Genomic DNA, 144179 nt, shown 5'->3' on the forward strand with positions numbered 1-144179 from the left:
AGAATCCCTCCCTGCTTCCCCGAACTGGCTTTTTGCTCTGATAGCATCAGTAAGTGCCAGCTCGCCCCTAGCCTCTAAGGATATAAAAATGTGCATGTAGCACAGTACCCTATCCTGTATCCACACATATGATTCTGCTGGTTAACTATAGCTGCAGCCATGTGCCTGACCAATTGCTTTAAAGCCTTATTCCATTAAAAACTACTACTTTGACAATCACATACACGCACATATAGAATATTTGTTGACCACTCATGCCTAATCTCTCTTATGTCTTTCCCCATCACTAAAAGTTACATTGTAACAAGCATTTATCTGTCAGATATCCAATAAGCACCTTACTTGGGCTCCTTCTTCATTATGTCACTGGAAGGTGGGTACCATCTCCCTCCTTGAGTTACTAAGGCCCAGGTTTCTGATTACACCTAACCAGTCTCTGGAGCAGACATTCACTGACTCCCAGAAACTGGAGAACCACATAAACTGTTGAGAAAAAGTGTGGAGATATGATTTCTCCATTATGAAAATAAATGTGGAAGGTATCATTAAAGTGTCTTCCTCAGGAGGGTTCTGGGCATATCATCTAGCCAGTTACTTGCTGCCTGCTATATTCCATGTGATTCCTTTCATTTTCTCAAAGGGCCCGTGACAGTTACTACATAATAATTTCAGTTGCTACCATATGCCAGACACTACACTCAACACTTCAAAAAAAAAAAAAAAAAACCTTTCGCCTAATGTATCTAATAATGCTTAATGGCCATAGTGATGGTGATATGATGGTGATGATGGTGATGGTGGTGATGACGACAATAATGATGATAGTGACTATGTCTTTTTCCCATGGGAAAAATCTAAGGATCAGAGTGATTAAGTAACTTCCCAGAGCAAAATATGTTTAAAGCATCTATCAGAGTCTTTTATTTTCAGAGTCTTAATATCGCTCCCTCCCAAAAAAATCCCCTTACCCCCTAAGACGTAAGGCATGAGGTTCCAAAGTTCAGAGCACACAGGATTCTAGGGAGCTAGCCACAAGAAATTCAATTATCCAGCAGCCGTACAACAACGTGTTGCTGTCGGATTAGTCTCCTTGGACATAGAACCCACCTTTTTTTTTTCCACCTTTATTAACTTGGGTATTTCTTATTTACATTTCGATTGTTATTCCCTTTCCCGGTTTCCGGGCCAACATCCCCCTAACCCCTCCCCCTCCCCTTTTCTATGGGTGTTCCCCTCCCCATCCTCCCCCATTACCGCCCTCCTCCCAACAATCACGTTCACTGGGGTAGAACCTACCTTCTGAACGTGAGCCTGTTCCAGATGTCTCATGGACCGGGCTTCACGGTATTAGCTCCCTCTCTGAGTAACTGCCTTGAATGGAATCTTCTGTAGGGGACACTCAGGTATTGTGTCTCATCTTCTTGATATACTCTAATATCCTGTGTTGTGTGGTCTCACTGAAAATCATAAAATCCCCTTTCTTCTTACCTTCTAAGATGTAGCCTGATTCAAACCCACAAATCTATGCTTCTTACTCCCTAGGACCCGTGTGGTTCCCAATACCTTTTCCATCACGCGTAGGCATAAAGCAAACATGTAGACCTTCTCAACACTGACTTCTGCAAGATGACCCCCTTGGTTGTGAGAAAGAGCATTAGTGGAGAATTGTCACAGTGATCCTAAACACAGCGATTTTCTTTTGTTCTCCAGAAAAATCTGAAAATTATCCATATAAAAGTTTCTTTTTCTTTCCAACTCAGTGAATTCTACCAGGATGTTTGCTGCCCTCCTTACCTTGGAGGACATGGTCATGGAATTCTGGAAGAGCCCTTCTTACTCCAGCACAAAGCAACTTCTCTCATTCTTCCCTGCGTATCCTCTGAGAGCCAGCACAATGGGTGGTTTATTCCCTAAGGGGACTTTATTGATGTCTCTCCCAATATTTAGATGATGGCCAATGAGTGCAGTGCTGACCAGGACCAAGCTTCTTACACAGTAGGTGTGATAACCTGGGACTAACTTGTATAAGACCAGGGTGATGTGACCTGCCTCCCGAGGTACCCACGTTCATTAGGATATGGGAGACCTCTGCTCCTTGTTTTTTTGTTTGTGGTGCTAATGGTTGGACTCAGGGGCATTGCAAATACCAGACAGATCTGTGCCATGGAACTCCATCCCCAGCCCTGTGGGAGAGCAGTCTTAATGGCATATAATAATTCCACCCAGTGAACAGAGCAGTGGCTTTGCACGCTTTTATAGAGACAGCAAGATGTTTTGTGTACTACAGTGGTGGTTGCAAAGTAGCTTTGGGGTGACTGGTTTAGTGTTATCTCGAGTAATTTAATTTCTTTAAATGTGCTTTTATACCGGAAGCCCCCACATTAACGTGCCAAAGGTGGATAACTACTGGGCCTGATTCATTGTTCTGTGATTACTGACGTAACCATTCGTACAGAAGTATTTGTCACACCTCTACAAGCTAACGGGGGTAAACCAGGCCAATCAATACGAGCTGGAGCTCTCTCAGCCTTGAGGACTTCTACACACCGGTTTGAAAACATGTACTGTGACCTCCGAGGGCACAGATGGAGGACAGGAGAGGTCTCCATTCTAACAGAAGTGAGGGAGTGAACAATGCTCACTGGAGACAAGTGCTCGGTGCCCAGAAGGGATTGGAGAAGAGGGGGTGGGAAGATGGAGTGAGAGGGGGGATGGGCTCCCTCTTCTCCAGCTGTCAGTCAAGTTTCCGAGTTGTCCAGGTTCTGCCACCTGTCAACAAACATTTAACTGAGAGAAATCGCTCATCAAGAGGTTAATTGTGTCACAGAGTCTCATTTCTGGGGCTGGAGCGATCCATCACCTGCGTAGGCAGTTTTGGCATCTGAAGCATCCTGGCTGTTAGGAAAATGTAGATACTTGCAGTGGCGTTATTTCCAGTCCCCTTCCTTTTGGACATCTCTCACGCAGCCTCTCTCTGTATTGAAAATCGTTTGGCTTTTCAGAGCCTTTCCAGATGGGCCTGGAGTATCTCCATCTCCCTTGGACCATTTATCTCTCTGGCACACCAGGTCCAACTTGAAGGTATAGTTTTCTAATTTTATTTTTCTTGGATATTTTATGTACTTACATTTCAAATGTTATTCCCTTCCCCCTTCTCCCAGACTCCCTCCCCCAACCCTGCTTCTATGAGGATGCTCCCCCTCTCACCCACCCACTCCAACCTCTATGCCCTGGCATGCCCCTGCATTGGGGAAATGAGTCTTCACAGGACCAAGGGCTTTTTCTCCTATTGATGCTGGACAATGCCATCCTCTGCTACATATGTGGCTGGAGTCATGGGTCCCTCATGTGTTGGTTGGTGGTTTAGTCTCTGGGAGCTCAGGGGAGTCTGGTTTGTTGATATTGTTCTTCCTATGGGGATGCAAACCTCTTCAGCTCCTTCAGTCTTTCTCTAACTCCTCCATTGGAGTCCCCATGCTCAGTCTGATGGTTAGCTGCAATCATTCTCATCTCTATCAGTAGGGCTCTGGTAGAGCCTCTCAGGAGACATCCATATCAGGCTCCTGCCAGCAAGCACTTCTTGGCATCAGCAATAGTGACTGGGTTTGGTGGCAGCATATGGGATGGATCCCCAGGTGGGGCAGTCTCTGGATGACTTTTTCTTCAGTCCCTGCTCTACCCTTTGTTGCTGCATTTCCTCCCATGAGTATTTTGTTCTCCCTTCTAGAAGGAGGACCATCTTTCTTCTTCCTGGTAGAGAAAGTGAAGCTGTAAACTCAGAAAACAGGATGCAGAACAGTTAGGAGTCTCACCTTGCTCCCTTTGCAGGGGTAGCCTCTTCCTGCCACTGCAGCATCCCAGTGCAAAAGAGCTCCCGCTCCTTTGGAAGGTCCACTGCTCATTCCAGTGCCATCACCCCATCTCTGGTTTCACTTGGCTGCTTCTCTCGGCCCAGCCCAGCCCAGCCTCTTCTCTTCCCCAACTAAACTCTGCTTCTTTAAGCCTGACCTCTGTTCTCAGTGACTTATGTACAGTAGGTGTCCCTTAGCCACTGAGACTCCACACAGTAAGCTGTGTAAAGGAAGTAGGAGCAGAAATGGTTTCTAAATGACTTCAAACTTAACATGGGTGTTGTTTCGGTCTTTAAAGAGTGACATTATAGATAATGATGTCAACAGGAGCAAGTGAACGAAGGCACAGCAAATTGTATGAAGCATGATAGAGCCAATGCTGGGCATTCATACGGCTGAGATCCACTTGATCCCTGGGCAGGATGCAGAAGAATTCTGTCTCATGTGTTTATTGCAGGCAGATCTTGTCTTTGTCTTTATCACGTAAGATCCAATAGGAAATTGGACCCAAAATCCAAGAGAAGTCTTTGCATGGCAGCCAGAGGCAGACTGAGCAGAGACTGATACTGTGGCTTACCCAACAGTGGAGTAGGGACCATATGCAGAGGCAGATGTCACTGAGAGATGAAGCTGTCAAGCCCTAGTCTAGGCTGTATGTGACTTTAGGGCATCCCAGAAAATTAGGAAATCTTTCCATCAAGACCATCAATAGTGTTGACAACCTCAAACCATGGGCTCCCATAAGTAGGACATGCTGAATAAGCTAGCTTAAAGTATTGTCTGTGGAGAGGCCTGGGACACAGATTAGGCAGGGCAGAGCTCCATCTAATTCTGCAGTTTTCTCTGTGAAGCTCAGAATGGTTGCCTGACTGCTCTGGGCCATCAGTCTCTACAAATAAAGCTGGGTGGTAGATCCTGCTCCACAGGGCTGTGGTTTTTCATATGAAGACCTAGCCACAATATCTGGGCATATCGGCTTACAGTAGTGCTTATCCTAGCTGCACAGGCCTTTCAGAGGCAGAGAATGGGGTGTCTGTGCACATGGGTATGTTTGTGTTTGTGCGCATGTGTGGGTGTGTAAGCATAAGTGTGTGCATTTGTGTGTGTGTGTGTGCGTGTGAGAGAGAGAGAGAAAGAGAGAGAGAGAGAGAGAGAGAGAGAGAGAGAGAGAGAGAGAGAGAGGGAATCCAGGTAAAACATAAGAAAGCCTCTAGAACTAGGAGATGACATAAATGTTGTGTGGTTTCAATAATTTTACTTAGTAACTCTGATCATGAACTATATGAAATTTTGCTCAACAAAATGGGCCATACTTATGAAGGAGATTTCACAAGATTATATCATCTAATAACACCTTAATTTTATAAATACACCATAAATACACTCTATCTATGCAAAGAGGAAGTGACACAATGAGCCATTTCTCAGAATTAAGCAATGTGCTGTTGCACTGTGCCTTAGGCCTCTGCTGGTGTCAGGAACGCAAACAGCAGGTGTCCCCCCTCCTCAGAAAACTTCAGGGCTGTTGAGGGAGATAGACACAGGCAGAGGCTAGCAGCACTAGGCAGTGAATACTGTTAGATGTGCTTAGGAGCATGGAAATTGATGAAGGGGTCAGAGAAGACAGGTAACAATTGAGCTGGGCTGGGATTCGAAAGACACCTATGGAAGTGTGGAAGGACAAGGGGATGAGGCCCACAGGCCAGGGTGGAGACTATCCAGTCTTCCTGTACCAGGAAAGAATGTTAGCTCTCTAGAGCAAGCTTGCCAGTCTAGGCCCCAACCTGCAAGTGCTTCATGCTCACTTTAACTATTTGCTAGTGTACCATGGACAGCTCCTTCCTTTCTTTCCCCCTGAAGGAGCTCTCCCAGACTTGTAGTTCCCAATGGTTTGTCCATCCAGTTGTTTCAGAGGTGAAGACTATAGACCACCTGCAACAAAGGGAGGGGGGAGTAAACTGGGGGATGAGTTCAAACAGAGGAGGTGTATACTGACCCCATCCTGCTGTGAGGAGACAAATGACCTTTCCTTCCTGCTCACCTTGACCATCCATGAGCTGGTTTACTCAAAAGCTCAAGTACATTCTCTCGTTTAAATATTAATGCTCTTAAATGGTATTTCACTTTTGTTCTAGAAAAATCCAAAGGATGGCCTCCATTCCATCATTTCTCCTCCTTTGGGTCTTGAATTCTTCATCTTTAAGGTAGAGAATGTGTATGACAACGATCTCTTTAGATTTGTCTAGTTCTAGGTCCAGAGCTGCATTTGAGTTTCTGAGCTCTCGTCCAAGGGAATGCATCCCACAGGAAGGATGGGGAGTAGAGAAATGGTGTGAACCGGGGGGATTTGACAACTATGGGAACCACTGCCTAATGCACATGCTGCCATGCTCCTCTAGGAGTTGTCTGTGGTCAAAGGGCTCCTGTTTAGCTACAGTTATTGGGAAACAGCCTGGGACTGAATTCTTCTCAATCACATCTACCTCCTTGGCTCTTTCTTTGGCACATAATCTTTACTCAGTAAATCATTCTGGCTGATCCTGCAGGAAGCCAGGGATTGACAATGAGAGAAAAGAATAATCCAGACTCATGTCTCATATGTCTCTGTCATAACTGAGGTTATCCATCCTGGTTGGTTCTTTTCTCTCAGAGGTTAACCTTATTTCTGGTCCTGTGGCTGGCCCTATTCAACCTATTTTTATTGTCTTAGAGTAGAAGCAATTCCCTCTCCTCAGACCATCCTCTGCCTTCCCTGGGCAATGGCTAGGTGGAAGGGTCCACAGATACACTCATTTATTAGTTCATGCTATCTTTTTGATATGCCATTTCAAGTGGACCAAGATGCCAAGCTGTGGAGGCTACAGGCAGGTTGAGAAATCATTCTGAAGGCAAGATGGAAGCATCTCCCATGGGATAGTGACCTTCACTGAACTTTCCATTTACAGGGAACTAAGAAATGCAGGAGTCACCCCTCCCCCAACCCCAAGGACAAAAATCTCCCTCTTTGGTGAGTTTAAATTCAGGAAGATTTGACTTCCTTGGACTCATCAGACAAAGCTCCCATTGGAAAGTCCTGAACCTCTATTATAACAAAGTGCTTTTTGGTAAAATTTCACATAAAATATACATCAGACTATATTCTTGAAAGATAGCCAGGTATAGTGAAAAGGGGACTGGAATTTGAAGACATAAATTTAACGTTTGGCTATATTACTTCTTAACTCTGAATCTGAATCTGAATTCTTGATCAATTGGAACTATCTAACTTTCAGCTACTGTGAAGATTAAAAGAGAGCCGACATTTATTAATTCCAAAAATATTTATCAAGCATCATATTTAATAATGAGCACAACAGATATTACCTTCATATGTAAGCCTCTAAATCTCAGTGGTTCAACACAGGAGAAACCAGAAAAGGTTGTAGGCCAGTAGGGTTCTCCTCCAGCCCACAACACAGGGTTTCAACTCCATCCTGGAATGGCCCTCTTCATCACTCGCCTGCCAAGGTAAGGGAAGAAAGAGATGGCTGAGGAACACTGTATCTGCTGTGCCTTGGGCCAGAGGTAACACCTCACTTCTATCCATGTTCTGTCTGTCAAACATTAGTCATCAGCTTGTGATTTGGCGCCAAGGAAGGCCGGGAAATATTTCCGTGTCTGAACCTTGGAAGAGAACTCTCAGTAGGGAGAAGGAAAAGCCTCAATTTTGCCAGTGCCTGCTAGGGTGAGAATTGAGAGTTGAACAAGACAGGGTCACTGTCCTCAAGGCAGTACATAGCACAGAAGTGACTTTCCAAATACTATGGGCTCTCAGAACAATGAAACTTCCTTTTTGAATTCTCAAAATTTGCCCTCTTTTCTATTGTCGGTCATTTGCTTATATTATTTATAGTCTCAAATGTTTGTGTCTTAAAGCTTGATTTTCATGTGTGTTGGTTTCAGGTGACTCATCCTTGCCGGGGACAGGGTCTGCCTCCCAGTCACCTGTCAGTCTGCCATTTGATACACTGTTCTTTCCCCCACAAGATAGTTGCTGAATATGAGTTTTGTGTTTACATCTCTTTTTACGTTTTAAAAGATGTATTTGCTAAATTTTATGTGGGTGATGTTTTGCCTGCATGTATGTACACCACTCATGTACCTATTGCCCATGGAGGTCAGAAGAGGAAGTGAGAAGCCCCGGAACTAGTTATAACTAGTTCTAGCCCCAGAACTAGCACCATGGGGGTGCTGGGAGCTGAACACATACTCTTAATCATTGAGTCATTTCTCCAGCCCAGCGTTTATATCTTCTTGTTTTCTTCACTTATGTTTCTGTCTTCTCTTCATCCACCACCTTACCAACGCACCCATCCTACTCTCTCCACAGAATCCTGCTCTCTCAACCTCTCTGCTCCTGATACATGAAGGACTCGGCATTTTCCTGAGTACAAGAGATAAGGAGACAAGCCCTTCCTTTCCCCCTTTGTCTCCCTGTCAAATGCTTTTCTAAGAACTGTGGGAAGTAATCCCCTAGACAACTGCCTGGGCTCTAGGGAAAAGGTGCTGTCCATGGAGTGGCCCAGCATGGGCTCACAAAACAGGAAGTAATCAAGTTGTAGAGTGACAGTAAGAAATGCAGACTGTCACCTATGGAATTCTCTGACGAGGATGCCATAACTCTTGGGAATTCTCTCTAGGCTCTGTTCTAGGGTGGTCTCTGACATCCCTCCTCCAACCTGCTGTCCCCTGGTAGAGGTGAGCAACATCCGGCAGCAAAACCTACTTCCCACTTGTCTGACACAGCCTGGTCCGGACTGAATTCTTTTATCATCCTGGCAGCAGGTCCTGCCATGTTGGAGAACAATAACAGATTCAACCTTCCGTGTTCATCATTACCCCGCACCTTTAATCAGCAGTGTTATCCGCAGCTCCTGCCCAGGCCTCATTTAGATTTCTTGTTTGTAGCAATAATACCCTTTTAATATGCTAAATGAGCAAGCAAATGAGCCTTCCTCCACTTGCGAGGTTTTTAAAAACATCCCTTCTTTAGTGGATGAAGGTCATTCTTTTGGCAGATTAATACTTAACTAGGAGGCACTGTTTATTGTCTGGGGTCACTTCAGCGGCTGTCACAGCATATTAAAGAGCGCAGGATTGCCCCTGCCAGAACAATGCAGCTAGGTGGGGGGACACAAGAGGAGCAGCCACTCGCCTGGTTCCCTTCCTTGGCTCTCATTTAAACTCCGCAGCCGTTATTAATACTTTAATTTGTAGTGCATTAATGAATTCTAATCCCCATTATGTGTTGAGCAAATGGGCCTTCAACAAGCTCTGTGCAACCCAAGTGGATCCTGACTGCAGGTTAGACAGACACTAATGGTATTAGCAAGGGGCGGGGCACTCTTTAGACGGGCTCGGGGCTGGGAAAGGACAGAGGGAAAGTGGACCAGAGAGGGGGTCCTGATGGGACCTTATCCTCCGATGTTAGCTTTACCCTTGGACTTTCCAGATGTAGCAACCAATTTTACCCATTCTTGTTTTAATTTTTTCTTCAGGCAATAAAGTACAAATGATAATAAAGCCAACAGTATCTATTCGTAGAGTGGTATGCCTCTTACATGAAGTAAATATCTTTCTTAGCGTTTGCAGAACACAATAAAGGCTAGCTGTTGTTCTTCCCAACTTCCCCAGCAGGACGAGCTGGACAAAATTGATGCCTCCTTTGCTCTTCCTTTCTTCCTGCCTGCCTGCCTGGACCATATCTCTGAAACTCTTGTTTAGGATTAACTTCTCTCCAAAAGCAGGTCCTAGTAAGGGCAAGAACTGTGACCTTCCCAATGCTCACCACTCCCCCTATTTAATAATAGTTTTTATCCTTGGAGAAGTCTACTTATCCAGCCTTCATAGGCAGCCGAGTCAATGAAGCCTGGCTGGATTCATTACTTGTCTCATTGCTGTGACAAAATGCATGATGAAAAGCAACTTGCGAAAGGAGGGTTTGTTTCATCTACACTCTGAGGGTGCAGTCCATCATGGCGGAGAAGGCATGACGGCAGGAGGGTGAGGCGGATCAACACATTGTGATGCTCATGGTCAGGAAGCAGAGGGATGAATGCGGGTGCTCACTCGCCTTCTCCATGTCACACAGTCAGAGCTCATGGAATAGCATTACCTGTGGTTAGTATATCCGTAAATGTAATGCAGGATCCCTCACAGGAATGCACAGAAGTTTATCTCATAGTGGCTCTAGAGCCTATAACGCTGACAGTAATTAACCAGCACATGGGGCAGGCAGTGATTACCCATCACACTGAGCCTTGATTCAGCCCTCTGGTTTCAGTCTTTTGTCCTGTCCTTGGAACATGAATCCCTGAGACTATAAGCCCTCTTCTTGCTGTGCCTAGGTCTTCCCTGTACCTTCAATACTGGAGTAGCCCAAGATGACAAATAACTGGAAAGATATTTATGACAAGCTTTTATGTTCTTGGCTAATATAACTCCAAGAGGTTTAGGAATGTCCGAGGCCACTCAGCCACCCTGTGACATAAGCTGGAGAGCCAAGTTCCCCTCCTCCCATCACATCTTTAGAGGATATTTCAACTACAGTCTCTCTACTGCTACAGTTTGGATCTTAAAGGTTCTCCCCAAAACACTTGTTAAAGGCTTTGTCCCCAGACTTTTGTGTAACACGGAACTGATTGAACTTTTAGGAAGAGGGGTCTCGTCTCTTGAAAGGCAAATAGGTTGCTGGGGGTTTGCCCTTGAAGAGAATCATAGACCTTGGACTCAACTTTTCTGTTTCCCAGACTGTCAAGAGTATGGGTAACTTCCTCTGTTACAATGTTCTGCCTTGACACAGGCCTGAAGCAGCAGGGCCAATTGACTGTGCACCAAAATCCTTGAAACCGTGAGCCTCTTTAGCTCACCTCAGGTATTTCATCCGAGTAGGAGAAAACGACACACCCTGCCACCCAGCCAAAGCCATGAATGGACCAGTTAGGGCCTAGGTGATGATGTGAAGCCCCTTGGATGATCTTGAAATGCAAGGCAAACCCCTCCTACCCTGACCCAGGACTGTAAGCTGCTGAGTCAGGGCCTGGTCAGAACAGCTCTGCCCTTGGGGTTCTCAGAAGATATCTTTTATGAAACATTAATAAAGCCACAGATCAATCCAGAAAGTACCTGCTGCTCTAAGGCAGAGAAAACCCATGGTAAAAGCAGACCCTGATTCCAATCACATATGGATTCCTGAATTACATCATGAAGGGCCAGCCTATTAGGTTCACAGACCACACTTGCCCCAGTTCTTTGCAACTGTAAGTCTTATGGCCAAGAGCTCTTAGAGAGTCCCCTCCATTAACAACCCCAGCAAACAGCCCTATCCCTCTACCTCTTAGGTTTTCCCAGGACCCAGGATCCAGCTACTTGGAAAAGAAGTAGCCTTGATATAGTTCCTTCTCCCTGATGTGTTTGTTATATGTTCAACCAAACTCCAACTTACGGGAAACCATGTGGAAATTTCTTTGACTCAATGGTGGCAGAGAAATAGCTTCAACAGTCCTCTCTGTCAGCCGCTTATCACAACACAGCATATTTAATCCCTTTTCCTGGCAGAGATGAAAGGGGTCTGAAGTTCACTGAGTCAGAAGTCAAAAGACAAAAGAGGAGACAATGATAGATTAGGGTTCTGCTGAGGAAGTGGGCTTTCTGGCTAAGCGTCTGCCTTGCTCTTCCTAACGCATTCATCTGAGATCACCCAGTTTGGCCCTTCACATTCTTGAAGTGCAGTCAGATGCAATGAGCAGGCTTTCCTATGAAGGAGGAAGCAGGCTCAGACTCACATGTTTATGGGTGGGTACACACAGATGGGTACTTAAAATATGAGAGTCATCTTTGTATGGGGATGGAGAATCCACATGAGTCTACATGTATACATCTATGTGTATTTGTGACTTCATGTGTATCTTGCAGAGAGGGAGTTACTGATATGTGTTTGTTATGAGGAGTCCTTCTATAGCAGTTTCTTCCCACATATAACATTCTACTTTAGGAAGGAACTCATTAAAACACAAAATGTTCTTAACAGAAGTGGAACATTCTATCCTGCAGGGAAGCTCAATAGATTCAGGAAGTAAACAACCTAATAGCTTCAGGAAGTCCCTGAAAAAGATCATATTCACTAGGTTCCTCCATCCCCTAGCATATGTAAGGTGTAAAGACTACTGAGAGATACTCAGACAAAACAGGTTTCCTGGAGGAGGTTCAGACCACTTCAATTGTCTAGAGGCTGCAGAGACTAGCCAAGTGGTGTCAAAGAGGTGTTCACCGGTTGAGCTGTCTGCAAGTTGTGGAGTGGCCTCTAGGTCTTCAACTTCATTAGCCATAAGGGGTGGGATTTTGGTAATGAAGCTGTCTTTGAATCATTTCTGCTCTTTTCAGTAACCCCTCACCCATATGTCTCTAGTATAAATAATTGACCAAGTTAAACTTTGACAATATCCTTACTTTGGTCTGTCATCAGTTCCTTACCTAGGAGAAGCAGACATTTGTTCAAGTTTCCCCAGAAATATAGTCACATGACAACAGTATAGGAGAAGTATGCACATTTAAACATGTACATGTAACAGAATAGGAGAATTGGAGTGTGTTTGAACAGTATGGATGGGCACACTAACATGTTTGAGATGTTTTGCAAGTGTGTAACTAAGAGATATGTGTGTGTGTGTGTGTGTGTGTGTGTGTGTGTTTTCAAGAGTAGGGATTAAGGATTATATGGGAAAGGTTATGTGGGTGAATGATAATGTAATAACTGGGGTGTTGTGCTTATATTTTCAAGACTTGGTTTATATAAGTTTGAAGGTATATTTGAATTATATCTTTTATGGTCACCTAATATAGCAATGTGTGTTGTATGTATGGATAATTCCTGTCTAAAGGCGGAGAGATATAAGTGCTATGATTTTGGTGTAAATGAAAGTGTTAGTGGAAAGGATGCTCATGAACAATGGTGACTGTGAGGATGATTGGTATGGAAGATAATCTCTGAGGTTAGGTGCATATATCATCATATTTGGTACTAGTTTATATACCATGATGTGAGCCAAAGTGTTAAATTTAAGAAGTGTGAAAGCGGGGTTGGGGATTTAGCTCAGTGGTAGAGCACTGAGGGCCTAGCAAGCACAAGGCCCTGGGTTCGGTCCTCAGCTCCAGGAAAAAAACAAGTGTGAAAGCTTAATTGTAACCAAAATTAGATAGTATATACTTAGTTAAATAAATTATATAACAATAAATTATATAACAATAAATTTAATAGCTCATTAAAATTCAACCCTTCTTAACTAATTTACAATTTGTTTTCAACTATGTCTCCAGGTAGTGTGTGAGTGTGTGTGTGTCTGTGTGTTGTATGTGAGTGTGTCCATGTGCGCATGTCAGGGAAGGCAGAGATCAATGTAAAATATCTCTTTCCATAATCTCCATCCTACTTTTTGAGACAGGAGAACCTCTCACTGAACCTGGAGAGCTTTCTGATTCAACTAGGTTGGCTGGTCCAGGAGCTTGCCCATCCATCTCTGCTCTCTTCCACCCCAGGGGTAGAGTAATAAGCACAGGTCTCACAACACCCACCTCTCTTGAAGTGTCTTACGTCTGCTACATCTCTGTGGTGGAAATACAACCCAATGATGCACACTGCTCATCTCTTTCCTGGCTTTGCATTAATACTTTGAAACTGTACAGATGACGAATAAAAATTTACCAGTACACAGTTACATGTTGGGTGGTTTATGAAGTGTGATTCAAAAATGTGTAAGTGGGTCACCGGTGAATACGTGTTTAGAAATGTAATAAATGAAGGCTCATGTGTTCACAAATATGTATTGTGGGTAAATTAGGGCAATCATTAACCTGGGATTAACTACGGATCTCTAAGGCTCTGGGAAAAGAAGAAAGATGGTTTGTGAACTTGAGTAACACTTTTGTTATCGTGAACTAAAATATCAACTATAAGCAACAATACACAGTGACATTTGTGGTGTCTATGTGCTTAATGCCAATAGAAATGTCATATATCTTCATATTACTTTATTGTTCTTTGAGATAGATCAAAGTATTACTTATAGCCTTTGTGCTATTGGTCTATACAATCCACCACTGAATATTATTGAAAACAGAAACTACATGTAGTGCCAAACCCCAGATTTTAAATATATTTTGAAATTGGTTATCTTTGTGTCTAATCCTAGATGTTTTAGTTTCTGCATTAACAGCTTTCTTCCAAGGGTGTTCCTGGGTTTCATCAGACTGCTAAGTTGTCCATATGCGCGCGCGTGCACGCACACACACACACACACACAGACTGTACAATGTTCTATGTAAATGAGACTGGCAGAGCAAGGGCTTCAGTTAATGTGAGCGTGCAGATGCATGGATATATGTCTGGGTGTACTTGAGAGCCAGGATGTGGGAGTGTAAATGGCTGGTAGGCGTCTGAGGCCGGCACATGAGTGAGAATGGGGAATGTTTATTGTCCATTCCTAGATGGAGCGTCCCCTTGGCACTAATAACTTTAGTGAACCTGAATTTGCTGGACGAGGGGGTAGAGAATGTTGTAGCATGAGTGGGCTCTAAACTGAACTTGAAGCTTCTGCCTTGTGAGGAAGACTTGCTCTAAAGTCCTTTTTCTACAATTCCTGCTAGAATAAGATGAATCTACTTTCAGCCCCCTGGCTGTCTTGAGGCTGGCGGAGGAAGCACTCCTCTCCGGACTTACAGACACACCACTGCCTTTGTCCTGCGGAGGGCTTCAGACTTCTGTGGACACAGGCATTTGGGTTTCCCCATCGGCCTGCTGTTTCATTTGTCTTTCTCTAGACACATGAAAGCCTGCCCTGGTAAGCTGTAGCTAATCCCTCTTGGCTTAGCTAAATGCTCCCTGCGTTCAGCCCCTTGGCCTTGCATATGCCCTCAGATCTTCCTCCAAATGACATCAATCCCCATTTGACCACCTCCACAGCTCTGCTTCCTGTCTGGGCACTGGCCAGCTTAACTCAGCCAGGGGACAATTTTTCTGTTCTCCCAGAGAAGCCAAAGGGAAGGAAGGGTGAAGGTAGGAGAAAGGGGCTGTGCTCTTCCAGCTGCTGGCTTTCGAAGGTTGCACAAATCAGAGTGGAGGATGCTATAAAGGTTGTCTTAATGTATTTGCCTTGCCAAAACAATCAAACAAAAATTTTCATTTCTTATGCCCATTTTGATTCTTCTCTCTCTCTCTCTCTCTCTCTCTCTCTCTCTCTCTCTCTCTCTCTCTCTCTCCCTCCCTTCCCTTTTTCTTTTTTTTACCATTGTCCTTTGTGGCTAAATTAATGCCCAGAGCATTTTCCCTGGACTCACCACACATCCTCCTAAGTGAGAGGATCTCTGGTTCTTCAGAAGGATGGTCAGTAGACATATCTGTAAGCTTCTGGATGAGGCCCAGCCCTTCACCCTGCTAAGACCAAGTCCCACAGGTATCCTTCAAAAGCTGGTCTAACCCCAAATCCCCCTGAGGTTCAGCTTAAGCCTCTTGATCAGCTCTCAGAGCAATGCTGTGTGGTCTTCCAGTATCAGAAGCAGCCGCCAAGACTCTCTAGATGCAAACCAAGACACCATGCAACCTGAGAGCAGCACTGGGGTATGGCCTTGAAGAGTCCCTGAATGCTGAAAGTCTGGGCTCCTCTGGGAAGATTATAGGAGGAGGAGTTTTTGACTAATCACTACCCACTGCTGCCCTGGTAAAATCAAGTCCTCAGACGAGGATTGCACACGCGGCTTAAACACACACCAAGCCTTTAGAGTTCTTTTCAGAGTCTTAATGTAAGTCTAATATCCAGGGATAAAACCAGAAGGAACCCCATGCTCTCTGAGAAGCAATGGAGCCATGCTATTCTTTAATGTATAGGAAATCCTGCTCACACTGGAGTTGTATGTGTAAACTCTTATACATGTCTTGGAGGCAAGAAGTGGAACCCTAGCTGAGGAGATGCCTCAGTCAGTAAAGTGTTTGCTGTGAAGATAGGAGGACCCGGGTTCAGATCCCGAGCACCCATTTTAAAAGGCAGATGTAGCCGTGGTTGTTCCCGTTTGTAACCCCAGCAGTGAGGAAGCAGAGACAGGGGGATTCCTGGAGTTTGCTGGCCAGAGTTCTACTTCCTCCAGCTAGGTCCTGCCTCCCAAAGGTTTCACATCTTCTCACGCAGCACCACGTGTTTGAGAAATCACGTGTTTAAACACACGAGCCTGCGGAGAACATGTTACCTCCAAACTCTGACAACTGAACAATTAATGGGAACAATTTCTTCATTCTCCTTAGGTACTACTGGTTAGAGTCTTTGAACCCGTGTGACAAAACAGCAGCAGCAGCAGCAAATACCACCACCACCACCAAGACCACCACCACCACCACCACCACCAAGACCACCACCACCACCAAGACCACCACCACCAAGACCACCACCACCACCACCACCACCAAGACCACCACCACCACCACCACCACCACCACAACAACAACAACAACAACAATGACAAATGACTCATCTAGAAAGCTTAGTGAGTTCTCTAAGGAACCTGACTCATGATGGGAGACAACTTGTCTGCCACCTAGTAGCTCCTTAGAATTTTAGAGTTCTACAACAAATAGATGGGAGGGCTTTTGGCAGGTTTAGCCTGCCCCAAGGTTAACATGGGGTTCAGCTACCTGGGGCTGCAGTAGAGTCAACTGGTGGTTATTTGTACATTTTCCTGACCAAATATTTGTACTTGTGTTCACCCCATTAACTAAAGGAAGACAGTCTTGACACTTCAGTGAGAGTCCCTAAGCATCTACCATCCCTTTTCAGATCTCAGCAGGGTTCCATATCTCTTAAAACCAAGACATGGACGCAGACACGGCTACAGCCTGCTAGTTTTATTTCTTATTCCAGAGGAGACAAAGGCTTGACAAACACTGTAGGAACGACATAACACCCTTCTCAATACATATCCCTCTAGGTCCTCAAACTTTTGTCAGGGACTAGAATCAAGGCAACTCCTCAGTTTCCTGCATCAAACAGCATGAATTAATCTGTGTTCCCCCTTCCTGGCTTACAGGATAGATACGCCACTTAGTTAAGAGCATAGGTCCAAGGGGCTGGAGAGGTGGCTCAGTAGTTAGGTGCACTTGCTGCTCTTGACCTGAGAGGACTGCTTGATTCCCAGCACGATAGCAAGAAGCTCATAATGGTCTGTAAATCCAATTTCAGGGGATTCTGAGACATCTCCTAGCCTCAGAGGGTACCAAGTATGCATATGATACACATACTTACATGTGGATACTTGCGCATAAACATACAATAATAAGTACGTTTAAGAGTAGGAAGAGAAAATCGGCTTAGAGGTTGCTGATACTATAAGCATGACTTACTACTTATATGGCTGAGGAAAATTCCACAAAGCTTTTTTTTTTTTTTTTTTTTTTCTATTTTTTTTTTTTTTCGGAGCTGGGGACTGAACCCAGGGCCTTGCATTTGCTAGGCAAGCGCTCTACCACTGAGCTAAATCCCCAGCCTCCACAAAGCTTTCTAAGCTTAGCCTCCTCCTTACCCTGATCCAACAATTAGACCTTTGTTGTGCAGTTATAACAAAAATCTCAATAAGCCATGTGGAGCCATCCTCTCCAAGCACTGCCCATGGCATTGTCATGGCTTGTCTTTGCCTTACATTTCTGTTCTCTGTCCCACAGACTCTGTGGGCTTCTTCTGGGATGCTGTTATGTTCTCCACATACATCTTCCTCACATAGAAATGTTTAGAAAAGCAGTGGTCACAGATAGTTTTGCAGTTGGCATTCTGCAGATGGAGATGATGGTGTATCTGGAAATATTTTTTTCACCAGCACTTGGGATGGTTGGGAAGTTTAGCAGTGGCCTTGGGCTCTGAGAACCTTCCTAGGGCTTTGATGGAGAGCTGTCAGGGCGATGGGATGCAGAATGAAGAACCCTGGCAGCATCTGATCCAGACAGTGCTGACTCATCCACAAAGAAGTTTATAGCAGGCAGCTGGTGAAGCTAAGCATCTTGGGAGCAGAACCTTTGGGAGTTCCTTGGAGGCTGATTGGTAGGTCTGTAATTCAAACATGTAATTCATATGTCGGGGAAATGGGGTGGCAATTGGCAAGAGAGAGCTGTTGGGGAGAACACATCCAATTTGAACTCAGACACTGACAGCTTTCATTGCCTGAACTCTTACATAATCTCTCTTCAAGCATTTTCTTTTTGAATATCTGTTTTGCTCTACCAAAGCATCTTCATAGTTAGGCCATCCTCCTTTGGAGCCACTCACCTCTCTTCTTCCTTTCCTTTTCTTGTAAGTGGCCCTAGGATCTGAGAATGACTTCTCACTGTAAATCTCTCCTGGATCCTGTGATCATACCCTTGATGCCTACAATAGTCCCTGACTAACATCTTGATCACGTTTGAAAAGAGATGTCAAACAAATCTCCTTACAGGCATGCATGATATGCTTAAGGTGAAGAAGCCTCAGGGAGTTATCTTCTCTGCTTGCCTGGTGAGGTAAGGCTAGTCACATACCCTCCCCAATAAACCAATACCCTTCCACTAACGCCTTCTACATGGGGTATCTATAAGAGATGTATGGGAAGGATCATAAAGCTTGACTTGAAGCAAAGTAGTTCTTTCCCCATCTCCACTACAATGCCATCTCATGAGATAGTGATAAAACACTATCTTAGAGTGAAAAAAAATCCAGATCTGAAACAAAGAGAAACAACTCAGAAGGTGAGAATTAATCCCTTCGTTTGAATGAGAAGGAAAGGATACTCCTCATAGAAGGATGCCACGTTAAAAGAAAGAAGCAATATTTTACATAGCTGGAGAGAACATTCTGGAACCTCATGTGGGTTTGATAAAAAATTCAGAGACACTAAGCATATTTGTTGTAGCTTTTGTTTTTATCTTTAAGTGTGTGTGTGTGTGTGTGTGTGTGTGTGTGTGTGTGTGTGTGTGTGTGTGTGCCTGCTTGTCTGTATGTGCACCAGGTATGTACAAGTGTTCTCAGAGTCCAGAAGAGAGTGAAACAACTCAGAAGATGAGAATTAATCCCTTCGTCGAGGTCACCATTTTCATAATTTTGTAACTTAGGAACATGTCTAACAGATGTAAACTTGGAAATCAAAATTATGCACCCATCCGACTCCCAAGCTTGTGACCTGGCTTTCCCTTATGGCCTTGTCTTTTGCTGTGTATCTATTAATTTTCTCCAGTCATCATGTTCAGTTAAATACTTCAAAGGCATTTCTGCTCCAGGGCCTTTGCACATGCTTTTCTTTCTATGTGGAATATTCTCCCCAAAAGAATCCATACGGCCAGCTCTCTCACACTCCATCATTCAACTATTACTTCTGTCAGTAAGTCGTGTTTTCAGACCAGTGTCTCTAATGTTAGCCCCCGCCCCTATATTTTTTTAAACTTTATTCCTTCAGAATACTTTTTTCCCCAGAAATATCTTACCAACATTCCAAACTGTATATCTAACTTTTACAATCTAATTATTTATCTTGTTTCTGGTCATCTCTGATCAGATAGTAAACCACAAGAGGGTAAGGGCCCTTGGTGGTTCTAGTTAACCCTAGACCTTCACACTTGAAAGAGTGGCTAATATATCAAATGCTCAAAAGGTGAGTATATTGAATATTGAGATGGAAGAAAAATGTAAACCAGAAAAATCACCTACCTAATGGCATTACAAAAGACACTCAGAGAACACCAAAGAACATAAAAAGCCCAAATCCAGAACACTGCCAAGTGACAGAGTGCTGAATTCTAGACCTCTGAATCTTGTCCTTAAAGTGCTTAATAAAGTAAAATATTTGCTATTCTCTTCTGGGGACCGGGAGAGGAAAATTGCGAATGCTGCAGAAGTATGAGGTGAAGCCAATGATAAATCAACTGGGATATTGCTTATCATGCTTTACTCTCAGCAGTAATAAGACACAGCACAAGCCTTGATGCAAGCATCATTATGGGCGTTCATCAAACCAAGACTTCTCCGCAGGCACTTTGGGTCTGCCTCCCGGTCCGTGAACACGTGCTCCGGACGTAGGTGCTAAATGTTTCTTAGCAACTTACACAGGAAGTCTGTCTGCGGAACTGCACGTTGGATGGAGGTGAGAAATGATGAGGTTGCACCCAGTATGGAAAGTGATTTCTCTCAAGGGTGAGTTTCATATCAAGCATTAAGTCCATTTGTAAGCAGACCTGAGACCTGGGTGCTAATTGTGAGAGCTTACTGGGTCAGCAGTAAGGGGAATCTTCCAGGGGAGGTAGGAGGAAAGAGAGAAAGAGAGAGAGAGAGAGAGAGAGAGAGAGAGAGAGAGAGAGAGAGAGAGAGAGAGAGAGAGAGCTGAAAAAATAGCTAAATACTTCCAAGGAACAAAAGGGCCAGAGTTCTGTCTTTCTGCCATCCTTCTCAAGGGCAGACATTATAACTGGCGATCATCAGAAGCATGACGTGACATGCAGGCCTCTTGGGACCCATTGCTGTACTTCTTATGTCTTGCTTCAATTGGTACCAGCAGCTCCTGCCTGAGATCTTGAATTGTACTTTCTGATTGTTCTTGATTTCCCTATTCCCATCTCTACACTGCTTGAGGGTCTAGGGTTAACATGTCTAACTTGATCTCCCATGTTTTTGTCCCTTGAACACAGGATATTGTACTCTCTACATCCTCAGTTCCAGAGCCTGAATCCCCATGAGAGGAGAAGGATGGCTGGCCAGGTGAATATCCAGCAGGGCTCCATATATGAGCCTGGCATATGGAAGTCAGGCCGCCAGGGTCATTTCATCATACCAGCATCTCCGTGTTCTTTGTTTAATTCAACAAACTCCATGGCAACGCATGGCCTGTTCAGCTTCCCTGAACCCTCCTAACCTCCCTGTTAACAACTCTCTCACTTAGCTAAGTGTATGTGTCTCTTTCCCTCTCTGTGGCCTTCTTTGATGTCTACATCACAGTACAGAAGTGTGGTAGCCTTTCCCCACACATGGGACAATTTGGGGGAACAAAATAAGAAAGGTCAAGCCTCCTGGATGAGGAACTGGTCTCTGCTCTTACAGAATGCCCTGCAAGCTCGCAGTTCCTTGAAAACAGTGTCTGTTCACTGACACATGTATCCAATGAAATGCTGACACCAGGCATGCTCTTAGATGGTTTTAGGGAGCTAGCACAATGGATCGATGTTAATGTCACTCAGGACACCTCACAACTTGGTGTGAGAATAGTATCTTTGTCCTTCTTGGTCAAGAACCCAGATGGACATTTAACATGTGGGTTTGCACACTTCTCCATCCCCCAAAGCAGGCTTCTCTAAACATGACAAATATGTAGGATGCTGTAATTGTAAAGTAGTAATCAACCATTTCAACCATTTCCATTGATGTATCTTGATGGTTTTGATCACGATCCTTTTGCTATGGTAAAGGTTTTCTTTTGTTGTTTCTCATCGTATGTGTGGGGTGGTAGATGGTTTGTGAAGCATGGTCTGCTAGACCAAACCATTTGACACACAGGGTCTTATAAGGGAGACAATGAAGGGGTTGTCCATGGAGTCCTCTTCTGGGAAAAGTTACACCTAGAGCTCAAGGTCATGAGGACCTTGTTTGTGCCAAGAAGTGACCCAAAGTTCTCTGGCCCTGAGTCCAAGGTTTATTCCCCTAATCCACTCTGTCTCTTTATGGTCATGTCTAGGAAGGTACAACCTGCAGGATGTGTGAGTGTACGCAACACAAGGATGTGATAATAGGATGTCACGCTGCTGTGTAGGCCATGCATTGATGTCAAGGAGTATTGGTGTCACCTCGTCCGGATGCTTTTCTCTCAGGCCATTTTTCTGAGACAGAATCAATCTCCCCACCTCTGTTCTCCTGTACCATGTAATTCAAAGTGCTAGGAAATCACTTATAAGATTGTCGTACAGGTGAGTGCAAAGGGTGGCCTGACTGCCACTACAATATGACAACTCTGAGGTTAAGCCACACTCCCCCTGAGGCCTACTCTGTGCTCGGGGCAGAGAAAAAGCACTCTGACTGTCAGAAAGTGTTCAGGGACCCTGTTACAGGTGTCAAGCACCATCCAAGATTTCCCCAGCCCCTGGGAGCTCCATGGGAAATGATCTAACCCTTTACTTTATTTTGGGTGCAGAGCTTTGTGGATGTGTCTGAGAGACGAAAGACAGAAGTCCTCATAGAAAGAGGAGAGAATGGAAACCTACAGAAAGAAGGGTCCACAGGTAACACCCCTGACCAGGGAAGCTGTTTCTAGTCATGTGGTCTCAAGGGTTCAAGGACAGGGGATCCTCATGCTAGATGGTATCTGGACGTTGCTGCTCCTCATTGCCCTCCATGCTCTCTAGTGAATCCGTGTCTCTGTGGCTGAGAAAGGAGCCCTGTGTGATAATGTGCCTCAGGTTCTCTTCAGTTGGCCCCTTTAGTCCAGGCACTAAAAGAGGGTTGTTCCCCCACCAACTGGCCTGTAATCAGTAGTTTGGCAGGGAGAAACATTCTGGAAATTCGTAACTACGCTGCCAGATAAAATGCATACACACATGTGCACACTTGCTCACACGCACGATGTATGTTGTTATTCTCTCTTTAGAGGCATCCGAGATTTAGAGACCTATAGGGAAGATCTCTGAAGGAGCAAAGAGTCATTAATGTGGCCGTGTGTAACACTCTCTAGCTCTTTAGGGTTCAGTACAGAGATGCCAGAGGAAGGAAGACTGAGACGGTGGTAGCTAACAAGAAAATGTATGGAATAGTAGAACTGAGGTTTTTCCAAACTGAGGTGATATTTTTATGGGTTCCCCCTCTAAGTTCTCAGGCTCCCAAGATAGAACCAGGGCTTGTCTTCATAGGGGGCCAAATTAGCGATGATCACAGATATTGTGTCTGTAGTCAATGTGTTTAAAATTTGTTTCTAACTTGGTGTAAAGTATATACTATATAAAATCTAATATCTTTGCTACCCTAAGTGTCTTAGGGTTTGATTACTGTGAAGAGACACCATGACCAAGGCAACTCTTATAAAGGAAAACACTTAATTGGGGGACTGGGGCTGACTTACGGTTTCAGAGATTTAGTCCATTATCATCTTGGTGGGAAACGTGGCAGCATCCAATCAGACATGGTGCTGGAGAAAGAGCTGACAGTTCCTCATCCTGATCTGCAGGTAGCAAACGGAACTGTGTGTCACACGAGGCCTAGCTTGAGCATACAAGACATCAAAGCCTGCCTCCACTGTGACGCACTTCCTCCAGCAAGGCCACACCTACTCCAGCAAGACCACACCTCCTAACAGTGCCACTTCCTACAGGGCAAGCATTCAAACACATGGGTCTACGGAGGCCATACCTATCAAACCACTAAGAGTCTACTTCAAAGTACATTCTCATCTCTGTGTAACCATCCCTGCCCCACCCATCTGCGGGTCCTTTTCATCTTCTCAAATTGAGCTGCTGTCATCCTGTTTTCCGCCTCTAGGAATGTGTCTTCTCTGGGTTCCGCTCAGGGAGAGTTCGTTCTTTGGTGTCTGGTTTATTTGCATTGAACACAACGTCCTCCAGGCTCATCCCTATCTGTTGCATGTAACAGAGTCCCCTTCTGTTGTACTAGGTGACATGCCAAGGCACACGTGTGTTAGGTTGGTCTATTCTTCTGTTAGCGGAAGTGTGGTTTTAGCTGAAAACAAAGCCTTTTATTGTTATTTTGTTGCTGTGGCCAGTACTGTAATAACATGGACAATTTCTATCATGATGTTTTCCATATTTCTCCCTCCTCTGTTATACACCACCCTCACACATGGCTTATTGCCTATAACTCTGATTCCACCTTTAAAGCTTTTCTTCCAGAAAGCCTTCCTTGACTCCACAGACCAATTTAGTTGCCTCCACTGTGTGCACCAGCCCCCGGCTCCTTGTGACATAGATTGCTCATATTGCTTTTTTGTGTTTCCTCAATCACCTGTGAAGGGAGCCATATCTGTTGACCTCATCTTTGGATGTCAAAGACCTATTAGTGCCTGAGCCATAGAAAGCCTAGAACAATCCCTGAATGTGAGGACATACTTGGGAATCCAAGTCACAACGAAGTGAGTGTATGCTGTCTACAGATCTAAACAGGAGTAAAGGTTCCCGTGATAGTGTTCCTCAGTTAAAGGTGATCTTGTCTTTTAATCTTTTTAATGTTTGCATGTGTTAGTGTGTTTTGTGTATGTGTATTTGTGTGTGCATGTTGAGGCCACAGGTCAATGTGTGGTGTCTTCCTCTATCAATCTGTCTTTTTTGAGACAAGTTCTCTCACTGAAGCAAGAGCTCATTGATTGGTTAATCTGCCTGGCCAGCAAGTTCCAGAGATTCTCCTGTCTCTGCCCCAGCCACTGCCAGTGCTATGCAGACCATTGCAATTATGCCAGACTCCAGTTATTTCTTCACTACATATTTTTTATATGCTGTGCTAAATCTTCAAGATGTGCAAAAGCTCTGTGCTCTGAGTTCCTGGCATATCCAGATCAGTTGAAAAGGCAAGGGCTCTTACCAGGGCTCGGTGGAAGACATAACACAATGAGGCAGCAGTAAATGGAGTGAGTACCTGCTCAATGACAGAAGCACGCAGAGGTTCACCGGCCAAACGGAAAGATCTGGTAACTTAAAACAATTCACATTTCACCTCTCAAACTTTTGGATATCAGAAGTCTAAAACTCAAAGTATTGGTAACCTCCATTCCTTCTAGAAACTTCTGGACAAATCATGTTCTTGGCATTATCTAGCATCTAGAAGCTTCTGCATTGGTTAGCTCAAGGTCCTTTCCTCCACCTTCAAAAGCACATCATTCAACCTGATTCTCTTATCACATCTCTTGCATGCACATATGTGTGCCCATGAGTGTATGTATATGAGTATGTGTTGTATGCATTTTAAGTATGTTAATGTGTGCATGTGCATACATGTGTGCAGGCACCCAAACCATGCATGTGGAGGTCATTCTCCAGTATATTCCTCCATAGTCTCTTCCCTTTATTTTTTGACACAGAGTATCTTATTGAACTTAGAGCTTATCTATTCAGCTAGTCTGGTTAGCCAGTGCTCCTCCTACGATCCCCCTGTCTTCTCCTCCCCAGCACTGGGGTGAGAGCTAGGTGTATACAGGAACCACTTCACCAACTGAGCCATTTCCCTGGCCCTCTTATCACATATCTTTGTTACTCTGACCTCTAACATCTTATAAGGATACAGTGATCACGCCAAACTATCCAAATAGCCCAAGATAATGCCTGTCCAATTCCAGACACATTATGTCAACCACAGTTCCATTCTGTCAGGAAAGGTACCATATTCATGGTACCTGCTAAAGGGACTGTTATGCTGTCCCCTACAGAGATTTGGGTCCAACTGGTGAGGCTTGAGTGTCCACCTCAAGCAGAATCAGAAAGCTGAATAAAGAGATGCTTCAAATGCATCAAGAGGACTCAAATGTGAGTGTTTGGGGGGCAGGGCTAACAGAGAAGAATTTTGATGAAGGAAGGGTGAAATATACTGTGTGGTACTGAGGGTATTTCTGCAGGTTCTGGCTGGTGTCAGGCAGGGCTACTAGCCATTCCAAGGGTCATAAATATCCCCGAGAAGTTTATTTGGAGGAGGTTTGCATCCTCAGCTGGGTCAGCTGTGGATCACCTGCCAGCAGCCCTTTCTTTTTACATGCTTTTTAACAAGCACTAAGATAGAAGAGGAATAAATCACATCAGATCCTTATGTGAGGATTTTCATCGTCATCCCCCTGCAGCTGTCAGTAACATAGAAGTACATAAAAGTGACACCTGGGAGCTGGAGGGCCCTGATCCAGAGGGGTGTTCAGCCCTGAAGTTTGGTGGCCAACACCGGCCCTACTTCTGCAAGAAAACTGCACAGCCAGCTGCTTCTAGAGAACCCAAGAGACGCCAGAAGGCATGCTGTGTCCCCAAGGATATACCTCTTGGTTCCTGTCCTCATCAGCATGTTGGAGAACAAGACCTGGTGGAGGCGGGGCGGGGGAGCAGGATCTTCCTTTTCTATAATTTCCTTCTCCCTTGTCTTGCACTGGCAGATAGGGCCGGTGGGGATACAGCAGCTGTACACTCTGCTACGAAGGTCTCAGCGCTTTTTGTTGCCAGAATCCCAGGCCCATACCACCTGGTTTGGGGCTTTGGGGAGCATGTGAAGCAGGGGCAATCTAGGCCCTGAACTAAGTAGTCCCGATGCCCTCTAGCGCCCCTCTTTCCACCTTACTTTTCTCTAAGCAGCAGCCAGGAGTGTGTTGGTCAGCGCAGAGTTCCACAGTGATGCCATTTGCTGATCCTGGCTGGTTACCCCCTCAACTCTTGTCATCTGATCATCTGAAAACAGGTAGTTGGTTAACTCATCCTGGGCCTGATCATCCCTGCCAAAGTCACCACATCTATTTGGTCTAAGAACCACCTCAGAATCACACTTCTTCTGCCTTTAGCCCCATCTCCCCTCACCCCCAGCTGATCGATTCTCTTGTGGTCAAATCAAAGCAATATCAGAGCATATCACGTCTGTGCAGACACTCAGCAGCTTGGCTTTTCCCTTAGAATAGAATCCAGCTTCCTCACCGTAGTCAGCTGGGCCCTTCCTCATCCATTCTTTCCTCTCGCTTTCTCTTACCCCGCCATTCCACTTCCAAGTGTTCCTTGTCGAACATTCTTGTTACCACATCTGCTGGCAATGGCCCTTCCCGCGAATGAATCTCAAATGGGACCACTCAGGTCTCTGTTCAAATTGTTCCTCTTCAGGCATCCAGAACATTCTCTCTCTCTCTCTCTCTCTCTCTCTCTCTCTCTCTCTCTCTCTCTCTCTGTGTGTGTGTGTGTGTGTGTGTGTCCCCACCTCACCCCCACCCCCAGGTCCACAGAGATGGCTGTTCTGTTTTACCTACCATTATGTCCATAGTTCCTGGCCCAGGGTAGCTAGTGCATGAAATTTGTTGTCTGAGCTGTTGTAGGAGTTGTTTATATCTCAGACAATGACTAAGGCTATTGTTACATGACAGGAACTGATAAATAGATAATGCTTATCCCTTGCCCCTAGGAACTCACGGCATCCCTAGCCAAGATAAGGAAATATATCTGAAATATAACTGCAGCAGACTGTGACAAAAGCTATAAGTGAGATATGCATAAAGAAGCATGGAAATGCAAGTGATGGGACAGTTAATTATTTCTCAAGGTCTAAGGAAGTGTTAGAGAAACAGGATGGCTTTGAACTTGAGTTGAGCTGCCTACTCATCAATTGAAGGTCTATGAATTGCCCTTAGTACTAATTGCTTGTTGATACACCCCGATAACAACTGTAACCTAGATAAATCTGCCTGAATTCTCAAGGAATTTTCCACACTTCAAAAAGCTGGTGGAAAGGTGTCAGAGTCTAATACTAGCTCCTAGAACCCAGGAGTCTCCCAAGTCTACACGGGACCCAGGATGGGTAACTACTGTGCCCAGGACCTTGTTAGAGGAGACCTCTCAAGGCAACTCCATTTGCAGTTGCTCCAAGTATTTACGTGGTAGCTGATGTTAGCTCAGGATTCTGGCCCCTGGATACAAAGAATTATCAACCTCTACCAACAAGAGGGTAAAGGTCGGAATGAAAGGTGCCAGAGCGGAGTCCTGGCCGCAACTGGCTCCAGGAGGCCTCTCTGGGGACATCCCATGTCTCTTTGGAGTTGGTTCAAACTTGCTGGTACAAGCGTTAGTTCTCCAGCATCAAAGACATTCCCAACAGGTAGCACTTTGGCAGCTCCCCTGGAAGCAGCAATGCTGTGGGGAGATGCCTACACTGAGGTCCATAGACAGAAGTGAGTAGACAAAGCACCCTAGCTGTGCCTGTCTAGGGACAAGGCTGTGCCTGTATAGTCTTGCTTACCAAGGTTGGACTCTGAAAACAGTACCATCTCTGAACATAGACTGATGTATTCACATTTACGACTTCCATTTCTCAGGGGTTTTCACACACGTTATTTAATTTGGTTCTCACAGCAGTCCTATGAGGTGGAACAGTCATGTATTTTATTGTTTTTATTAGTATTTTTCCCATTACGGTTTATTATAGAAATTCTGGAACGCATCAGAAGGCACAATGAATACAGTAAAGATCACGTGTAATCACATCCTGTGAAGTATCTGTGGTGATGTATCTGCTGCCCATCCCCCCCAGAGGGTGGAAATACATAAACAATCTGTATAGCATTCTGTCCTGGGGAGAAAAGGGAAGCCAAAATTGACTTAAATTCCTTTACTCTCACCCATGAAGCTATGTCTGAAAATTTCTAGTTGGGCTCATGGACTCTCTTTTCTACTCCACACAGTTTCTGAGTTGTGAGCCACAGAGGTTAAAGCGATGCTGTTGGGAAACATGGGCTATCACCTCGAATTGAGCCAAACCTTCAGAGACGCTTTCGCAAAGGACAGACACCTAAGAGTCACCGACCACGGGCAGCTGAAAACCTAATGTCACATCATTTCGGGTTCTTTTCATCTATTTAAGATCCAAACCCCAAGGAGAACACCTCGTTGTTCTAGAGTATCTTAATCTGTTCTCAGCTTGACAGTAAAAGTACCCCATTCAGGGGCAGACACCAACCTTCTGGAGGTCAAATTGGATGTCAGTGTGTTTCCAATAATCAGGAAAACAGAGATTGATTCCGGCTTGCCTATCTATCTTTGTAACCGCTAATCTTTTAGTACATGCCTTTTTTTTTTTTTTCTTCTTGATGGAACGCACTAATTCCCTAAGTTCTCTTGACTTGGGAAACTCCCATCAGTCATTCTTCTTTCAGCTCCCAGCTTATATTTCTTGTATTACAAGGCATACTCCATGACTACCAATCACAGCGGTGCTGTTCCCTCTGTTTTGTGTTCAAACATGTCGCATTCGTCTTCTCATACAAGCTGAAAATTCCTTGAGAGTTTTACTGCCCTTGTCGTGTAGGGCCCAGCATAGGAGCTGGTAATGAAGAGGATTTGCCTGAAGAAGAGAAAAGAGAGACTCAGACTTGGTATGAGAAAGAAGTTGGGTGTTTTGAAAAGAGGGGGGTATGTGGGTGTTCAAATGAGCTAGTGCCACACACACATACACACACACACACACACACACACACACACACACACTCCCCTGCCTCAGACCCATCCACGAAACACTTGTAAGTGGTATGCTTTAGCCTGTAATTGTAGAATATCTTCAAACAACTGTCTAAATTCCCAGTGTGTATATCCACTGAGGCTAGGCTACCCTGCTACCCCAACAACAGTGAACAGCATTAATGAGAAGACTGAAAGTGGATCATTGCCTAAAACTTTCCAGTCATCTGAAGAAATCCAGAAATGTGGCTCACTAAGAGGAGTGCGTGGACTCAGCCTACACCCTGTACCAAAAATAACAGAGTCCTGTCATATGAGGCTGTTAGATTAAATTAGTTATTTTATGCCCAGAGCCCTCAGGAAATGGGTGTTAAAATTGTCATCAGAGCTAACAAGCTAGGTTTTCTCAGGTAAAATGATAACACGAGATAAAGTCTGTGAGATGCTCCGTGTGTCCTAGGCACTGTGTAAAGCACTTTTCATAACTAATCTCAGTTAGCTTCTATGAGGCACATTGTGGCTGCTTGTGGTCAATGGCGATTGCACCCCCTCCAGGATTACATCCTCTCCTGCAGTGGCTGGTTAAAAACTACACTTCCCAGAATGCCTTGCAGTTATAGTCCTCGTGTGATTTTGATTCATCCATTTGGAAGTCAGAACCGGAACTCCTCACTGAGCTAAGTAGGGTGATGAGTTTTAAGTGAGCTTTACGTGTTCTAACGCATACCCAGATGGTCTAACAGTTTGACTCTGGAGTCAGCGGTGATAATGACAGATTCCAAGACTCTCCGTTCCCCGTGTTCTTGGATTATTCCCGTGGTGATGTGATCCTGCGCTCAGAAGTTTGGACAGTGGCCTCCTGTTTCCCCAGCTTTCTGACTGGCAGATGTAAGTGTCCTCTTAGTTGGTCGGTACACGGATAGCGTTTGGAACGTTTTACTATTGGCTGAGGCGCCATGCGTCTTTCAACAGTTATATAAGTACCCAGTCCCCTGTATTCACTATGTGCCTGCTTAAAGAACCCTAAGGAGTGTTCGTGTTACCTCCAGTGAAACCCTGATGTAGCCCTTTTATAGGTGAGAAAACTAAGGCAGAGATAATCACATACATCATCTAAGTTCGTAGAACCAGTGGGTACAGAAATGGAAGTTTGCTGGATTTGATGCCTATTTGATACTACCCTCCCCACCCCCAACTTTCATCTCTTACTTCTCATTGACACTTTTAATGTGTTATGAAATGTGATGAACTCCAGAGGTGTGGAAGCTGTGAGCAAAGCAGAGGACTCTTTACTCTAGCTCTCCTGACGTGTAATCGACAGTACGATAGTTATAAGTACATGCACATCGCCGTCTATACCCTGCTACTGGTTTGCATTGGAAAGAGGCATGTAGCGAGCTGTTAAAAGTACACGGTGTAAATCTAACGCAGGTTGTGAGGGAGCTGGTGGCTAAAGGGACTCATTTCAAACGTTGATGGACATATAATTCAGTGGAAACACTGATAACAAATGGAGGAAGAAAGGGAGGGGAGAGTGAGTAAATGGGCTGACATCGTTCTGTTTTATGGAACTCTTTGATCAGTTAGTTTCCTGGCTACCCCACCAGTCCCCAGACCAGAGGCTCTAAGTGACTTCATCACATCCGTCCCCATTTAGGATTCTGCCCTAAAGAAAGGTAAGCTGTGAGTAGGAAACTTAAAAAGCAGTAAACTGCCCCACTGGAAATTCTTTTCTAGTGCTGAGCGGGGAGGACTTGGTGGCTGGGTCACGTGAGACATCTGATCATTGCTGACAGAGGAAGAAAGCTCTAGAGGAGTGAAGGATATTCCCAATAGAGGTGTAATCTGCTGTTGGCAGAAGAAGGACTCCAGGGACGCAAGCATCTGATGAAGCTATGGGAGTGGGACTGGGAAGACGGCCCCAGGATGGAATTTCAACTGCAGGTTTCAAAATTGAGAGTGGCTTGAAAGAAATACACTCAAAGTTAGGGATAAAACCAGTCAATAATAATGAATAATTGTAGAGACAGACCCAAGTTTCCTGAGGGATAAAGTTTTATTTTCTTTAAAGATTAAACGTTCAGACTATAGATATCTCTCTTTCAACGTGCGTTTATTTAAAGAACAACCTTCTGCAAACTAGAACTACTCAGTGCCCAGATGTGCAGGCTGTGTGCTTATTCCCCACACAACACAAGGTTGATGTCCTAATTGCTCTCAGGGACCCAGGAGGAAAAAAAAAAACAAAACAAAACACATGGGCCTTAGAGTTGTGGATCTATAGATAAAACTGGTAGAGACACCGCAAATTCTACAGAAAACCAATAAAAAATTAATAGGAAATCACTTTTAACATTAACATCTATTACATTTTATTTAATTTATTTTGCTTGCATAGGTGTACACATACATGGGAAGGGTTCACACATAACTGTGTGGAAGTCAGAGGACACAACTTGCAAGAGTTGGTGCTCTTCTTCGGTCACGTGGGTCCCAGGGATCAAAACTCAGTCAGTATGGGCAGAGGTGCCCTTTACCCACTGAGCCACCTGCTGAACTGTCTTGCTGACCTGCTTAATAGGAAATCTTGAGGCAAAAGTGGTGTATTCATCAGGTTTCTCTACAGAAACAGAACAGATAGAATGAATCTATACGTATAAAAAGGAGATTTATTAGAGTGGCTTACAGTCTGTGGTCCAGCCTGTCCAACAATGGCTGTCTAACAACAGAAATTTAAAAATCCAGTAGATGTTCTGTTTGCAAAGCTGAAAGTGTCAGCTGGTCTTTCATATACACCTGAGTCTCAAAGAAGTAGGCTCTATTGCCAGTGAAGGAATGGACTTGCTGGTGAAAGCCAAGCAGGTAGGCAAAGAGAGAAAAAGGTTCTTTCTTCCATGTCCTTTATGTGGGCTGCCCGCAGAAGGTGTGGTCCAGAGTAAAGCTGGACCTTCCCACCTCAAGATGCAGATTAGAAGTGGATCGTCCCTCTTCAAATCACTTAATTAAGAAAAAACCCTCACAGGTGCATCCAGTCGCCTGGGTTTTGGTTAATTCCAGGTGTAGTCAAGTGGAAAACCCAGAAAAGCCATTGCAAGTGAACTTGGAAGATGCTCGGGTGAGGTAGACGTCACGGGTGGATGGGCTTCGTTTGTTTTAAGAAGCAGGGGTCTGTGATCCTCTCCTGTCAGTTCAACAGTTGACATTCTCAGACACTTGTCATGTATCAGTGAAGCGCTCTCCTTCAACCGCTCAACGCAATTCAAATTGTAGAAACATGATGGACACCTACCATCTATCCGCACGATATATACATCCATGTTCTACTACGTGCTGGGTTCAGAGGGCCACCAAGACATGCCAATCATATGACTGAGACAAGAAACCAAACATAACTAAAGCACTTTCAGCTGCTTCTTCCCCTCCCCACTCTGAGGGTAGAATTGCTCCTTCTCCGTCCCAGTGGCGTATGTGACTGGCCAGTGGAGTGTAAGGGGAAGGCATGCGCATCACTTTGCAGCAGAAGCTCTGAGAGCCAATTCTTGCCTTGCCAGTCTCACTGTCCTTTCCTGTTATGACTCCTTTGTCAGCCTGGTTCCTGGAGCTGAGCAATATAGAATTGATTCCTTGAGACTTTGAGCGTGAGCGGGAAAGAGCCCTGTGCTTCTGTCAAGAGCAGTGTCTGAGGTTACTTCTTCCCATAGCATCACTTAGTCTAATCTGACTTTTACGAGGCGGTTCTATAAAACTAACATTTATTGAGTGCTTACTATATCCCGAGCATTGTGCTGAGGGCTTTATGTGCATTATCTCGTTGAAGTCTTGTAAATGCACCACGAGATGTATATATATGATATTACTTCTGTTTTATGGATGTTGAACCAAGTCCCGGAGCTAAGTGCAAACCATGGTGTTATTTTAAGCTAGAATGGAATTTTCAAAACTTCTTTGCCTAGATACAGAACCTACAGATTTAACTACTGAGATGACTCAGTGGTTAAGAGCACTGACTGCTCTTCCAGAGGTCCTGAGTTCAATTCCCAGCCACCACATGGTGACTTATAACCATCTGTAATGGGATCTGATGCCCTCTTCTGGTGTGTCTGAAGACAGTGACAGTGTACTCACATAAAACAAATAAATCTTTTTTTTTTTTAAAAAAGGCTAGAATGGAATTTTCAAAACCTGTTTGCCTCGATATAGAACCTACAGACTTAACTACTGTCTCAGTCTATTAATGTGTTTCTGAAACCAAATATCTGACATTGAGACATATATCTAAAGTCTTTGTGGCTGGACAATCTAAACACTGTGATGCTGTGAGATCAAATCCACTCTGGAGATTAGCCTTGATCCCATCAACAGGTGGGTCATGTGGCTCTTACCTCATGCCCTACTTGGCACAGCCTAGAATCACCTGAGGAAAAGGTCTCAATTAAGGGATTGCCCAGACATGATGGACATGTCTGTGTGAGATTTTCTTGATTAGTAATTGATGCAGGAGAGCCCAGCCCACCGTGGGAAGCACCAGCCTGCACTGTATAGGGAACCTAGCCCAGCATAGATTGGAAGCAAGCCAGCAAGCAGACTCCTCCGTGATTTCTGCTCTGGTCCCTGCCATGACTTCTCTCGATGGTGGACAGTGATGTAAAAGTATCCACCAAGTTCATCCTGTTCTCCCCTGAGTGGTTTCTGCCACAAGCTTTCACAGCAACAGGAAGGAAACTCCTACCCCACTCCGAGCTCTGCCTCTTAAAGTTCCCGCCACCTCAATCTCATCACACGGGGAACCCAGCCTTGACTGACACACATGAATCTTTGTGCAGAAAAATCCAAACCATACAGACTATCGTGCCATACAATTTTAGGTCAAAAGTTTTAAGATTTTTGTTTTGTTTTGTTTTTAAATAGGCTGTAAGACCCCTGAACATTCTAAGCATGGGGTGTTCGGTGCACCTTAGAACTTCTTGGGAAGAGACTTATGGAAAAAGTGAGAATTGCAACAGAGGCAAGTGGTAGAGAGGGAAAGAGACGCTGTAATGTTCTCTCACCTATTTAAAACAGGGAGGGTGAGGGAAGAGAGCTCATCTGTCTGGGTGAAATAGAGCAATGCAGTGGCTATGCCAAACCTGGAAATTGGTTTAGTCTACCCTGAAGAGCCTCACAATCAGAAAGTGGTGATAAGGCATTTACCCAAATTACTATCATAAGTCAGGCAAGCTGGAATCCTCTGTAAACGTGGTAAGATGTACCAAGGGAAGATAAAGCAGAAACCTCTTCACCATAGCAGGTTGAGGGTGTGAAACAAGGAGCCAGCTGCAGGAGAGGCAGCACAGTGATGTGGACCCCTGAGCACACTCCAGTCTCTGTCCTACTTCTGAACGTGCTGGTCAAGAAATAGCCCAGCCAGATTAATGCAAGATGGCAAGAGAAAGGTCTCCTATTGCCAGTGACCAGAAGGGGTAGTGGGACACCAAACTGTCTCTGCACACTTTGTCTCTGAGGTACTGGTTCCATCGCGAGTGACATCACCACAGCTTCTTCGGTGGAGTCAACACATGGAACTTGGTCTCAGGATCTCCCCTACCAACTTCAGAGATTCTGACTTAGGTGCTCCAGAGTGTCAGCCAAGAGTCTTATTTTATTGTCCAGCAATCTTGTTCTTTCAATATTGATACTCTTTGAACCTTATTTAGAAACCTAGTCCACAGTAATATCAACGAAAACATGTCTCTGGAAACCAAGGAAAGCCAGCAATAAGAGTAACAGAACTATAGGGAGTAATGGGTTTCCTAAAAGATATTTATATTCCTTTGGGAATGTAATGATGAAAATAAGAAGTAATCCCAAGGTAGACAAAAGGTTATCCATGGGCGTGGGAAACATACCTGAGCATGTTGGTCATTTACATTTTTGTTGGAGAAATTCAAATTGTCATTAGATTTTTCAAAGAAGATAGAACTCAAAAATGTTTAAGGTCATTCAGTGCTGCTGCTGTTGTTTGACTTCCAGATTAGTGCAGGTGACACAGGAGAGGGGACACATCAGAGAAACAAGACGCCTGCTTGTAGCACTGTTTTTGTTTTTTGTTTTTTTTTTTTTTGTTGTTGTTGTTGTTGGGTTTTTTTCCCCCTCAGTACCTATGGGCAAGGGAGGAAAACAGTGCCAGAGAGGACAAGCTCATCCAAGGCCTTGGCCTCAGATGCCAATTATTCGTAATGTTCTAGAAGCCACGGGGGGTTTGGAGGCAGAAAAACAATGTATGGGATCTACGCTTCTGGAAGATAAAACTCTCAGGTGTGCAGAGAGACGGGAGGGGAGACAGAAGAGTAGAGACAGCCGGCAGCAGGCCACAGTTGGCCCTAATAAGAAGGTTGAATTAGTAGAAAGCTGCAAACAGCATCAAGGCATGCAATGCACTTGACCCTCCACATCCTCTGTTCCACACTCAGAGGCTCAGCCCACCGTGGACCTGAGTATAATTGTATCAGTGTGGTGTAAGGGCTGGACTCGGACTCTTGTAGCTATTCCCTAGGTGATCCAATATAACAACTGTTTGGCCACCATTGATATTGTCTTGGGTATTACAGGTCATCTATTGATTATGCAAATACCCTATCATCGTAAGTGGACTAGGCATCTTTGAATTCTCACATCCATAGGGTTCTAAACCTAATGCCCCATGTAACTGAGGGATGACCGTAGTTAACAAGTGGACGTAGGGTGGAGTCAAGATAACAAACCAAAGTTGATAGAGAGGAAAACGTACCTTTTTCAGGAAAATTTGTTAGGTGTAAGAACAACTAACATGTACTGAACCACGACTATGCCTTGGGCAGTGACAATGTGACTTCAGTACATTTACTCTTAAACCCCTTTCACAGACCTCTGCAAAGCAGACGATTTTATTTTCTTCTACTCTTGATGAGGAGATAGAGACCCAAAAAGTGCATGTCTGAGGACCACACAGCTAAGTCAGACCGGAGTAGAGCCTGGAACTAGAGCCTATAAAAGCGTGAAAAGCTGTTTTCTTAACCATCACATTTTTATTTTATTTTTATACAAGTCAGCATGAGTTCAGATTTAGACTTATTTCAGTACGCCATTTGAATGTCCGTGGGGCAATGTCTTCAATGCATTTGGAACATTGGAAATAGAATTTGGAGCAGTGACCCGAAAGGGAACTGGAACTGGGGAGCTTAGGTGGTGGTAAGAGAGCAGAGGACCAAGTGTAGGACCCAGGGACCATGCTTGAGGGAGGGGAAAGGAAAGTCAAAGGCCAAGAAAGTGAAATCACAGATGCAGAAAACTACGCAAACCGGGTGCTGTTGTACAAGCTGGAGAAGGAGATGATAGTGAGAGGGAGGTGATAGCAAGGGGAAGTCACAGAGGAGGGGGACCCCTTGAAGCTGTCAGTGAAGGATAGTGTGGTAGAGAGTAATTCAAGTTAATTATTTTATAACAAGAGTCGGGAAGATGTTCAAGGTGACTGGGTAGTGGTGAGAGGTAAGGGTGACAGTGATGGCATTTACAGTGGCTGAGAAGCAACAGCCCGGTGGGCAGTTTGAGGCTGTGGCAGGTTCAAAAAAGAGATTTTCGTTTGCTTTTCTGGGTGTGACACCAGGATTTTCATGATTAATCTAGGCATATAAAGCACATACACACACACATTCACACACACACACACACACACACACACACTCTCTCTCTCTCTCTCTCTCTCTCTCTCTCTCTCTCTCTCTCTCTCTCTCCAAAACAGTCTTAAAATACATGCCTGCTGTTGGGCCCTGTACCTGGTAGTATCTTTGCTTAGAGAAGTCATTGCTGCTTCTCCTTTGCCCATGGAGGCCTTGCTGGTATCCCAGATCCCCTCGAGATCTGGATGATAGAGTTACCTCTCGGGTTTGTCACTGGATAGCTTTATTACTAGCTTTCAATACAAGTTTTACTAAGTCCAGATAAGCAGAGAGGCTAAATATCCCTCTTTGGGGCCAATTAAATAAGACTGGACAGATCTTCCCTAACCTTTGCAGTCATTTGGCTCTATTATCAAAGAGGTTAGTTAGGTGACTCATTCAAAGTCAGACAGCAGGCGCTGAGTCAGACCTTAAACCCTGGTCTCCAGAACCAATGCTTCTCTGTCTAGACCTTAAAGAGTACCTTGCATACAGAATGTCGCTGGGAAGTTTGTTTCTACAAAGACTTTCCATGGTCTTTCCAAATAACTTACTTTGGGTCCCCTCCTGAGTATAGGATAAATTCTCTCCGAGATGTAGCATCCAGGTACAGGTACTGTGACGGTTCCAAGTCACCTGGATTGAGAAACACTCAGGTGATTGTTAAAAGGCAACATGGGGTGTGTTTTAAGGGTGTTTAAGGGTGTTTTAACTGAGCAGGTCAGAAGACTTGTCTTAAGCACTGTCATAGATGGGGAGGAAGGATAGAATGGAAGCAGGGAAAGGGTGGGGGCCTGGCACATGCGCTGTAATGCAATCTGTTTAGTTCCAACACACACACACACACACACACACACACACACACTGAGTGGTGGGCTGCGCCTTCTGAGTGTGTCAGAATGCTCCTTCCTGCCATTGTTTTCTCTTTCTTTTAAAAAGTCTTTCCATTTTCATATTGTGTGCATGTGTATATGATAGTCCGAGGACAGCGGGGGAGAACTGGTTCTCCCTTTGCATCGTGTGGCTTCTAGGGATTGATGACAGTTGGCAGGCCCGTGTCACAAGCATCTTTACCCACTGGGACATCTTTCCATCGTTAACTTGCTTTGCTTAGGTGTGGTGGTTCGACTCCCACAGACTCATGTGTTTGAACATTTTGCCTGTAGTAAGTGGCACTAATTGGGAATGGCCTTGTTAGAGGAAGTGCGTCACGGTAGGGGCGGGCTTTGAGGTCTCCTATGATCAAGCTCTGCCCTGTGTGGAATCCAGTCCCCTTCTGCTGCCTTCAGATCAAGATTTAGAACTCTTGGCTCCTCCAATCCCACATCTGCCATGCTTCCCACTATGATGATAATGGACCTAACCTCTAAAATTGCAAGCCAGCCCCAATTAAATATTTTCCTTTATAAGAGTTGTTGTGGTCATGGTATCTCTTCAGAGCAATAAAACCCATAAAGCATTAGGTATGTGTTCACAGCGCTAGAAAAGTGTGTCAAACTCAGACACACTAATGTGTCCTGGTGTTTTTAATCATGGCTATGTGGTTTTCCTTCTGCAGGAGGTATTAGTTTTCTATTCTTTCTGCAGCACATCCCCACAATGCAGTGATTTAAAGCACAGTAAGTTTATCATTCCCTTCAGGTTCCAGGGCAGGAACTCTGAAATGACTCTGTGCATCCACTAAGGAGTCGGGTAGGTCTGGTTCTTAGACAAGCTCAAAGAGAGAATTCATTTCCAGTTTGCTTTGGCAGGCTTCCTAGCTGTACCTCTCTTCCATCCTCAAAGCCAGTAGCTGAGAATTTTCAAAGCTCTTTGTCTCTGATTCTGTCTTCTATATCACCCTGGCTTCTGCTGCTTCACTTCTGGGAGGATACCTGGGATTTCTGAGTGACAAAACCCCAAGTCTGGACTCTTCTCACCTCGAGAACCTTCACTTAATCACATTGGCAGTATCTCTATTGGATATGAGGAATTTATTCTCAACCACACTGTCAAGCAAGTTCTTAAGTGGAAATGCATCTACCCCCAAGGTGTCTCCATGCTACATCCTGTAGAAAGGCCATTAATCAGCCTATCACAAGAATAAGGAACCAACAGATACAGCTGTAGCTATTGGTCAATTAATCAATTAGCAAGTATTTACTGGGCATACTGTGTGTCAAGTCCTACTATGAGAAGAATGGGAAATATATGTCCACACAAGACTTGCTCTCTTCACTTAAGACTCTCCTGCTCAGAAACAATTGGATTCTAATCCTGCAGTACCTGCTGTAAATGCCGTAGGGCTGCAGAAGATACTCTCTGGAGTTGTATAGGTTGGAACAGTCTATGAAATTTTCATGGGGAAAATCCAAAAACTTAAAATAGATGTGTAGAATGTAGATGGAGTGGGAAGGAACAAAGCAATTGAAGTGGATTGTGTTCTGGGAGTCAGAGTGCGGCCATAGGAACGGAACAAGGCTAAGAAACAGATTGCCTGGGATCAAGGGTCACAAGCCAAAGCCAGTCTCCCATCTCCTTTTATAAATAAAAGTTTTTATTAGACCAGCCATGCTTACTTGAAATATGATTTCTTTTATGCTTTAATGACAGAGATGGACAATTCTAACAGAAATCAAATAGCCCGGAAAGCCTAAATATTTTACTGCTAGCCTTTATAGAAAAAAACAAAACAAAACAAAAAACTGACCACCCTTGCCCTACGCAAGGAATACTCATCAAAGCCCTTGGCAAGAGAAGACACAAGAAAAGGCCTAAAGCCAAGTATCCCAATGAGGGGTCTGGCCCACCTGAACCCCATTTAGTTTGGGTTAAAACAGTTTTCTGTTCTCAGCATTCCCACTGGACCCGAAGGTTTCAGACCCTTCAGATTTTGTAATAGGTGCCTCGTTTGGGGGTTGCAGGTGCTGACAAAACAGCTCTCACCTCAAAGAAATTTAAAAAAAAATGGCTTCTTCTAGAACCAAATATGAGCATTGGTGGTCCAGGGACCCAGACTTAGGTCTTTTGAGTACATGTTCCAGGGAGGTAGCATTGAACTTTTTATATCAACAGAAAAGAGCCAGATATCAAGACCCTATCAAACACATCTGTGATGACATCAGGTAGAGTTCTGCTATAGGCCTTAGGTGCTGGTCTCAACACTCTTAGATCTTTGCTTGGTGGGAAATCACATTCCGGAAGTCTTTATCTGTCTGGCAGGATGGTAGATGGGGGCAAGGGATGGCTATTTAGTAAACTAAAGACTGCCCAAGAGCAATTATAATTCAGCTCAGAAACTGCAACATTCCAACCCTTCACCCCATTGAAGTTTTAATCTTTAGTCTTTGCAGAAGTCACCTCTTTCCAGGCCTAATCGTTCTCACTTGCTAATGGAGGTGTGCTCAGGAGAGAGGTGTGGTGTGGCAGGGATAGTACAAGCAGAGGTCTGGGTGCTTAGTTCCTTGGGCTCCTGGGTGGATCATCGCTGGTTCCAAGCCTCCCTGTCTCCTCATGGAATGTACAGGGGTGGGCCATCATAGCTCTCACCTGCTAGCCAGGGCTCTTGGAAAGGTCTTTAGAATGACAGCTGTTTTGGGTGCAATCCTTAAAGGAAGTAGCCTGTCACTGCCGGCCCACGCTCCCATAACCCTCTCAAGGGCACAGATGCACTGGTTCGTGTAGAGGTCAGCATGTGCCTTCTGGAAGACTCGGATTCAGTCTCCCAGCCAGTTTGCCTCATCCCTTGCTTTGGAACGAAGTTTGAGTACCAGTCACAATTTCCCTAAAAGTCCCTTCTACATCAGAAGGGGAGTGGACCAGAGGAAAGGCATGGATTATCTACCGGAAGCTTCTTTGTTCTGAACAGCTGAGCCTGCTTTGTACTCAGACTACGGAGAAAACAAGAAAAGTGGGTCTCTGCCATTCCAGGAACCGTGAGTCAGATAGAAAACTCAGCACAGACATCAATGTTAAATAAAAAGAGATGACAGCCCTGATCAAAGGGGGGGACGGGAAGTATGACAGGAATTTCTGGAAGGAAGGAGGTAGGTGCGAGGTGCAGGCTTTCAGAGAAGTTGGGAGTGCGCCTTGGCGAACAGGGCATTGGGTTTGGTCTTGAGAAGTCAGTCTCATTTCCTTTGGGAGATGGACGTGGAATATACTCCAGGGGCTAAGGGAAAGAACGGTAGAAGCGTGGCATTGTGCTTATGAGTAACAGTCCGGAAGATAAATAAATATTAGGAAGTTAGGGTACCGAGATGCACATCTGAGGTACGCAAAACTTCAGAGAGAGAATCATGCCTGCCACAGAGTCTCCCTGTGCACAGGAGACCAATCCGTCAGTATTCAAATGCACACAAGATAAAAAGCCAGGTATGAGACAATGTATGGTAATTGCCAGATGGGTGTTATAGACAATTACTGCTGTGCCCTGGTCCTTCCCAGCAGGGATGGCTCTCTGATGGAATGTTTGTTCTGTTTTTAAGTCAGCTGTGTTTTGACAGGACATCACCGGATTTTGCAGATGATCACTTCCGCCTGCTCCCGTTGAGCAGTGAAGGAGATGAGTGTGCTGTGTGGCCACTCTGTACAGCTCCTGGGAATTCTTCTCCCATGGATTCTTTCCACCATTCTTTCTTGTCCTGACCGTAGCCTCTCAGAATAGCCTTAGCTGGTGCCTTGGGCTTGATTTAGGAGGTTTATGTGGACTGGCATCGAAGTCCGGTAAACGATGGAGACAAGCAGAAAGATGAGCACTCAGCTTATCCACTGTCACCCTGGACTGAGCAACATGTATCCAGAATAGCATTGGCTTGACAGTGTGCCAGGTTGTAGAAATATATGGTGGTGGACTCACTGACTCCTTGATCCATGGCTATAGTTCGGTCATCTTAAGATTTTGCTAAAGGAACACTTCTCCTAGACCCAACAACGGGGCTCTGGAACTTAACGGTCCTCCATAGTGGAATCTCTCTTCCCTGTGTGCACCTACAAGGAAGAACTTAAGAATCATTATGTTTGCTTTGGGCTTTCTACAGAGATGTCTACTCCTGGCCGTCTGATAAAAAGCTACCTGTACTACCACATCCACCCTTGTTACATTCAGAGTGCAAGCCATGGAGGTATGAAAATTCTCTGTGGAAAAGACACATGGAGAGAACAGGGTGAGACACGTTGCCAATGCAGAGTTGAGACTGTGTTCTGGTTGGAAGACCCCCTTCTTAGGCGTTTCCTCAGCTCAATGTTTTCTTATCCAGAGTCTCGTGGGATACTTTACCAAATTCTGTTTTCCAGAGATGAGGGCCACGGGGTTCTTGTAGCTTATACCACATGACGCTCTTCAATACAAGGTGACCTGGGGCATTGCCATCAAGAAGTGACCAGGTGAAAGCCATGAAACAGAGGTCAGAAAAGGTCAGCAGCATCTACCTGCATCTCTTGAAAGGCTTATTTGGGGACCACTCCTTCTTGAAGTACAGTTGCCATGCTGTGAGGAACCCAAACTATATAGAAAGGCCAGGTTGACAGTGCCACCTGAGACTGTCCACCACGTATGTCAGCCTGTTGATGCCAACCTGCAGGCAGAGCTCTCGGTCACTTCATTCCAACACCAGAGTCTTCCAGTGAAGGCCAAGGCCTGTTGCACCATATACATGCCCAGTAACCCTGCTCAAACTCCAGACTCACAGAACCTGTTAAAATAAAGTGTTATATTCCACTCCACTAAGTCCATGATGGTTTGGCACAAGCCATCTTGGGCTTAGTGTTCAGTGGTGAGCAGAAGGTGGAAGGTATTAGAAGTAATTTTTTTATGGTTCTTTGTATGCCCAGAGTGCTAGGAGTTTTTATTTTAGATTCGGTGGGACAATGGCAAGAGCAGTTCATTCAGCCATTGGTGTCTTTAGTGATATGTACCACAAGTCAAACACTTGGCAGAATCAGCTGGTCAATGAGTGATAAGAACCCCGTGTATCTGAGTAAAGACAGCACATAGTAATAAAGAAGGCATGATCATACAAGGTTTGCCTGGTGGAACTAAGGGGAATTTTGTTTGTGACAAGAAGGTGGGAGAGTATGACCATCAGATGTTCCACTGAGGCCGTTTGGCAAAGAAAGGCAGGAGGAGAAGGATGGAAAGAAGTACATGAGTTCTGTTCAGGAAGGAGACGAGTCTTTGTTGGGAGTGACTGACTATGTCCTTGAGTTCATTAATAGAGGGCTAAAACCTCAGGATGAGTCTGACTCTGAAGTAAATAGTGGATGATTTAAAACACCTATAAGGGCCAGGCATGCTGGTGCACTTGGGAGACAGAGGCAAGCGATGTCTAAGAGTTTGAGGCCAGCCTGGTCTCCATAGCAAGACCTTGTATCAACCAATCCATCAATAAATACATAAATAAGTAAAACACATATAAAGAGTTTTTATACAACTCCTTAATTTTTTATATGAATCAATAAGCAGTGATACCCACCAAAGAGAGCTTAGAGATAGAGGAAACTGGCATGTTAGTATCTTCCGGATGTTGTAACAGGGTACCGTATACTATGTGCCTTTTACAGCAACTTATTATCTTCTAGTTCTGAAGAATAGCAGTCTAAAATCAAGGTCTTGGCAGGGCCCTACCTTCCCAGGAAGTACACTTCAAAGAAGAATGCCTCCTTCCCTCAGACACAGTAAGCCTTGTATCCCCAGACTTGTGACTGACTCACTTAAATTTCTACCTCCCCCTGCCTACACCCTTCTCTCCTGTGTGTCATGTGATTTCCTCTCAAGGAGCCAGTCACTGGACATAGAGACTACCCACTCTAGTCCAGGAAGCCCTTGACATAACCATGCACATTGGCAGAAGTCCTATCTCTGAATGAAGCTCTTCATTCTCAACAATTCTAAACAAAACAAAATTAATCTCTCTATCTATCTATCTACCTATCTATCTATCTATCTACCTATCTATCTACCTACCTACCTATCTATCTATCTATCTATCTATCTATCTATCTATCTATCTATCTATCTATCTTGTGTATGTAAACTCATACACATTAAATAAACAAAGCAACTAACTAACCAACTAGTGAACGACTAGCACATTTGAGGAAATGAGAGGACATAAAACACTAGTTTGTTTTCTCCTTCCACCAGATGGGTCTGATACTCAGGTCAGCAAACACCTTTACCCTCTGAGCCAACTCACTGGCCCCTTCATTCTGTGTGTTTCTCGACAGACATGAATTTGAAAGAGACCCCATTCAACTCACCACTCAAGTTTTTGTTAAATAACATCCAAATTAAAACTTCAAAGGAAGGAGCACTCATCTAGGACCTTGTGGAACTTGTCTGTTTGTCTGTCTGTCTGTCTGTTTGTTTGTTTGTTTAAGATTTTATTTTATAAGTAGGAATACTTTTTCTGCAGGTGTTTGTGGTGTTCACAGCACCCAGGAGAGGGAACCAGATCCCCTGAAGCTGGAGTTATGGATAAAGGCACCATGTGGGTGCTAGAACTCACACTCAGGTCCTCTACAAGAGCGCTCATAACTGATGAGCCCTCTCTCCAGACCTGTGTTAGTCTTGTTTTAACATTCTAGTGTACCCAATCTTCTCTTTAACAATAGCAGATAATAATTATTGGATATTTTATTTGTGTCTCTCTCTCTCTGTGCTAACTTCTTCGCATTTACTTAAGAATTCTCTGACATTAGTTTCCATCACTAACCATGTTTTCTAGGAGGGGGAATAGAGTCTGTGAGACCATGCACGGCTGGCTTATAGCCATCTCATTAGTGACTGCGATGAGGCCCCAAGTCAAGACCTGTTGACTGAAAGTCTGATAGAAACGTGTGATTGCTGATTAATCCATATTTATATTGTTAGGATGTTTATATTAACACCCTAATTGGGTGGAATATGTGTATTAATCAAGAGATTCCCGTTCACTCTTGGGAAAAAAATGTGTTCTCGTCAACATTCGCAACCTATGGACCTCATGGTACCTGTGGGGACTGCAAATGCACTGCCTTAGGGGTGTGACTGGGTGACAATGTGAGAAGGAGTCGAATTTGCAGAATGAGTTTATTTTCCAAACATCTTTGTTTCCATTCAACACATGCAAAGTTGCCCTTGTGTTCAGCTGAAAGGAAAGTCGCAGGTGACCGGAGGGCAACTCCTTGTAAATGATTCTTATAACTCAGTAAATTTTGTTATTATTTAAAACCTTAGTTCTTACATTAATTTTGCAACCCAGAGGACACACGGCGATGTCTGAACGATTGGAGTAGAGTGGGCACTTACATCTGGGGAATAGAGGTCTGCGACAGCATGCTTGGCATTCTCCACTGCTAAAGACATTCCCATTCAAGAACAAAAGAGTACCTGACCCTTGATGCCAATAATACTGAGGTTGAAAGCCTTGGCTCAACAGTGGCGAAAGGTGCTTAGAGGTCCCATTGCTAAATACAGGACCCATTGCTAAATACAGGTTTGCTCTCCAAGCAAACCTCTGGTGCTTAATGAGATATTTCATGACTCCCCCAAGCTAGTGGCCACTTGGTCATGGTGATAGCTATTTGGGGTGATGGTTAATAGGATTCGAGCACTTGCTGTGTTCCAAGCACTGTTCTTAGTGCCTTGCATACACCACTCAGTCAGGAACTCCTAGCAAAGCTTCATTACCATCCTCACTGTACGTGTGAGAAACATGCCTAAGGCTACAATGCCAGTGGGGGCACAGTCAAGGTGCAGTCCCTCGCCTCCATTTCCAATCTCTTTCCTCCAGCAGTAGGTCTGGTGAGTGGGAATAAGGCTCCCATTTAACAGATGGAGGACGAGAGACATTCGTGACAGAAGGAAGCCGGCACATTCCCGTGATCATTCAGCAAAACCACTGTCATAGAACATTCAGTCTGTAGTCTTTCTAGTTCATAATGCCGAACATGGGTTTATTTTCCTTTTTTATTGATAATCTAGTTATTTCAGATAAAGACTAAGGTGAGTGGGTTAAACGGATGATCAAATATCAAGATGCCTTCAGGAATGGCACATTAGGGAATATATGTTTCCGTTCTGTGATCCAAAGGTGGCAGCCAAGCCGACAGACAGCTGAGTTGGAAGACCCAATGTGGAGAGAGAAGTAAGATGTGTGGTTTGTCTCAGCTCGAGTATCATAGTACATACAGGACCCTTAATGTGTTTGTATTTTGGGTTTCCTCCTGGGCCAAGGATTTTAGGGTTTCTCAACCAACCTCATCATGAATATATAGTTCTCTGTTGGGACCTTTCTTATGTGTTGTAAGATAGTCTCCTGGGCCTGTGCCCAATAAATTCTGGTAGTACTTCACCCAATCTAAGATTATCAGCGATGTCTCCAGACATTGTCAAATGTTCCTGGAAAATCACAATTATCCTCAGTTAAGAAAGGTACGCTCTGTCGTTGTTGTTGTTGTTGTTGTTGTTGTTGTTGTTGTCATTGTCATTTCATTTAGTTTTGTTGTGTATCTCAGACTGGTCTTGGTCTCTCTATGTACTTCAGGCAGGCCTCAAACTCATAGCAATCCTTCTGCCTCCACTTCCTAAGTGCAGGATTTACAAGGATGAGCCACTACATCCAGATGTTTTCTAGGCTGAGTCCCTGGGGGCAGAGCTCGAGTGTCATTGCCTATGACAGAGCTTGCATGGGAAGAAAAGCACATGAATGTCTGGATTGAAGACTGGCTCCTGTCTGGTCAGAAAAATTAGAATTTCAGGGAAAATGCTGGAGAGACAAATAGAGAAGAGGAGACAGGGAGAAATGAGGAGGAACAAGAGAAAGAGGAGGAGGAGCAGGAGGAAGAAGAAGAGGGGGAGAAGAAGGAGAATGTGTCTGTTTCTAGATCCCAGTGATGCAGTGGGTATAAAAAGAACTCTGGAACCCAGGGCAGAGCTTCAGGTGACTTCACTTCCGTTTGCACCAGAAAACTTGCACTGTTCTTGCAGTTTTGCTGCTTAGAGGGAGCTAGGGTTATCTTTGCATGTGAATATGTATGTACGCATGCGTGTGAGTATAATTACCCATCACTGATTAATCTTCAGACTGAGTCAAGCATTCGCTGCAAATCCTTGAAACAAACAAGTCTATTTATATTTTAATTTTTTTTGGATTTCAGGTTGATTTGTCTTTCTTCTGCATATTTATGAAGTCGTTGATCCCATGGTAACCTTTCCCTTACCTCTTGTGGATCAGAAGGAAGAGAGAGGGAGACAGACAAACTGGCTCTGTCCCTTACCTTCCCCAGATGCCACAGCACTCCCTGTAGTTCTAGAGGACAGTGAGGACAGCTCGAGAACAGAGGCAGCTTTTTTCAATTAAGGTGTAATTAATTAATTGGACCCCCTGCCCATGGCTGTCATTCTTCTTTAAGGTGACCTCCACTCTTGCTGAGATCTGACTTTGGTCCTGGATTCCTTTCGCCTCCTCGTTATCACCCCCTTCAATCTTACTCTGTCTTTATTAAACCCCTATTTCTCCCAAAGGCCCTAATTTCTTCTTAAGTAGTTGAGACCTTTCTATAAAATTGATCAGCGCACTTGAGTTACTGGGGAAACACTGCGGTCTTCTTTGCTTGAGTATGTAGTTCACAGATAGGAACAAAGCAAGTATGAGGTCAAGGGTAACATGGTGTGAGGTTGGCAAGAAGATTGATAGATAGCCTAGCCCCTATACTGCAACCCCAGTGTGCATCCATTAGCATGCTTCAAAATGGCGACACATTTAAGCAACTGGATCCAGTAGCTTCGGTCCGTGCCAGACACTGCTTAGTGAATGCTTTGATCAATAGGAGATAATTTTTCAACAAATAATCTCATCAGCTGATCTCTGTGCAGGAATATGCTTCTGAATCCATCAGTGTTTAACTTGGCCATGTGGCTGATTTATCTTGGCCTCAAGGTTTAAAAGGAGAATACTTTCTTGTTCCTTGCTGTGGCAAATGGGCTATTTATAGTTGTGATGCTTACAGATGCCAGATATGCTCGTCACCGCAGAGCACATGATTTGGGAAGCTGCTCATCTAAGGAACATGAAGAGACACATCCTCTCGGGTATATCCTCATCCAGATGAGTATATCCTAGATCAACAGAGTTCTAGCTGACCATCAGACCTCTAAGCAAAAGGAAAAGAGAAAAAAAGAAAAAAGAATTCTTGTGGTTTTGTGGAAGCTCATTGGGCATACAGAGTTCTAGCTTGGGGCCTTGACATACCCAGGTTCACCAAAAGATGCCTTCAAGGCATGAAGCCTGCTACTGAGGGGCAGATCTCGGGGGCCTAACTCCTGCACATCCACGGCATCCACACACCAGCTTCGATCCCTTAGGTTACTGTATAATGATTGTGGTAATGACAGTGTGCTGTTTGAGTAAGTCTGTGTGCTTCTCAAGGAACTTGGACACGCTTTGCTTACCTAACACATCAAGACTATAAAGCGATATCTCCAAGCCCATTTTACAGGTGAGAAGACCGGATCTGAAGTAAACAACGGGCCCCAGCCACAGACGGAAGCTCTTAAATCTGATTGAGATCCTACATCACAATAAGTTGTCAGGAGACAAGTAGGCCTCCGCCTTGCTCCTTGGTCCCATTCCCCCATCCCTGTGATCTTGGGGCAGGCACACAATTCCTCTGTTCTGTCAGTATTCGCTCCTAAGTGAAGGAGGTGGGAGTGCAGCGTTATCTTGCATGCCTCCTGCCCTGCCCCGCCACCTGTACCCCCAGCAGGTGAATGTCTTCACTAGTGGTCTTGGGACATTGTGCAGATGGGAAGCTCTGTTTAGGAATGTTGGTTTCACTCAAGGATCTTTTTCTCTTATTCTTTGAAGATTTCATACCCATTCAAAATGGTTCTTGATCATAGCTACCCTCACCTTCTGTCCATCTCTCAACTCCCCACTGCGCCTCCTAGTCAACTACTCGCTTTCTCTGTGTCTCTCTTTCTGTCTGTCTGTCTGTCTCTGTGTATGTGTGTGCATGTGCATGTATATGTGTCTGTAAAACCTAATGAGTCCAATTAATCTGCTTCCATATACTCTGTGTGTATGAGAGTATGGGAATAAGGTCATAGGAAAACTACCTTTCCCTGAAAGGTGATTCTGTTCTCTCCACCCCCGGTAGCCATCAACCACCCGTGGCTTCCTCAGCTATGGAGTGACTTCTTGTGAACCTTCCGTGAATACTGACTGGCGTGGTGTTGTGCAGGCAGCCAGAGATGCAGAAAAGTCCTGGAGGCAACATCCCTGTCATGTGCAGAAGCCCCTGGTTGTCAGCAGCCTCCCCTGTCCTGCGGCTCTACCTTCCTTCTGCCCCCTCTTCTGAGATGTTTCCTGAGTCTCTACTCAAGGATCCTAGCACACACTCACCGTAGATGGCAGCAGATGTTAGCAGGCTCTCCCTGGGACAGACCACCTGCTGCAGCTTTAGGCTTGGAGTGCCACGGCTACTTAAAACAGAGCGTGGTGGAGAAGCAGTTACAGACAGCAACACTTTTTCATGCAAACAGACAGTAGGCAGAGTTTAGCTGCTGGCTACAGGATGCCCACCCCTGGTTTGTAGACGAATGGAGAAGAGACGGGGACACAAACTTATAGCACAAAGCCTGTATCCGCTTTGAAGTCACATCCTTCAGTGAAGCTGCGAGGAAGCTTTCCCTTCTTCCTGCCCTTCTCCACACCCACCTCTCCGCTGAGTCTTTCTTCTTTATATTCTTTCCTTTTAAGTCTCACTTCCTTTATAAGAAACAGATTTATTATTTTTATGTGTGTGTGTGTGTGTGTGTGTGTTCACCACATGGGTGTGGGTGCCCAGAGAAGCCAAGAGAGAGCATTGGACTTAGACTTGGAGTTATAGGCAGTTGTAAACTTCCCGATAGGGAGTTGGGTACCTGGATCTGAGCTAGGGTCCTCTGGAAGAGCTCTCCAGCCCCTTACGTCCTATATAAACTAACGAACAAGCAAGAAACCCTATTGTTTCTTTCTTGCTCTCTTTACAGTCTACCCAACAAGTATCAACACTTATTGAGCATCTACTTTGTGCCAGGTAGCAGGCCTATGAAGGCTGGAAATCTCTGCCTCTACCCTGAGTTCTACCGGCCCCCTTCCCCCCTTACAAGCTCCAGGTGCCCTGGGAAGGGTCAGGGAGGACAGTATGATCCTGTGGACTGACGGGGTTACTGAACATGCTGAGCCCCTCAGCAGGAGGCAGAAAGGTACGGGGGCTCCTGCACCAGGGTCTCCATTTCAGCACGCCTTTCATCTGGAGTAAGACTCTTTAATTTGTAAACATTAATAACCATTATTATTATTAAAAAGGAAAGAAAGTGAGTAGCCCTGTAACTAATTACTTTAAGTGTTCTCAACAAGGCACAGTTCAGCTCCTTTATAAAACCTCCTGCTGCGAAGACCAGATTGTCATTATGATCGGCTCCTTCCTTAGACCTATTAATTTTACCCAGAATAACAGCAGAGCAGATGCAAGAAGAAGGCTAGCCTGATTAACATAATTCTTTTCAAAGACCATTTCCTCCCTAAGGGCCACCGTAGCGAGTCTTCTATCTTGTCTCAGATCTAATTACATTCAGGAGGATTCAGACACTGACGGGCTTCTCCGCAGATGTCACTTCTCAGATTTGAAGCACACTTCAGGATATGAAACCTTATCAGAAAATCAATTGAAATTAACAATTCCCCTCTCTCTCCATCGCTTTCCTTAGCTAACTCCTCTCTCTCTCTCTCTCTCTCTCTCTCTCTCTCTCTCTCTCTCTCTCTCTCTCTCTTCTCCTTCGGCCAGATTAAAAGTTGTTTCCAAACACCAACCTTTCTCAGGTGAAGAGACATTTCCTGGAATTCTATAAACCTGAAACCTCAAGTCTGTACCTAGCTTTTGAAGTGCTTGACTGAGTCCCCCTGCCTCAGCATAATGAGAGTGTGTGTGTGTGTCTGTGTCTGTGTGTGTCTGTGTGTGTGTGTGTGTGTCTGTGTGTGTGTCCCCAACAGCAGTTCCTGAAGGGCTCTATAAGGTAAAAAAATAAGATAGAAACAGGAGAAACCAGAGTGGGGCTTCCTGCTGCACATAGAAAGGATGCTCACCGAAAAGGCCCCTCTCAAGTATCTGGTCTCTGATTGAAACCAGAGCTGATTTGGATCCCCGTGTCTGATCTTTGATGGGCAAGAGCCGTGGGCTTACAATGGAGTCTCTTGCTGCTTTTAATGAAGTATTTGACATTTCTCCTGCTGCTTTCAGCCGAGCGGTGGGATTGTTGGATAGCTGCTCCTAGGGGAGCAGCGAATGAATGCAGGTGGGGTTTTGGTACCCACTCCTAGGTCAATACACAGCAGAACGAGGGCTTCGGCTATACCAGCATCCCTGTTCTTCCCGCCGTCATGTTCTGGGCCCCAGTGCTGTTTGCTAGGAAGGTGTTAGAATGGAGAAATTTCGGCTTGAACACCAATTACCTGAAAACCAATCCCCGTGCCCATGCTGCCCCGCTCAGGCATGCAGGGAGAGTGTCAGCTCTCAAGTGGCCTGACCACGAGGGAGCAAAGCCATGGGCAGGAGAATTCGAGGACATGGCTGTAGGCAGAAAGCGTGCTCTGGCTATCTGTTTTACATATCCTGGGAGGACAATGGAGGAGTCAGAAAGCCGCAGCTCGCGCGTCTGCGTTAGGCACTGGCTTTTTTTGTGTGTGGGTTGCAGATGCTGTTTGGTGCCTCGCTGACACAGAGCACAAGGCAGCCTCCACTCCCCGAAGCGCCATTGCGACAGCTGTCCTCGGCTTGCTCGGGCCCAGCTTTGTGTCTCTGTGGCAGTGTTCCTCGGGGTGGCCAGCTGGGTGTTCTCCCCAGACAGCCCGGCGGGGTTGGCACAGGCCCTCCGAGAACCTGCCAAAGGGAAGCTCGCCGGAGCAGAGTTGGTACCCGGCAGTTCCCTGCAGGAACTCTGAGAAGTCTCTGTCTGCACACCACAGAGGCTGCAGCTGGACGGAGAAACTCCAGAAAGGGAAGAAGAGGCGGAGGGGGTGGGGAGTTGCAGAACTCGGGACGTGTTTGTCATTTTCCGATCCGCGTGGTACATCTTGCTTACAACCCCGTCGAGAGACTGGATGAATTTGACTTTTAAATGCCTGCCTATATATCTATATGGCCTTCCCATGGCCTGGCTCTGAGAACGGCACCGGTGTGTACATAATGAACAAGAGAGTGAGCCCAGTGGCTCCGCAGAGGCAGCTCTGTCTCCGGCTTTACACGCAGGGATTTCTGAGAAGGTTCAGACTTAACGCAGCGGTGAAGACAATAAAGCAAGAGGGAACCCACCTCCGTTCTCTCCCAGAATTTGCTGAGTGAAATATCATCATTACAGTTGGTTCTTGTGGGAGAGAGAGGAGACTCATTATGGGGGAAGGCAGGTCCGGGCTGTGTCTGGGGTCCTGAGCAGGGGGAGGTCTCCAGACCATCTGCACTGTCACAAAGCCTGGAGGCAAACAAATGCATGATGGTTGGTACCGCTGCAGCCTGACTGAGACATTAGGTTTCCCCCGCTATGCTCACTATGCATGCCGTCCGCCTCTGAGTACTGTGGTTTGCGTGAGGGGTACCCCCTCAGGCCCATATGTGAAAAACGCATCTACCTTTGGGTGGCACTGCTGGGAAATGGGGTTGTTAGGTGATTGGGGTTTAGGAGGCAAACCCGTGTGGCCACTTGAGTTCTCCCGGGTGTTAAAAAAGACAGAGTCCCATGTATTCTTTGTCCCTCTGTATTCAGGGTCACAGTATGCTTCTATTTATTTATTTATTTATTTATTTATTTATTTATTTATTTATTTATTTTGTAATAGTGTTCTGCCTGTGTGCATGCCTGCAGGTCAGAAGAGGGCATCGGATCCCATTACAGATGGTTGTGAGCCACCATGTGGTTACTGGGATTTGAACTCAGGACCTCTGGAAGAGCAGTCAGTGCTCTTAACCACTGAGCCGTCTCTCCAGCCCACCACAGTATGCTTCTTATGCATGCTTCCAACCACGGCAGGCTGCCGCACTAGCTTCCTGCCACCGGAATAAATACCCACCCCAATCAACTCAGAAGGGCTTGTCTGGGCTCATGGGTTCAGGGCACAGCCACGGGCTCTGGACTGAGGCTGGGAGTTTTGACGTGGGATATGGGGAAAAGGACAGTGAGGCTTACTTACATCCTGATGGAGAGGAGGAGAGGTCGGAGAGGAGAAGGAGGAAGGAGAAGAGAGGGAAATGGTAAAGAAAGAGGAGGAAGGGTGAGATGGAGGTGGAGGGAGACCAACTAAAGTCTCTGGGTACCTTTAAAAGACACACTCTCGGATAGCCTACTTCCACCAAGTGGACTCACCCTAAGGTTCCCAGCATCCACCCACCCCCAAGTACTGCCTCTAGCTGGGGTCCAGTCTTGGACACATTAACGTTTAAAGAGTATTCTAGATCCAAACTATACTAGTTCCTGCCTGCAGCTCTCAGAGGCCAAATGACGGGGATGCTCGCTTGATCTTAGGCGTCCGTCCTCTGGTAGTATGAGCCAACGAGGGCTCTTTTTACTCCATTAGTGTTCTGTGACAGGCATTTCCCTACAGTGGCGGCAGCTGACTAACACGCCGAGTTTAGTAAGGAAAAGAGAGCTTTGTCTACCACAGTTTGAGTGGGAAAGATGTCGGTGGTCACAACATCCTCACAGAAAGTCTGATCTATAATTATTGAGCCTCCTCATCACAAAAACACTTTCATTTACTCAACCTTTATCTAGCATTGACTGTGCAAGGCGATGTGACAGACAGGAGGGGAAGCTGCAGGCAAATACATCCGAAATGGCTCACAGGGTAGGAGACACAGAAACACACAAACAATACACACAAGACAAAAGCAGGAAGCTTAATATGGTAGTCATCAGTTTCTACTTCTGAAAAGATATATTTTTAGCAGTGCTAGGGATGAAAGCCAGACCTCACGTAAGCTAGGAAAGTGCTCGACCACTGAGTGATAGCCCACAGTAAAAGAACTGGTACCTTATACGGTGTGCAGAAGCTTCATTCTATGACTGTTTTGAATTATTATTGTTGTGACTGGTGTGTGTGTGTGTGTGTGTGAGAGAGAGAGAGAGATAGAGAGAGAGAGAAAGAGAGAGAGAGAGAGGTGCCTTACTGTGTGATGTGACTGTGTGTATGTGTATATGTAATATGTCTGTATAAGTGTGATGTACCTGTATTATATGATATGTGTGTATGTATGTGATCTGCTTGTTTGTGTATATGGGGGGGCTGGGTATGTATGTGTAATGTGTTTGCTTATGTGATATACTTGTGCGTGTATGGGATGTGCCTGTGTGTGAGTATGTGTGTGATGTACCTCTGTGCATGTGTGTGTGTATGTGTGAATGTCTGTATATGTGTGTTCGATATGTATCTGTGTGTGTCCATGTGGGCACATGTGGGGATCAGAGGACAACTTGATGGGAGTTGGTTCTCTTCTTTTCCCTTTACAAGCACCTTTATGCACTGAGCCATCTAGCCAGCCCACCTTCATTGTTAAATAACATTTTTCTGTAAAAAGCAAATGTAATGGGGCTGGAGAGGTGACTCAGCAGTTAGGAGTACCAACTGCATCTCCAGAGGACCTGGGTTCAAACCCCAGCTCCCACATGGCACATGGCAGCTCACAATCACTTTAAACTCTGGTCCCAGGGAATCTGAAACCCTCCTTTGGTCTCTAGGCACCCGGCACACTGGTAGTACACAGACATATATGCAGGAGAAACAACCATACACACAAAATAAATTTTAAAAATTTAAGATAAGACAAAACACATGCCTAACAGTAGAAATGTGGGGAAAATTTATCTTAATCTTACCATGCGAAACAACCTTTATTAATGGTCATAACTGGATATCTTAGATAAATCTCAAATATAAGAAATTATGCTTGAGCTCTAAATTCTATACACACACATACATACACACATGTGCACATGCACATGCACATATGCACACACACATATATACACACATATGCACACACACATATACACACATGTGCACATGCACATATGCACACACACATATATACACCATGTGCACACGCACATATACACCATGTGCACATGCACATATGCACACACACATATACACACACATGTGCACATGCCCATATGCACACACATGCACACACACATATACACACATATGCACACGCACATATGCACACACACACATACACATAAGCGCACATGTAGGCACACCATCATAGGAAACACACACACTAGCCTAGACCAAAGCAGCACTGCCTGCCATATATCTGGCACCTTTCCCCATGGCATCATCATTCATGTGAATGTTTAAGACAGAAAGTGGGGGGTCACCCTGAATGGCTGCCCCCTCCTCTGGTATACAATCATCTCAGTTCCTTTTATTCAATCTAGAAAAACACAGCTCCACTCACCGATGTCTGTCCTCTGAAACATGTAGTGAGGCCACCTCCTCACTAGATAACTGTCAGTCATCACAATACCTGCCTTCATCCCTGCCCCATCCACCCCATATTCATATTATAGATTCTTTTTTATAAAAAAATGAAAAACCACCAGGTGTGGCAGCCCATGTCTGTAATCCCTATGCTCAGAGGCAGAGGCTAGAGATCATCACAAGTTCGAGACTAGCCTGATGTACGTGGTAAGATTTAGGCCAGCCAGAGCTACATAGCAAAATCTTGTCTCAACAACAACAGAGCAGGGGTTAGGGGGAGCTCCCCCTGGCAATGGGCAGAGACACCTTGGTGTTGGTGTTGTTCTTATATCAGTCAGGGGCAGAGCGGATGGCAGTCCTTTGTTCATCCTAGCTTGATGCCTGGCTTGGTGGCCGAAGATGGTTTACACCTAGGACTCAGAAAAATCAAATCAAATTCAGGCAGTGCAGAGCTAGAGCGGGCAGACAGACAGAGACCTGCAGACCAGACATCTGCCCTCCCACACACAGCACAGGTAGGCTATAGACACCTGCTTGCCACCATGTCATGCGGTGTGGACAGAGGATGTCATCCAGGTCCCTGCCACCTCTGTGGCTAGCCTGCAGCGTGAACTACCGTAACGTGTGGGTATGTGGTGGCCAGGGGGAGAGAAAGAGAAATGGTGGTCAAGGGGAGAGAAAGAGAAATGGAGCAGCCGAGCATGATGAAGAAAGATAGAACTGAAGACCAGAGGATGGGGAGTGCTGTGGGTGGCCAGCCCTGCTGCCTGAGGCCATGGTAAGGTCTGGGTCTATGGCTACACAGTGGCAGAGGTTGGTGTCCATGGCTTACATTACCACTAGAGAACATGGAGATGTCCCTGGTTGGGGCAGCTACTGGGGACCATGTGGATATCCAGGGGCTGTGCAGGACTGTCCCTGCCCCTCACCCCTCACTTGCTATGACACTCTAGAGAGCTGGTCTCATCTCTCACTTGCTACAGCACCCCGGAGAGCAGACCCTGTACCTCGGCCAGACAGCACAATGGAGTTGACTCCGGTAGGGGTGTAGGTGAGCCTGTGCCAGGAGGGCGAGTATGGGAGAGCTATCTGCTGTGGGTTGGTACAGGTGCAGAGGTGACCGTGCCTCTCCTACCCCTCCCCAACCTCCAGCAGTCAGGAAAGCTGACCCCAGGAGTCATGGGAGCAGGAGAGCTGACCCGGCCTTTCTGCTATGAGGTGGTGTGAGTAGAGGGGTGATGCCCTCTCCCACTTGCCCCTCGTACCTTCTGCAGTTGAAAAAGCTGGCCCTACCCCTCACCAGCTGCAGCACTCAGGAGAGAGGGACCCTACACTTTGCCTGGGCAGCACAGTAAAACTGGCCCTGGTGGAAGGGGGTACAGGCGAGTTGGTCCCAAGGGTGAGAGTGTGGGAGAGCTAGCCCAACCTCTCCCAGGCTGTAGTACTTGGGAGAGTGGGCCACACACACACACATACTGGACAGCACAGCGGAGCTGGCTCTGAAGGCATGAGTGTGGATGAGCTGGCCCAAGAGTATGAGAACAGGGGAGAGGACCTAGCCAGAGCTGTGCTCGAGAGCTTGCCATAGTGGTGCACATAAGGGAGAGCCGGTGCACTGATCACTTCAGCTACAACCCAGGCCCAGATCCAGGGCTCTGAATTAGCCCACTCCAAAATCTATATCATCTGCAGATGGTTGGGAACACATGAAAGGACCAGTCCTGCTGATCCAGAGCTGCAGGATCTCCATGACACATGGCAACAACAGGATAACTGGGAGGAGTCCCTGTGAGTCTCCAATATTGATGATGTCACAGAAGCCAGAGGGTTCAAACCCTACTAGTGACTTATTGCAATAGACATTTGCAAGTGTCGACGTTAGACAGAAGGCTACACTGTGGGCCGCACTGTAACACACTACAATTTCCACAATGAGATGTTTTCTGTTTGTTTGTTTGCTTCATCTTTTTCTTTTCGGTTTATTTTGTTTTTTTATTTTTAAGGATGCAAGGGTAATGAGCAGATATGAGGGGACAGGCAGATGAGTGGAACTGGGGTGCATGATGGGAAACTCACGAAGAATCAATACAAAGTTGAAAGAGAGAGAGAAAAGCCAACTGGAGCATGTCGCTCTTTTGCCTAAGGCCTTCAGTGGCTCCCAACTGCCTTTAGAATTAACTTTTTCTGAAAATAAGGCCAGCTCAGTTGTTTGGAAAACCTTGTGCTGGCAACAACTAAAAATTAATAGTGTTTTTAAAAATTTCATTTAAAAAGGTTAAATTACCAATTATATGATAAGGACTGCCAAATCAAAAGGTAAGGAAATTAAGGATCCAGATAGTCAGATAGTGTGTTTGGCCCCCTCATCATTTCCAGAAATGGGTCAGCCAACCACAGATTCACGAGAGAATGCAAACAAGAATCAAATCCCCAAGAGTCTCAAGGTGGGGTGTATAGTAAGATAGCCATCTTCAGCCAGGCAGTGGTGGCACAGGCCTTTAATCCCAGCTCTCTGGAGGCAGAGGCAGGCAGATCTCTTGAGTTTAAGGCCAGCCTGATCTACAGAGTGATTTCTGGCACAGCCAGAGCTACACAGAGAAACCCTGTCTTAAAAAGCAAAACAAAACAAAAAGATAGCCACCTTCTACAGAAAGCTGGGGGTGGGGTATAGGGTGAATCAAACAGCAGATGTTGGATTGCTACCTCAGGAGTTTAGAACATGTTCTTAGCCCTGTGAAGATCAGAACATCAGAAAATAATTTCTCCCCTAGAAATTGTAAGCACAAAATGGCCATCTAATTAACATATGGGATAAATTCTTGGGAACGGAAAAGGCCATTCGTTGCTGTGAATTTGGTTCACTGTGACCAAACTCTGGGAGTACATGTGGGCAAAGCTAAACCCCAATTCGTCTGCTGAGAAATTGCTTCTAGGTTTCAGAAATGTCTTGGAAATAATGTTCAAGGGCAATCAGCCAAGCACAGTTGAAAACACCAAGGTGCAAGTGAAAATTAGGAGAGAGAATTCGTTCTAAACAACAGACAGAAGAATAGAGCCACCGGCTCCATAATAATTAACAGAAACACTATGGAAGGCATGTGTTTACTCAAAGGTAAAAAAAGATTTTAGATTATTTTCATGGGGGCTTCCAAAGGCACAACCTAAGGTATTTAAGATGGAAATAAGATTTCTGGAAATGACCACTAGAGCAATAGTGGCTGAGCTGATGGGTTTAACAGGAAACAGGAATTGGTGAAGCTTACTCAGTATCTGGAGAGTTCTACCCCTGACAGAAGACATGTAAGAGAGTGAAGAAGCAGATCTGGTCTTTGTTTAATTCAAGATTTACATGGATAGGGGAACGAGGCCGAGGCAACGTATGAAGCCACAGAGGCTGAAAGTTTTCCAGGAAATGCTTAAAAGACAGTTTCAAGAGTCCTTTCAATCCAAACAAAACAAGAAGACAGAAATTGACTCATGAACTTTCAGGCCCCGCAGATGGTGGAAATCTTAAAAGCAGAGAGAAGACAAACATGTTGCCCTCAGTGAGACGTGGGCTCAGTAACAGCCAACTCTCGAAACCACTACATTGAGAATAAAATCTTAGTGCCTCACTGTGGCCCTAAGGTCCCGTGTGCTCCGTGCCTGCCTCCTTTTCCCTTCAGTTCTATTCTTCCCCATCACGTGCTCTGCGTTCACTGGGTCCCTTCTTTCCGTGACAGATCCCGCCCACTGCTCCATCTGCCCACATCCCTGTCATCTCTGTGTGACCCGTTCTTAGCAGTTCTCCAGGGATGCTTCGTCCAACCAACTCTTGTCGTTCTTTCTCATCGGATCTTTGCTCTCTCATTTGGCCTCTCCCCTGCTAGACTATACTCCCTAAGCACCAGAACCATTGCACCCAGCGTCCTGAAGAACTCACGTACAAGAACTCAGGAGAAAATTTGCGAGGAAGATATTTTTGTTCAGATACTTGCCCTTCCCTACGTATATTTCCTTACTTGGTTATGTTTTTCTTTTTACAGACATAGCAACGTTCCATCTTCTAGGTTGTGTTTTAAATTATCCATATAACAAACTATTCACCACGTGTATAAGCGTCCTTCCATAACTTCATTTCTGACGCCTTCATGGTTGTCTATTACAAGCATATCATTATTTACTCAAACCACTATGGCATGGTATTTAGATTGGGCCTCTAAATCTTGATGTAAATAATTCAACTTTCCTTATGACTTAGCAATTGTACCTGAATAAAAATGCAAAGGGGGGAGACATATATGTACATGTTAAAAATATCTACCTGATATCTCTATGTCCCTGACACTTAACTTCCAAGTACAGTCTTATCTTGTTTAATACCTATGGCAACTTCATTGCACAAAAAGTAACAATTTTATTAAAAAACTTTCTCCCTCACAAATTTTACTCTAATAAATCCAGTCTATCCGCATTAGAGTCTTTGTGTAGGGTATATGTGTGAGTACATGTGCATTGGTATGGATGTATGTAAAGGGATATCTGTGGCTGTGTATACATGTGTGTGTGTGTGGAGATCAGAGGTCAGTGTCGGGTGTCTTCCTCAATAGTTTCCATCCTACTTTGGGCAGAACCAAGTCTCTCACTGATTCAGCCAAAGCAGATGAACCATGCCCTCCTGTCTCTTCCTCCTCAGAACTGCTGTGTCTAGTGTGGAGGAACCAAACTCATGGCTGTCGTTTGTTTCTTTGGTTGACTTTTGCTTGTCAACTGATTTTTAGTATTGCTTTATATCAGTTCGTAGACAGTCACATTCTTCCAGGTGTTGTGTAATGGTATATTTATGTTATGACACATTTAACTAGTGCCCTATCATTAGTATTGTTATCTAAAATAAGCTCCTAGATATGTAACTGAATCTTTAAAAAGTAGGGTCTCATATGCCCAGGCTGACCTGTAACTTGCTGTGTAGCCAAGGAAAGCATGTACCACCACACCTGGTTTTATGTGTTGCTAGGGAACTGAGAGTAGAGCAAGCCTTTAAACCCTCAAAGCTGGCCCATACTGACCTCTTCCTCCAGAAAGGCCATGCTTTTCCAAAACAGTTCCATCAACTGGAGAGCAAGAGTTCAAATGCTGGAGACAGTAGGAGACAATCGCATTCAACCCACCACACTTGGTAAATAGCTCACCTCAGTAGTTATAGACATTCTCACCCACGACACCTAAAAGTATGGTTTTCCCCACACTCATTGCCAACGTCTCATCCCACCTCAGATGTTTGCTGTGGTGGCACAGGAAGGACAGTGTCTCTTCTCTGTCTTTTGCATGTCTTTCATTAGCAATGGGATCAGTGACCTTTCTGCTCATCCGAAAGCCATTTGGATTTCCTTTCCTGTGGACCGCACATCTTCTTCCTCAATTTCTAATGAGTGGTTGTTCCTTCTCTATTGATGTGCAGGAACTCTTTAAATACAAGCCCTCTTTCACCTACCCGCCATGCTCTGAGAGCTAAGAGTTTTCATAAATTCAATAGGAAGCCACATAGTCTAGAACTTGATGTGAATAGGGTTTTATCCATCTCACTCAGTGAGGCCTCTGGTCCATTTGCTGCAACAGTAATGAAGGTTCCAGTTATAGGACACCGCTCTAGAAGCTACTAGAGGAGTTCCACAGTATTCACAGTATGGTGTTTCTACAAGCAAAATTAAAAACCCAGTGTGGTCTCGGATTCTTTAACAACTGAAAACCATTGAGAAAATGGTTTTGCTTTCTTTTTCCATATCGCTGCTTTCCACATATTTAGAGGCAAAAAACAAACAGACAGAACCAACAAAAATAGGAAATAGGAAAAGTAAAGATTTCCTACTCCAGTGTCCAGTGTGGGTTTTGCACCAGGCAATCCTCATCCTCCTGTGTCTGCATGGGTTTCCCTGTGGAAAGTGTTGTAAAAGCATCGTGGACTCACAAAGCAGAATGGAGCCGGCAGATGCATCTCCTCACGGAAGGATTAGTCACAGCTATCACCAACTTGGGCTGTATTTCTCATGATAATGTTTTTCTGACTGTTTAGCACCTAATAAATCATATATTTATGGAAACAAACATGAAGTCATCTTCGCAAAAAGGCTTTCCTCACTCTCAGATCATAACGGATTGATTGCCCCACTCTTTCTCTCAGTGCCTTTACAGATTCCTTTGTCCTGTTTGTCACCCACCTGGAGTTCTTTTTGGCCTAAGTGACAAGAGAGGGATCCAAATGAACATTTTATCAGATGGCCGATCAGTTGTCTCGGCCACACCCATAGATCATCTATCCATACTTCGTTAATTCCAAATCTCGATTTCGTCATATACTAAGCTTTTATGCTTTGCGAATTCGTCTTTTGCACGGAGCCTGTTGCTTCATATTGTGACAGACATACCGGCGAGGTTCTGCCTCTCTATACCCCTGCGAGCAGAAGGTGGGTGGCTTGCCCTGGCCCACATCCTTGGAAAGACTCTCTGTTCATATTTGTTAAGCCTCTTTCATTTTGCAAAATAAAGTATAATTTGATAGTCCTTTACCCGGATGTATTACAATCAAGCCTGGAGTTTGTTTCTGTAAATGTTTATTTGGTTTATTGAACACTTTATTTTTCTTCTGTTATACATTAGATATTGAACGTTTTTCTCTTATATGTCTGAGGGGACACCTAAATTGTTCTCAAAGCTAAGGGCATTTTTAAAGAATCTCTTCCAGGGGAGCAGTTGATATTAGGAATATCAGAATGGGCTGCGTGAGAGGATCATTCTGAAATACCCTCTGAGAGCAGGTCTTCAGCTGGGGAGGTGGAGGGAAGCAAGTAACAATATCTTGCTTGGTCTCAATGTTTTTGTCTCCCCAGTTCACGCGTTGAAGTAGAATACCCCGTGAGATGGTATTTGAAATTAGGACTTTAGAAGTAATTAGTTCCTGAGGGTTGGGTCTTAGAAGAAAAGACACTAATGGCTGCTTCCCTCTAATCTCTCCTACATGAGACCAGAGAGGCAAGTAACCTTGACCTTGACCTTGAAGCTTGTTTTAAGCCATCTCTTTAAGCCAAATTCTTGTAGGACTACATCACGGTAGCCCTAAGTGTATGACAATATCTAACATTAGCTAAGTACCAATGGACTGGTACTATTCAAGTTTCTATTCATGCTACAATCAGAGTAATTTTATAAATTATCACCATTGCCGTTTCTGAGCTGAGGAAACTCTGGTTTGGCAGTTAAATATTGACTTTGTACACAGGTAGAGTGTTACAGAATCACAAGAAGAATCCAGCTCTCCTCTGGGCATAGTGACGCACACCTATGACTTTGGAGGCTGAAGCAAAAGGATTGCAAATTTAAGGACAACTTGGACCACATAATGAACTCAGGGTCAGCCTGAGCTACATAACAAGATATTGTATCTAAAATAAAATACAATAAACGAAAACAGAAATCAATTTTAAAGTCTCAGCCTCCTCGTGTTTCAGTATTCTTAATGTCTTTCTGTCTTGAAATTCTATTCTCCCGTGACTCCAACTAGTGGAGAAGATGTATTCATACACAAAACTGTAAGGTGTACAGTTTATAACTTCCGTGTGTCTGTCATACAGATGGACAGGTGTCCTGTGTACCCTGCCACCCCATCCCCAGCAGTGCCACTGTCCTGTTTCTGCCCCAGGTAATCAGATACCTTGACCAGGGCACCCACTGCTGCGACCTCTGCTATCTCTGCCCTCAGCTCTGGACATGTCCTTGAACCCTTCCCTTTTCTCTTCATCAAAGTGTCCCTGGCCTTAGAACTAGAAGCCACAGTTTCTGGTAATTTATTCAACTAAATTGGGCAGTTGTTAATAAATGCTAATGAATTAATACATCATCCCCACAGAAGCCAGGAAGTGGACCAGTGAAGGGAAAATCGAGTAAAGTTTTGCAACCAAATGACAAATAAAAATCTGGATTTCCAGATAGTGTGGGATCATCTTCCCCCAGAACCATCCTGAGGAAAAAGAAAGAATTGGTCCAAGGTCTAGCAAAACAGGGGAAGACGATATAAGGGACTAACTGGACCCCCAGATGCCATGGGTGCTGACTCTTCCTGACGTCAAAAACTCATGACAACCTAGTGGTGAGGGTGGTGAGGGTGGTGAAATGGAACAGCCCCTGGGAACTGGAACTCCCAAGGGGAAGGTCTCCTAAAGGCAAAGCAGAGTGTACTCAGCTTAGACCTGGAGAAACGTCTCTAGTCTCTCAGAGTCTCTGCTCCCTGCTCCAGGCTATGGAAATCGAGGACGGTTTCTTTTTAGGCTTGCATCACAACAGATGCAAATGCTCAAGCTTCAAGGCAGTTCCTGCAGTGTTGCATTAAAAACCTCAGAGAAGAAGCTGGATGTGGAATGGGAGAGCACCCTTCTGCATCCCCTTGCAAATGGCAAGGATAAATCTGATAGGCTGGAGAGATGGTTCATCCTTTCGGAGCACAGACTCCTATTGCGGAGAACCCAAGTTGGGCTCCTGGTACTCATGCTGGGCATTTTATAACAACTGCAGTTCAACTCCAGGGGCCATGACACCTTTTTCTGGACTGTGCAGACACCTGTGCTTGTGTACACACACCCATGCACATATCCTCACAATTAAAAATACAATAAACCTTTGAAAACCTAGCTCACTATTATTTTGTTGGTGGATAGGAGGTGAGCAAATGCGAGAACTTGTAATTACCACGGTAATACAATATCTTCAGAAATCATTGCTGGAGGCTACAGGGTTTCTCAATCCTAGACTTGTCCTTTGATAATACTTGTGGGAAATACAGGAGGCGAAGGCCCAAGTCCACCAGAGCCACAGAGACACTCAGTCTGGAGATGAGGCTCTGGGGTCCCCTCCCGCCAGATGCTCCGAATTGTGTCTGGCTATATCTGAAGTGATGGACTGCTCTAAAAATGGAGGATGAGAAAGGATTAATTACCCAATCGAATAAAACCTTTCTGAAGTGGAACCTCTTCCCTATGGGTCCCTCCTGTGTCCCTTTACCCTCTTGATGACCTGTCGTGTTCCGAGGCTAAAATGATTTTACCGTGAGCAGACACCCTGAGACAGGTGAGAAAAGTATCCCCTCCTCTTGTCATTGAGTGAGAAACTGAGGCCCGGGGAGGCTTGTCCTAACGTCTGTCTGTCTCCTTAAGACTCAGGATGCTGATTGGAATGGCTTTCCCCTCCCAAGCCCCAATGCATTGGATAGATGCATTAAAAGCCTCCCCGGAAGACAAACCCTGGCACCAGCAGGTAGCTTTTCATTAATAAAGCAAAAATATAAATCCTCTTGGTGATTCCAGATCAGGGCTCGCCCCCTCTCCTTCCCCACCCCCACAGGAATCCACAAACACACTTTTAAATAACAAAAGAAAATTGAGTACCCGATGCAGTTAGCAGAGGCCCCATGGGGGCTGAGGAGGCCAGAAAAGGAGTCTATTATTTTGCACCTGTCCTGCCCGATAGCTCATTGTGCAGCAGTATTTACTTAAAAAGCGGAGAAGGAAATCATTATTTGCTCTTAGTCCTGCGATTCCCGTGGCTATGCTCTTTGGAGGGAGTGTTTTATTTTATTTCTTTCTTTTTTCTTTCCCCTCCTCTTTCCCCATGCTTGAGTTGCAAGAGGTAAAAAGCAGCAATGTCTGGTGCATAGGATATGGAGAATGAGCGCCGGAGCCAGGATGGATCCTAGCAGATGTCTGCACTGCCTCCTTTCATGTCTGGACAGCTATGAAAGGAAATGAGCTCAAAGGGAGAGTTCCTCTTTCTCGCCATGTCCAAAAGCTGTGTGTGCACTGCACACGCCCACCGTCTATGCACACATGCATCGAGTACACACACACACATAGCCAGACACATGTGTGTGCATATAGACAGCATGTTATCTCAGCGTATCTTCGTTGTGCTATGTAATGAAACATGCATGAATATCTTCCACCTCCCTCCTCAAAACCAGAAGAGTTAATGAATGCCAGGGAATAGAGGGGAGGAAGAAAAAAAAGCCTGCAACCTGGGAGAAAATAAGAACAGAGAAAGAATCCGCCCTCTTTTAAATGCTCTAAGTATCTTCTGGTTACAAATGCCTTTCCCTCTAAATGGCTGTGTTTGCTCCACTAGATTGGCAGCAATCAGCTTTACAAGTGTTGGGGAAAGATTTACTTGAATAGATGAAAGAAAATTATTCCCTCTTAAATGCCGGCGTCCACCACAGATGATGTAGCATTCGCCTGCTTGGCAGAAGGACTGTGCATTTGGAAGAAGCTTGTTTTCTTAGAAATTATGGTCATTGGGCCAGAAGGACAATGTCATGACTTGGCTGATTGTGACCGTTGGAAGTTATAAGGTGTTAAGGACGGTACTTTCAAAGTGGCAAACTTTGAAAGCTTTTTTTGGTAAGCCCCAAGAGCGGTGGACAGAGGGATATGTGGTGTCACGGAAGATGCTCTCTGTGTTCCAGGAGAAAGTCCATACTAAAAGGGTCTACACCACCATCTTATCCCAACCCTGTAGCCCTTACCCCCAAAAGGAGAAAAAATTAGTTTATCTATGTCACATTGTTGTAACAGGTGTACTTTGACTGTCCAGCCCAACCTTCATCAACGAGCACTTGGTATTCCATTAATAAATCCATCTGCTGCCAAGTCTGACAGCCTCAGTTCAATCCCTAGGACTGACATCATGGAAGGAGAACATTGACTCCAGAGTTGCCTTTTAACTTCTATGGGCACACTACTGTACATGTATGCCCACACACATACACACAATAAATAGATAATAGATAGATGATAGATAGATAGATAGATAGATAGATAGATAGATAGATAGATAGATAGATAGATAGATAGATACATAGATACATAGATACATAGATGGATGGATGGATGGATGGATGGACGGACGGACGGACAGGCAGGCAGACAGATAAATGTAAAAGAAAGAATGAGAAGCAGCAATGTAGGGGGCCAGGCTTCAGTCTGGATAGCACACTTTGTAGAGACGATAACATTGCAGCATGAACTGAGGCCTGTGAGGGAGTGAGCCATGCATGAATTACATTTCGGGAAGAGGTAACAGTGAGTGCAAGACTGCAAGGAGGAGTTATCCTCGATGTGTTTGAAAGAATAGCAAAATAGAAGTACAGATGGAGAAGAATAAGCAGGAGTTGATGTCACAAAGATAATGGAGGTAAAAGGGGAGATCCCATCCAGCCCAGCCTGTCCCTGTCAGCCACAGTAAGAAACGATGGCTTGAAATAAGGGCAGGAAGAAGATGGAAGATTGAAAGTTGCCTTGAAGTAGCAAGGAAGGAGAAGAACTGAGACAACAGAGAGTGAACTCTGTTCCGAAGAGAGAAAGACCGGAAATCACATGGAGAAGATGGACAGATGGGAAGTGTGGAGAAACAGAAGGACAAAGGCTGAGGAAGGAGGAGGCAGCATTCATCTCCAGCCGTGAGAAGAAAGCCAGAAGCTTCATGGAAAACCAGCCCACCCTGGTGAAAATGGAAGGGCTCTACACACAGGATAAGCCCACAGTTCTAGCCTCAGATCCAGCCAGGTTTCCTTTCCTTACCCCCAAGCACGCTTGGGAAGATACCAGCTGCCTAAAGCATCAGCTTCCCTAGGGAGAGCTGCCTGGTCCATGGTCTGCAAGGCTAAGTAAGTGTGGCCACAAGATGCCCCTGGTGCTCAAAGGAGGCAAGGCTCTAAAAGGAAGACGGCAGGGTTGAGCATCTGTACTTGACTACTCTAAGGTCGGCACAGCCTACTGTGGGAAAGACGGGCCACACCCCTCCCACAGGCTGGAAAGAGTCCACGCCTGGAGAGTTCGTCCTTCACCTTCTTAGACTACTTCCTCCTTTCCTTTTTCTATTGTACCTTGGCTAGTGTTTTACTTAAAATAAATTCTTTTGTGACTTTAACTTTTCATCCTTCTGCTTACGTGAGTCCAACTTCGTCTGACGTTTCCCTCACTGTGTTGCCAAGTTTCTTCCTCTCTCCCTTTTCTCCTGCCTCTGTTCATGTCACCCTCACCCATCACACCTTCCCTTCCTCTGTCTAGCCATACTTTTACTTTCTTTTTCTCCTTTCCATGACCCTATCCATTATTTAATTCATTTGCTCGTTAAAAAAAAAAGTACCCTGAATAATTTTAACTTTATAATACACTCCAATTATTTTTGCCATTTTCTATTCCGTGGCCACCGGTTGTCTAGAAATCATTTTAATGTATTATAAGCATATTTCTATATCTTGTTGTTGCCCAGTGGTTTTTCTCCCTGAGTGGTACTGAAGGTTGAGCCCTCCAAAGGAGGATGCCCACTGAACAAATAGTTAAACAAAACTGCAAGGGACAACCAAACAGACCAGTAACCAGCTATAACAGAAACACAAGAATAGAAGGAAAGCAACATGGCACCCCCAAAAGACTATGTAACCCCTTAACTAAAGACTCCAGGGACATTCAAATGATTGAAGCCGGGGACGCTGGGGCAGGGGGGATTGAAGTTATTAAAAAAATTAACCAGTGAAGCAAAGTGGAAGCAAAGAAGGAGATGAGTGATTAGAGCGAGCTCCGGACCCCTGTGGAAGAGAAAGTCAACAGCAGCGTGGATGAACTTCAGCACGGAGACTAAGATCTGGACAAAGCCACGCAACACTGTGCTGGCCATGAAACCCTCAGTCAAATAAGAAGCACCATCACACACAGCACCAAGAAGGGTCTGGAGAGATGGCCCTGGCGGTTAACAAAGCACCAGTGAAGGGCAGCACACAACTACCTGTATCTCCAGCTGCAGGGGATCTGTCGCCTCCTTCTGGCCTCCATGGGCACCCGCACTCACATCCACATACACACAGACACATGATTTAAATTAAAAATCTCCCAAATCACCCAGAAGCCTATAGTCAGCCAGGAAAGAGAGTATCAGCGATGGAAGAGAAGCCTAAGGCAATACATGCAGACATCAGTGGAGGAAAGGAAATAATCACGACCATAAGCTGAAAGAGTGGTGACGTCTGCTGAGGAGACCTAAGTATCTGTGGGGACAAAGGAGGAACTGAGACAAGAGGCTAAAGACGTAGGAAAATTCAATGAAATTATAGAGGAAATTTACCAAATCTGGGGGAAGAAATGCATATGCAAGCACAAAAGGTTTTTAGAACCCCAAATAGACATGACCAGAGAATAACCCTATCACAACACACTGCAGTCAAAATTCCAAGAGTACAAAACAAAGAAACTGCATTAAAAGAATCAAAAGAGAATGCCAACTCCCTTACAAAGGCAAGCGCATCACAATAGCATCAGACATCTCAGCAGAAACCCTTAACGCTAAGAAAGCAAAGAGCGCTGTATTCCAAGCCGTAGAAGTAAGTAACTGCCAACAAGAATTACTACATTCAGAAAAGCTATCTTTACAAAATGGAAATAAAGGCATTTCGAGCAATTCATGACCACCTAGCTAGTGCTGAAGAAAACATTCTTGAGTAACCATGCGGTCATTGATGGGAGGAGTCAGGGAGTAGCCAAAGGAAGAGGAAACCACAGTTGACCAGAACCTTTGGGATACAGCAAAGGTGGATTGAAGAGGAAGATACAGGCATGAGAGCTTACAGGAAATGGAGGCCAAATGAACCATACATAGAAACCATCAAAGTCTTAAACAAAACAGACAGTCCCCTAGCCAAAACCAACCCAAAGAGAGAGAAGACCCAAATTAACACAACTGGATATGAAAAGGTATCAGTAGCCACAGATCCCTATGAAATACAGAGAATCCGAAGAGAACGCTTTGAAAATTATATTTAAAAAAAAAAAAAAACCAGAAAGTCCAGAAGAAATGGCTCGATTCCTAGATACATACAACCTACAAAAATTAAATCGAGAAGAGGCAAAGAACTTAAATAGATGCATAACAAGCAAGGAAATTGGAACAGCAATAAAAAGTCTCCTGCAAGGAGAAACCTGGAACCAGACAGATTGACGGATACATTCTTACTCTAGCTAAATGCTACCACCAATGCGCCTCAAACTGCCTAAAGTAGAAAGAGGAAGAACTATTGAACTAACCCGTGGTGCCAGCATTCCTTCGATGCCAACCCCTGTAAGGACACAGCCACCGTCTGACAACCAGGAAGGTGAAGCATCTCAGTGGAGTTTGCCCAAGCGGAATTCAAGAGCACACGGGTCATTTTAAGGATTCAGGGGATGCTTGACATAAGAATCTCAATAATTAAAAGATATTCAATTAAGTGTACCAAGTACAGGTAAGAACGGAAACCACAAGGCCATCCACCTCCACAGACAAAAGAAAGGTCTTTCAGGAAGTTCACACCCTGTCATGAGAAAGCGCTGAAGGCTACGAATGCAGAGAAAATAGCCACTCGGAAGCTGTGGGACCTCACACTGGATTTTACAGTTTTAGGCACTTCTCCATCACCCAAAAGCAAAAACTCTTTGACAGTCAGAACTAGAAACACAATTAGCTTTGTGTTCCTTACCTACACCCAGGCCTTCCTCACCCCTGACCACCACGCTTTAATAGTCTCTACTTTTTAACTATAGAAATTCCTTGACACGTATAGACTTCGGGTCTGGCCAACTTCTGTATGCGATGTTTTTTGTTAGCAAGTTCTTCATAATTAAGTTTTAATTGGAAAAAGACCTAAGAATAGGGGAACTGCCAAGGCATCCCTGTAAAAGCTAACCTGTAACTGACACTATACTGTAATGAGGAAAAACTAAAAGCATTTCTCTAGCACCAGGAGCAACGCAGGGTATTCCAAGTCCCCGCTCTTATTTAACGCAGCGTTAGAGCTCTAAGGCAAGAGAACGAGATAAAAGGGGTACAGACAGAAAAGGGGGAAAAGTGAAGTCATCTCCATCCGCACCAGAAGTGCTTAGATCCGAACCCATTATTTGGTGTGCTAACTAAAACCAACAAACGTTAAATAAATAGATAAACAACTGAGTGAACCAAGAAAAGCAGTTAGGAATAGCAAGGCAAAGGCAGCAGCCTTCTCTCTGATTGAGATGCGAGCCCGGTGAGAGCTCACACAGAGGTTCAGCCTCCGGTTTACATTGCAGATGTTTGTTGGGGGGAGGCGGCAGAAGAGGAGGTTATAGCAATATAAGGTATATTAGGTAAGGTCTATTAGGTAAGAGGTAAGGGATGTTACTGGTTTGAACTCAGAATATGGTAGGGAATACAGTGGGGAAAAAAACCCCAACCTTCGTAAGGAGTTAAAATCTGAGACATACAAGTGAGGAAGTGTTGACTTAGTGTATTAGTTGATTATTTAATCGGTTATCACCAGAGCCAAAGGCTTGCGTTCAGGAGAGGGGAGATAAAAAGTCAGGTCAGACTGAATGTCCTGTTTTCGACAACAAGGAAGTCTAACCAGGGAATGTGGCAAGTGTGGGGTGCACAGAGCACGATACACAAGCGGAGGGGCAAGCCTGGGGCAATATCCTCTCTCCTCGGACAAACTAGCTGCTGCACAGTAGTCTCCACAGTCAGGATTAGCCCACGCCGTTCTCCCCCACACCGCCCTCTAAATGCGTTGCTAGGTGGCAGCGAAGTGGACGCTTTCTCCAACACGGCCAATTACTTGCCTTACGTGGAGTGGCTCTGCCATTCTCTAAGACCCACCCCACTGTCTTGCCTGCATCCTCTTCTTATTCCGCACTTGCTTGAAAGGTTTAAAAGCCTCTCATTTTCTCCGTTCTGTAACCACCGCTGGTCAGCGTGCCCTGGGGGACACTGCCTCTCTGACTGACTAGGCATTCCATGGTCTTCTTCACCCCAACCTGTTCTCTACAGATTTGCCCAGACTAAATCACAGTGCGGACTGTGTGAGCCCTTCAGGTTCTGTGGCAGGACATCAAGCCTCCCTTCCCAGCTTCCTTCTGCCATCCGGTGCCCAGCACTCTGCATATGCTTCCTTACTTACCTGTGGGCACACACACCAGCCTCTTCCTCTCTGCTCCTCACAGGCTCTCCCCCTCTGATTGGGGAGCACTTCTTCCCTCCCAGTCATCCAGTCAACCCAGTACATCCATCCATCATGGGTATATCATGTGTACCTTCCCACTCCAAACATGCCTTTGTATGTGTGCCATGTAATACAACTTCAGCCACCCACACGTGACTCTGGGGAAGCTGAAACGTGCCCAGTGTCACGAGTTGCAATGGTAAATGTTTGTATTTATCGAGTTAAGTGATGTTTGGTATTAAAATGATTAACCAATTCCATCTGACCTTTCTAAAACATAGCTATACAGCTGGTGAGATGGTCTGGTTGGTAGAAGAACTTACACAGGCCTGATGACCTAAGTTTGATCTCTAGGTTACAAATGGTAACAGGAAAGAACCCGAGAGGTTTTCTCTGATGTATATACACAGAAACATACACAGACGCGCGCGCGCGTGCGCACACACACACACACACACACACACACACACACACACACACACACAGAGAGAGAGAGAGAGAGAGAGAGAGAGATACAAATACAGAGAGAGAAGCACACAGACATATAGATAGATGATAGATAGATAGATAGATAGATAGATAGATAGATAGATAGACAGACACACAGACACATAGACACAGATACACACAGACACACCAATGTGTACACACACACACATCTCTGCCTCCCCAGTACTGAGATTACAACCTTTTTTTTTTTAAACATGGGCTCTGAGGCTCTGACTCAGGCACTTTATTGACTAAGCTCTTGGGTTTTAAAGTGTACTCACCACTCACGTTATATTTCCGGGCAATAGTGCAAACAGTACTTTCTATTCTTATATGTAACTCTTCAAATACATGTCTGTCTCCTGCAGTGTAGAATGTCTGCCCTCTCTCTTCCTACCCTGATGGACAGTGTCTCCCATGTGCCAAAAATCCTTCCTGCCTTAGGTTGGTTCTCCGGTAAAAATACGGTGGCAGTGATGAGAAAATGAATATACTAGGATAGGAAGCTCTCACGTTAACCATAGTTCAGGGCCATGGAGGGGAATCTGGGGAAGTCTGTGGCAGGCCGGTGGCAAGCACTTGCCCGCTGACAAAATGAAGAGCCTTCAGTGAGCAACAGGAAGACACAGAAGGTTGAGCAGGAAGCAGCTGCCGTCACCATGAATAACACACTGGTCACACCAGCAGTAACTTGTAGACTTCCAAGCTGGTCATCAGCTTGAGCTGCCTACAGCTATGCGCTTGCCTTGTTTTGTTCATCCAAATGCTGGGGGGTGGGGGTTAACAGGGGTTTACAGCCCCAAATGCCAGGGGTTCGCAGCCCCAATTTTGGACTCCTCAGAGCAACATCTGTTGTTTTCACATTTTTCCATCTCAAATCCCCGAGCCCAAACCTCTCACAGGCAAGAGAGGAAACCCAGCTCTCCTGAGGGTCTTCTCTGTTTGCACTTTCTTTTTGTCCCCAAGAGGTGACTGCACGAATCCTAGGGAATAGGGCTGAGGCCTTCAAGAGTTCTTCCAAAGTGTGGCCTGAGAGCTTTAGTCTCTGGGAGCACACCACTTTAGAAACAAGCAAGGAGCCGCCCACAGCACCCAGCTCTGTACTTTGATCTGAGGTTCCTTTGATGAGTATGGACCAGAGTCAGCCTTGTAAGATAGTTAAGTCAGTCTCTCTGTCTCTCTGTCTCTCTGTCTCTGTCTCTCTCTGTCTCTCTCTCTCTCTTTCTCTCTGTCTCTGTCTCTGTCTCTCCCTCCATAGTAAGGTCCCGTTTGCTCATAATTGCATGTGTTGAAAAGTGAACCTCCTGGGTTGATGATGAATGGATAAAAACTCTGTAATATGCGGTGGGAAGAAGGGGAAAGTGGGCCTTCTTTATTAGCCGATGGAAGCAGAACCAGGATCAGAGCAGGAAGCCCCAACAACTCAAAAGTACGTCTTCGTGAGGCCCCGCGGAGCCTCATGACAGCCAGAGACTACTGGAAGGTATTTCAGATAGTTTGGTCCCACACTGTTAATTCTGTATGCAGAAAGCCTTGGGACCAGAGAAGTGGTTTTCATAGCACCCACTTTGCATTATATCAGGTATTTAAGTGCCCCCCATATCTTGCTAGAATTATGACATAAAAGCAGTTTTGCGCTTCCTAGGCAAGCGCTCTACCACTGAGCTAAATCCCCAACCCCCTTTGCTTCTCATTTGACTCATCCATTCATTTATCCATCCACTCATCTTGAGATGGGACCTTGCTATGTGGCTCAGGCTGGCCTTGAACCCTCAATATTCCTGCCTCAGCCTCCAGAGTGATGGGGTTACAGCTGGGCTCCACTACCCATGACCTCTTGGTATTTTAAGTAGCCCCTTCTAGCCTGTCTCATGGGTTCTCATGACAAATCTTTCTAGCTAAATCAAGCTTTATCAAGAATCCTGATCTCAGAGTGGCTCCATGTTTCCCTAAAGTCTCACAGAGCTGAGAGGCATTGGCAAGTCTGTGTCTGTTACTGCTGAGCTTTTTCATGCTCCTATTGTTCGCTCATTCATTCATTCACTCACTCATTCATTCATTCACTCATTCATTTATTGATTCATTCATTCACTGAGCTCTATTGAGGTCTCAGAATGAGGTTTGACATAAGGTCATTTTTCTCCTCAATCTTTCCTGTCTCACCTCCAGGTCCCACCTCTTCTCATGGGTTCATTAGCTTTTAGGCCCAGACTTGACTATGATCCAGCTTGAGTTGTAGGAAATTGTCTTTTGTGGGGCCTGGAAGGCCAGACCATTTCAAGAACTAGGAGCAAAGTCTTGAGAGAGGGTTCACTGTAGAATGTAGTTGCTAAGGGAAAGAGAACAGTAAAAGTAACTTGGAGGTTTCAAAGCTTCATCACTGGGGAAATCCTAACAACATGAACTGTAAAAGAGGTAGAGAGCCCAAGGGTCCCTGAGTCACTGAGGGAGAAATGTCTCAGAGTTTGTCATGTGCAGCTGGAGTCAAGGAGAGTAGAGGGCTGGGGTCAGCAGGGTGTTGACTGCAGGAAAGTAGGATCAGCCGGAAGATGACTTGGGGTAACATGCCAGTGAGCGTTTCTTGGTAATGAGTCACCTGACACAAGCTGTGTCTGAATTGTGAAAGGCTTCCTTAGCTCAGTTTGGTGGGGGATCGAGAACATGGCACTCCCATTGCCCCCTTTCTCAGCTGTGCCACCTCTAGGTAGATGGCCGTGGTGGGATCATGCATGTGAGGGCAAGCCATTGATTACATCTTGAGCCAGCAGCAAAGAGAAAGACATAAGTGTCTGAAGTTCCCTGCAAGGCCGTGTCCCAGTAACCTAAGAGCCTCATTCTAAACTAAATTCCCCAAACCATCACTTGAGGACCAAGGTGCCAATCACAGTGGAATCAAACCAGAGTGGGTTCTGGGATCCATCACTTCATGCCGTAGAGAACAATTGGAATCTGTGGAGAAGGTTCTCACTTGGGTTATGATCAAGGACCTACTTGCAGCAGACGCTCCTGGGCCGAGTCCTTTTCCTCAGGGCAGCATGCTTATCTGTAGGAACCAGAGAGGAGGCTTCACAAGGCCACCACCCTGTTCTATCATCCATGGTGCCTGTGGTTTCTAGGCACATGACTGTGCGAGGATATTGCAAGTGTATCCCTGGTACCTCCCAGATGGCTGTCTCTTAGCTGGTAGTAAGGAGGCCCTGGTGGCCCCATAAAGCCACACGACATAGCGCCTTTTGCTTTTATTAGGCTTCGTGCACACCTGTGCAAAGCATGTTGTCAGGTAAAGGCTCCCCCGCCACTCCGAGACCAGGAAACAGCTGCCTCCCCAGCCCCTACTTCTCACTATAGCTCTGTCATCTGCCCTGGGTTTTATTACGCAGTGAGTGATGTTTGCCTGGAAACACTTTCTTTATGACTTATTAATAAAAAGCAAGAAGGGAGAAATGGAAGAAACACAAGGTAAGAGAGCAGGATTGTATCTAAGTAAAACACTTTTCAAAGTGTCAAAAGGTCTTTGGGGAAATAGGAAAAATAAATGAGTCAAAGTGTGAAGTGAACGAGAGGCCTGAGAGTGGCTGCAGGAAATAAGTCAGCAGCAGGAGCAATTCGAACTAAAACAAAACACAACAAAATAAAGCCTGACAAGGCACAGCCTGCAATCATCATCACCGTCTTCCTCGTTGGTGTCAGCCTCCCCACAATGTGTTGACATTACCTTGAGACTGGATTGGTCTGAAAAAATGACCAAGTCATAGGGAGCTAAAACAAGGTTGACGAAAACAGCAGACAACTCCAGGAAAAACAGAGAACAGGACTAGACCTACCCATTCTTGGGCCCTTGCACATGATGGCCTTGAATCCAAGCAGGGCTGTAAGATGTCTCCAGATGGAGCCGGAAGTATCTTGGATTGAACTTTGTTTCAGAGATGAGGGCTTCCATGCTCCTCTTGTGGTGTCTGCTCCCTAAAAGTGAAGAAGTAGCCACTGAGCCCACAAATCCGTGGTTACGTGAAGCAAGAAGAGCCAAGCTCATACTGAGTGAGGTACTTTGTGAGTTGTAAAGCTCACAGGAACCCTCTAAAGAGAACTGCCCTGTAATGGTGGCTTCCAGGGCTGAGTTTTATATGTATGTGTGTGTGCATGAGTGGTAGCCAGAGGTTGATATCTAGTGCTTTCTTCAATGATCTTTCGCTAAACCTGTAGCTTGCTGATTCAGCTACACAGATTCGACAGGTACCCACATCCCCAGTACTGAAATTATAGGTGTGTAGCAGTTGCCTGACTTTTCTCTGGGTGCTGGGGATTGAACTCAGGTCTTCGTGCTTGCAACAGCAAGCGCTTTACTGAGTGAGCCGTCTCTCCAGCCCCCTAAAATCTCTCAGTGGACTCCGGTGAAATGAAAAGAAGACAAGGACATTGTCTTTACCTTTATTGCTGGAACTGTCCGTTTCTAGGAGTTTCCCATTCCATCCCTATAGAAGTAATTTTATGCTGGGAAGGGAGTGGCCCAGTCTATCCCATTTAGCTCTCAAGTAAAGGACACAGAGACACAAGATTTTATTAACAAGCTGCTAGCACTATGCTGGGCAACTTCTGAGCTATTCCAACCTGATTAATCTATTAATAACCAGATAAATGCCCCCTTACTTGTCACCTGAGTCTTGCTCTGTTCCATGTGTGTCCTCAGGGTGAGTTTCTCTTGGCCATGTGCTCACGGTCCCTCCTCATGGTCCCTCCCCATGGTCCATCACACCTCATGATGACCTCCTCCTTTCCTTCTCCTTTGTCCTTCTCCTCCTGTCTCTCCAGTGGTCTCTCCTGAGACCCCTCACTCGGTCACAAGTTCTGCCTTCCTGTCCTCTCCGCCCACTCACAGGCTTCAGCCTTTTATTCACCAATCAGAGATTGTTGAAGAGCATTCTTGACAGCCCATTGGTCAATACAACGCCCATATGCAGACTGCAACCTGATCTTGGGGCCCAGAGCCCAGCATCTGAACACACGGTGCACCAGAGCAACTCCAATATATCCCATCGTCCTACTTGTCCTGAGATCTAGGGCAGGGGCCAGTCTGCAGGGACCTTCCGTTTTACTTAGTTCTGTGAGACCATTCTCATGGCTTTCCCCCACCATGATTCTTCCGCCATGATTCTCACCCCCATCCTAGCCGTAAGTCTCCCCCTTGAAACCTCGCCCATCACTCGTCTCTAAGAAGCACAGCCTGTCGCTTCCAAATGAGAGTTGATTTCTCTCACTTTGCTCAGCTTTTTATTGGGCACAATAGTCATGCATATTTTATGAATATTTATACACATTCAGAACGCGTCTTTCCCGCTGGAGCACAAGCCCCCTATGAAATGGGACCTCGCCTTATTTATCTGAATGATGTTGGGAATAGGGATCCTGGAATGCTTGCCTTGCATGTGGGCTTGTAGCTCAGCATTGAACTCGGTGGATTAAATCTTAATCCTCCTCCAGGGCCCACAGCAAATGTCACTTTGTTCAAATTATTTTATGTGTCTGATGTTTTGCCTGTATATATTATGTCTGTGTACCACATGCTTTTTGTGGATCCCCAGGGACTGGGGCTACAGTCAGTTGTGAGCTGCCATGTGGGCACTGGGAATTGAACCTAGATCCTCTGGTAGAGTAGCCAGTGCTCTTAACGACTGCACTGCACTGTCTCTCTAACCCCTGCTACCTTGTACTTTTCTTTCTTTTTTTAAAATTTATTTTAATTTATTTATTCAGTTTGCATCCCAAAACATGTCTCCTTTCAGTACCCCTTCACAGAGCCCCTCTCCATCCCCCTCATTTTCTCCTCTGGTAAGGGGGAGGCCCCCCTGGGTACCAACCCACCTTGGCATATCAAGTCACACAGGGCTAGGCACATCCTCTCCCACTGAGGCCAGACAAGGCAGCCCAGTTAGAGGAGCAGACTCCATAGGCAGACAATAGCCCCAACTCCAGTTGTTGGGGGACCTGCGTGATGCATATCTGCTATATCTGGGGGGCTAGGTCTAGCCTCTGTAAGCTCTCTGGTTGGTGGTTCAACCTCTGGGAGCGCCCAAGTGTCTGGGTTAGCTGAGTCCATTGGTCTTCTTTTAGAATCTCTATCTCCTCTGGGTACCTCAGTTCTTCCCCCAACTCTTCCACAGGACTTTCCGAGCTCTGAGCATCATCTAATGTTAGGCGATGGGTTTCTGCATCTGTGTCAGTTAGCTGCTGAGTGGAGCCTTCTCAGAGGACAGTTATGCTAGGCTGCTGTCTGCAAGCATAACACAGTGTCATTAATAGAGTTGGAGATTGGTTCTTGCCCATGGAATGGGTCTCAAGTTGGGTCAGTCTTTGGTTGGCCATTTATTCCCTCGGTCTCTGATCCATCTTTGTCCTTGCACTTCTTGTAGGCAGGACAAATTTTGGGTCAGATATCCTTATCCCTTCACTGAGAGTTCTGTCTGGCTACAAAGAGGTGCCACCATGTTCTTAAAGTCTTACTTTATACTCTCATTTGCAAGCAGGCTCTCTCTTCAGATTTTCTATGACCAGCGTTCATGCTGGTCAGCAGACATCTCCTGCACTCCTGGAGAAATAGCCAGAGTGTATTTCCCCACCCCATCCCTTTGGACGTTTGTTAGGGTCACATGATAATGCTTTGGACATTAAAATTAGAGCAGAGATGACTTGTGCATGCGACTTCACCAAGTGTATTGTGTCCTCATTCTCCTGCCCTAACAGTGGTGGAAGCCCAGAGAGGGAGCCTTCCTTGGGCTGCAGTTATTTAGAGCAGACTATTTCTGCAGCCCCCTGAGAGCCATGAGCAAGGAGTGATGATTGGAATTCCAGGGCTGGTTATCACTGCAGCACAATATAGTCTTTCCTGTCCAGTACACACGCCGTAACACTTCCGGATATTGTATTATTTGTGCAAATGCCATCTCCCTAATAAGTTGAGCGATTCTCCATCTGTCCATTCATTTATGCAGTCCTTTACTTCTCCAACATTTATAGAGCACCGCCATATGTTAGGTAGTCCATGCAACTGTGCTAGTTGCCGGGGATGGCATAATAATCGAAGAGTGCTATCTGCCCTTCTCTGGGCTTCCGACCGGCCAGGAGGATGGGTAAGTGGCTAGGCCGTGCCAGTGGAGCCACCAGGAAGAATTCAGAATGCTGGAGGCATACAGGGAGAACATCTAACTTTTAGACATTTGGGAAGGTTGGGGAAGGATTGCTGGAGAAATTCCCACCTAAGCAGAGACTTGGAACAAACAGAATTTTCTGAAGAAGGGGGAAAGAGAGGAAGACAGAAATGTGGCCAGAAAGAGAAGAGGAGGCAGGGAGGGAAAGGGAGGGAGGGAGATGAAGGGGGGCACCTTTATGCGCGTGTGCATCCGCTGACGAGGATTCATGTAGAGCCCAGAGACTCATGTTGTCCTATCTTCTGCAACATTGCTGCACCTCCTTTTTTGAAATAGAATCTCTCGCAGAGCCTGAGCTCACCCTTTTGAGTAGACTTGGCTAGCCAGGGAGCCTCTGGGGTCCACCTGTCTGCCTTCAGTGCGGGATTACAGACTCACACATACCAGGACTTTGACATGGGTGCTGGGGAGCTAAACTCTGGCTCCTGCGCATGGACAGCAAGCACTGTTCCTGCTGAGCCATTTTCCTGACCCTGGGCACAGCATTTGTAAGGGGGAAAATGGACCAAAAAAAAAAAAAAAAAAAAAAAAAGACAGAAAAGACCCAGAGAACTGCATCTCATGCAATATGGGCAAGCCTGGGCTCTGAGATGGGCTAGCCAGGGAAGTTGGGTTCATATTAGGAGAGCCCTACATACCAAGTTGAAGACTGTGGACTTAAGCATAAAAGTGCTACAGAGCCACTGATGTCCAAAGCGAGAGACATGCTGTCTATGTGTCTTGGAATTTCCAGGTCATTTTGCTGGCAGTAGGAGTCAGGACAGGAGTTCAGCAGCCACAGGAGCCCTCGAGGGTGGATTCTAGATCCAACTAGGTTTGCTGGTCCTCCTCCCTCTCACACCAAGCCCCTAGAACTGCCTGAGCATCTCAGACACAGTAATTGGGTAGAAAGATGACAACAAGCACCCAAGTCCTCAGCCCTGTCAGCAACACCTCCGGGCTCCAAGCAGTCACTCAGGGATGGCAGGAACAAGGAGTGCAGAGGTAGAGCGGATTGAGGTGCCAGCATTCTGACATGAACAGACCTAATCGGGCCCCAGTAACATCCCAACAATAGCAAGTCTCTGCTGGACAGTGCGGGGTGCCTCTACCCTAAGGAGACAGGCAACATCTAAGCAACTCCCAGAAGGCAACTGGCCGCCACACGGCTAATGGCTGCTTGGAGAAGGGGGTTACAACACGGGACCTCGACACACCTGCCAGTCCCGCTGGGTCTGCACTCTCGTGGAGCCTCCAAACTTGGGATGCGTGGGACAAACGGAGGCTCAACCCTTCCCACGTTGTGGTGGGGTAGAGAGACCCCGAAGTGCCTCCCTGTTCTTTCAGGAAGCAGAGTTGTGCTTTTTTTTCCTGGGAGCTGGGCTGTGGGCCGAGCCAGGTGCTTGGGAGCAGGAGGGCCGCTCACGCTCCAAGAGCCAGGCCGGCAACTCCAGAAGGCAAACCTTCAGTGTATTCCAATCTTCCAAAATAGAAAGAATAAAACAAATCACAGCAGATGTTCCAACATGTAATTATCAACTAATCAGTTCGGACTTTTTTTTTTTTTCAAAAAGGGAAATTTCAAAATAGCTCCCAGATTTCAAGGCAGCTCTGGTGGGAAGCTGGCTAGATTGGGAGGAAGTGACGGTATCACAGGGCTGCAGGTGCCCAGGTGGCAGGGACTAAGAGGGGGCAGACCCTTAAAGGGCCTGGAGATGCTGCTGCTGCCGCCGCCGCCGCCGCCGCCGCCGCCGCCGCCGCTGCATAAAACAAGCAGGGAGCTGCTGCAGGCTGCAGGTGCCAGGTTGAGGCAGCTGGCCCTCAAGACAAGCTCACGCTGGGATGAGTCAGCACTGCTCCATCTTGCCCTAGATCCTGTCTCTGGCAGAACCGTGGAACAGCTCAGACATGTGGAACGGCTCACATGGCGGAACAGGAGTTGACCATCTATTTATTCTAAAGGCCAGTGCCTCAACTACCCCGCTCCACTGTTCTCCACCCCCAGCCCCCAGGTCACCTCTGTTCTTTGAATTCAAAGAGGTACAGGGGAGAAAACCAAAGCAAAGCTGCCATGGTCATCAAGTTTGTGGGTGGCGGGAGTCCCGAGTCTGTTCTACATTTGGTTTTGAAACCTACGGTTGCTAAATTTTCCATTTGAATGCTAGTGAAGGACTAGCGAGCTGGCTCAGTGGATAAAGGTACTTGCCAACAAGACTTCGGATCTGAGTTCAGTTCCTGGGTAGTAGAAGCAACTTCTGCAAGTTATTGCTACCCCCTCCCCATGTGCATGCGTGCGTGTGTGCACACACACACGCACACACACACACACACACACACACACACACACACACACATACACACACACACCTACCTTTAGGAACACAGTGTTATTATCACACAGACAGATTTCATAGCTTCCTGCCTGGGTACTGGATCCCCAAGTTTTCTAACCCAGTGGTCACCCTGTGGCCTTTCCTTAATACAGTCTTTAGTTTCTACCCACTTCCTAGGTGAGGAACAGACTAAGCAGTCTGCCCTAAACCGATTTCCATAAACCACACAGTTGCTAGAAATTCACAGGGATCCCTAGTGTGATGGGTCCACTGTCAGGCACACAGAGGTCAAGCCCCAGTGGCATTCCTTACTGCCCGTGTGTCTTTGACAAGCTGTTCTACCTCAGTGGCTTCTATGTCATCTGCCAAATGAAGAAATGATTGTGCCTATTGTGTAAGGTGATCTTCAGGCTCACCGGAAGCGTGCGTGCAAAGCTCTTACTGTTCACAGAGTACAGTGCCCACCCCCTAAGCAGAGCACACCTTTCTCCCACGTTCATCCCTTGTCTGAAGTCCTCCTAGGGGTTCCAGCCCAGAGCTGTGTCCTCTCTCCGCACTCTTTCAATCATTTATTGGGGCACAGTTAATTATGGACTTGTCTGCAGTCTTCTATGGGATTTCCAAAACAGAAACCAAGAGTTCCTGCTGGCTTCCCTTGATGAGCGTCATGCCCAGTGCAGGGTCTACCTGCTACAGCATGGATGTTAGCCTGTGGTCATCGATATAAGCATGTAGGCAATAGACTCTGGATGAAGGCTGACTTGCCAACAATGGAGAAGCCACATAGGGACCAGCCCCTTAGATGGACGTTAGTGAGCACCTGTGATCCAAGCTGACACAAGTGAGCGGGAGGTCCCAGAGGAACCATGAGATGTTCTCTTTGCTTTTATAGTTCAGGGATTTAATGTACCGGAAAGAGAATGTCATGTCCCACCTTTTGATGGGAATAATTGCATAGACTTTGTTCATCCTCTTATTAATTTATTATCGAGAGGTAGCTTAGCAAGAGTGGTTAAAAATAAGCACTAGAGTGGTTGGAGAGATGGCTCAAAGGTTAAGAGCACTTACCACGTCGCAGAGGACACAGTTTCCACTACCAGTTCTCATGCGTGTGGGGCAGCTAGACACTCATGCAAACTCACATGCACATGAAATTAATAAGTAAATATATTTTTTAAGAAAAGCACTAGAGGCCAGCAGAGTAGTTCTTTGGAGACTGAGTCAGAGGCATCAGCTGTCGGAGGCCAGCCTTGTCTGCACAGGCAGTTCAAGTCCATCCTGAACGACATAGCAAGACTCTGCCACAAAAACAAACAAGCAAACAATCAAAACAAACAAACAAACAAACTACTTAGATCAGACTGCCATTCATCTGCTCTACAAATACTTAGGACTTTTTAAAGGTAAAATAGTACAATCTGCCTCTTAAGTCTGTAGCAAAGATTACCTAGAAAAACATCTGCAGAGGTGCTTGGCACAAAGTGACATTAAGCAGGTGACCAAGCCCAAGAATTTATTCTAGGAGACTTCCAGGACGTAGAAAAGAAAGCCAAGACCCAGCTTCAAACCCTAGATTTTACTTTCAGGTTCTGCAATTGTGATACAGGTTCTTGGCCGTCCCGAACACCTATGTCTTGGATTTTACATCTGTAAAATAATGGATGAACTTGTCGATTTCTCAAAGATGCATTTAAGCTCTACTTTAACAAATTTATGAATATTTTAAGAAGAGTCACAAAGAACAAGTTTTTAGTATACTCAAATGGTAGCCTTGTATGTGAACACACACAAACACACAAACAGACACAGACATACACACAGACACAGACATACACACAGACACAGACATACACAGACACACACAGGCAGGCAGACAGACAGACACACCACACACACACAGACACAGACATACACAGACACACAGGCAGACAGACAGACAGACACACCACACACACACACACACACACACACACACACACACACCACCTCTGTCTTATTCTTTCTGTCCTCTGCTCTCTTCATTCTTCCTCATATAAACTCTGGTCTATAATCTCTATTTCTTATGTATGCTTATGGACATGTAAGCACACACACACAGCTTTTTTGTTCTTTGTTTTGTATTTTTTAATTATTTTTAATTGACTTTATTTTATTTTATTTTATTGTTGTTGCTTCTTCTAAATCTCTTTCTTCTTAGGCACTGCCTTGTCACAGCCTTGCATTTCTTCCGAGAGTTCAGGATTATTGGGGCCCAGGCAGGATGGAGGTGGGAGAGGCCTTGCCCACTGCTCTCTGCGTTACCTGCAAAGCCGAGGCTCCTGCAGGGGATTAGCCTTTATTAGATAGATCTGTGCCCTGGCTTTCCTTGAGCTGAGCTGGCCCGGAAGCATCCAGAACTCCGTGGGCTTGACAGGTAGTCAGGGCACAGGAGAAAAAATGAAAAGGGATTCTGTTTTTACTTTTTTAATAAATGATAAAGAAGGAAGGGTGAATGAAGGCAACTCACACCCCAACCCCCTTCACCTTCTCACCTGCCACAGCCTGTGCACCTATGTGCAGGGCTACCCTGTCTCCTGTCAGAGGCCCTGGTATCCCTGGGTGCTTTCTGACTCACCTGGGGATGGGTTGGGGGATCACTTTCTGTCTCTTTCTTACTCCATCTCTGTCTATCTTGTCCTTTAGTGCTGATTCATATTCTCTCTCTCTCTCTCTCTCTCTCTCTCTCCCTCTCTCTCTCTCTCTCTCTCTCTCTCTCTCTCCAGTCTTCTCTCTTATCCCTTTCACAACCTTCACAGAGCAGGCTCCAATTAAAACAGAGATGGCAGTTTGGCTCCTGAATTGACATCTCCGTTGCCGCAGTAGCTTTCGTAGTTGACAGAAATCCTTGGCTCTCCTGCCTCATGTGCTATGGGGAAGAAGAAAGGGAGGGAATTGCTGCAACCCACCACTGCTCCTCCTCCTCCTCCTCTTCCTCCCTGTATCTCAGCCCCCCATCTCACCCAGGCTCTTCCCCAGTCTAAGGCCCAGTGGTGTCTGGACAGGAATCCCCTAAGCACCCTGCTGCTGAGATGGAAACACCATCCATGCCCCCATGCAACTCTTCAATTAGTCTGAAGGAAGCTGCAGAGGTGCCTGCCCTGATCTCTCAGGAGTCCGCTCAGCCTGCCTGCCTGCCTGCCTGCTACTGGGAAATGATGGTCTTTGTGGAGTGGTACACTAATGATTACATTGGTGAACATTACCCAACCAGGCTAGAGCTGAGCAGCCCCGCTTTGCCTACTCTCCTTGGGGCCCTGACATCCTCCACATCTTTCAGAGGGGCAACACCAGGCTAAGGCATCGCTTTTCATTGTTCCCTGTGGTTCTGCCTCAACCAACCCCGCTGCCAGCTACAGCACTCCAAGGCTCCTCAACCCCTCACTCCAACTTGTCCAAGGGTAAGTCATTTCTTGCCTCTTGACAGCCTACCCTATCCCCCACTCCCTAGTAAAAATGTTGCCCTCCTCTGGTTAGGCAAGATTAGTCACACATCACACTGAGGTTTGCCACCTTTGCCTGGGGAGGAGGGACCTGGTGCTATAAACCTAAAATGACTCTCCCTCAGTCTCTGTACCCAATCCTGTCCCCTGTCCCTAGATTCCTTGCTTCAGATCCCAGGACATCTCCAGCCACTCTTCCTTCTGTGTCTAGGACGTCTACTCTGCAACCTAGTTTATGTCTACTCTAGGAACCTGAAGTGGCTTCCTGTTGCTTTTGGATTCAACTCCAAAGTCGTCTTCCACCTCTTACTGGGCCACCGCACCCACTTCAACTGCCTCCCGCCGCACCTCAGACCCATCATCCTACTTAGTGCCTCCCCATCTGTCACCAGGCTGTGCTCTCCGCCTGGAATTTTCTTTCCTCCAATGTGTCGCTGGATCGTGTCTAGCAATTTATGCTAATAGGGTATCTAGCCTCATGAAAAGCACATGATAAATATGTGTAGACTGACTGATTCAAATTTTAAAATGTGGAAGTTACTGATGGGTTGAAATAATCCGTGATGGGCACCTACTGTGACTCTAGCACTGAACCAAACCCTGGAATCCGAGTGAATCGCAAGCCACCGCTCCCACCTGGGGTCTGCTCATAGTCTGGGGGAGAGACAGAAATGGAAGGACAGGAATTTGAGTGCAGCTTTAATCTGATAAGGAAATCACTACCAAGCGTCTCTTCTGTGTCAAGAACCGGACTAGATACTGTATTCCATGGATGAATACGTGATAACTGAGTGATTCCACCAAGATTAATTACTGTTAACAGAGGGAACCCGGATTGGCATGGCTTTATTTTTCTGCTCCAGAGCCTATATGTTTTTCGTTTCTTCTTGGTTTTTCCTTCCCAACCCCCAGACCCCCCGGAAGGTGAGTCAAATGAGGGAAACAAGGCTAGATTCTCATGATATTTTTCCTCTTTATAAAACCATGCTTGGGGAAAGTGGGGGATGGGCGGGTATGACTTAGTTCTGGCTTAAGCCCCACCTGATCCTATGCAGATGGTCCAGAGTTTGCAGGAACCAGGGAAACTGACATAAGAGGTGGCCCATGGAGTGGGCTGAGACTCTAGGAGACAGCAAGTCATCAGCAAGTGACTGCGCCTGACTCTGCTGTGGGTGAGGAGTAGACAGAGGAAAGAACAGAGGAGGACTCAGGGATGAGGTTTGGACCCCTTTGCCCATCCTACTTAAAAACAGTACAAGCTGCAAGGTGGTTGTTGTTGCTGTTGTTGTTGTTGTTGCTGCTGTTGTTGTTGTTGTTGTTGTTGTTGTTGTTGTTAAATTTCTGAAACGTACACGCACATATGAGGATGGACATACACATACATACACACACACACACACACACACACAGGCCTGAATCAGGATGGTTTTGTGGGAATTTTTGCCCCATAAGCATGAGTTCCCCAGTATTTTTCTTCTTCTGAAAGGTAAAAGTCACATATAAATCTCCCACACCTCAAGGGAGTTTTTCTTTGAGTTTCAGTTCAAGAAACTACGATGACGAGAAGTCACACCCTAAGACGGGCTTTGTTTATTGAAACATTCAGACCATTTGACAGGTCATCAGAGGTCATCCCTTTGATGAATACACAGTGCTGCAGCCCACACGTGGACTGGCTCACAGAGGTAAACGTGCAGGTGAAGAGGTCACCAAGCCAAGCCCGGGCCCATTGAGGGAGCCGTGGCTTGTGCTGCAGCTCATGGATGCCACCAGGTGATGGGGCCTGTCTCCAGGAAGTCAAGCATCTGGAGGTCCCCAAGCTTCTGTTTGCAAACCCAGGCCTGCCCAGTCCCTCCTCCAGCCTCCCAAAAATGAAGACAGAGATGAACTACCTCACTGAATGGAGGAAGCTGAGAGCAGCTACCAGAAAGGTACCCTAGAAAAACCACTCCTTGAGTGAGGGCAGTGCCAGGGGGCCCTCTCCAGGCAGCTCCAGGACGGAACCTGTGATTCCACCTTTTTATTCTCACCACTGAGGGGATGCAGCGGCTTGGTCTGGTGAAGCTGTCCTTGCAGCAGAACGTCCAGTGATGAGCACAACAAACACAGTGGATAGGGGCATAAAGTCAAGATGTCCTGTTGCCCTGGAGGCTGGTATTAATAAGGATGAGGGAGAGAGGGTGGCTCTGATGCCCAGGCCTCCAACAGGCACCTCTTTGCCAGTCTCTTAGGCCAGGGCAGACCTATGGGGTTGGGCTATTTATAACCAGGCTCTGATATCCTACGTGATTCCCTTTCAAATCTCGAATGTGCAGCCTATTTTATGAAAATAGACAGTATAAACTAATTGCAGCAAGACCAGGTAGCGCCTAGTTTTCCCCTTTCCCCTTCCCTTGTAAGCTCTAACCCCACTCTCAGTACCAGCACTGCTGCTGAAGGGCCGCCATCTCTATTAACCTCTAGGAAAGGCAATTCTCTCAAGGCACCAGAGTCTACCAGACTGGGCTCCCTTCCCAAGGTGCTGCAGGAACTTCGCTGTCCAGAAGCTATCAGAATTCCAACGGAGCACAATACCTTGCCATCTCCACCTTAGAGAGTGCCTTGCTGGTCATCCAGTCCAGTGCCCCCCACAGGGGCTTCTCTGTCGTAATTCTGGATCCATCCTGTGCTTGGCCACTTCTAGAAAAAGCAGCTGTTCCCTATGTAAAGTAATTCTCATTATTAGAAAGTCCAGATTTTGAAATGGACTTTTCTTTTTAGGAAGTGTCTTCACAGATTTAAAAAAAAAAAAAAAAAAAAAAAAAAAAAAAGGCGAGAACAGTTCTACCCCTCCCCTCAGGAGATCCTGCAACCCTCTCAGGCTCCCAGCCTCCGCATCCCTTCAATCCCTAGCTGGGGCCACTTGCTCCCTTGCCTCTAGACTCTGTTGGGCTCAGGGTGCTAGGACTAATCTTAGCCTGGAGGAAGGAGGATTGCAGGAGCTCAAAACCAACTGTATGGGATTAGAAATCAATTTTCCTTCAATGCTAATCTGACTGATGCGGGTTTTTTCTCGGCTAGGTCTTTTCTCTGATTAAACTGGCTGCGACTTGTTTTTGTGATCACAGTCTATCATTTTTTTGATTTTTTTTTTAGTGCCTTTAGTTCCAGACACTGTGCGGAGGATGTTACAGCTTAATTTTATCAACAGTTTCCTAAAGTGGACACCACTCTGTTAGCTTACAGAACAGGAGGCTGCAGCCCAGGGAGGTCGAGCGACTCTCTCAAGATTATGGTGCTCATAAACGGAGCCGAGGATGCCAGCCACCGTGCTGCCATGCTGCCCTCGGAACTGGAGCCATTGGTTACTCTTCTCGTTGCTATGACGATATACCTGACAAAGGCAACTCAAGGAGGGGAAGCTTTCTTTGGATGACAGCTCAGGGATATAGTCTGTTGTGGTAGGAGAGGTGTGGCCACAAGAGCAAGGAAGCTCATATTGCATCCATAGCCAGGAACCAGAGAACAGGGAGTGCTATGCTGTGTCACAAAAAGCTCAACCGGATAAAGGTGCTCAGCCAAAACCAAAAAATAAAATAAAATAAAATAAACTACTTCCATTCCCTGAATGTTTCTACTTGATTTTGTGAGCAGCCCATTTGATGATGTCATCTCCATTTCTATGTTGCTATTTGTTCTTTAATTTGGAAGCCTCACCCAATGGGACACTCTCTTCTGTTCAAGACTCATTGGAAATTCCAGTTGCCTTCCATGAGGCGTCCACAGTCAATTTCATCGAGATGATTGTAAACTTTCAGTTTGATGGAATCATGTATCTATCCATCCATTCATCCACTGCTTGTTATTTACTCTTTTATTTTGGCTTGCTCTATACTTAATAAACTCAACTCATTCAAAAACTATGGCTACCACAGTTTATTCTCCAGACAGAACCACACATCAATATCAACACTGCAGTACCCCTTTACTCTTATCCCAGAGATAGGGCCCTGTCACCCACGTAGAGACCTCCCAGCCCTGCCTCTCTACTTGGTAGTTCTATCCAGACCAGGTATCTTGCATCCCTGGAATTATTTCTCATCATCCTCTGACACAGCTAGGTTATAGCATTTGGTGTTTGCATACTTCCCTCTCCTCTTTTCCCAACCCTCTAGAGTCCTCCAAAGCAATCCAAGGTCGTGTGGGATCCGGTGTGAGAGAGTTGTGAGAATTACCCTGTGACATCACCTGTGCTGACTCACACTTAAGAAACAACTATGGAGCCAGTTCTGGTTGCGCTACACACTGCAGATAAGAGGGAGGTAGAAGCATATGCTAAAAGGGCAATATTTCTTGGGGTTTCTTATGGGATCCCACATTTTCAAACTCTTCCAGCATCCAGAGATCTGATCCATTGAACTTGTGGATAGGTAGAGTGAGGAGATTGCTCAGGTGTTTTTCTACCCACCACAGCCTCGTTTGGGTTTTCCTCTACTATACACATACGCATTTTCTGACACACTTTCTTACAAGGACACCCAGTATCACACTCTATACAGGAAAGAAGAGTAACACAGAAACTCACTTTGTGATTACCATGTTCACCTAATTCTGAATAGGTTCCTACTCTTCAATGTGATTCTACTATATAGATAATTTCTTTCTAAGACAAGTGTTTTAAGGGCAAATAAAAAGTGACAATGTAAACACCCTAACAGCAACAACAATAACCACATTCAAAAAAATGAACAAAACCCTTGGAGGCATCACAAACATGGCTGCATCATGATGAACACCCAGCCAACAATGAGAAACAACTTAGTGATCCCATTGATGCTGCCTTCTTTACCTTCTTGATGGACAGAGATTTGACCTTCTTTGTTCCTTGCAAAGTTCTGGGCAGTAAGATCTGTCTGCTGATGATACTGTGGATTCTTGAGTGGAGGTGGTGGAAGAACAAAACTCTAGACCATGCACGATCTAGAGTCTCAGAAATTGCAGATTGCAATTGTGGTGTTGCTGGAACAGCTTTGGAAATCAATCCCTTCGAGACTGCCCTCTTGCATCACAGCCATAAAGAATGCTATGGCTTAAATGTTGGTGTCCTGTCATAGCTCATGGTTGAAGTCTAATGTTGAATCCCAAATGCCATTTCTTCAAGCAATTGGACCTTTAGGGAATAACTAAGCATGAAGAGGAGTCACCTGAATGGGGTTAGTGCCCTTACAACAGTGCTCTGAGTGAGCATGCATGCTTCTCGTGAGGTTTGAGCTACAGGATGTGTGTGTTGAATGTGTCAGTCTCAACTTTATATAAGAGCAAATTATTCATTTACATTTAAAAGATATAAGGCTGCCACAGCACGCTTTGCTTGCAGGTATGGATGGACACATGCATTTATGATTAGAAAGTAGACCCAAATTGAAAGGACGTATAACTTAGTGACTACATCAGCAACCACTAATGGAAAAATAGTTTAATCTAGAGTCCTCCGTGGAACACATGAGCTGCCTTGGCCAGTCAATCTTTACATTGTTCTCTTATCCTGAGACTGATTCCATAGATTGTCCTAAGATCCAAGGTAGGACAAATTAGGAGTCATCCTTAGGACATTTTCAAGCTCAAGTGGAAGGAAAATTGACTTTCTTGTGCATTGCTCCCATGGAATTCAGAGCTGCCTGTGGCTATGTTTTCTTCAAACAGAAAAAAAAATCTAAAATGGAGACCAAAGATAAGAATAGGTTGTCTTAAGAGATTGATGGGGAGAGTGTGAACAAGAACCGGGAGTGTGGGAGAGAGAAAGATATAGCCTTGATGGCACTGCAGACCTCGAGTCCTGTGGTGCCTGAGGTCAGCCTCGTTCTTTCCCAAAGTGGGTTGTTTATTGGTCTAATGAATTTTCTTTTATTAGATTGTCTTCTTTTAATTGACTTCTAAATCTTAGCATTTTCAAAGTTCAGGCTCAAACCATTTTCTTGTCTTTATCCATTCCCTGTCTTGGTGATCTCATCTTGTCCCACAGCTTTAAATACCATTTATTCTGTGTGAGTCATAAATTTAAAGCTCTAGCCCTGACTTCTACACCATATATCTGGCTGCCTGTTCAGTCTTGCCTCCTAGTTGTCTAGTAGGCATTTTGACCAGACATGCACAACACAACACCCACCCCTTATACTAGGTGTCTCGAGAGAACAAAACCAATAGAATGGACATATGTGTATATCCGGGTTTCTTAGATTGAAGGCTAGATAAACAATGGCCATCTGCATGTTTGAGAGCCATAGAGCTACCTGGTAGCTCATTGGTCCAAGAGCCAGTGATGTGGCTCCAGTCTTACTCTGAAGGCTGGAAGCTCCCTGAAGAGTGGCTGATGTGTCTGCTGGAAGACTGTAGAAGCTGGAGTCTGGTGTCCACAGATGAGGATGTTGATGAGGACAAGCATCAGTGACACTTTTGCTCTGGTGTCCACAGATGAGGACACAGATGAGCACATGGATAAGAATAAGCAGCAATGACACATTTGCTCAGGAAGAGCAGGCTATGCACTGGTTTGATCCTTTTCTTTTTCTGCTTCTGTTCCCCTAGAGTCCCAGTCTACTAGACAGTACTACCAAATTTGGTAGATCCAATCCCCATCAGTCACTGTCTTTCATTTTGATCATCTCTGGGTACACAGACATGTCCAGAAGTATCCTTTACTCATCTCTTATTTTATGGCCCCATCAAGCAGGCAATAGAAATTAACCATCATGCCTCTTTCTAACATAGTTGACCCCGCATCCATCTTGTCTGTCCCACCTTTGCATTAGCAAATGGAAGCACTAAGTTCTTCTCTTTCTATCGATCTTTCCCTTCCTTCCTTCCTTCTTTTCTTTCTTTCCTTTCCTTTTTATTCCTTTTTCTTTTTAAAGACAGGATCTCACTATGTAGCAGTGGTTGTTCTAGAACTTACTGAGAGCAGCCTGCTGTGCCTTCTGAGTGCTAGGAATAAAGGCACCAAATCTGGCATATTTACCAGAAACCAAAGATCCCTGGAACCTCCAAATGTTGCATCCCAGACATCCCTTTCATCCCTCAAATCCTGCTGCTTCTACCCCTATGGTAGGTCTCTTCTCTCCATCCTCACTTTCTCCATCTGGTCAACCACAGCAGCCTCTTAACTACTTTCCTGCTAATATCCCTAACCTCCTGAAGTATATTCCCCATCTTTTCATGATATGTTTTTAGAATCTGAGTGAGACAGCATCACTCTTGTGCTTAATTTCTCACAATTGCTTCCCCAATAATTAATCAAATCCAGACTTTCTCATCATGGTCCATAAGACTTCATGATCTGGCTCCTGTCCACCTTGCCAGCTCGTCTTCCTTAATTAAGTCTTCTTTCCTCAAACCTGTCAGGCTTGTTCTCTGCCTCAGGCCTCTACATTTGCTCATCTGCCCAGAGAGCTTGCATGGCTGCTTTCCTTTCATCATCTGAAGGCCTCAGAACAGCCTGTTCTGTCCTACAGATCCAAGTTATCTCTTATGCCTTAGCAACATTCTGTACAGTGTGTTGTTTAATTTCTTATCACAATCTGGTATTTTCTTTTTATCATCCTTTATTTTTCTGTCTCTCTGTATAAGAATGTAGCACCCTAACTAGGTGCTAAGCCTTCTCAGTACCATAACCTCAGTGCATACATGGACACACACATACACACACACACACACACACACACACACACACACACACACACTTCAGACACACAGACATACACAAACACAGACACACATAGACACAGACACACATATAACTATAGACATACACACACTGACACATGCACATACACAGGTACACACCAATACACACAGACGAATACACACCACAGACACACACAGATACATACACACAGAGAGAAACAGACACACACACACACCACCTACACACTGACATACATATGACACACATGTACATACACAGATACACACTGAAATAGACACACACATACACACGGAGAGACAAATGCCCTGACACACAAGACACACATACCACATACATATGCACAGACACACGGTGACACGTAGATAATCACATACAAATACTGAGAGTTTCTGACAGAAATATTCAATATGTGTTTGCTAACTGAATAAAGGCTCTTTAGTTGGGTTCCTCTCACTTGCCAATAAAAGAGATCCCAAGAGATTATTCCTCATACGTCTATGTAGAGATCGATGATAATTTTGATACTTGGATAAGTGATTAAGGTACAGAGCCTGTATCAAATGCCACAACAACAGGGCAAGAACAGCTGCAACTGTGTTTCTTATGATGCATTGAGTAGTTGCTGTAGCCCAGACAATACCTTAGTCAAACTTAATCTTCATTGAAATTCTGTGAGGTGTATGTATTGGAAACTGAGGCCCTAAGAAATTGTATACCTCATCCAAGAGTGCACAGCAAATAAAATCAGTGACTATGGATTTGAACTCAAGAGTTCTAATCTGTATGTCAGGAGTTACTCATGAGAGCATATTACTTCTATACAAGAGACATGACTTTTAAAAATCCAAAGGTAAAGATTTAACAACGTCACCTTTATATTATGCATGAGGTTTTAAAAAAGACATTTTAGAAGATAGAAACTTCACTAGTATAAACAACATTTTAAAATATGGTAAAGAAAGCCCTTTATCTGGAGACCTAAGGAAATCACATGAGCAAATGGTTTGACTAATGAGAGGCTGTCATGATTCTGAAGTTCATTATGGAGTCACATTTTAATATGGTGCAGCTTTACCGTAGTTAAAATAATGACCTGGCATCTTACTGTGATATTGAAATTTTATGAACGTTTTGAGTGAAAAAGATTGCATCCTGGGCTTTTGAGGGTTAATTTTTTTAAAAGTTGCTTGATGCCTTGTTTCAAAGGACAAGCATGAGTCCATGCAAAGAGACCATGATCTTTCTGGGTAAAGATCTTATTTGCTCTCTGTACTGCAAAGAGAGAACCATGGCTCCTCTATGTAGGACTAATCTACAAACACTGGGGATTGCATGGGATCTCAGCATCCAGTAGGCACAGAGATGCACTCTGCTGCCTTTGTTTGTGAGAGAATGAGAAAGTGAGTCAGTGTAGGAGGGGGAACAAAGCAAGGAAGGGAGCGGGATGGCTGTTGTCAAGGTTTGCAGTGAGATGCACTCTGGGCTGCTACCCAAGGTCCTCTGTCCTCTCAGCAGGTATAGACGCTCCCTCCAGCCATGGATCCTGCTGCTCTAGCTCTGGAACTCTGTGCCCACATCAAAGTTCCTTAATACTGTTCGCTTGGACACAGCCTCCACTACTTTGGGTCTGGAAGAATGATTGGAAGCAGTCACAATTCACATTGGCTAACTTCCTTCCCACCCAGTGATCACCATTATGGGACATGGCTTGACCAAGACTCCATATGTTTGTCTTCTCCTTGGCTCCACCATCCCTCAAAGTATCCATCAGTTTATATTCGTCATGTGTCATCATTACCTCGTTCATCTATGAGTCTGTCTCCTCGAGACCATGCTGTCCTCTGATGTGTTTGATGAAACCCTTTTTTTTTCTTTAACTCTTCTCCAAATATCTCAGCCAGTATTATTGCCAACGGTGTCTTTACTGATGCAGCCAGGTCCCTCCCCCCACCCCCCGTGCCTTCTCTTCTTCTCCATCACTAGGACAGATGTTCCCTTCTTATTAATTATCACAAATAGCCAAATAAAACCTAAATACAGAATGACTTATTTTATCTTCTCCATCAGTGGGAAGTGAAACACAACTATCTATTCCTTCCTGTTACTAAGAAAATCCTCAGAAAGAAAAATAGAAATAAAAAACACTGAAATTACCCATTTATTTAATTACAAGGTACTTGCTTTCATAAGCCACATTTTTACTGCTGAGAAGATTTCGATTTGGCAACAAAAGGCAAAAGCTATTTCTACTGAGAGCGGCAAGGAGCCTGCGTTAGCAACACACCAGTGTGGAGAAGCCATGCCGGGCATCTTTCATGGCTATCCACCTTGGAGGGAGGGGCAGCCAGGAGGTGGGAACACACATGGAAGGTACAGATATACAGAGATGAATAAAGGAAAGGCAGGAAGATCAAGGGATGGAACGAAATGTTACAAAGGGACAGAGTAACACAAAGAAACATGCAGAGGTAGACGCAGGCTGGAGGGCCAAGTAAGAGATGTAGGGAGTAAACTATGGTAAGCCGTGAGGGACTGAAAAAGCAAGAGCCCTAAATCGACAGAAGAGGTGAAGGTTGTATGGCGAGACCGTTAAAAGTTAGTCAGAATTCTGCAGGATGATGGTTGTCACTAGGCCATTGTCTCCTGACAGTAATGGTCACCACCAGTCACTAAGGCTCTTGGAAGACAAAGTCTTGCTGCACAGATTTGTAATTGGATTGTATCTTATTACATAGGAATGTATATCAAACAGCATTCTCTCTTAGAATAAAAGCAAGAGGGATAGCTTGCAGGAACAAGATTTAGAGAGGAAAATCTCGACCGGATTCCTATCTGATGCCAATTATGCTTCAGCTTTGATCATGCCTCAGTTTAACCATGGTTTCTGTGTCAGTGGATGAAACATCGATTTTTCCAGTTACTTAAGAGTGTATCTAGCCAGGAAGCACTCACCATAAGTGACCTGTCCAGTTCTGACACATCAGAACTTGCAGTGAGATCTGGCCGTTTGTCTATGAAAGCTTTGAATCATTATTATCCATAATAAAGTTCAAAGCACTAGCCAATCACATTTCTGAAAGGAAATGTTTTCCCCCACCTCGTGCTTATTGGAAAGCCCATCGTGTGCATGCGGCTCTTCCTGGCAAACAGGTCCCATTTCACATGGAATATGAGAGGATGCATAACAGATAGTATCTCCCAGCACATGCCTGCTTAAATAGGTGTGTCAAGAGGGAGTGCCAGCATAGAGAAAGTGGTACCCAGGCTGGTGAGCTCTGTACACCTTGAATACAGATGGGAGTGAAGAAACAATGCCTTCTGGGAGCTAACTGGGGATGTCAAGACTCAACAGGAAATACCTTATGAACTGTTCTTCCAGAACCTTCTTGAGAAGCCTGAGACAGCTTTTCTTTCCTGAAGAAAGGAGCTGGATTGAGGAGGAACAATGCAAAGATTGAGGCATGCTACCGGCTGAAGGAGGCAGAGAGACCCGTCCTAGCTTCCACTAAACTCTTACCTCACCTTCCCAATTTCATGCCAGTTTATCCCATGAGCCATGGCAGAAGGTCCAGAAGAAGGGACAATAAGTTTTGTTCATTTCCATTGACACTAATATAGTGCCTACTATAAGCCAGGCACTTGGGGATCCAGTGATTAATAGGACATTCTCCAGCTCTCACGGAGCTCGCAGCCTAGTGAGTGGGCAGGGAGATCAGTCAAATCAAGAGTTATGCTAATACGTTGTGAGTCATACAATTGTGAATGCCAGTCTCCTCCATAAAACCTTTCTGTGACCCGCTGCTCCCTGCCTAAAGGTCTTCATGTGACACAGAGCCTGTTAACATATTCTATTCACCTCTCCAACTTCCCATCACACTCTCGGCTTAGTCTGCACCAGTTCATTCTCAGTTGCTCAAATTAACTATATTCCGATCCCCTCCATAGTCTCCCTAGACTGTTCAGTTGGCTTCTGCATCCTTCCCCCACCTCTTACCTGGCTGATGCTTGAGAGAGCCTTCCCCTGGCAAGTCTTACCTAACCTGCTTTGTCTGATTAAGCAGTCTCTAATGGGTCCCATGTCACATGACCCCTTGCTCACCTGAGCACTTGGGCTGCCATGTCAGAATGGATAGATCACCTATATGATTCACCTGATGGACTGTCCCTCCCCAGGGATAGAAATAGGGGTTCACATCCTAAGTGAGCAGAAGAAAGCTTAACACGAATTAGGGTTCTTACAGGTTACCTGCTATACAAATAAACCAACAGACATTATATACAAGTGAGTAGTTCACTGTGGCTTTGGTTTACGCTTGCTCAGTAAATAAGCCAGCAGAAGTTATCTGTGAGTGGGTAGTCCGTTGTGCCTTTGGTTTAATGTTGTCAGATACTGAACACAGAAAGGAATCGTAAGAGACGTTAGCTCTACTCTCAGAGGAAAAAAAAGTTAACCACTTCTCCACGTCAGTAGCTTCTGAATTTTCCCAGGACTATCACTTTAGATCTTTCTCCAGTACTTGTTTCCTATTCTAAGCTGCAAGGTGTTAGCTTATATGCATAAAATTCTACCCCTCCTTTGAGAATTTAGAATTAATACTTGGTTCTGGAAGGTAAAAGTCTCCCAGGACTGAATTAATGAAGACCAACAAAAATGAGTGTGTGAACATAGCTTTGGGGTTTTCCAAAAGCCTTTCATGTTATTTTTAATTGACAATATCTGTACTTATTCATGGGTCATGGTATTATAATTCAACACGTATATAGAAGATGTAATGATCAAATCGAGGTAATCAGCATTCCCATATCTTCAAATGCTATCATTCGTATTTGTTAGGAACCTTCAGACTCGCCTCTGCTGGTTATTTGAAATGTGTAATTAACTGCGGTAGACTATGGCTACTCTTATGACTACAGAACACTACAGCTACTTCCCCGGTGGTTTTTCTACAAGAAATCAAGGCCCAGAAAGCCTTGCTGATCTGCCCAAGGTCACAAAAACAGAAAAAAGAAGGAGCCAAGACTCAGAGATGTGGATCTTTTGAATCCAAATCCTATATTTTGTGTTTTGCCTCACCATGACTCCCCGGGACTGGTGGATGCCAGGCAGGACACAAAGCTATAAGAAAACCAATTATGAATAGGAAGCTGTGACAGGCAGAAGATATGGCAATACACCTCCTTGAGAAGTCATTGGTGAGAATCAACCTGGGCTTGGTTCTCAGCTCACTGAGTGGATTCTGAGATTTTTTTTCTCGCCGTGATATCCAAAGTGGGGTCAAAAACATGCAAAGGTACATGGTAGCAAGAGATAAGACATCTAACAAAAAATGACTGGTTAGCTAAGGACTACACTGACTGCCAACTAGCAGGATGGAGTCCCTAAAGGGCTTTGACAAGGCATCATAGGCCTGCAAAAGCTGAGACAGACAGACAGACAGACAGAGTTGCAGAGGTAGGAATATATGGATGTAAAGAATTAACCCGAAGTAGGAAGCCAGCTGTCTTCTGAACCTAGGAGACAGACAGTCCAGGGCCAGTAAGTTAGGGGGCACTAGCAATTGCACATGAAAAGCAAACAAAGTTTTATGGAAATGATTACTTCTGGGTTTAGATTCTTTGAGAAAATGTAAACTCCATAACCCAGAAAAAGATCCTCTTTGAGTAGAGCGTCAGACAGGTGGTTGGGGAGCCAGCTGAGACTTGGGAAGACCAATCCAGTGGGAGAATAGCTATCTACACTGACAACCAATGCCCACCAGAAAGTTTCTAGAACCCCTTCCCTATGTTCACTGCCAAGCCTTGGCTCTGCCTTCTTCCCATTTGCAAACATGTAAGGCTTTCTGTTCATTCTTTCGACCACTAGGATGGCTAACACACTGGAGCTCACTATTTTCATCTGTCACTCAGCCTTCCGCTACCTCCAGGCAAAAGTTGCCATTGATTACAGACTCACCAAATTAAAGCTTCAGGGCACTTAAATGAGCAATTACTATCAGCTACTGAATTCTGGGAATTGTTGTGAGGTGCTGTCTTGCTATGTACACCGCCAGCTCCCCACTCTATTTCTCCTCCCTCGCTTCTCTGAGTCAGGAGGATGGCTGGTTCTTATGCACTCGTATCCACTTCCTGGATTGTCCCAGTTCATAGCTGAAGAGTTACTCTTTGGAACTCTTTGGTCAATCTGCACATCCCCCTGCCTGGAGGAAAACATTAGTCGTATCAATTAAGAAGCCAGAAGACTTGGGGGAAAATAAATGATGGAGATTCCCTAATTGAAGGCTTGTGCATATGTGTGAGTTCTGTGTGGCGTACTGGGGACATTTGGAGGCCAGCCCCATCCCTGCAGTGGGGAGATACAGACTCCATCTGTTAGCCAGCCTCTTTCTGTAGTTCCTGAAACCCGGTGCCTGTGTTTCATTTACCTCCTACATTCAACCCTTCGTCTCCAGCTTGGACTCTGGAGTCCTTGATAGTTTTCCAACAAGGGTAAGATCACTCCATTGGTTCCTCTTGCTTTTTTTGACCAATGTGGTAGGTGCCTATCTCTACAGAGCGTGCTTGTGAAATGGCCCAAGATTATCTAGAAGGAGAAGATCACCTGATTCAGCTTGGCTAGACAAGGAAAATGTCCTCAGAGACTCTTGAAGGATAATCTTACTAGGAAAAGCCCTGGGGACTAGGGACTCCACACAGAAGCACTCCTAAATGCAAGGGGCAACAACTCACAATATAACAGAACAGCTTCACGTTCGTGGGGGGAATGGCTAGAAACGAGGACGTGGGGATCCTCCTCCGCAGACAATGTGAGCAAATGGGAGGGAGACTGAACGGAAAGAGCTCGCCTATTTGTGCAGCTGTGTCTGGCAGGTGTTCGTGAGGAGCATGGGAGGCAGCAGAGACAAGGCAGGCAGGTGTCTGAGAGCATGATCCAGGCAGGGAAGGAAGAGGCTCACTGTACAGTCCCGGTGCTCGCCGGGGAAAGTGGGATTTGGGCAAAATAAAAGAAAGGGGCTAGGATTGAGATCAACAGAAACAGAGAAGCCGGCTGGGAGTAAATTGGAATGGTGATAGAAATTAGCATAGGTGCCCTGCAGAGAAACGCTGGGCCTGCAAACGGGAGATATATGGAAGACTGGGCTGGAGGAAATGCCCTTAAAATAACCTCCATCCCTTTCACTGATTCCAGGATCACACGCACGGATCCTTCTACTCCATATTCAAGACTTCCCTGCCTCCACCCTCATCCCCATCTTTTACTTTCCCCCTCCTTGTGGACCGGGTCCTTGTGCAGAGCCAATCTGCTCTTTGCTTTCTGCACACACCTGTGATTTATCCCTGCAGTTTGCTCTCCAGATCCCTCTGTGCTGCAGTTCCCAGAGCCTCCCACTGCCAAAGCCCAGGTTAAGCTATGAGCCTCCCCAAAGCCTTCCCCGATGGCTCCTGACAACTCCGCTCCTTTTAACTGGATTTTCTAGCATATCTGCAGTCAGCTCCATACAATAAACAGTGGGCCAAATGTATCCCCTTGCAGGTCGTCATCTGAGAAAGATGAATCCTTTTCCCTTGTGGGCCAGGGCCTTGTCTTGTAAGTCGTTTGATTAGCTAATGAGGTTTATGGTGAAAGAGAACAAAACTATAGGAATTCATAACGCACAATGTAATTTGAACTTAAAATACAATTTTGAGGCCACGGCAAGGGTATTATAACGGAAGGCAGGGATTGTCAAAAAGCAGCCAAATGAGGGAAAGTTGAAGTTGGAGATGTTTTGCAAATTCCTAGAGAAAGTTTGGAGACAGAACTAAAGCTCGTACAAGGTTACTAAAGTGAAAGTCAGCGCAGGGGGTAAAAATGGGGAGGGGGCTCCCAGTTCAGCCTGATGAGCTTCTTTCTAAAAGCCAGGACTCCGAAGGTCAGTAGGATGTCCCACGGCTCATGATTTCCTAGTTATGACCGACATCCATGTAGAAGCTTGAAGGCCTGTAGAAGAGTGGAATGTGGAGTCTGAGTGATGTAGGCGGTGTTTCCTAACTATAAAGTGAAGGCAAAAGTGTGTACCTTGCAGAACTGGGCATCAGGAGCTACTGAGACGACACAATGTGAAGTGCTAAGCAGGATGAATTGATGGTGTCTTAGTTTGCAACCGTTGACATAACTGAATTTGCATATTGAGTGGGAGAAGCATCAAATTCAGTAGTCTTGACAGCTCTCCCCACCCCAAGCATCTATGAGAATAAGATAAGTACTTCCTGTTGAACTTGGATTTATAGAGATGGACTCTACCAGTCAAAGAAGGCTGATACTTCTCCTATGAAGAGCAATGATTCCCTTGGACTCGTTGTAGTAGTAAGAAAATTAAAACTGGAGTGCCTCTGGATCAAGAGGTGCTAGTTTGTTGCCTAAAAATTATTAAAAGATTTATACTGAGAAGAAACCAGAAAACATAGATACCAAGTCAAGCACACAAAGACAGGAGTAGATAAGGGGGCACAATCTAAGCTGGTAAGGCACATACATAGAGCCTCTTAGAAGAGTGAATTTTCAGCAAGCCCAATGGTAAGACCAAGCAGACAAGTCCAACAGTGTTCACAGTGACCATTAGGGTAAAAATTTCAATGCCAGGCCAAGGTTGTTTCTGAAGAGCTCAGAGGTTTCCCTTCGTGAAACAAGGTTCTTGTTCTTTAAATACAGGGGTCTTTCAAAAAGCCATTGCAATCCAATGCTCTTCCTGCAGGTGGAGCTGCTGAGCGGAGAGCGCACCTTTGTCCCTTCCGAGTTCACGGGGTGCATGGATTTCCCCTCCACCAGTGCCCCTCCCCTCCCTTCACACCGAGCTCCTCTCAGCTTCCATACAACCTCATCCATTCTCTCATTCCTACCAGCTTTGATAAATGGGATGACCGTGCCTCAAGATCCGACCTTGAACATTCCCAGCCCATTTCAGCACTGCATCTTAAAGGAACACAGCCTGCCACCCTTATCTGGATAACTAATACCACTCAGAGAGGTGGTGGGTTGCAGAGAGCTGGAGAGGTATAGAGCCCATTCAGAAGGGAGAAGTGAGCTGGAGAGGAGGGCACCACACCGTGTCTCTGAGATTTGTTGGCATTCCATAGTTCTTGGGTGTCCTGGAGATGCTCAAGGCAGCATCCCCTGAGGAGTCTCTTTCCAGCTAGAAAAGTAGGATGAGCATTCGCAATCACTGACCCTGGACCCTTCTCTCACCACAACTTCAAATAACAAAATATTTGGAAGACCACGTAAGAATCTATGGGAACCTGTCTTCACTCAGTGAAATGGGAACCCTGTTAATAGCCCAAGGTTTAATTTACGGCTCCTTTCACCCTTCTTAAAATTGAAATCATTCTGTTGTCAGTGCTGGGAGGGTTAGCTGTGTTTGACTGAAGCGGTAATTTGACAAGATGTGTCTTCACTGTCAATCAAAGTGTAGAAGAGAGCTCTTAGCACATTCAAGGTTCGTTCTCTCTCCCACCTCCATCTCCTCCTTGTGAAACTCTGTCTTCCCTTTGGAGATACGCCTCCTTAAAGATCAGAAAGAAAGAAAAAACATTCAGTGCTAGGGGTCAGGAGGGCATGTGCTAAAGTCTACAATGAGTTGGTTCTCTAGATTCTTGGGGGGGGGGGCTCTTCCAGGATAGGAAGGGGACAAACACCAAGATTTAGGGCTCTTTTTGGCAAGAGGTTCCTGATTATCCTCATAAATCAACCCATCAGTTAATTCCCCCTAGAAGATAATGATTGAAAAAGGCTCTGAGAACAACTACGTGGCATGGGGGTTGGTGGGTTAGGAGCCAGTATGCCCATATTTGTCCCAGTGGTTGCAGAGCAGAATTTCACTGGAGCACTCTGGTTCTGGTGCTGCAGAGGGCCACCAGAGACTCTAGTTTCCTTTCCACCTATTTATGTTGCTAATTGTGGTGGCTTGAATACGCTTGGCCCATATGAATATGCTTGGCATTTTTAGGAGGGGTGGCTTGATTGGAGTAAGTGTAGCCTTGTTAGAGGAAATGTGCCCCTGTAGGAGTGGGCTTTAAGGTCCTACGCTTAAGCTCCACCCAGGGCAGAAGAAGAGAGAGCCCCCATCCTGGTGCTTTTGGATCAAGATGTAGAACTCTTTCCCCTCCGGCACCACATCTGCCTATATGCTTCCATGCCTCCCACCATGATAATTATGGGCTGAACCTCTGAAATTGTAAGCCAGCCCCAATTAAATGTTGTCCTTTATAAGAGTTGCTTTAGTCATGGAGTCTCTTCACAGCAATGAAACCCTAACATTACTAAGACTAAGAAATTAATATAATTAAGAGGATTGGTATTAGGGCTAGAGAAATGGTTCCATGGTTAAGAGTATGCACTTGTCTTGTAGAGGACCTGGGTTCAATTCCCAACATTCTCACAGTGGCTCACAACCACCTGTACCTGCTCTCACGTATGCATATTCCACATAGATACACATATGCACAGTTGAAAATAAATCATTTAGGGGCTAGAGAGATGGCTCAGTGGTTAAGAGCACTGACTGCTCTTCCAGAGGTCCTGAGTTCAATTCCCAGCAACCACATGGTGGCTTACAACCATCTGTAATGGGATCCGATGTCCTCTTCTGGTGCATTTGAAGATAGCAACAGTGTACATATATATATATATATATACATATATACATATATACATATATACATATATATACACACATATATAATGAATAAATAAATCTTTAAAAAATAAAATTAAAAAAATCTTTAGAGAAAACAGGATGAATTTTAGAATGAGAAACTCAGAATTTCAGCTTCTCAATTTGGATAAAAGATATGTAAAGGGGGCATTGATACCCATCAGAGTGCTCAGCAAATGGTAGCTGTCAATGAGCAAACCTCGCATCTTTGTGTGGAGAGGGGGACTACTGTGTGTTTTAGAATGACGTCAGAACATGCTGACCAAAAGAAAAACAAGAAATGGAAAAGAGATCAACCAGGACTCGGCTATTATAATCCCTCTTGAATCATGCCCTCCTTCCTCGTTGGCCCAGCCCTTTCAGGTCCTCTGTTCCTGAATCACGCTGATGGCTTAAGTCCTATAATGAAGACTATGAGCCTATGCCCTGCAGAATGTGAGGAATCTTTTGAGTTGCTGCTGGAATGCTTTGCATAGCTATCTCTGAGTGCTTTCGTCAGCAAACATTTGAGCACAACCTTGCACCAGGTATCAGTCTGCACAGATGGATACAATGAGAAGGCATGGCCCCTGCACTTGAGAAACTTAGAGTGGTGAATGGGAACAGATCAGTAAGTCAGTAACAAGGTTGTAGCATAAAGAGGTACACAATGATGAGGGGAAGCATAGGAAAAGGAGGGGACACCTGACCCCAAGAATCTCTTATCAGCTAGCCAGTACTCTTCATTCATCCCATTATAACACAGCATACCACACCATGACACTGACACACAAACACACCATACCACCACACTACCACACCAACACACCAACACACCAACACACTACCACACCAACACACCAACACACCAACACACTACCACACCAACAGGCCACCACACTAACACAGCATACCAACATACCAACACACCATACCACCACACTACCACACCACAATACCATCATACCACCAGATCCCCATACACCACACCACCACATTACTACACCAACACACCGACACACTAACACACCATACCACCATGCCACCACACACCACCACACCAACACACCACATTACCACATTACCCCACCAACACACCACACCAACACCATACTATTTATCTTAATATTTTTATTTTTTTCTCTCATCTTCACTCTTTTCTTCTGAATCAGAAGTAAATGAAGGTTAAACTGAAGTAGATGACGCTCATAAAGCTCCCAGCACACAGTAGATGTTCAATGGGTGCTATGTTCTTCTAACCCCTTTCCTCTTAAGGGCAATATCTATGCCACAAATTGAGCTGAACCATATGGAAGGACAATTTTGTAGAACCTTACAAAATAGCTATTTGTGTAACTCTAAAGCAGTTGGTTATTAATGATTCCTTATGGTTTATGCCAATATTACATATACATGTGCTCTATATTTTAGTTGACAAACTGTATCTTTTTAGAACATAGCATGTTGTGTTGATGTATATGTAGACTCTATGGGATGGCTAACTCAAGCTAATTAATATCTGTATTATGCCACTTATTTTTTTAAGAAAATTTAAAACCTAAAGAATTTACAATCTTTAAATTCATGATTTATCGTCCTGAACCAAAGTCACAAAGATGTACAACAAGACTGTTTGAATTATCCCTCCTGTTGAGTTAATATTTTGTTCGTTGACCCAACATCGATTGACAAATTTATTGATTTAGCTTAGAAGGAAGCATTGTCTACTGGCAACGACTGAGGGGAGGTGTGAGGCTTTGATCTGCATATCCAGTATGTTTAGAACATCAATTGCTTGTTAAGCACAAACCACAGAACATGGCAGATAGAAAACAGAAGGCCCCTATTGGCAGGAGTTGACAAACCTAGGAAGAGGTAGACAAGAGAATGTCTGATTCATTGTCATAAATAGTGGAGCAAGTGGCCACATACTATGCAATGACACACCACGAAGGAGCAGTGAGTATGATCGAAAGAAAGCAAGGCCATGTTTGACACAGGAGTGGCCTTGGGAATGAGCCGGAAAGTGGCAGAGACACAGTTCACAAAGCCAAGCCTCCTGGACAAAAGGAACAGCATTCAGAAAGCTGTATGAGCAGCATAGAGTGACTTTCAGGAGCTTTGAGCCACATCTTCAAAACAATGGGAACTTATGAGTCAAGCACATGGCAATGAATGTCACCTATCGCTGGGGATGTGTTCTGAGAATTGCACCATTGGGGGGGGGTCTCTTCGTTGTAAGAAGAGTACAGAGTGCGCTTTCTCAAACCGAGACGTCAACATGGCTACTACATGATATGAACACTCTGACAAGACCAATGTATGTAAGTGTCCCACTGACCAAAATATCACCTTGTGGAGCATGACTGCATTGTCACAGAGGATTTCAAAAGAAGTCAAGGCTTCCAGTTGAGGCACGCTGGTGGTCCCGCCTACAAGGAAGGTGAGCAGGAGCTTTTCTGTCAGGGGTGGGGGAGCCTTCTCTCCAGAGCTTTCTGCACAGGGTCCTAGGTTCAGCAGCAGTGTCTGCAGCAGTCCAGCATATCTTGGATTTGGCTTGTGCTAGTGGCCCTGCCTTCCTGTGACCAGTGTTTTTCAAGCTTCTGTAGGAATGGTTCCTCCCTCTCCTCTCCCATCAAGTACAAGCAGCAAGCTCTGCTCTGACAGAAAGAGGCTGTTCTTTGTCCTTCTTGTGGCAGCACTGCAAAGGCCCAAGTGGGGGCAGCTGTTGTATTGATGTTATTGATGCTTCCATGGGCAGGGGAAGCAGGGGGTTGATGTTGCTGTGTCAGACATGTGTGCTGGCTGAAGCGCTCAATATTGTTCTCAGCTTCTGTCCTCTCCTCATCTCAGCCCCCAACCCCAAGTCCCTGCCTGTTATAGGAGAGCCTGGCTTCTCACTCAGAATATCTTGTGGTCAACACACACTTACTGAGCAGAGATTGAAGAGCCTCTAGGAAGAGCCAGGAAAGCCACTGACAGTGAGGCAGGGGAGAGTGGGAAAGAATGGGAGGGGTTGCCAAGATGAAAGGTGCCAAGCAACCGAGGCATAGTGAATGATAATAGTGACTTAGTTAAAGACCGAGCTGGGGAAAGATCTGAGCTAGGAGTCAGGCCACTTTGTTAGTTTCTTCTATTTATGTGACACCTGGAACTTTCTATGTTACTCTTTTTTTAAAATGCAGTCAGCAGCTTGTTATATAGATCTAACTAATCTCAAACTCACAATCCCTCTGCCTCAGACTTCTATGTGTTTCGATTATAGTCGTATGCCACCATACCTGGCCAATTCTTGAAACGACATGAAACACAGGATTAAAATAGATAATAGACAGGAGATGATAAAAGAGGGTAGATAAAATATACATAGATGATAGATAAATTATAGATAGACAATAGATCATAGGTAGATACATAAATGGAGATTAAGATAGACAATAATTGATAGATGGTAGATAGATAGATAGATAGATAGATAGATAATAGATAATGATGATGATAGATAAATGATAGATACATAGATACATAGATGATCTAGATAATTATATCTAGATAGATATCTATACATAGATATCTAGATAATTATACATATATAATAATAATAATAATACATATGTAATAGCATGGTAGCTGTATTTTTCTAAACTTACTTTGTCAGAGGACTCTTATAAAGACCCTGGGCAGGCAATCCATTGTGCCCTTCCCCCCCTTCGCACCCCATATTAATATTTCAGCAGGGTGCCTGTGCTCTCAGTAAATACACTGGGATCAGTTGTTTGCTCAAATCCGTCTTAGTCCGTAATATTTTAAAGTTGATTGGATCTTAAAACTGCAAGAGGTCCCGGGTGTCGTGACTTTGCTGGCATTATCAGCTCAGCTATTTTCTTACCAAGCAATCTCCTACCAAAGCAAGTGTGAGGCTCCCCATCCTGAGTCAGGCAGGAGGTAGCTGCATCCCGTGCCCACTGGGGAGACTCGCTTAAGAATCAAAGATGGTGGAGAATGAGGACGCCTCTCCCAGCTTGCCCGCATGACCTTGGGAGCGTGCTAACGTGTCCTTGCAAGCATCACAGGAGGCTCCCAGTCCTCTCTCTCCCTCTCTCCTCTTCCTTTTCCTTTTTTTGTCTTTTTTTTGTCTTTTTTTTTTCTCTCTCTTTTTAATATGCCCATTGACAGTGCCATCTCTCAACTTGATAAACTTGTCAGAGAGTGCTCTGGGAAAGCGTGACACAGAGTTTGGAGTGATTGCTGAGTGTGCAGGGAGAAGGGCCTGGGGAGCTGTGGGAGGCACCAAGACGTTAGCCCGGGGGCAGGCAGATGTTCCGGGGTATTCACGACTCATGGGCAGCGCGCATCACCTCCAAGGTGCAGTTTTAGCAGACCAGGACGGCTGAAGAGGAAGAAGGGGCGTATCAGGGGCAATAGTGTGGTGGGCGCTAAGGGAAATAAGGGTTGACCAAAGCTGGGAGGGCAGTGTGCAGGGCTATACGTGTGCATGAGCGCTCTTCAGCCTAGGGAATGACACGGTGCACTCTTCTGACAGCAGGCTGGGTGAAGCGGTGATGGCAGAGGGCTGGACAGGAAGGGCCAGGGCTACTGGAGCTCTTGAAATAATAAGGCATGGGATTGGGGCATTTTTTCCTGAATCCTTCTCTGGTTTTACTTAGTTGCTTTTCTGAAATACAGAATGGTGAGGACTTTAAGCATTCTCCTTTGAGCTGGGGATGGTGAGGCATACCTGTAATCCCAGCACTTGGGAAGTAGAAAGAGGAGGATCAGGAATTCAAAGTCATCCTTGGCTGTACAGCAAATTTGAGGCCAGCCTGGACTATATAAGATTCTGTATCATAAGAAAAGTAGATCTGGGATATGTCCTTGTCATGCAAATATAAGGATGTGAATTCAATTCCCAGGACTCAAATAAAAATGAGTTAGGCGCCTCGGTGAGGCCCTGTAATCCCAGCCATGGGGAAATGGAGGCAGGCAGGGGGTGGGGGGAATCCCTGGGTTTGCCAGTTGTCTCGTCTTGATGAATGAATGAGTTCCAGATTCATCCAGAGCCCCTATCTCAAAATCTGAGGTGGAGAGCAGTTGAGGAAGACATTGAACACTGATCTCTGACTTTTCCACACAAATGCACGCACATGTGCACACTGCCACACCACTGGACACAAGTGCACCCCACACACACACACACACACACACACACACACACACACACGTAAATGGATTTGAAAACAGAGAACAAAAAGGTCTCCTTTGAACACATACCATTTTAGCACACTGGGTAGTTGACTTAGCAATTTGGGTCACCATGCCCCACGTCACCTGGGACACTTTATTAATATTCAGATTAATGAAGATATGGTACTTTATGCTTCCTGGCTGGTCTACTGCTACTGATTGATTACTGAATGTTACCTCAGTGAGTGAAACCCAGAACCTGACCTGATCCGCTGGGGTGCTAGGGAAATCCACCGTAAGTGAAGGGCTGGCGTAGGGTATAGGAGAACCTGTATTGAAATTGCATTCTCTGCCTCCAGCTCTTCTCCATAGTTTCCTCATCCCATGCCTGAAGTACACTGCTGATGACCGTGTTCCATCTTCTAAACAGAAATCCAAACTGCTGCCAGAGGGATCTACGTCATGAACAAGTAGAAGATGTTTGGAAATGGCAAAGCCCTGCATAGATTTAGGACTGACCGGACCTTGTAGAGGAGGGACACACCCCCAGCTAAGGATTCTCCGGCTCCGCACTTCTCCTCTCCTACACTTCCAGCCAGCCCCACCTTCACTTTTCTGTGCAGAGGGAAGGGCTTTGGCAGTCTGCCAGTAGAACAGGTGTCCTCCCCCTCCCCCATCCGTCTAATAGTATAATAATCTTCTGCCCCAGTGTCTCTGAGCGATTAGGGCACATCTCATGTTCTCTCCCCTCATCCAGAGGAGGCCAAGAAATCCACCTCACCTGGGAAGTGCAATAATTGCTTAATGGTGTCCTGCCTAGAGTGTGATATTTATATTATAAGACGGGGATTTAAGTCTAAAAATAAAGGGAGTTGTCAGAGCTGAGGATTATTGATACCGAGTGTAAATGACAGTACCAACGGCTAACATGAAGAGATCTGATTGTGTCCCGGCTTCCGAGCTGGAAGGGAGGTAAAATTAAGAATTAGGTCACTGACATTCCCCCATTCAAGGAGGGAGGAAGGCATCCTCCCAGCTCATCACTCGCCCTTTTGGCCTTCACATAAAGACAGCTGCATGTTGGAAGCATCATGTAAGCACAGATGCACCCGGCACAGAGGGATGAAACTGCTAATAGAATTAACATCTTACAAAGCCACTGCTGGCTCAGTGCAATCAAAGACGAGGGGAAATAAAAGCGACTTGTTAGCCAGGTTCAGTGGTGCACACCTTTGATCTCAGCACTCGGGAGGCAGAGGAAGGGGGAACACTGTGAGTTCAAGGCCACCCTGGTCTACATATTGAGTTCCAGGATGGCCAGAGCTACATAGTGAGATTCTGTCTAAAAAAAGGTACAGGTTATTTTCCACGGACTACCCACGCTCAGCCAGAACAGTAAAGGCTGGGTCGTTGGCATGATACCTATGGCACCTAAATCTAGAAGGTTGGAGGTGGCAAGTCTTTTTCTCCATTCTGCATTGACCATCCTCATGATCTCTGGGCCTCAGTCTCCTCCTCTTCAAAAGGAGGGGGTTCGACAAGAAAACTTCTGAGGTGGCCTCCAGTTTTGACATTCTGAGGCCCAGTTCCACCGAGGTGCAATGCCACTGGTCTTTGTTAAGGCAGAGGCAGCATCCAGCCCCTGGAGTGTCCAAGTCACCATTTTGAGCATCAGTGGACTTTGTCCGAAAGAAAGGCCTGATTAATCGACCTCTGTATTGTCACCACTTTCTGTTCATCCCCACCCCCCCCCACACACACACACTTCTTTCCTTGGGGAGTTAAATAAGACTGGTCAGTTTTGCTCTCCTTTTTTCTCTTCTGCTTTTTATCTCCACCTCCAGCAGAGATTTGAGGTTTTTCATTTACTTTCACTGCGGGTTTCAATCTTCCCCACTCCCAAAACAATATCCCCTATCCCATTGCACAAAGTGAAAGAAAACCTTCAAATTGGCTCCGCCCCCTTAGGCTTTTGGGAAACAGTTTTTACTGTGCTGGTCTGTACAAATCTAAATTTGGGGTCTGGTTGTCGATGCCTCTATACCTCAGAGGAATCTTCTAGCTTTTCTCCATTTCAAAGGCATTTGGGTCCACACAAAATGCTCTCGAAGAGAGAGCTCCCTCCCACCTTTAGCAAAAATTCAGGTCTGTCACCAGGAAAGAAGAGGCTTTTCTGTGGAAATCATCCTCGTGCTGGTTATAAAAGCCACTCACATCTCAGTATGAACTCTGCTAACGCGCTCCCTTGTCTTTGTGAGTGAGAAGCAAAATCCACACAAAGGTATAAAGAGTCGATCCATATAAAGATTGCTCTCCGGATTCCATTGGGCCGTGGCTTTCTGATGACTGCATCTTTGCTGTGGACAGCTGTGCAATTGAGACCACAGCAGGACTCCAGATGTGCTGGGGCTTGCCAGGCAACACACTTAGAAGTTTGGCCAAATCAGCCCCAGATAATCACCAGAGAAGAAGCAGCAGGGGAAAAAAAATTACAGGACTGGTCCAGAGGCTCTGTGTAATTCAGGGGCTAGATCTAGGCTCAGTGCAGAGAGGGAGCAAGTTGGAATGGAAGGTCCTCAGGTCTTCTTTGCATTTAGCATATGAGTTCCCTCCTTCCCTTGGCTGAGAAGAGCTGAGAGGGATGTGACCTAGAGATGTAACATCACATAATGGCCAGGTGTCTGCGCCCATGAACCCAGTGGGAATCTTGGCCCTGCCTCTAACTAGCTGCCTGACCTTGAAGATACTTTGTAAGACTTCTGCTCTCAACCTCCCCAGAGCATGCTTGACAGGCATCATCAGAGCAGCTGCCTCTTTACCAGGAGGAATTAAAGGAGCAGCTAAGACACTAACTAGATCAAGATCAAACCGCGAGGAGATAGAGGAGATTATGGCAAACCCCAGGTCACAGCTCCTTCCACCACACTCCGTGTGTCTCATTATAGCAATCTCTTGGTTGAGTAGCTCTTGAGCAGAGCCTAGAATCTGAATATTAGTAAAATGTCCCTGGCGGTATGGGTCATGGTGACTCACACCTGTAGTTCCACACTTAAGAGGTTTACTGAGAGTTTGAGGTAAGTCTGGGCTACAGAGTAAGACCCTGCTTCAAACAGACATATACATACATACATACATACATACATACATACATACATACATACATAAATACATACATACATAGTAAGACCCTGTCTCAAACATTCATACATGTATACATACATACATAGTAAGACCTTGTCTCAAACATACATACACATATATACATACATACATACATTCATGGTAAGACCCTGTCTCAAACATACATACATGCATGCATGCATACAGACATGGTAAGACCCTGCCTCAAACATACATATACATACATACATATATACATAGTAAGACCCTGTCTCAAACATACATACACACATGCATACATACATACATACATGGTAGGACCCTGTCTCAAACATACATATACATACATGCATACATACATACATATATACATGGTAAGACCCTGTCTCAAACATACATACATACATACATGCATACAGACATAGTAAGACCCTGTCTCAGACATATATATATACATACATACATACATACATATATGCATACATAGGAAGACGCTGTCTCAAATACACACACATACATACATATATACATACATACATAGTAAGACCCTATCTCAAACATACATACATACGTAGTAAGACCCTGTCTCAAACATACATACATACATGCATATATACATACATACATGGTAAGGCCATGTCTCAAACATACATACATATATACATGCATGTGTGCATACATACATACATAGCAAGACCCTGTCTCAAACATACATGCATGCATAATACTTACATACATACATATATATACACATATATACATACATATATACACATATATATATATATATATATACACAAATAAGCAAATAAAATTTCCAAGCCTCAGGTGGCTGTTAAGATGGAAAGATATTGAGAAAAGATGTCTCCTGCCTTGCAGGGCCTAGGGTGAGCTCACCCCGAGACAGCCTCTCACTCTCCATGTATTTCCTCTCCGTGTACAGAATGAAAAACAACCATCTAGTTTGGGACATGATAAGAACCTCATAGAGAGCCTAAATAGAACCTAATGACTATTTTTTAATCTCCATGTCTGTGTGTGATGTGTATTATGTTTGTATGATGCATGTGTATGGTGCATATGTGTGTGCATATGGTGTATGTGTGTGATTTATATGTGCATATGTTCCTTTAAGTTTAGGTGTGTGTCTCGGTGCACATGTACAAGTCTGGGGACAACCTGTGAGTGAGCTCTTGTCTCCCCCCCCGTTTGGCACAGGCTTCCTTCATCTTTTGCCACTACCTACACTAGGGTGGCTGACTGAAGAGCTTCCGGGCTTTCTCCTGTCTCTCATCTCTGGATAGGGGCACAAGGTTACAGGCACATGCTTTACGTGTTCTGGGAATTCAAACTTGGGTCCTCTCCTGTGTAGCCAGGGCTTTACCTCCTTAGCAATCTTGCCAGCTCCTGGTGGTACTCTGACTGAACAAACTAACCAACTTCTCGCAACATTTCAGAAAAGAAACCTGAGTCTCCACACACCGTCTCTAATAGAGATGGCTGAGGAGACCTATAACGGTCCTCTCCAGGGCACGTTTTAGCAAGATGAGTCTTCCTTGGACAACGCTAGAAATTGGGGAGCTTTTGGAGGGTAGGGTGATGTAGGCATTTAGAGGGATGCAGAAAAAGAACCCCTCAGGCAGAAGCAGGAAAGATGCAAATGATTTAAAATGTGTTTGGTGCCCCTTGAACATAATAGCCCAGGAAACTTTGTTTTGACTTTGGTTTTTATGGTCACTTTGGGTAACCACAAGGAGTAGTGTGACTGCAGCTACCCTGGGAGAGAGAAGTGCGTCCTAAAGCATTTAGGTACAGAGGCAGGTGGCTTCAGATCGACTGCAGGTTACAAAATGGAACGGCCCATTGTCGTTTTGGACTTTGCAGGGAGCCAAGAGTAAATAATACTTCTCATATAGCTTTAGCCTGGTGCTATCTTAATTGCAATCTCTGGTGAGATTTGGAGTTATGCGTTTTTAACAAGCAAACCATAAAATAAGGTTTAATCTCCCCAGAGCCCCAGAGTTAATTTATCTGTCCACAGGCTAAGATCTTTTTAAAGGTTAAGAATGCTTGGGTTTTCTTTCTAGGTCTCTGGATTGGCTAGAACACCTGCAGGTGTCTCCTATGGCTGGCGGCTGGAATCTGGCTTTCATCGGTGCTAAAGACCCAACCTCAGGAAGCAAAAAGAATCAGGTGTTGGAGCCTAGCAGTCCTGAACCCTATTTTGTTCAGATGGCGAGGAACAGGCATTTCCGAGGACTGCATCCGTGGCAGCTGATGTGTCCAATTTAGCCCCAGAAGGGAAGGGTTCTCTTTCCTCTACAATTTGGAGGTGCAGGGGTTTGGGAAAGATGAGCTAACCCGTTTGCGTTTCACCATCTGTAAAATGAGAATGAAAGTATCCACCTTGGGCCAGTGAGATGGCTCGGTGAGTGAAAGTCACTTGTCGCTAAGCCTGAAGACCTGAGCGTCCCTCCCTAAGAACTGACTCACTGTAGGTCATCCTCTCCCCTCCAGCCGTGCACCACGGTGCTCATATGCACCCAAGCACTCACATCCCACACTAAAAGTAAACCAACAAACACAATGGCAAAAGTAATCTACCCCGGAGACTTCGTGGGCCTTTGTTGTTCTGGAATCTCTGTTTGTTGAACATCAGGTGGTTACCCAGCTGTCTGTCCTTTTGTAATATTAAAGCACAACGTGATTAAGCTGACCTTGTCACCTAAGGGTTCACCCAAGTGAAGTTCACCTCTTCAGAGTGCAAGGACATTCTCAGGTAATCACGGCACATCCAAAACTCAATCTTAACCCTTGCAGCGGGGTCATCACAGCTCTGTCGCCAAAGCACAGAGAGTGCAGATGTCACACAGGTCTTGGTTGCAGAACAGCTGTGCACACTGAGACCTCTACCCGCTTGGCAGAGTCACTTTCCTTGTTGGGTCACCTTTCCTGCCTCTGTCAAGTTCAGAGTGTGCCATAACTACTTCAGAATTTACTGAATCGTGTGTGTGTGTGTGTGTGTGTGTGTGTGTGTGTGTGTGTGTGTGTGTGTTGGAGGGTTTCATTTCCAAACTATGTGACTGTACCCCAAAAATGAAGAATAAGGAGGGTCCACATATACTACAGGGGGAGAAGATGGCGGAAGAACCTCTTATTTGGAGGCCACATTCCAATCCTCCATTGCTGGAATTCATAACCCCATTGACTAGCCCCCCACCTTCTAGTTCTGTTAGAATCTGCTTGCCTGTCCCTCCTCCCCAACACACTGTCCCTCTCCCTTGCTGGACTTGATGTCTTCTGCATTGATGATTCTTCACTCTTCTTCCTGGACTACCCACCTCCCCCTCTCCTGCCAAATCATTTTACCGCCGTCCATGAAATCATGACCACAAGACCACCATGTCAGAAAACCGTCCTAGATTAACCTCATTTCTCTCTAATGTTCCTCACCCTTTCCCAGCAGTCTCTACCATCCCACTGTTGGTATATTTGGTCAGTTATAATAAACCCCTAGTATCAGACAAAACAGCCAGGGACAAAGGTGATCCTTGACCCATTTAATTCCTGGAGAATTAAAATTTTGTGGCCCATGCTTTCTGAGAGCTTTGCAGAAATTATGTCAAGCAGCACCAAACAAAGGGCAGGTTGGTCAGAAGTGTGTTTAAACATGCCTTGCTTTGGGGGTGGGGGAGAATCCTAAGCCTTGTGGCAGAATAAAGGATTGGGACGTATATGTCAAAGGGAACAGAATTGTTCTTCTAAAATATAGTTCTAAACCCATCAATACACACCTCATAAGTTTTCCTTGGCTCCCCATGACACAAGAGAAAAATTCACACTCAGCCAGGGAAACAAGCCAATACAGCTATTACCACACACATCCCCCTCCAATGCAAGGCAAGCCATGGAAAACATATCATTTCTGTGGCTTTTATGGGGTCACCTTAGTCAGGATCAACCTGCTTCCTGATGCTCTTAGAGCAGTGGTTCCTAAGCTTCCTAATGCTGCGACCCTTTAATATAGTTCCTCATGTCATCATACCCCCAACCATCAAATTACTTTTGGTACTATTTCATAACTGTAATTTTGTTGCTGTTATGAATTGTAATGTAAATGTCTGATATCCTGGATATCTGATAGGTGGCCCCTGTGAAAGGGTCATTTGACACCAGCCCCCAAAGGGTCAAGACCCACAGATTGAGAACCACTGTCCTGGCGCATTCACAAGACATGACTACCTCCAAGGACTGGGTTCCGCTTCCTCCCTTCCCTTCCCTCCTCCTCCCTTCCCTTCCCCCCCTCCCTCCCCTTCCCTTCCCTGTTGCCTTCAGCCTAGTGCCAGCCATTCAGGAGTCCTCACAGGACCATTATGGAGTTGAGCCGACTTTACTGAATTCAGCCTCTAGGGTTTCCCCCCAACTGCCTTTCTACAATCTCTTCTACAACACCCCACCTTTCTGGTCCTCAGTTTTGTCTCCCATTTCCCCAAAGGTGGATAACACTCTCCATGGCAGGGCTTCCAAGCAACAAAGAAGCCTTGTTGGGACCTGTGCGCCTGCCCTGCCTCTCTTGCCTGAGACCGTAGATCTTAAGCTGCTAGGAGACAGTGGTAAGGAAGGGCAGGCGGTCTCATCTCATCCCACCTCCCTCCCTCCACCTCCACTACCTCCAGGGCTCCCCAGAGAGAAGTGTAGGCTCTCCCAACCTTAGCATGAGACAGGTGGAAAAGCAGCAATAATCCAATTAAAGTGTCTGACACTCTGGCCAGGTGGCACCGTGCTGGGGAGGAGGTAGGCACACGGGGGCTGTTACAGGTTGTTTCACTGGCTGTGGATTCCTACAGGGAGAACTCTTGCCATAAGATTCACAGATAAAAACCAGCGGCCTCTGCTTTCTCTCCAGAGTGCTTTTGTAAGAAATTGGTTTGGGGCAGGAAGGGACAAGATCCTCTCTCTTTCTTTTCCCACCTTGAGGGCATTTAGAGGAGGTAGAAAGAGGAAATGTCGGGGGTGGGGGAGAATAAATCAGGGAGCTGGCAGGGTTAGAAAAGCCAAGAGTGTCTCCAGCCGGACAAGTCTGCTCAGGTGAGGGGTGGTCACGCGCAGAGTGCATATTCTTAGTCTCACTCGCTTTTCTTCTTAGATCCTTGCCACTGCTCCAGCTCTGGGGCTCCCAGGGTAGCTTCTGAGCCCCACACAAAGCCAAGGCACCATCCCTGGGAAGTTAGGATGAAGAGCAAACCATCCACAGTCCACCTTCCACCACGGATATCGGCTCACAGCAAAACGTCAGCCCGTGGAGCTGAGCCCTTCCTTACACGTGTGGGGTGCTGCACCTGCCCCCCACCCCAGTCCCCACCCGCACAGTATCCCAGCACTGGGGTGACCTCCGGCACCCTCGTTACCACCAGGTCCAACGCACTTGACCACCTGTCCATCCATAGCTGAGTAGCCGTCCCAGCCTCCCACGCTGCTTATGGCGGGTCCATCAGGCTTTCCACACCCCACTCCTAGCTGACTGGACTGGACCAAGTTAAATGCTCTTCCCTTCATTATCCAAAAGAGTTTTATTCTGACTGAAGTGAACAATGTGCAGGAGCACAACTGAGCCCTGGTGCAGGATGAGAAGTTTCTTATATCTAAAGAGCTGCACTTCAAAGTGTCCAGTGGACAGGTTCCACTGTAATTAGGGGGAGGAATTCGCCATGTAACTTAATTAATATCAAAACCTTTTTTTTCTCACTTAAATACAAGACAGGAAGATGGCTAGAGAGAGGGTGGGAAGAAGCTACGGACAGAGTCTGACTGGCTCAGTCATGGGCAGAACAGCCACAAACTTGTTTTCTAGATGAGTCCTTGGGTCAGAAAAGAACTTTAATGCCACAGGGTGATCATTGCCAAAGAAAAGGACTTCTCCCATTCCCGATGCTCTGACCATTGTGTAAAATAAAGGGAAGACCTAAGAGGGTTACCTAGATATTTCAAAGGAGAAATGCGAAAGTCATATATTGTAAAAAAAAAGTTTGCAGAAAGTGGTTTGGGAGCACCTGTCCCTTGTTCTTTGCAGTAGTGTGTGTGTTTTATGTGTTGTGTGTGTGTGTTTTATGTGTTGTGTGTGTGTATGTGAGAGAGAGAATGTGTGTGTGTTATATGTGTGTGTTATGTGTTGTGTGTGTGTATGTGTGTGTGTGTGAGAGAGAGAGAGAGAGAGAAAGAGAGAGTATGTGTGTGTGTGTTGTGTGTGTTGTGTGTGTGTGTATGTGGGTGTGTGTGAGAGAGAGAGAGAAAGAGAGAGAGAGTATGTGTGTGGTGTGTGTGTGTGTTATGTGTGTGTGTGTGTGTGTGGTGTGGATGTGTGGTATGATGTTTGTATGTGGATGTGTGGTGTGATGTGTGTGTGGATGTGGTGTGGATGTGGGGTGTGTGTGTGTGTGTGTGGTATGGATATGTGGTATGGTATGTATAGGTGGATGTGTGTGTGTGTGTGTGTGTGTGTGTGTGTGTGTGTGTTCGTTTTCATGCTACAACTGCACATGTCATATTATGTAGGTAGATATGTTGGCCATTCTTAAGGAACTGCCCATCTTACTTTGGGCTTGTTTGTGTTTTGGTGGCTTAGGGGTTTTGTTGTCTTCATAGGTAGATCGGTTATGTTTTGTTTTGGTATTTTGAGACTTGAAACTGGAGCTCACAGACTAGCAAGCCTTAGCTCTCTGCTGTCTCTACCTCTCCAGTGCTGGAATGACAAGCACACACCATCACACCAGCATTTTTTTTTTTTTTTTGAACATGGGTTGTTGAGATGAAAACCAAGCAAGCACTCTACCACTGAGCTTCTCTCCTGTGCCCTGCCGAGTAATTCTCCTTCCTCCACTTCCTTCTGCACGCTGCTCCAGCAGACTTCTGGGAGCCTGCTTGGTTTCTCCTCTCTCAATAAGCAGTCCATCCCAGCCATTCTAACTCCTAAGTCTCCCAGACCCATCCTCCTCTGTCCTATCTTCACCCAGTTTACTAGTAGGATCCTTCCTGGTCCTTCTGTTTGTCTCACTTGTTCTTAAAAGCCCATTTCCCAACAGGCAGGCAGGATAGGGGTTTTTGTTTATTCATTTGACAGTTTCTTTGTTTTTGTTGTTGTTTAGACATTCTTACTATAACAGCACTAGCAGAACTCACAGAGAGCCTCCTGCTCCCACCTGCTGAGTGCTGAAATTAAAGGTGTGTGTCACCACGCCCAGCAACTGTGATCTTTTAAATGAGTGAAAACATGTCATTTCTCTACTCAAAAGCCTTCAGAGGGGATTGGGGATTTAGCTCAGTGGTAGAGCGCTTGCCTAGCAAGTGCAAGGCCCTGGGTTCGGTCCCCAGCTCCGAAAAAAAAAGAAAGAAAAAAAGAAAGAAAGAAAAGCCTTCAGAGGCTTCCCACCATGCTTGGAAATTATTGAAGGTTTGTCCGTGAGTGCTACCAAGACCCTGGATGATCTTGTCCCTGTCTGACTTCCTTCCTTGTTCTTAGAGCCAGCCAAACTATTGGGATCTTCCTCACAAGATTCCTTCTCTGGGGGTCACTGTGACAGACTCTCCCTCTGTCGGCTGCTGGGTCTTGGCTTCCCTCACTTATGTTTATCTCTAGAGATCTGATTTAAATGTTTCTGCTCTGGGAATAATCCTAAGGTATCCAGCATGACGTCCTAGCTACATGCATAAAATATGTATACTGTTCTCTGAAACATACACCGAAAATAGAACCCTGGCCACATGCCTGCTTGAGATGGCTCTCCTTCCCTGAACTGTAAGCCAGGTAGGAGCAGAGCCTGGGGCTGTCTCGTCACACCTGTCTGTAGCATTGTTTGCTCAGAGTCATGGCAAACATTCTGATTCCCACACAACTGTCTTTCAATCTCACACAGGTCATGGGGTGCAGTGTTTTACTAAACTCACTTTACAGACGTCGAATCCAAAGCACTGAGGCCAGATATCGTCCAAAGTCACACAGGTAGCAGATACAGGGCCCAGCCTAGTCTCACCATTCATTCTGTAGACAAAGAGCATCCAGTTACTGAAAGAGAGAAGGACCCTGGATTAATGGGCCTGGAATAGTTAGAGTAGAAGTGACCAGGGGCTACAGGCATGAGTCTGCAGCCACGGGCCTGTCCTGTTCCACTCAACACAGTCTGTACACAGTGTTCCCAAGAAAGACTGCAGCCCCACAGCTCTGCATAACAGTGCCCGAGAACACACCCTAAGATGTAGCTAAGTTCAGCAACTTTTCCCTTTCCATTCTTTGTCCTGTCAACCCGGCTTCTACCTCACCCACGTCCTCCAACTTAAGGACATGCAATAAATCAACACTGGGGGGGATATACGGGGATAACCATATCTTCCACACACCAAGCCCATCACTAGCTCCAGATAGTTTATGATCTTACACTCGATCCTGGAATTCATCTCAGGAAACTCATCCCATGCTAGCCTGGAACTCACTGTGTGGCCCAGGCTACCCTCAGAGTCATAGCGGTCTCCTGACTAGGCCTTCCAAGGGTTCACAGGACAGGTATGCCCTCATCACAGTTTTTGAAGGTGTTTCCTATGGTTGCTATGACAAAAAGCAAGTACAACCCAAAAACCAATGTGTAATAGAAGGCAAAGTGACAGTGTCCAACACTTAAGAAGTTGTGCAGTGCGCAACAGGTATGCCCACCCCATTGGTAAGTAAGATTATTCAGGAAGGAATTACAAATGCTTTATCTTTTAGGTTATAGCTTTGAAGGGTCTCTAACTTATTAGCTCAGTAATAGTTACAGAATCGCTTGGCCAGAATTGTGTGTGTGTGTGTGGCACATGCATGTGTATGTGTTCTTATGGTTGTACATACATGTCTGTGTGCATCTGTGTGGAGGGCTAGTACTCTTTTTGAGACAAGGTTTGCCTATTAACCTGGGATTCACCTATTCGGCTACACTAGCTGTCCAGCAAACCCCAGGACACCGCCCCTCCCACGCCCTGTCTCTACCTTCACAGCACTGGGGTTAAAGGCATGCACTACCATACCATTCTTTTGTGTGGGCTCTGGGATTCAAGGTTAGGTTTCCATGCTTTCCCAGTCAGCAGTTTACCTACCGAGCCATCTGTCAAGCCCCCAAAAAGTTAAGGAAAAGAAAGAAAAGGAAAGGAAGGAAGAAAGGAAGACAACAGAAAGAAAGAAAGAAAGAAAGAAAGAAAGAAAGAAAGAAAGAAAGGAAGAAAGGAAGAAAGGAAGAAAGGAAGGAAAGAGGAAGAACAGAAAGAAAGGAAAGAAAGAAAGGAAGACAACAGAAAGAAAGAAAGAAAGAAAGGAAGAAAGAAAGAAAGAAAGAAAGAAGGAAGAAAGAAAGAAAGAAAGAAAGAAAGAAAGAAAGGAAGGAAGAAAGAAAGGGAGAGAGAGAGAGAGAGAGAGAAAGAAGGAGAGAGAGAAGGAGGGAGGGAAGGAGGGAGGGAGAGGAAAAGAAAAGGAGAAGAGAAGAGAAAAGAAAAGAAACTACTAAGTCTTTGAGCCTCTCTTGGCAATAGGCTCCCAGCACAAAAGTGTGTATCTAGCTTGTGCCAGCATGCATGGCTGACAGCACCAGGCTCACTGAGCCCCAGGGTTTGAAGGACAGGTTTGTAATTGACAGTATCTCTGCTGCCCTCCTAGTGCAGTGCCTTGAGCCAGAGGTCTCTCCAAAACAGCAAAGCAAAGCCTCTTAGCTCCCTGATTCACACAAGGTCGTGTGTTATCAGCCACAGATGTGAGCCTCGCAGCCTCCCACTCTCGAGCGCCGTGGAAATGGGTTTGGCAGACAGACAAAACGCGGAAGATGACAAGCACTGTAAAGTTAGCCCACAGGTCGCTGGAACACAGACCGTGGACCCTGCTCCTTTTGAGCTGCACCAGGCCTCTGGAGCAGGCTGTGAAGCAAGAGGTCTTAGGATGCCAGCCCTGTCAGACACTGCTGCCCCGGTGTCTCACCCTCCCAAGGCCTCTGTGGAAACAGACTTACTGCACCCTCTCCTAAACTGTCTTTTGTCCTCCCATAGAGACAGGGAGAGGCTTTGGGTCCATTGCAGCCGTGTGTGTCTTCCTCCACTCACTGTCTCCCATATGGGGGGGGGGGTTGTGGAATCAATTGCATGCCAGACACAGTCAGCTTTCTCACCAGTGACCAATCTGTCGGAGGCTCAGTGGGATGTGCTCAGGCTAGCCTGAACATCCTAGCAGGTCATAAGTGAAATGACAGGTGTGTTCTCTAGCCTCCTGGAGGTACAGAGAGCCACTGTACAGGTCAGCCAGTGTAACATCTGTCTTACAGACATTATCCCACCTAGAACATCCTCTGCTCATTCTCCCATCCTTCCTTCTCTCCTCACCCCATTTTGAGGCCTCCGAGTCTGTCTAGCAGCCTGTGCTGCCTGAGAGTGCTGACTGGGTTTGTGCCCTGCTTGGGGTACATCTCAGGGGGAGGGGAGGGACAGGTGCCAGATGCAGGCAGCTCTCTGCTAGGTAGATACCCCATCCCCACCCTGCCCCATGTTAGGGAGGCTTGCAGCTTGGCAGCCTCCTAGAGCAGCCCTTACCAGCAGCAGCGCGCCTTGAGCTCTCATCCACGCCACAGATGTCTGTCACATCCTCATCCCCAGCTGTAGGACTTACTATAATTTCATACAGTTATGCAGGCAGATATTGAAAAGGCATCTGGGAAAATTGATAGCGTATCTAGGCAAAGATTTCATAAAAGTCATTTTTTTTTTTAAATGTCCAGCCATTGGTACCCGCTCACAATCCTCTCCGATACACACGCAAGTTCCTCAAGGCCCTTTTTCCTGATCTTAGAGCGCCCCCTTTGGAACGGAGTCTCCTACTACATCTGGGAGCGCCTGCTTCTCTCTGGGCCTTTGAAGAGGAGGGCAGAGATTAGGAACGGAGGGGGAAAAGAGAGACCCGAGAAGAGTAAAAAGAGGAGACGGAGCTGAACTTCAGGCAACGTCTGAAGCAACATGTGAGGAGAACCACACTTCACTATCAACACCTGTCCCCTACTAAGTCTTCCCAAGCCTTGGGCCCCAGCGTAAACACGGGGAGGAACCGCTGTGCCCAGGAAGATTTGAGGGTTCTGACTAGACTCCCAGAATGGACACTTGTCATAATACCAAGGGATCTTTTAAGAGTCCTACCGCTCTGCATTTTCATCGGGTTTTGCTTCTTTTCTGTTTTGGTGACAGTGGATACATGGCGGGCCAAAAAAGAAGCCAGCTGACAACCAGAAGAATGCTGTGGTACAAGAGCTTGGCCTTGGCTGGGTCTGGCCAGTGAAGGGAGAAACACATGGCTTCTGGGTTTGATCGGGACAGTTTGAAGAACAGCTGAGGCCGGGGCTTGGTCTAATAGAGTATTCCAAAGACATGGGACCAGTAAGGAACATTATATAGTAAGGACTCAGCTCACGCAGTGATGGATGCTGGGAACACCCGTGGCCTGAGTTCTAAGCTGGAGACCCAGGGAAGCTGGTGTTGTAGTTCAACCTCAGCCTCAAGGTCTAAGAACCACGGAGCCATGGCTGTAAGTCTCAACCACCAGGCAGGAGAAAACACAAAGATCTCTTGGTTCAAGGGATCAAATTTTCTCTTCCTCTAACTGTTGCTTCATTCAGACTTCCATCAGATTACATTAGATGATACCTTGGTGAAGACAATTTATTCAAACACTAATCTCATCCATAAATATGACCACAGGCATGCTCCAGAACTTGTTTAGGTAAACACCTGGCATCCCATCCCCCAGGCAAGCAGACCCACATAATGAGGCATCGGCCCGGTGATTTCAGAGACGAGTAGATAACTCACCTTAAAGTGCTGAGGAAAACCTAGGATCGTGGGAAAGGAGCCCAATCAAGAGCCAGGAGGTACAGGTGTTGGAGATGAGACCACAGGAATTAATTAGGACCACTCTGTAGAAGGACCCCTGTAGGACATCTGTGGGTGAGGAGCTCTTGATTGGATGTATCTTAAAGGCACAGCTGTGTGAGTGGGTCTGGGTCTGCAGAAACCCAGCAGAAGGGCTTTGGGTGCTCAGGATAGACCTAGGGTATGCAGAGCGTGAGCCTGACCAAGGAATCCAAGCCACTCTACAAAGCAATCGTTAATAGGTGTAGGGGACAAGAACTGAAGCCATCCTGCACTCAGGGGATTTTCTCAGGAAGCATGTTCTCTGGACTCAGGAAGAGGTGTGTCGAGTGGAAGCCTGGCTCTCTTTCTTCTCTGCCATTAGTAACCTGAGGCTACCTCTCTACTCTCTCTGCATCCCCATTCCCCTCTCTCCACACATTCCCAATGGTATATTTTACTATAGAAGGTCTAGGAGAGTGTCCCCATGCAGAGTTACCCAAATAAGACCCTACGGGGTGAACTGAAGAGGAATTAAAGGCAAGATCTGGGTCGATACAGCTGTGAGGAAGGGACGAGATTACATTGAGCTGATTCCCTAGAGTGTGCTGGGGCCATAACCATGCTCCTCAAAGGGCCAAGCCCTATGTCCAATGAGTGATGTGGAGCCAACCACATCAGTGGGACAGGGCGGGGCAGGCGAGTGAGCGCCTATGAGAATCAGGTTTGTAGGAGTCTGTGGCTTTGACCCCGATGAGCTAAGTTAGCCTGAGCATTGTCTTAATAAAGCTGTGGTCACTCTTGGATCCTTGTATAGGCAAAATAATCCTTCAAAAATGGAAGTATTCTTCTCGTGCCCCAGATGCCCAACATTAGGTCTATCAGATGTAAGGCAGTGAGCATCATGGGGGGGTCTGTGATGCCAGCACCACTAGAGGAATTCCCTTCAGAATTTAGAGCCAGAATGTTCCATCCCTTAAGTAAGAAAGTGAATTTTGGCCTTTTAAAATGATTACCTCCGTGGTAATATGTTAGATTGCTCTTCTTTTTTTTTTTTTTTCGGAGCTGGGGACCGAACCTAGGGCCTTGCGTTTGCTAGGTAAGCGCTCTACCACTGAGCTAAATCCCCAACCCCTAGATTGCTCTTCTTGCCATAACTGTTGGGAAGCTCCAATCAGATTTTAGGCGAATTAGAATAAACATTTTCAACAGTATTTTTGTTATTAGTGTATCTGTTACCTTCTCTCTTTTTTGCTGGAGTTCCTCTTTCCTTTTTATTACTCCTCATGGACACCCTTTGTCTAAGCTCTTTGGGCCACCTTCGGAAACAGATATTTCTAGAACAGACAACAGACTACTTACTGTACATTTGTGGTCACAGCTGGAAAAGCCACACGAAGGGTACATTTTCCTGGCAGGAGCCCACATGACATCAGCACTGCTTTTAGAGATAAGGGACAATGTTCCCTGCTCCTCCTCAGCCTCTTCCCAAGCCACCACCCTCACAAGGACAAAGTGTCGGGGGCATTCTTTAATCTCCTCTGTTTTAATTGGTGAGAGAAAGTGGCACCACTCGTCGGCGCTCTAAGTTGGATGGATTTAATTAGATCTAATGACCAGATAAATGGAGAATTCCGAGTAAGGACCTTTGGGGACTGAGTGGTGCGAAGAGGATTATGTTGCTATATTTCCATGAATTTGTCCCCGTGATGGGAAGAGAAGCAGAGCGCTACCAAGAGCCAGACATGGATGCTGCTCCTTGGAAGGAGTAGAAGAGAGGACCTGGGGTTATCAGGGACAGAGGAGAAAGTGGACACTTTTTGGAGTCAATTAACTGAGTGACCCTTACTTCTGGTCGAGGCTCCCTCCCGGCTCACTGGTCTCTCGGGCATGTATCTCCCCATGACCCTGGTCTCTTTGTCCCTTTTGAGGAGAGCCACTGGCCACTCCTAGAATGGGTACAGAGTTGGTTCACTTGTCAGGCTTCCCTGGAGCTGATGCTGAAGACAGTCTGTCCCCCTTTGGCAAGTCACCTTTAACTAGTGTGAGCAAGATCGTTTGTGAATATCCTTGGGCTGTCACTTTGGGCCGGGAGTGTCACAGACTTCTCTCCCCTCAAAGATCACCTGTCAGAGTTAGTGGGGTATTCTAGTCCCAAAAGCCCTGAGGGAAAAGTGCTGGGGGTGGGGAGTATGGGTAGAGAGGAATACAGGCAGTAAAGTCAGTCAGCAAGTTCTCCAGCTTCAACTCAGTCCTAAAGTGGGTGAGGCAGAGTGAACCTTGGAGAAAGGTCATTCAAAGATGTAAGTCCTGGGAGGAGAAAGAATCTCTTATTGGGCATCTACCACTGACCTACGTGGTCAGCATTGAGATACTGCTCAATTATTACATTACAGGCTTAGAGTTTGGTGCATGGTGGGTCTTCAGTGTGCATTAAAAATAAGACAAATAATTGAATTATTCTGGGAATTATCACATTCCTCATTGCACAGGGAAGAAACCAAGATTTAGGGAAAATAAACAATGTGCCAAAAGGAGCTAAGATTCCAACTTACATTTGTAGCGGAGATGTGGTGGTGGTGGTGGTGGTGGTGGTGGTGGGTGGTGGTGGTAGTGGTGGTGGTGGTGGTACCCAAGACCCATCTCTTTCAAGTTTGACCTGAGGACAGATATTAGCCAGTTTCCCCTAGACTCCTTCCAGTCTCTTTTCTAAGTAGGCTGATATTCAGTTCCATCTCATTACACCTCAGTTTGCTCACCTGTAAAATGGACTGATTCGAGGAAAATTCTGTGATGAGGGAAGCAGCTGGTGGGTTTTTTTTCCCCCAGAGACCACTTATATGGAGATATGACCCACCTTTTTTCTGTATCCCAACCCTACACTGGGGTGCACTAGAACATTTATGAATTGGTGACCCTGTGTCTCAATCTGCTCCAGGAGATGAACTTACAAATGAGCTTAAGACATTTCACCAGCACTACCTGTGACAGGCTGTTCCCCCATCTCTGGATGCAGTAGAGTAGCTCAGGCCATTGAGGAAGTAACAGACACTCATTCACACAAGCGTACACACGTGCACAAAGAGTGCACACTTCACTCTGACAGCACAAAACAGCAGAAGAGAGGCAGGGAGACTACGTAAACATAAATGGTCACCAACCATTTGTTCCAATATTGTGAGGTTCTTTCAGGACCCTCCCATGCCCACCCTCAAAGCACTCACAGGGGCAGAGGCATGAGGTGATCTGAATCATCGACTGCTTCAGTTAATGAAGAAAGACCTTTGGCAGGCTTGAATCAGAAACCATGCATGTCGGAGAGCCCCACCGTGACAGCCCACGTGATTGCCAAGCACACCACCACTCCTCTTTAGAACAACAATGATTAGCTTCCCATAAACAAATTATTATATTGCTGTATTGGCATGGAAGGCTTCCAATATGTGACTTTACTGGGTTCCCAGAACTCTGAACTTCTACTGGTTGTACTTGCTTTGCAGAGGGAAGATTGAAGCTTAAGAGTTTACTAGCCTATTCAAATCTACCCAGCCAGCTGATAAATAGCAGAAAGAAGATGAAAAACTACATTTTCCTGAGCTGTCCCTCCAGTGTAGACCATCAGTGTCAGTGATGTGTGTGTTTCTAAAGATCCTGGGCACTAAGGGAGAAGGAGATGGATGAAGGACATTGAAGAGAAAGGAATTTGATGAGTTTTCTTACACTTTTGTACACAGTCTGTTTCAAGTCTTCCTTTCTCTAACATGAGGACAGATCCCATTGCAATCTCATTCATTCATTCACTTATGACTTAAGTTAGACCTATCCTGGGATGTTCAATGATAATAAAAGATTAAATAAGACCCGATCTCTACTCTCAGCAAGCTCACCATCTGATGATGAGGAAAGACTTATAAATTAATTATTCACTCCATATAATAAATGCTCCCTGGTGGATGGAAATTCTGCCAATCAAGAGGAAGAGCATCTTGAAAGAATGAGCCTAAAGTGACAGGAAAAGCTTTGAACCAACTTAAAAAAAAAAAATAAAACGATAAAACAACTGGTTGTGATTCTTACCTCTGTAACCTTGAACCAGTTGAAATGCTTTGCGCTGTATGGTTTTGGGCAGGAAAACAGTATCAATCGGATGGTGTGGCCAGCCTTGAAAGACCTGCACAAGGGATTAAATGAGTTAACACAAGCAAACACATTATTATTCATCAGCAAAATGGCAAAGCTGGAAAGTACAGCAAAGCCAAGTGTGTAGCGGCAGACAGGCAATGCAAATATTTCTATGATATGGGATTATGTAGGAGTCTAATAATATAGATGTGGCTGCTACAGGAAATGGGATGTCTTGAGACTTTGAAATCACCAGCCGTGCTTCCAGGGAACAAATCTCTCCATATGGTTTTGAGGAGAAGAAAAAAAATGTATTTTCCAGCCACTTTCGGATATAATTCCTCCTTGGATAAGAGAATAAAAAGATAACTAAAACTTTCTATCAGATCTCAGGGAAGACAGTCAGCTCATGTGGATCTGCTGATCCAGTCACGTGCCCATCACTGTGGTTGTTTATGCAGAACTTCACATGAGGCAGCAGGGGAAGGAAGAGATCTGTGTACTCTGAATAGCTAACAGCTGAATGGTTTGTGCCTCCCTGGTCACGAGGGTCCGAGGAGAAGGTCAGTGGGAGCCTGAGCGAGAGAGCTGCCTTCAAGGGGGAGGTGGTAATGCCTTAAAGGAAGGCTAAAACTTGGAGGAGAGGATGAGGAAGATGAATGAAGGGGAAAGGGGGAGCCTATGGGGGGAGGGAAATAAAGATAATGAAAGGGAGAAAGAAGGGAGAAGAGGAATCACATAAACTCAGAGAGAAGGACCCAAATGGACCCAACCCTGCAAGGGCTGCTAGGAAGCTAAACATCTGGATGAAGTCAAATTACGATCTCGGCTGAGGCGTCCGGGCCTGACGCTTGTGTTAGTTGGTCAATAATAGGTCTGTGCCATGAAAGAAGGAAAGCGATCTGACTGGCAGTTGGAGGGAACTATGGACAGGAAAGTTTCGATCAGACTATGCATCTGACTTACCTAAAGTAGGTATGGATGCCAAGGACAACCGGTTTATCGTTGGGAAAACTGTAAGACTTGGATATCAGAAGTAAAGGTGGAGAGCAGGAAGGGAAGCCAAAGACTCACACAGGTCTCTACTGGGCTGAGAACCTGACGTAAAAGGAGGCCTCTAAGGGAGAAGAGTTAAATATCAGAGAAGAGGGACGTTGCCTTCGCTGGAGGCAATTACAATTCCCTCACATGGGAATGCCATAGAAACAACCGTTAGAGGGACAATGGGAGGCGAATGCTGAAAGGCCCTGGAGGATTCTCATAAGTAGGACAGCAGGACAGAAATGATACCTTGAAGGAGAAGTGGCAGTCTCAGAGGATAGGAAGAGAACCCCCAAAATTATCCATAGATCAGAGCTGGAAAGAACATAAGGGATGACAGCCGCCATGGTCCTTAGTACCTCCCTGCAGAGATCAGGAACTATGGAATGGAGAACTAAAATGGCTACTCATTTTTCAAGAAGACGTGTCAGTATAATTGGGGAGCAAATGTCAGCTCCTGTGGAAACTGAGATGGGCATGTCGGGAAACGGAGACAAGACATCAGCAAAACGAAAGACGAAAAGCAGGAACTTACGAGGCTTAACAGAATCAAACACGGGATCTTTCTGAGACATGGAAACTAAAATACATGGAGAGAAGAGGGCCAGAAACAGAGGAGGAGGAACTAGACACACATTGTGGGAACAAAATCCCAGAGGAGATGGGGTCCAGAGTTCATGCGAAGCAGTTATCTTTAAATAAGAGGAAAGAAACCTCTTCCTTTGAAAATAAAGGAGGGGAATCCACTTCATAGACATGGCACCTTAAGAGGTGAGAATGAGGGTACTTGAGATGCTCACAAAGATGGCTTTTATCTCCCACTGATCTGAAATGGACACATAGCACTAGTGGAGAGAAGCCTTTGATGGTTTAAGTTCCTGGGATTTTCAGATTGTCCCTGCAGCATAACCTAGCCCATCCTGATCGAATACAAGGAGAAAGCTGCCTCCTGGCATTTGGACAGCAGGGATGAATCAGAGTTTAAGGAAAGAAAAGGACTGAAATAATAACACAGTATCCAAGGGGTTCAAAAGGCTCTATCCCAAGGCTTGTTTTGAAAGTTTGAAAGCTGCAGAAAAATTGGAAGCCAGCATAATGACCACCAAGAGATCCCTCGCCAAGGGGCTGGGGATTTAGCTCAGTGGTAGAGCGCTTGCCTAGGAAGCGCAAGGCCCTGGGTTGGTCCCCAGCTCGGAAAAAAAAAGAAAAAAAAAAAAAAAAAAAGATCCTTCGCTAATTGCTGGCATCTTACCACATTATCTCTGTAAGCAATGTAGAGGGATGTGTGTACGTGCACATGTGTGCAACACACACACACACACACACACACACACACACACACTCCTGAAGCATACTTTCCTTCCTTTCCTGATTAAAAGTACTTGACAGCAAATTGTAGAAAGCACTCACTTCATAAACATGAACTGTCTCTTATAGAATTATAACCTTGTTCTTATAGACAGACAAATTAGTAGTTTGAGCCATTTAAGATTGTACAGATTTAAGGTATATGACACTGATGTTTCTATACGTAGTGAAGTAACTATTACAACCAAGCAAATTAACATAGCTGTGCTCTCACGTACCTTTTTGTAGAAAAAAATAATACTGAAAATGTATTCATTAAATTCCCAGTATTCAATACGATATTCTTAACTATAGTTCCCATGCTGCACATTAGATCTCTGGGCATATTCATCCTATATGCATGTAAACATCATACCCTGTAGGCTTGGGCTTAGATTTCTTTAAAACCTACTTTATTTACAGTTCTTAAATTCGTCAGCCTTCCTTCTAACCCACCAACAAGAGGTAGGACAAAATGATAGTTAACAGAAAAGGGGTTTTGTGAACCTGTTTGGAAGTAGTTCCTTAGGGGCAATTCCACTCTTCATTGTCAGGATACCAGCCGTCCAGTTCAATAGCAAACATCAAACATGAATCAGAGGAGGTTGCATGATCCAACAGAAACAGCAAAGTTCCGCTGAGTGGGCAGGAGTCAGCAGAAGCAACCAGAGTCAGCTGGAATACCATGAGACGTTCTTTGTCACTTTTCTCTCTACGAAGACCAACAAAGACCGGCAAAGCATTGCATGGTGTCACAATGCAAGAGCGTCATCCTCTCACTGTTTGTGGGGTTCTACTTACATTCTTTCTAAACACCATGTGCCCTCTCAAGTGTCTGTTTTCAGCAAGCCATCACATGCCCTCTCACAAGACAGCTTCCAGAAAATTATCTGGTGATACAACTGAGTTATTAGAGAAACCAGAACTTCCACTCCAATACCCAAATTTAATATTAATGTTAACATTAATATCGAACACAGAGTCTACATGATTTAAAATTTTTCTAGTCATTCTTAAATTTACCTCATACTGTTCACCCCACCTCTGCCTATGAGACCATTAAGAACTGCATACTGAGTTTTGGAGAAGAGGAAAAAAAAAAGAGAGATGAGAAGGAAGGGGAGGAGACAGAGAAAAGAGAGCAATTGATGTTAATTGATTAACTGGGAAGAAGTCGGTATCCTTATTCTTTAACAAGTCAGACTTGCAATAAGGAGAAAGAGAATGAGCAAGTGGAACGTGACTGCTTGCGTCAAGAACTTAGACCTTTCTGAGAGGAATGATAAGCTCTTCAGTAAAGGAGGAAGAGGAAAAGGAATGAGCAGAGCATAACACCAAAGGAAAATGGCAGTGTTTGGATAACTAGTGGCCAAAAAGAAAAGGAGAAATTGGAATTATAATCGGGCAATGTAAAAATTAATACTAATTAGACTCTATACCCTCCCCCCCAAACATTTAATTAGCGTGCATTAAGTAATCAATCATTAAATCTATGTGAAATTAATTTGTTCTGAGATCTTTACACATATATGCTCAATTTGCAAGTGGCATGGTGAACTCCTCCCAGTTTTAATTAATTAGAGCTGGCATTGGGGATGGAATATTTATTTATGGACCAGGTGCAATTAAAGAAGAAGGGCTGTGGTCGCTTAGAGAATGCCGGGAGCACCTCGGCGCATGAGTGCGGCCGACTCTTAGAATCTCAGAGCAGTTCCCCCAAGAGCCACTTCCTTCAGAGAGTATCACAGGGGATCTAGGATAGCCGGAATAGGAAGCTATGTGCTTCTCTCAATATTTTCGAACAGCTAACGGAGACGCTAGATTTCGTCTTGATAAGACTGCACCGGCTAGATAAACTATCGGACTGTTTTTCTGCCTGTGGCTGGGATTAGGTTCATTCTTTATGATAATGCTGGTTATCTTCTCCTGACCAGATGCCCCAATTATCAGTCAGCTCTGCCTGTCATGAAAAGCAGGAAATAATTTTATTTTAATCATCAAGTTTATTTGGTCCAAGAGATTTCTCTGGAAACAAAGGGAAAGGGCGGGGCACGGGGGAATTGATAATGGAAGTCCTTAGGAAAAAAAAGATAGAAAAGCACTGTTCCCGCACCAACGCTGGCAAGGAGGAGATTGCCCAAGTGATAGTGCCAAGTTCGCGCCATGACTTATTAAAAGTAATTAACAGCAGTCTCTCTGGTTCATCAAAGGTTACTTGAGGAATAAATTTCATGAGTTAGAAAGTGGAAGAAGATCCCTGGAGACACTAAGTCTCAAGCAAGAAAGTCACTCAGAGGCTGATGTGCGCCATCCAGAAAGGGTGGTGATGGCTGGTGTCTATCCGGGATGGATGAAGAGATCTGTAGGAGACACACCATCGCCACGCCTCAGTGGCTAAGGCATTACTGGCTTGCTCACCCCTGTGGTAGGAAAGAAGGGAAGATCAGAAATGACCTTCAGGTTTTTGAGTGGCAATTGAAAGGTGCTGTTTGCTGAAGGAGAGAGCCAGAGAAGGGAAATAATGCCGACGCAAATATTAGGAAATCGCCTCAAGAGAGCTAGGAAGACAGAGATTCTAAGATTTACTTCTGTCCCAAGGGTCTCCAGGATGTTTGTAATGCCAAGGACACAGAAGGACAAGGGATTTCTCACAGCGGGGCCCCAGGCTTTGTGGCTGCGGTGGGAGGTCTCTGCGCAAGGCAGACGCCAGGGGTCAGTGCAGGCCCAGCTTCCCCTGCTGGAGCATCGCCGAGGTCTCCCGCCTTCAGAGCGTGTTCATTACGGAAAGAATTTAAGAGAACTCTAAACGGCAGATTCGTTTATGATAGCGGCATTTACAGGCAGTTGTAATTATAGTGTATGGAAAACAATTATTCCCTCCTAAAATTGCTCTTTTAATTTTCTCTTATTTGTCCCACGGTGAATGTTAAATAAGCCTCATTGCTTTGCAGACAGCCTCGGATATGTGCACAGAGAGAAGCTCCAAAGGATGTGTTACGAACCACACACCACGCTAACCTGCCCAGGTGCGCTCACACACGCGCACACGGGTTTCTTGTACACATGACAGGCAAGCTCTGAAGAGCACACTGGTCCAGCCAGCAGCTTCCCACCACAGCCCTATCCCTTGCGCAGCTCGGGGACGCCACGTAGAAAGCTCCGCCCCAAGCATTAGAACGTCCTCTGGAGCCACTGCTCTCTGAACCCTTCCTCTCCCTCCAACGTCCTTGATCGTGTCTGGTATCTTCAAACTGTATTGCACCGTGGACAGACATTTTTGCTCCACAAACTTTCATCTACTTCCTTGTTCCTGGTCCCTCTCTCTGGCTATGGCTCAGGATAGTGCTTTCCCAAGGACAGTCGTAAATTGAATACCTTCCCAAAAATGCTAGTTTGCAAAGTGCTGTGTTTCCATATTCCAACCCCTACCAAAGAAAGTGGAATCCAAAGGTTCCAGAGCTAAATGTATCTTTCTGGAGACTTCTGCTACATTCTAGCACCTTGGCAGAAATGTGTTGCATTTCAAAGCATCTTTGGACGTTAGTGAGATTTCAAAGACAAGAGGCTCAACAGAGGTCTCCAACTGTCCTTGATGAGAGAGTAAATGTCTTTAGACTCAGACTGTGGGGCAGATGGCTGAGGATGGGAAACAAAACACATTTTCATAGTCAAGAACCAGTGACCTTTAATAAAAAGATTAGGCAGTGACCTTACATAGGTTCTTGGGCCATCTTTGAGTGATTAATGTTGGTGGATGGAGGCCAAGCTCTATTAGGAAGGGATGTGGAAGGCTGTCCTCTTGACTTAAAAGGAGAGGGGACTGTTTGCAGTTTTAGGGAAGTGTTAGTTTTAATTGGTTATCTTGGCCTTGAAATGTGGTCTTGGTTGTTAAATAGCTCTCTCTCTCTGTTCACAGGAGGAGAGAGAGCAGGGGGAAGGAATTTCATATGAGGGAAAGGAAAATGAAAATGAAAAGGATGCTGGTGCCAAGAGAGCCTTCTGTTGATGCTGGATGTTGGCAGACTGGGCTCTTCTCTATTCATCCATATTCTCTTTGCCTTGCCTCGAATGCTTAAGGGACTTCTGAATCTCTTTGTTTCCTGTTTCTACTACAAATGTATAAAATAGGCCTGAGAATGCCTGCTACTTCTTAACTAAGTGGGTCTTTTTTTTTGTTTGTTTGTTTCTTTCTTTCTTTGTTTTAACCTGTTAGGGCTACTATAACAAAGCACCAGAGTTTGGGTAAGTTACACACAATCAGAAATTTATTTCTTACAGTTTTGGAGCCTGAGAAGTCTGAGATCAAGATGCTAACACTTTAATTGTCTGACTCCTTATAGCAGCGCTTCTCTTACAGTGCTCTCACAGGGCAGGGAGGCCAGCAAGCCTACTGACTTGGTGGTACAATCCCATTCTTTGATGAGGGTACTAATCTCATTCATAATGAAAGGTCCTTCCCAAGCAGGAGAATCTTACTCGAGTACCAGGATGACGCAAACCCAAGAACTCACGAGCAGCCAGTCTTGATGCAATCAGGCAAGAGGTTTATTCAGAAAGCCAGAGCTCTGGGAACTACATGTATCTCACACAGAAGACAGAGGAGTCGAGCCCCGAACTTAGGGCTCATTTTATAAAGAAAATCACTCAGGTAGGCATCAGTAGGTGTGTAACAATTTCATTGGCTCGTTCAAATTGGCACACTCTATCTAAACACAAGTTTAGTCAACTTATCTAAGCAAACCATTTCCCTGTTCTTGTCTTAGAATTACTGAATTAGCCCTAATCCGGGCCAGATGATCTCGTGGTTAGCCTATTTCTTGGAACAGAAGGCCATGTCCTCAGGTTGGGTATGAGTAGGTCTCTGAGTGCTGTAGTGGGGTCAACTAAAAATTTTCCATTCTTACAATAACTAGTTTTCCTCTCAGGACACAATCATCTCCAGATACTGTCAAATTGGCATTCGTGTTTCAACACAGGAGAGTGTAGACATGGAGCTGAGAGAACCAGAGTCATTCCCACTGTAGTACCCAAGGCTCATGAGATTCATAGAAGAGATACCTGAGTTTTCCTTCTCCACGTGCCTTTAAAAGTCCCGTGAAGAATACCAAGGTGCTGTTAGGAAGTGGATACAATGCTTTTAAAACATAGATTCCAGGACTTCCAAAAGTAGTGGTTCTTAGTAAAACATGTATGTTCATAAAATTTGAGAATCGAAAAAGAACTAAAATGTATAGAAAAATGAAAAATGTAGTCTAGTATATTCTTAAATTACTTATAAAAATATATAGACAAAGTATCTGGATTACTGTGTGTATTTACATTTTGCTAAATTATTTGATAACTAGTTAGGACCTCCCTACCATGGCTTTAGAATTAACTATTCAAAGAAGGGTTCTGACCTGAGTTTTCTCCTCTAAGTTCTGCTCAGATCCCTTTGGTCTCCTAATCCAATTGTTAAGGAAGAAACAGAAGGACATTTGGATGAACTTTGAGGCTGTGGTTCATTCTTCAGGTAGGAAAGTGTGCTGAATAGTCCCCCCTCACTTCCTAAGGTGTCGCTCCATTTACCTCTTGGCATGGCTTGAATGTGGTTCATCCTCTCCAAAGCTCACGGAGAGACTCAAGTCCCATTCTGGAGATCTTGGGAAGTGGGCCCTTTAATAGCTGAGGTCTATGAGAGGGATTCATGGCATCCACGGGAGTGAGTTCACTATCACAAGAATAGGTTATCCTAGAGAGTCTGTTGTCATAATTCCCTTTTACTGTTGTGAGGCAGCATGAAACACTCAAGGGCAATCAGCTGGATGCTGGAGCCATGCTCTTTTTTTTTTAATATTTTTATTTATTTATTATATATGAGTACACTGTAGCTGTCTTCAGACACACCAGAAGAGGGCATCAGATCCCATTACAGATGGTTGTGAGCCACCATGTGGTTGCTGTGATTTGAACTCAGAACCTCTGGAAGAGCAGTCGGTGCTCTTAACCACGAGCCATCTCTCCAGCCCTGGAGCCATGCTCTTGAACCTCCTACTCTCCCAAACTGTGAGCCAAATAAATTTTCTGCTTTATGCATTACCCTACCTAGAACAGAAAACACATTTGTATACTTCTTCCTTCTTGTGGTGGTTTGAATACACATGGTCCTCAAAGGCTCCCAGGGAGTACCACAATTAGAAGGTGTGGCCTTGTTGGAGTAGGTGTGGCCTTGTTGGAGTAGGTGTGGCCTTGTTGGAGTAGGTGTGGCCTTGCTGGAGTAGGTGTGGCCTTGCTGGAGTAGGTGTGGCCTTGCTGGAGTAGGTGTGGCCTTGCTGGAGTAGGTGTGGCCTTGTTGGAGTAGGTGTGGCCTTGCTGGAGTAGGTGTGGCCTTGTTGGAGTAGGTGTGGCTTTGTTGGAAGAGATGCATCACTGCAGCGGGGAGGGTGGTCTTGGAGGCCTCAGAAGCTCAAACCACACCTAGTGGCTCACATTTCTTTTCCTGCTTCCTGCCGATCAAGATGTAGAACCCTGAGCTCTTTCTCCTCCAGCAACATTCCTGCCTTCAAGCCACCATGCTTCCCACAGTGGCCTAAACCTCTGAACCTATAAGCCAGCCCCAATGAAATATTTTCCTTTGTAAGAGTTGCAGTAGTCACGGTGTCTCTTCACAACAGTAAAACATCACGAAGACACTTCTCTAGAAGCTAAAAGTGTTGCCTAAATGGGATTTATTCATCTGAACTTCTCTATAAATTCTGCACGGGTCAGATTCATTGAACTAGTTTCTACTATACACCTAAAATGGTAGTGCAGGACTAAACAAGGATGTGGTAAGTACAAGTACACGTCCTACACATGGTGGTTGGTTGGAGCCCAGAGCCAGAGGCAGAAGCAGAGCCAGGGAGGCTGCTCTCCCTAAGGGTAGTCATAAAGTCACGAAGATGGTAGTCAACATTGACAGCACTGTCTTTTTTTCCCCTTTCCTGGTTTCCCCTCCAGAAACTCCCTATCCCATCCCCTACCCCCTGCCTCCATGAGGGTATTCCCTCACCCAACCACTCCCTCTGGCCTCCTCTCCCTGGCATTCCCCAACATTGGGGCATCAAGCCTTCTCAGGACCAAGGGCCTCTCCTCCCACTGATGCCCAACAAGGTCATCCTCTGCTACATATGTGGCTAGAGCCATGAGTCGCTCCATGTGTACTCTGATTGAAGGGTTAATCCCTGGGAGTTCTTGGGGGGCATCTGGTTGGTTGATATCATTGTTCTATGGGTTTCAAACCCCATCAGCTGCCTCAGTCCTTTCTCTAACTCCTCCATTGGGAATCCCATTCTCAATCCAATGGTTGTCTGCAAGCATCTGCCTCTGTATTTGTCAGGTTCTGGCACAGCCTCTCAGGAGACAACTTTATCAGGCTCCTATCAGCATGCACCTCTTGGCATCCCTAAATAGTGTCTGGATTTGGCGACTGTATGTGGGATGGATCCCCCCATGTGGCAGTCTCTGAATGGTCTTTTCTTCAGTCTCTGTTCTACCATTTGTCTCCAGATTTCCTCCCGTGATTATTTTGTTCCCCATTCTAAGAAGACTAAGCATCTGCACTTTGGTCATCCATCTTCTTGAGCTTCATGTGGTCTGTGGATTGTATCTTGGATAATTCAAGCTTTTGGGCTAATATCCACTTATCAGTGAGTGCATACCATGTGTGTTTTTGTGTGATTGGGTTACCTCACTCAGGATGATATTTTCTAGTTCCATCCATTTGCCTATGAATTTCATGAAGTCATAGTTTTTGATAGCTGAGTAGCACTCCATTGTGTAGATGTCCCACATTTTCTGTATCCATTCCTCTGTTGAAGGTCATCTGGGTTCTTTCCAGCTTCTGGCAATTATAAATAAAGCTGCTATGAACATAGTGAAGCATGTGTCCTTGTTATGTGTTGGAGCATCATTTGGGTATATGCCCAGGAGTAGTATAGCTGGGTCCTCAGGTAGTATTATGTCCAATTTTCTTAGGAACCTCCAGACTGATTTCCAGAGTGGTTATACCAGCTTGCAATCCCACCAACAATGGAGGAGTTTTTATCTTAGCCCTTCTGGCTGGTGTGAGGTAGAATCTTAGGGTTGTTTTGATCTGCATTTCCCTGATGACTAAGGATGTTGAACATTTCTTTTGGTGCTTCACAGCATTTGTTATTCCTCAGTTGAGAATTCTTTATTCAGCTCTGTACCCCATTTTTAATAGGGTTATTCGATTCTCTGGAGTCTAACTTTTTGAGTTCTTTGTATATATTGGATAGTAGCCCAGAGTGGGGTGTTGAAGTCTCCCACTATTATTATGTGAGAGGCAATGTGTGCTTTGAGCTTTAGTAAAGTTTCTTTTATGAATGTGGGTGTCCTTGCATTTGGAGCATAGATGTTCAGAACTAAGAATTCATCTTGGTAGATTTTTCCTTTAACAAGTATGAAGTGTTCTTGATACATTTTTGTTAGCTTTTGGTTGAAAATTGATTTTATTCGATATTAGAATGTCTACTCTAGCTTGTTTCTTGGGACCATTTGCTTGGAAAACTGTTTTCCATTCTTTTACTCTGAAGTAGTGTCTGTCTTTGTCACTGAGGTGTGTTTCCTGCTTGCAGCAAAGTGCTGGGTCCTCTTTACTTATCTAGTCTGTTAGTCTATGTCTTTTTATTGGAGAATTGAGCTTATTGCTATTAAGAGATATTAAGGAAAAGTAATTGTTGCTTCCTGTTATTTTTCTTGTTAGAAGTGGAATTATGTTTGTGTCTTTTGGGCTTGTTGAAATAAGATTACTTTCTTGCTTTTTTTAGGGTGTACTTTCCCTCCTTGTGTTGGAGTTTTCCATTATTATCCTTTGTTGGGCTGGATTTGTGTGACAATATTGTGTAAATTTGCTTTTGTCATGGAATATCTTGATTTCTCCATCTATGTTAATTGAGAGTTTTGTCGGGTATAGTAGCCTGTGTTGGTGTTTGTGTTCTCTTAAGATCTGTATGACATCTGCCCAGGATCTTCTGGCTTTCATTGCCTTTGGTGAGAAGTCTTGTACAATTCTGATAGGTCTGCTTTTATATGTTAACCTTCTCCCCTTACTGCTTTTAATATTCTTTTTTTGTTTTGTGCATTTGGTATTTTGATTATTATGTGACAGAAGGAGTTTCTTTTCTGGTCCAGTCTGTTTGGAGTTCTGTAGGCTTCTTGTATGCTTCTGAGCATCTCTTTATTTAGATTAGGGAAGTTTTCTTCTATAATTTTGTTGAAGATATTTAGTGGCCCTTTAAGTTGGGAATCTTCACTCTCTTCTATACCTATTATCCTTAAGTTTGATCTTCTCTTTGTGTCCTGGGTTTCCTGGATGTTTTGGGTTAGGAGATTTTTGCATTTTGCATTTTCTTTGACTGTTGTGTCAATGTGTTCTATGGTATTTTCTGCACCTGAGATTCTCTCTTCTATTTCTTGAATTTTCTTGGTGATGCTTGCATCTATGACTCCTGATTTCTTCCCTAGGTTTTTCTCTCTCCAGGGTTGTGTCCCTTTGTTGGTTTTTCTTTTTATTGTTTCTATTTCCATCTTTAGATCCTGGATGATTTTGTTCAATTCCTTCACCTGTTTGGTTGTGTTTCCCTGTAATTCTTTAAGGGAATTGTTTCCTCTTTAAGGGCTTCTACCTGTTTACCGGTGTTCTCCTGTATTTCTTTAAGGGAGTTATTTCTTTCTTTCTTAAGGTCTTCTATCATCATCTTGAAATGTGATTTTAAATCCAAATCTTGCTTTTCCTGTGTGTTGGGGGTATCCAGGACTTGCTATAGTGGGAGAACTGGGTTCTGATGATGCCAAATAGCCTTGGTTTCTGTTGCTTATGTTCTTGCACTGGCCTCTCACTTCTGTTTATTTCTAGTGCTCCCTGTCCTTGCTGTCTCGATCCTTGACATGTCAGAACTCCTCAGAGTCCAGCACTCTGTGATCCTATGATTCTGGAATCCTGTGATCCTATGATTCTGGAATCCTGTGATCCTAACATCCTGTTGTGTCAGAGCTCCTGGGAGTCAGGCTTTCTCAGGATGTTGCAGGAGTGGGTGGGGAGCCAGAGCCCTGGGTTTGCTCTAGGCATAGGTGCAAGCTGAAAGGAACCTGTGTCTCTGTCTTGTGGGGTTTGGATTTCCCTAGTGCCTGTGGGGGTACCAGTTATGCTGGGTATTGGGAAAGATGTCGTATCTTCAACTGTGCCCCTGGGTGTGTCCAAACTCCTGGGAGTTGGGCTTCCTCTGGGCGTTATAGGAGTGGGTGCAGAGCCAGTGCCCAAGGTCTGCTCAAGACACTGGTTCAGACTGGAAGGGACCCATGCCTCTGGCTGCGTGGGGATTCCTGTGTCCCTTGGATACTGGGGAACCCAGTTACTCCAGGTGTTGGGGCAGATGTTGTGGCCTCCTCACCTGTGATCCTGGGTGTGTTAGAGCACGTGGGAGTCAGGCTTTCTCTGGGTGTTGTGGGACTGGGTGTGGAGCCAGCACCCAAGATCTGCTCAGGGCACTGATTCAGACCGGAAGGGCGACAGTGCTGTCTTACAGACTTTAACAACTGTAGTGCATTTGGCTTTTTGCTGAGCTCTTGGCACAAAGTATCTCATTGAATTCCCTCAATTACCCTGGAGTTTAAAGATTGTGTTGTTGGGAGACAATGCTGCTTTAGTGAAAGCCACCTAGGAAATAGGAGAGACTAGATGTAAAATAAGACTGCCTCCAAACAATTTAAGTGACACTCAGAATCTGCTCATAAATAGTGTCATTCTTTCAGAGGTAAAAGGGACTTTCTACCATAGTGGGGAAATTATTTTTTGTTGTTTGAGACCAGGTCTTATCCTGTAATGCAGACTGGTCTCAAACTTACTTAGCTGAGGTTGACCTTGAACTTGTGATCCTCCTGCCTCATCCTCCTGGAGGAGAAAACTTTTTAATAAGCAACGTTGTTTACCACTCAGGACAATCAAACAAAACTGCCCTCTGAGAATTTCACCATCATCATTGCTGGTAATTTTTAATCAAGGAAAACATGCTCATATCGTTCCCGAGTGAGTCCTGGCCTCCATCCACCCACATTAATCACTTTAAAATAGCCTGAGAATTCATTTAATGTCACTGCTTAATCACTTTATTAAATGCCACTGCTCCTCCATGCGAGTGTTTGTCTTAGCTCATCTCTGACATCCATTGGTACCAAAGAACTTCAGCCCCCTTTTAAAAGTCTGTGAATATCCTGCTGTGTCTGCCCCTGGTATCGCTTGCCAAGAAGACCAACCAGCATAGTGTGAGATGAGACAGCCACCCTCTCCTACAACTTGAAATCCTGTCATAGAAAGCCATTGCTATAGTTAAGGGTAGCCTGCTCCTAGTACACAGGACTATTTTATTCTGTACCCCCCCTTTTTAATTATTATTCTCAAGAGAAAGTGGTGTAAACATTTTAGGAACTTCAGGAGTGAGAGGTAACAGAGAGGGGAAGAAAGTTAATGTCTTAGTTAGGGTTTTACTGCTGGGAACAGACACCATGACCAAGGCAACTCTTACAAGGACAACATTTCATTGGGCCTGGCTTATAGGTTCTCAGATTCAGTCCATTCTCATCAAGGTGGGAACATGGCAGCATCCAGGCAGGCATGGTACAGGAGGAGCTGAGAGTTCTGTCTTCATCTGAAGGCTGCTAGTTGAAAGACTGGATTTCAGGCAGCTAGTATGGGAGTCTTAAAGCCCACACCTACAGTGACACACCCTTCTAAGATAGCCACACCTACTCCAAAAGGGCCACACCTAATAGTGCCTGGGCCAAGCATATACAAACTATCACAGTTAATTAACAAACTGGAAAGAGAATCTCTGTCACTGATATAAAGGATACCAAAATGCATTTTGTTCTATTGACTAAAGCCAAGAGTTTAGCAGGGGAGGTTGGCATGCCCCTGTCATTTCATCACTTGGGAAGATGAGGCAGGGGGAATCATGAGGTCAGGGTCAGCCTGGGATAGATGTGCAGCATGATCTATCGAAAGGAGAAAGGTGGGTGGCGGGTAGCAAAAAATATTGACCAAGTTATTGCGACACTACTAAGCGGAAGAGTTGTCTTGCCCGGCCATAGCTGGAGGAGATGTGAGTGAGCAAGGACAGCTATGCAGTGATTGACAGGAAGAACCTTCTCCAGAGGGAGACCATTTGCACATCAGTTGGTAGCATCTAGAACAATAAAACTAAATCTAAGAGACATGGAGTGTTTCCTGCATGTTGTGAATAACTCCTCTAGGGTGGATCTTCTTAATTATTTATTTTTATTATTTTTAATCATGTGTATGTGTGTGCTTCTATATGTGAGTAGTGCATGTGTGTGTCTGTGTGTATGTATGTGTATGTGTGTCTCTGTATGTGTGTGTGTGTGTGTGTGTGTGTGCGTGTGTATGTATGTCTGTGTGCAGGTGTGTGTAGGTGTCTATGGAGACAGGAGACATTAAGTGCCCTGGGGTTAGAGTTATGGACAACTATAAACACCCTCTACTGCTGGTCCTCTATAAGAGCAGTGTGTTCTCTTGACTACTGAGCCATCCCTCCAGCCCCAAGAAGAAATGCTTTTACCGTAGTGGTAAAAAAGTAAGTTGTATTCACATGCAATCACAGAAGACCCATGATGGTTAGAGGCAGGATGGGGGCTTAAGAATGATGCTGAGCCTTACCTGGAAGGCAAGCTGTGAGGAATCCAGGAAGTCTACTGTGGACTGAAGATGAGATAGGCATGAATGCTGTGTTAGTCACCATTTGTTGCTGTGGAGAGACAGAACCAGCAAGGCAACTCCTTTAAGAGTAAGCATTTGATGGAGCCTTCCTCACAATTGCAAGGCTTTAGTCCCTTATCATTAAGGCAGGGAGCACCACCACAGGCAGGCAGACAGGACTAGAGCAACAGCTCAAAGGTAGATTCTGATCCATAGACAGGTAGGTGGGAGGCAGGAGAGGGTCACACCTATCCCAACAAGACCACGCCTCCTATCCTTCCCAAACAGTGCCACTCCCTGATGGCTAAGCATTAATGCATATGAGCCTATAGAGGCCATTCTTATCCCCACCACCACAGCTGCCCAACCTGCTAACCCTGCACTGGCATGCCAGTTAATATACCAAAGGCTGCCACTAAGAACTGGAGAACAGGTCCCATTTACACGTCAATTTAAGCCTTCAAAGTTCCTTCCTTGCAATAATTTGAGACTGATGTTATTGATTGCATATGTTGAAAGATGATCATTATGTTCCCTGAATGCAACTCCATGCTTCACAGAGAAGGAAACTAAAAATAATGGAGTGATTGACTTCTCCTCCATTTAAGGTCTAGAGTTTCAAAGGCACATTTCTGCAAATGGAGCTATTACACTGCCTGTAGTAGGACATATTACTAGGAAGGTCATCAGAAAATACAAATTTCAGGTTGTTACACTTTCCTGTGGCATTCATCACATTGTTAAAGGTGACTTTTCATTTGGGAAAGGTATAGGCTGATGAACAATCACCCCTGCATATCACTGTTTAGAAATATCGGGAGGTTGCATTTTAGAGAGCCAAAACAATGATGCTTGGAATGAGGCAGACACCTTTGGTTAAAGGATGTAAATAAGACCTTTGAAAGACTAAGAATTTCAGTTTTTCCCTTCATTTGATTCCCCGTAGTGTGTATAGGTTTGCCCCTATTTTAGAGGAATCATGTCTCCCCGAAGTAATCAGTTGTCAGGCCTGGCTCTATATTCAGGTCAGCATGACAGAAGTTTGAACTCCTTTTCAGAAAAACAGACAGGCTTATAGACAGAGGTATAGGCAAATAAACTCAGATAGATAGATAGATAGATAGATAGATAGATAGATAGATAGATAGATAGATAGATATGTTAAATATTTAGATGAGTGATGTACAAATGGAAAATAGATGACAGACATATAGATTGCAGATGACAAGTTGTTAAATGATAAATAGGTGATAGGCAATAGATAAATAGATGATTAATTGATAGATGGAATATTGATAGATGATTAAAAACACAACAGAGAGATGATAGACTGATAGGTAGATAACAAGTAATAAATGATGATTCAGACAGGCAGACAGGCAGGCAGAGCGAGCTATCTTCAGAAGCAGTATTACACAGTGGCATTTGGTTTACCAGGACATGGCTTAAGATACTGAAATGGTGGTCTTTCGGCAGAGTAAGGAGCACACATCCAGGAGATGTAGACTGCATGGTACTTAGTGATTTGTCAAGTAGAGTTTATACTAAAAATAGAAGAGGAAGAAGAGATATCCAGAAATGAGTCAAGACACGTCGATGGCAAGAGAAGAAAAATAACACGGTAAGGAATGTCTAGTAGATTCCAGAGAGAGCAC

At 45.2% G+C, this 144179-nt stretch overlaps 1 long non-coding RNA gene and 1 other non-coding gene across 2 annotated transcripts; both read left to right on the forward strand.

Annotated features, from left to right (window-relative positions):
• The first annotated feature begins 29716 nt into the window (after positions 1 to 29716).
• On the forward strand, positions 29717 to 117375 carry LOC116906965. Its single transcript, XR_004388788.1, has 3 exons — positions 29717 to 29937; positions 113450 to 114141; positions 116509 to 117375. It is a non-coding gene; the product is annotated as an uncharacterized LOC116906965 (long non-coding RNA).
• LOC116908380 lies at positions 55483 to 55624 on the forward strand. Its single transcript, XR_004388927.1, has one exon. It is a non-coding gene; the product is annotated as a small nucleolar RNA SNORA48 (small nucleolar RNA).
• Positions 117376 to 144179: the final 26804 nt, after the last annotated feature.

Source organism: Rattus rattus, chromosome 8 (assembly GCF_011064425.1).
Source record: "Rattus rattus isolate New Zealand chromosome 8, Rrattus_CSIRO_v1, whole genome shotgun sequence".
Lineage (NCBI taxonomy): Eukaryota > Metazoa > Chordata > Mammalia > Rodentia > Muridae > Rattus > Rattus rattus.